The 144179-nt window shown below is 29.2% G+C and overlaps 1 protein-coding gene across 1 annotated transcript; it reads left to right on the top strand.

Annotated features, from left to right (window-relative positions):
* The first annotated feature begins 38989 nt into the window (after positions 1 to 38989).
* On the top strand, positions 38990 to 128273 carry LOC129971945 (GTP-binding protein GEM-like). Its single transcript, XM_056085923.1, has 4 exons — positions 38990 to 39716; positions 113189 to 113274; positions 124327 to 124552; positions 128029 to 128273. Exons 1-4 carry the CDS (start codon positions 38990 to 38992, stop codon positions 128271 to 128273), a joined length of 1284 nt encoding a protein of 427 aa, XP_055941898.1.
* The last annotated feature ends 15906 nt before the right edge of the window (positions 128274 to 144179 follow it).

Genomic DNA, 144179 nt, shown 5'->3' with positions numbered 1-144179 from the left:
ATTACAATATAAGAATGTTTGAATAAAATGATAGAAAAATAACAAAATTTTGGATGGACAGAAATTATGATCCTTCAATCCCCAAAGCAGAAACTGCAACTCTAGCACCATACCACGGTCTTCGAACAGTCAAATTTTAAATCAGAGTTGAAACCATGAAGAAATGAAAGTCTTGAAGGTTTTAACGAAATCTTTAACATCATTCAAATATATATGTAATGTTTCATGACATTGACAATCAGAAAATTTCACAAATGTCAAATGGAATACAGTATGCGCCAAAATATACAGTACTGAAATGAAAAGATGGACAAAATTACATTACTGTGAGTATATTTTTCCTCAAAAGAAATTAACATACATACATACACACTATTAGCATGCTGATTTATCAAGGTATGCGTAATGTAACCGCCTGTAGACATTGCTAACGCATAGTGTGTATAGAGGCATTACGGCGGAAATTAGGATCGCCTAATTGTAGACATTGTTCATATCTTTCAAACAGATTCTTAAACGTATCCTGAAACAAAGGTCGCTGCAGACTCCTTCAAAATAGAGGATTTTCTCACGTAATGCAGGCACAATTCTTGGAGGTTCCTCACAGTTGAACACACTTTTCTTTAATATTCCCCACAAGTAGGCATCAGGTGATATAAGATAAGTTGAATGGGTGGGTATGGAAAGTCAGTACCACGTGAAGTGATTCGTTCTGGTAAGTTTTCCTGCACCATGTCTAGATATTTTGAAGCAGTATTGCTGGTGCCCCATCCTGTTGATACCACTGTCTAATCATCTGAATGTTCCTTGCACGACAGAACCTTCTTAAATCCTGAAGAAATGGCTCGGTCACTTATTAAACCTCTCTTGGAATCGTTCTACCACCTTTTCAAATTCGGTCCACCCTCTCGACCGCTTCCGTATGAGCGGAAATGATGCTCAACTAAGAATATTTTTTCCTCCTTCGGGAGACCCATTTTCAACAACAGCTGCACAACACAACTTCCTTTTCACTACTGCGAACACGTGTAGCTGGAGCTATGCCACGTCTACAAAAGTAACCACTTGTTCCAGATGCGCAAGTTTCAATACTGTTTGTTTTGGCGCATATTGCAGTAGTTAATTATTCTAATAAAAAACAATCAGTAACAAATTGAATTAAAACTTTGTGGCGGTTGTTAGTTTTGTATCATTTTTGCAAAATCTATTATTTTAATCTTTCCATTCTTTATTATTTAGTTCCAAATATGTAATGTTTTAAATTATTTTATTCGACATTTTTTATTTTTTGCATTTTATTATAAAAGGGCAAAATATATAAAACAAAGCATACCTTCCTGAACCTTTTGCTAAGTGTATATTATATTTAGATATAAGCCATATATAATTAAATAATATCAGTATTATGCAAGCATGGTATTTTGAAAATATTTCATTGTTTTAGTCATGAAATTAAAAATTTTTAAAAAATTGCAATAATCGAGGAATATTTTTTTTATAAAAACAAAAAAAACGGGGTATTTTAAAATATTTGTCTTAAATATTTGAAATATTTTTTGCTTAAAATGACAAAAATTTCCAAATTTAGAGATAATGTATATATTATTACAACATTATGACATGTATCTGCAAATTCAGTCTAATTTCCCATACCAGCTTTCAGCCTTCTGGCTCAGCGTGTTTTTGAATTATAATGTTCACAGACGGTCAAATATATATGATGACAAAAATAATTTTTTGATCTCATTGAAGTCTGAAACATGCAGAATCGTTCAAATCCTGAGTTCAAATTTTTTAACGACTGAACTAATTTCTCTATACTTTCATATACAAAGAAGTAAAAATATACGGAATCGCATCTGTAGAATAATTTTGAGGCACTGGTTGTGTTAAATATATAACAGTTTCTTTTCCGAAATATTTTTTACCTGTTTCAATACTGCTTTGAAAGCTTTCTGCATAAGAGTTATTAAGCAGAAATACATTTTACGAATGTTTTAAATCGTAGAAATATGAATGGAATTCAAATAAAATAACAATGAAAAATAAGTAGACAAAATAATAAGCAATTGTTTTAAGATACCGCATTAAACTAAACACTTAGAAATAAAAAATAAAAGTAACAGGATTGTAAATACCACTAAATGGAATCAAATAAGATAAGAATAGATTTTACTCTACAGAGCTCAGAAAACTACTATAATTCTAATGAAATTCTTTCTACTATTATTATACTGAAATTATGAATAAGTTTCAATCCCGTTTTCAAATAAGGAATTTCAGTTGTCCATTCTCTTGTACAAATATATTGATTTTGATAAAAGCATCGTATCGAATATAAATTCCAGGTACAATAAATTAAGTTTCAAATAGGCTGTCTATCTCCTCAAAGTTCTGTATGTATTTCGTAATAATGTAAAGCCCGCAAGGAAACTTCCTTAGATTGCAGGCGATTACATTTCCAATCAACTTCAATATCTCACCAAAATCATCCTACTTTTGTTCGAACGAATGCTTGTTAAGGTATTACACAAAGAATGCTTGTAATATAAACCTGTATTTGTTTCCTTTCATTCCCTTGGTCGTATTTATTGAGATGAGAATTACCTTTCCTAGATTTACGTTACTATTTGACAAATAATTTAAGATTCAAAAGAGAAATAAATCTTCCAACCATCAGAACCGGAATATTTTTCCTAATAAAGCACGCATAATTTGTGACATTAAGTTATACTTACTGTAGAATATAACTTAATGTCATATAAAGTATTTAGAGAACCACTTGTTTCATTTAACTTCCTTGAAACAGCAATGAATGTAACAATGTGACTGATGAAAACTTATTATCGTTTGTTTTTTGTACGATATTATGATGAATGTAAAATATATTAAGATAAATTTTTAGAATGTTTATAAGTCTAATTATCTATACCTCTTAATATTACCTTCAACACAATCACGAACTCTGATTTCGGTAAAACTACAGTATTGATTCTGTTCAAATAATCAATTTCCTTATTATATATATATATATATATATATATATATATATATATATATATATAATAACGAAAGAATATTCTTGAAATTAACATTGGTCGAATGTAATCAACAAAAGCTTTTGAACTTATAAAATTATATACAATGCGTATTTTGTTCTTATATTTAAAGAAAGCAATTATAGATTACCTTCTAGAAGGAATTTCATAGTCCCTTAAAAGTACGTGGATTTCGATTAAGAAACTGAAAATTCTACTCTTTTTAAGAAATTAGACGAGCTGCAACTCTTGATCTGCTATTGAATAAACATTCTCATTTTTTCATTATAACTTTTAAAATTTACTCATCGCATAAAAATGTCAGGGTATGATAGAATAGGAGATAAGAATTGTTAGTTATGCCATTACAACTAAGAATATTAGCCAACTCTTATCATTTACTGATAAGGCAGTAATAATTGCCCATAATCGCGTTGATAGCTCACGTACAGTATTTGTATTAATAAAAAATCATCTCATAGCAATCAATAATTATTTTGTAGAAACTTATATATTAACCCATATTAACCCTAACATCAAAAATGAAACACTACGTAAAAGAATGGAAAAGAACTTTTGTCATTTACGTTTTGAGATTAACATTCAAAACTTCAATTTCATTTTACAAGACAATCTCCTTGGGTGGAAACCGTACTTGTACTATACTGACAGCAATGTACTAATACATGATGAAAATATAAATTATTCATTTATCTTTTCATTCTTCTAATTCATTATTTTAAAATCATTAAGCTATTTCTATCATTTTGTAAACACATTTTAAACTTGAATTGAAAGTCTTTGCTCAAAATATAAGTATGAAAATCATAGAAATACATTATAATGACTGAATGGGTTACAATTAAGAGAAAACATAAATTGAATATAAATTCCAGTGGAGAAAAACCTTGCATTAGCTCCGAAAATATTTCTTAACTTTTTTTCGCGTATTTTAATGTTCGCAAAAAAAAAAAAAAAAAAAAAAAAAATTCTTCTACATGCTTTATTATTTTCGATCTGACGTCAAATTATTATTTTTCTTTTGATGATGATGTCATTATCATTCCGCGTTACCACGGAAAGAGGTTGCAGTAACATCTGAGGGTAAATGCCCCTGAGCACCCGAGAGCAGAAGTCTGGCTTCTAGCTCATATGAAGATGAAACTCACACATTCGCTTGCATAACCCCTTTTTACAGGGGGGCACATTCACACACCTCACAGATAGAACACAGATGAAAATCAACCATGCCCGAACCAGGATTCGAACCCGGGACGCCCAGACCACGGGGAAGGCACGCTACCCCTATGCCAGGACGGCGACATTATTTTTCTTTTCATTAAATCGAAAAGATCGGTTTTGATTGGAAACAGAAAGTTATCACCATGGAAGCAGAAATTCCATAGGCCGACTTAACCCAAGGATGCTATAAATTATTTTAATAGCTACGCTGGTGTTGACAATCGCAGATTTATTCTTATTTTTTAAGAAATGGATACTTCTAATTGAAAAGAAGGAATACACAGAACACAAACACGAAAATTAGAAAGAAATTTGTCAGCTAAAGAAACTAGTATATCACCGTATCTATAATTATTTATGGTAAAATGAAATTATTTTTTATTTAATAGTAAACATAACAAAGAATATGTATTATCTCTAGATACTACAAGAATAATAAAGTGGCGGGCTAAGAACAGACCCCTTCCATTAATTAAAAAATAAATTAAGAAATAAAATAATTTTAAAGCTTATAAAATTCATTTTATATAAACAGCAACACACGCAATACTCTTAATAAAGAATTTGCATACCTAAAATCTGTTCTTATCGTCTTCTTTTCCAAATATATTCTTTTTGACATTTGTTTGTTCAAAAAAAAAAAAGGTAAAATTTTAACATTTTTGTTAATTACCACTCCGAAAGATCTTGTTCATCTTCAAATGTTTTAAGACATGAACCCTCAAAGTATTTTTGAAATGGAAACCTTTTATTAGGAATAAATTATCAGTACAGATTCATAAAAGAGTAATCGATAATTAATATTAAGTTTCTTCTTTCAAAAAATTATTAATCTAAATAAATAACCTCTTTATGTTCTCTGCTTGTTTTCACACAAATTACAAGTTGATATAAGAAGTTTATATACTGAAACAGCACCTACAATATTATACAGATATAAGATTTAACAAATGCAATTAAATGAAATATTTATGTTAAAAATGTATTTCAATGTTTCAGATATCTGGTAAGAAGTCTTGAAATATTTTTTGATTCTTCTGTATTAGGCTAATTAAAAATTAAAGATTTTCATTACAAAAAAGAAATGGCTAAGATTCAATTAACTAAAATATATATATCGTTACATTTTTTTTTTCAAATCTATTTCCATGATTAAAGTAGTTATTATTTTGATGAAAAGAAGGCAAAATGAGAAAGAAAATTAAAACTTCTGCTCAGAGAGCGTTATCTGTTTTTGACTCTTAAGAAATTGGATATAAAATACCAGAAACATTAAAAACACTTTGCATTTTATTTCTAACCACAAATCCCATTAGCAGTTATTAGTATCAAACCAGTTTTGATAATTTTAGTTTGAGAACTCCTCATTTCCATTTTTTATGGATAATTTCTTCGAGAAAGTAGTTTTTTTTTCTGAGTTTAAATGTGGAGAACAACTTTGTAATTTGAGGAGAATAATTAATAAACGAGGAATCTTCAGCAATATTTGTAAATTATGAAAATTACTTTTTTCACTTAAGGAAGATTATTTTGCTGAGATGGCGAAATCCATGAAACCCGTTGTGAAAGATAGCGAAACTTGAATTCTGAGTTTGTATTTCCTCATGTCTACTTTGATACTTACACTGAATAATATTTACTTTCCGTTTATCGGTACCATTATCTAAAACACTTTTAGATATGCCGATACAAATTAATTACATGCCATGAATATTATGATAGTTTGTTCCATATTGCAACTATAAAGTACCATAGAAACTTTAATATGTACTTTACTATTCCGTTTCGAATTTGAATTTCAAATATATTAGTCAATAAATAATAAACACTGGTTTGAGGTTTGAATTCTTTAAATAAATTTTTACAAAAAAAGTATACATATTTGATTTTTTCCAGCCCTGACAAAGCACACGGAGATATCGAAAAACCATCGGTTTTACAGCACGAATTCAGAAACTAAGATTGAAATAGAATTACCATCAACGGCTACTGTACAAGTCCTTCTCGTCAGAACATAACATAACGTCATCATGCTCTCCCGATGCCTATAACATTGAGTTATCTAACCAGTTGGATGAGTCCAAAATGGGAGGAAATGAATACCATCCAGGGATCTCCAGAGAGAATCCCATCGGTGTTAAATCCTACACGGCTATATTTAATGCTTTGGCGAAGTAATAACTAAATGAAGGAAACAAGAATACCTAAAAGCAAATGGTGGCAATAGGTTGAACTTACAGAGAAATGCTGATATTTACAGTCGTAACCTCTAAGTTTTTGAGGCCCTTAGCTGTTGGTAAACAGAATAGAGAAATCACTAACTGAAAAGGAAAGAAGGAAAAAATTGAGAGATAATAAAAATTTGAAAATAATATTGTAAATATCTATATGACATATATAAACATATAAATAAACATTATAGAGTGAGAAATCTGTAGCTACTGTCTGAGTCCTGTGGTTTTGATTTCCTTTGTGAGAATATGATTCTTTAGTTCTGTAAGGTATTACATTTATAGAGGAATAATTTAGGCTGATTTTGACGAGTGACATTTTGGTCAGCTATTGAGTAGTCTTGAAAAGATCTTGGTATTTGTGAATATAATTTATATAGCGATGATCTTGCCGTGATGTAAGGCATTCGATGCAACTCTATAACATTCTTCCATGAGACTTGTTTAAGAACAAGAAGTCGTTAGAATGGAGGGAAGTCGAAATCACAATAACTTTATACCTTCCAAGGAGCCGATAGCCAATGAGTAAATCAGAAGCTCATCACCTCCATAGCTTAAATGCCTCCTTATTGGAACTACAAAGAAGTATGTTGGAAAGTTTAAGGAATTACATCAAAGTTTAAAGATTAAGGTTATCATGAATGGACAAAATGAATCTGTCATGTTTAGACAAAATAAATGAATCTGCTTTTTATTTAAGTCATCTTTTCAACATTTAAGATATCCGAATAGGTTCGGAGACGAATTTTTTAAAAATGCTGCATAAACAATTTTTATTGTGCGAAATAGCTAAAACAGATTTAAAAGGTCACTATCAGAATTTTAAAAAATGCACTCATTGTCTTTAGTTTAAAAAAAATTGCTTATTTAAAGAACTTAACAAAGCTTTCAATGTTAGGAAAAGCAGAGTAAGTTAAGTACAAAAATAATGGAAATATTAAATTTTCATTTCATCTTCTAAAACTACATAAAATATAACAGACTACTGTTTGACAACGGATTGAAAAACCGTCCGCGCTTTTGCGCATGCATTAGGACGAGTTTAATTCGACAAAATAGGGGTGAGAGGAAAGATGAAAGGAAGAGATGGTTACAATTAACAATGAAGCCTCGCGATTTTATGAGACGTAAGCATTACAGATAAATAGTAATACAGAAGTAAAAAGGTACTAATGCACAGTAAAATACTTCAGAGCAATTTTTATTTAATATAAGGGACATAAACATTAAATTATGAAGAATAAATAAAAAAATTATGTTCTTAAAATTTGGTAATTATTTCTTTTACAAAATAATAATTGATCTTTTTATATTAAAATGTATATTTTTATATGTTATTTAATTTTTTCAGGAATATTTTAATTCCCAGTTTTCTGCTTCTTGGTAACAATTTAATGATATGTAAAATTTTCTTCGCACCATTCCTGAAAGCTTTTTTTAATCACTTTTGGCTACACATATCAGTATGAAATTTTGAGTTAAAATAAAATGCTGTCAGAAATAACACAACACTCACATACACGTGAAAAAAAAAATTGAACTAAAAAGTATGTAAAGGGGGAAATCCAAGGTCAAAAGTGAATACCGGAAATTGCCTTATCGTTCCGCGTCTCACTCCTTAATGAGATGGAATCGTCGAAATGTGGTCGTCTCGGAATCCGTTGACGAACAGTACAAGATAAAAATTATTTTAATAAATAAAAATTGTATGAGAATTTGAAATTGCCATTAATAATTTTTGTCAAAATTTTTTGTCACATTGAACTTAAAGTGTCTGTAAAACATGTCTAAATGAAGCTACCATAAAAATCCGCGGTCTGTCTCACCCTAAAAGAATTTGGATGGATGTATACCAAATTTCATGAAACTTCATTGCACTGATTTTGAGATATCATGTTTTCCGTGAATCAATCATACTAAAATATTAATTGATAAAAAAGTGCGTTTAGATATTGTACTTGTAAATTAGTTCATCCAAATGTGCTTGAAATAAATGTTGTTTTCAGACTTTTTTAACAGAAATGTCAAAAATAAGCAAACTACGGCTGAGTAGATAGAGATTTAATATAAATATATCTAATATTATTTTGGGGAAATATATAGTAAAAATAAAAGGGATTACTCATTTTCGGTTAAAAATAGCAATATTTGAGATTTCATTTTTATTTGTTGTGTATGATTGAAACTACTGTATCTATAGTTCTTTCTCACATAGATTAGAAACAAAGTCTGTTTTAGAATCTACGAAGTTTAGACTTTATTTTCAAATCATAAAAAATTTCTAAATTTTCTAAAAAAATTAATTTTTCAACCTAGTCGAATGCCTTAACGGAACTATCCAGAACTAATTTATTATCCAGTTAACATATTGAATCTATTATAATCCAGAATAATAGAAGACTTAATATTCATTTCACTTCATTTCCAATCCTTTGAGTTAACCATCTTATTTGTGATCAAATTCCAAAGATTTCTTAATAATGCCACAGACCAACTGAATGAACTCCTCTTTATTCTTATTATATACCATCTACTATCAAAGAGTCCATTTTCAATGGATGGGTGGTCCATCCATCATTTGGAGGCCACACCTGTCCTTTTTCTGGGCTGCTCTCATCTTCCGGCGGCTCCATTCATGCTAAAGTCAATAAATCATGTTTGAGTGGTATGGGATGGAGATAGAAATATCTCTATGTACAACAGATTTTAGTAAACAGGTACGATGGTAACCCTATTGGGGTGAAAGATGAAAGTAAGCGTTTGCACTACGTATAGAACTTAAATAAAGAAGCGTGGTATTGCTAATTTGAATCTAATATTAAAAAGGTATATTTGACAGTAGTCATATTTAATATAAATAGATGCAAATCAGGTAACATTTTTTTTTATTTACACTATAATTTCTTGAGATATGAATTGATACAAAGGTATAGTCTAATTGGAAGATGGTGTGAAATATTAACTTGGTTTTATAAACAATAGATCCTACTGAATTCGTGCAAATATTACATAAATCCTAATACTGCTTACCTAAGCAGGTCAGTCGTACATAAATGAATATAGAATTATACCACATAGTGTAATTAATTATATAACAGCCTCAATGTAAGTTACAGCATATAATTTACAATCCATAGACACCAACCAAAACGAGCTAAATAGCGTCACTTCGTTATTTTCTTCTAAAAAATTTCTTACCTTTGTAACAATATAAGCTAAAAATGTCATTAAAATAATTAGAAAAACCCGTTGTGTTGGAGTCACCCAATAGCAGAGATATTACCATCTTTAATTTATTTTCAAATAATTTTCTAATTATCTTTATTCGAAATAACATTAAAAGAAACTTGCATCTTTCACCAACTATGCGTAATTGTTAAGGATGGGAATGGTATTCTCCGACTCAATATTATATTTGTAACAGATAAATATACAGGAATCTATAAAAAAAGAGTAGAGGCAAAATTTCACTTTTTATTAGTTAAATAATTTTATTCGTTAAGTAGCTTGCTTTTATTCGTTAAATAGTTATCAATAATTAAGAGACAGAATATACATGCGATTCTGAGGTTAACTAGTATCACGGCATAATGGTATAATCCAAAATTACTATATCGCAGTTTTATCACACTTTCATGGTCTTAAGTTGAGGGGGGGGGCGGTCATGCCAACAAAACTAGTGAGTTTGTGTGCTAGGAATGCTGACTTACTTTCATTTACAAATTACTTTATATTGACTTCGGAAGTAAGATCTCATGCCTTAACAAATGTAAATAAAGATGGAACCTTTTAATGACATGTTAGTGATTTGAAGATTTAACCCCAATGAATAAAATTAATTGGGATAAAATATTGGTATGTAAAAAAAATTAAAGAATACAGGATATTTCTTCCAAGGTCAAACTGAAGAGAAAAACAAGATTCAGATTTCCTTATTTTAACGAACACAATTAACGATTTTTTTAGAAACAAAACCCTATTATTTATTTTCATTTATTTATACCTAATATTAGTTAATTTTTTTGTCAGTTAAATAAAACTGCAAGATGTCAAATACTGAACGCCGATTGGCTGAATTGTGCCAACGCGATATTTCATATTTTACATTGATGAAATAATAATCTCTTTTGTACTAAGTTTCCTATTGCGGCAAGAATTTTCCAAAAATAAATTTAGTTTTACAATGCTGAATTTGATAAAGTGATGTTTTCAGTAAGTATAGAAGTGAGTATTACACTTAAAAGTAAAATGCCCACTCTTAATTTAAACTAAAGACTTGAGGAAGATTTATTGAAAAAAGGAAAAACACGTGACTTAATATTCCTTTCTTTTTCATATTAAAAAATCACTTCTGATTTTTCATACTCAAATTTAAAATTTTACAGAAGATAATTTTTAAATGCAAAATATTCGGTAAAAATAATTTGAAAATTTTTTCGTTTCTGTTAATAAATTTATTTCGAATGAGTATTATTTCGAGTGTTCAAGTAAAATAATGATAAAAACACTTGATTTTTTTTATTTATTTGACGTGAGTGAGTTCAATTCTTAAAATAACTGAAAAGCTAAGTCAAAAGTCTCTCTAAAATATATCCTAAATGCTATTAAAATTCTTGACTGTCAGTAAATTTGGAACCATTAACAAAACACACCGAGAGATAATTGTTAATTAATAAGAACAGAATTACATAATTGTTCCAATTAAAAGTGTTCAATTTTGAAGAAATAACATCTATATACAACAATTCATAGAGACCTTATTTTTCAACAGTTAGTTTTATGAAACACTTGTGTTTCATGTTGAGAGAGGAAACAAACGTTTTCAGAAAATTTATCATATATAGAATAATATTATATAGGAATAGAATATCTTATATTACAAATATTTTCTATCTGGGAATATGATCCTTCATACAAAATTAAAATTGGCGGAATTAGATTAGTTGTGGATGGGAGACTGGTTTCTTATTTGCTTACCATTTATTTTAAACATGCATAGAAGTTTCAATTCTGAAATATTTTTAATGACTTTTAGATTGTTTCATAAGCATTCTTTTTAAAAATTAATACCAAGTAAAAATAAGTTTTACTTATTACAAAGGATAAATAATGAAAATGCATATGAAAAGCAAATGAAATTTAGAAGGAAAACTCGGGAGAAAAAATAAAGAACCTTACTAAGAAGCTTAATTAGGACAAAGATTGAAACAATAGGATATTTAAAAAATACGGCTGCAAGAACGAAATAGAGTAAATATATACAATTTTCGACAGAACTGAAAAAAAAAATATTTTTTTACTGTTCTTAAAATGAGATTAATAAATAATGCTATTAGATAGAATTTAGGAGATATAGGATTTTCTACAAAACTGAAAAACTGTTACTATTGTTATTAAACATGTTTTTCTACTGTTATTAAAGTGAAATTTCAAATAATATCATGAGGTAGAATTTAAGAAAGATAATATTTTCTACAGAACTGAAAAACGAATATTTTCTATAATTATTAAAGTGAGATTCGAAATAATGATATAAGGTAGAATTTAGGAGAGATGAGATTTTCTACAGAACAAAAAGGAATATTTTCTGTCATTAAAGTTAGATTCCACATAAGATAGAATTTAGTTTCTTAAAATGGAATTTCATCCTTTTTTTTATTTAAAAATAATTATTTCGTTAAAATTATCGCATCAAATAAAAATTATAAGTACAAAAATTGTTCATTTCAGTTGCCAAATTCCTACAAGCATTGGGAGAATCTATCAACGAGTATTCAAGAACTGAAGGCAATTATATTTTTAATTAATTACAATGTCTCGTCCAAAATCAAATTATTTTTGTTCGAATAAATATTCATTCAGTTATTATGAATGCATTTGCTTCCAATAATTTTCTTAATGATATTTATTAAGATAAGAAATACTTTTCCTAGATTTGCATTGAAAACTGACAAATCTTAAGATTATGAGAAGAATAAATCTTTTAACTAGCCCAATCGATTTGCCATTAAATTGTTCATATCAGTCGTAGGTAAAATGATAATGCGCTGTACAATATAGAGCAATTAATCATATTAATGTCCTCTTATAATTTGCATTACAAAATTTAAGATTAATATTATTAACAGTGGAAATTCATCCAGAAAACTCATCTTATTATACTTCCAAAAAATATATTAACAATACAATAGAATATATTGGAAACTTTTGGAAACATTGGAAAAACTCATCGCGTTTACAAAAATACAACAGTGTAGAAGTTTCTTTAATAAATTTATTTTTAAATTTGCTTTCACAATTTTCATTAACTAAACTAACAAAAAAAATAATGATAAAGCCAAGAATGTAGCTTTTAAATTCAGTTCTGTCTTTAAAGTACAGAAATAATTAGATATGCAGATATAGAAAATAACGAAATTCTATCTAACTTTCAAAAACTTCGCTTGTCAATGTACTGTCAAAGAGAGAAACAAATTAAAATCTTTATACGCTAAATAACTAAAATAAGAACAGACACAATATGTTGGAATATCAGAAAAGGAATTTAAAAATGCCTAAAGGGTAAAAATCGAAATTACTTACATTATTGCACTTTATAGGGCAATGGCCTGGAACAAAATTATGTTGCCAAAACTTGAAATTAGAATAACAACATGAGCTCCAGTAGCTGCTCTTTTCAAATTACTTTATATTCATTTCTTTTGTGACAGTAGCGACATCTCTCAAACAAAGTTAGTAATGGCTGGATTTTAATTAATTTTAGTGGAACTTTTAATGATGACTGAATGATTTAAGGATTTAAATTCAATGAACTGAAATCTTCAAAATATTAGAAAGTAGTTTAGAAAAAAGATTTGGTAGTAATATATTGCAGCTACTGAAAAAAATGAGATGAAGAGTTCATTAATTCAAAGAAAAATATTAGAGTTCTCATTTAGAAATAAAATCGTGTTATACAGCTTTAATCATTTATACTAAATACTTATTAGTTTCCTGTTAATATTTCTTAATGACTGCAAAAGGAATAAATATTGAATGTTCATAAGCTAAATTGTACAGGGTAGTTAAATGTAAGCTCTCAGCACTCAGACACTAATAATTCAATTTTTGAGCTAAGGAGAATGGAACCCCAGTGTATGTTACTTAGAACATTGAGATGAGATAGCTTAAAATACTGCTGACAGATGGCGCTGTAACGAAACAAAAAGAAAGATGACATCTCAAAAATAAATATCAGAATATTTTATTTATTTGTCATCTGTGTGCTCTATGTGCATATCTTGTCGATTAACAATACGCTGAAAGGATTCAGCCTAGTAGTCAAAGACTACCCTCAACATTTCAGTATAAATGAAGGAGACGTTTCGGAGAATATCAGATTTCCAATCTGCTTCATTAGTTACACGTTTTTGATAAACGCGATTTTTGAGAGACCTCATAGCCGGAAGTCACAAGGTTTCAGATCTGGTGACAAGGTATGTGGAAAAAGTACACGTTCATCAGGAAAGTATGCTTGAATCACGTTATTTACATGTCTTGCCATATGATTAATTTCACTGTCTTGCTTTAACAATGTGGTGGCCATAGAGACTCTTTGCCTTAACGCTGCGGCATCATGATCCACAAGAACTCGACAGTCCATCTAATGAGGATGTTCACTTTGACTACCTTCCGGAAGTAGGAGACAATGATATTCGCCTTACATTCGCATTATGCCATGGCGTATGGGAAATACACTGGCTGCTGTTGCGCGGTATGAGGTTTGGTGACATGCAACAGTTGCGCAGAATCTGTTATTCTTTAATTTTGAGCAAATTTCAAGTCTATCCATAAATCATGCAATTTCCAGTACTCATCCACTTGCATCCTGGTAAGGATGCAAGTGGATGACCAGGATGCAAGGCAAAATCAAAACAGAGTAATCTTGAATTACACCTATTGCACGAATTGCATCCTGTAAGATTGCAACTTCAAAATTTTATGTAAAATCACACACATGGTCGTTCACGAAATATCAAGTCCTTATGCTATTGAGCAGTCTGTGATAAGAATATTTGAAAAACTCGCAGCCTCTTCAGCTGTTTTAACTGTAACTTCGCCTCCATATTTTCCGGACCTGTCTTCTTTCAAGTTCAACATCCAGAGAAGAAGTTTCATTAAACTTATGCATACCTTTAACTGCATTTATTGGCATGAAAACTTTTATTTAGTTTTTAATCCATAGATAAGAACACAGTGCCACTGAGGCATTCCTGGCATTCTGATAAAAGAGGTTTCCAATCAATGGCCCAATCAATTCTCAGTCAGCAGAATGCTCACGACTGAAGAATGATTTTTTTGAACCATACGTATCGCTTTTACAGAGACATTAAATGAGATCTTCGAATTCAGAATTCCCATTTATCATTCAGAACAAGAACTGTCAGAAACTTTATTCTTTTTATTCGATGCATTGTATTCAAGACATCGATTACAATTAAAACAAATGCTTTTCTACTTGTACTGGTATTAAGTCTCAATGCTTAAATACGCATTATTCAAATTCAATTTTATGAAGCAACTTCATTATATTACACATATTAGACATATATATCCATTGGTATCAGAAAATAATAAAAGTAGAAATCAAAGGTAAATCAAATAAAAAAATTCGTTAATTTTACTCATCAAAATATAAAATAAATGTTGATCGTAATATTTATATGTGATCACATTTACAAATGCGTACTCATGCAACAAATATTAATAACCTGTAACAACTCGTCATCTCAGAAATTAGCAATTCTGCAAAAAATATTTTTTTAAATGTGTTTTTTAAAACATTCTTTTTCATCCTTAAGTCGCATTAATTTTTAAATTTTAAAATCAGATGCAAAGTTTATCGTTATCAAGAATCCACATATCTATTACATTTCTCAAATATTTTCGGAATTTTCATACTTTATTTATTTATTTATTTTTGAAGATAGCTTAAATCCTTCACACCATAATCACCACCATATAGCAAATCTGGGAAACAATAAAAGTATTATTTTATAACATACAACAAGCCATGTTTATGCTTGAAGAGTATCAAAAAATTTTCAAATTAAGATTAGAGGGACCTATATATTTTATATTCAGTGCTCCGATCAATGGTAACAGAGAAAAACTTTATTTTAATTATTTTTTAATGAACTTCCAAAGATTAAGGTATTACAAAAGTGGTAAACATTATGACCACGAAGAATAATATACGTATAGAGTTTGTTTGTTTTTTAGAATGTTGGCCCACAAGCTGAAGAACAATGTAAGTTTTCTATTACATTATTACAGACCTAAGTAATTTTCATTTTTGTCGCAAAAAATAAGAAATTCAGCAAAATTTTTTTAAATAAAAATAAACATACTGTATTTCGAGTATATCAAATGGTATGATAATTTTCAGCTTACCTTCTTAATAGGCAAACATTTCACCAAAATTATTTGTATTGCCAACAGCAAAACATTGAAAAATAATAAAATATAATAATAATTTCATTTTCAAGTTATAGTAGAATCAAAATGGTCCATTGTGAAAATGAGAGCATGCAATATAATATTCCCAAGGTATGATGCACAAATAATTATCGAAACTGTAGAATAAGCCAATGTAAGTAAAAATTGCTCCAATCGTTCCAAAGATAAAGTTTCTTCTAATGGGCGTTATCTTCCAAACCGTGAAATAAATATCTTTTTCAGAATTCAAAAGCATTATTTTCCTTTGAGACATTTCAGATGCTACTTCCATATTTTTCGCAGTATCTATTATTTTCTGAGAAATTTCACTGATTGAAGTTGCTGATGTTAATATTACAATACAGCGTAGAAAAGTACAGAAAAAATAAAATACAGTGTCATTAATAATTTCACGTTTATTGAACTGTAAGAAAAATTTTAAAACATAATACATATTCAAGGAATTGAGTAAAGTCGACAAAAATACTAAAAATGAAACTTTATCATCAATACCGTGTACTCTGGATTTAATACCAGAATAAGTACGTAAAAATTCTTCAAAACATACATTATATTTCGACAATAATTCGTCATAAATGATCATTAATTCATGCTTAATTTGCAAACAGTTGATAACGTAAAATACCGAAAATGTATTAACTGGCATTAAATATAGAATTACAAACTGTGTCAAAACTAATAGCTTTCGAACTATCACTATTCTGGGCAAAGTTTCTGAAACGGTAAATGCCACTTTTAGAGCATGTAAAACGTTCCATGAAAAACAAATGATTTCAGCACAAATGTGTGTGACAATAAAAATATACATCCACAGTTTTGTTTTATTATTTTGAATGCATGAAATAGTCATTTGATTGGCTATTTTTCTAAAGCTGTGCAACTTTGTACATAATGCCAAACGATATGAACTAAATAATATTATGATCGCTATATTGGCAGTCCTTAAAATAGGAGTATGATTTGAAAATTTCAGTTCTATAAGAACAAACAATACTGAAAAAATATTAAGAACATTATACAAATATTTTGATAATTTTATGATAAGATTTTCATTTTGCTTCACATGTGTCGAGAAAATTAAACTCATATTGAAAAACATGAACACATATCTATAAATTCTCTGCATCCTAACATCTAATAAATAATATTTTTGTTGTAGGTATCTATTCACAATTCAAATATATAACTTATAAGTATTTGTAAAACTTTTCATAAATAACTGCTTATGCAGTACTAAAAGTGTATCAGTTTCTTTGTACGATACACAAGAAACTATACATTAAATTGTATATTACTCTTTATCAAAAATGGAAGATAGATTTACCTTACAACAACTTATACGTTATTCCAAAAATATCTATCCAAATATTTTTCTCTTACAAGTATACACTGATGGCTGGCACGCATTTATCCATTTATATTATTCACGTTTGATACATACATTTCCTTTTATATTATTGCAAACACTTATATTTCGTGATTCAATTATGGAGTGGTTTTTTTCTGAAGTCAAGCTTTATTGTGGAAAATCTGAAATGTTTTCAAAACTTTCAAATCATTATGTTCAGTATTCCTTTATTCGAAACTGAAATAAAATATCTATTGATAATGTAATAACAAATATTTCAAATATAGCACATATGTTGACTGTATTCACAAAAAATGAACATAAACTATAAAATAATGGAAATAATATAAAAATAATAATACAAGCAATATAAAGATAATAAATATAAATAATATATAAATATTAAATAAAGTCGATAGATTATATTTTGACGGACACAAAATGAATACATTATGATTATTTAATGCAGCCTGCAAAAATATTGACAAAATTTTGTTCAAAAAGTAATTTTCCAACAAATTTTATATTTTTTTGCTGTTATTTACATTCAATTTTATTCATTCTGAATAAATTTGATAGTCATTAATAGTTAAGCAAAATGAATGGGAGTTGATAATCTTTTATTTTTGCCTCATATATACCATAAAATAGTTAACTATTCAGAATTATATTTTTACTATTCATTCAAATAATCTGTTAGATTTAGTTTTAAAATTTTCTCCAATATTCTAATATATAAATATTTATTGCATTTAATATATAGACTTTACTTAAATTTTCGAAACCAATCGAATATATTAATATCTAGAAGTACATAATATAGGTAAAGCAAATATAATTAATAATCAATTTTCAGATTTTTTTCAAAAGAGGAATACATGAAACAGGAGATTTTGTCATTCAAATACTTCTTTTTTAAGAGAAATATGAATTTTTGTAATTAAAATTTTTTCGGTGTATTAATACCTACATATTACTTCCAGTTTCTAATATTTAAAACTGAAATATCAAAGCAAATTGATATTTTTTATATTGTTTATAACTATTTTAAAATATTGAAGAACATTATTTATAAGTAGTTATGAACCAATTTTCAATCTTTTCTAAATTATATTGAGCTTTTTTTGAGATTAAATAAAATCAAGCAGTATTTTGTAAATTAAATATTTTTTGCTCCTAGCAACTTTATTACAAAAAATTTTCTCTTTACTCTTCAGTAAGATTGATAAGAACCTATCCTTATCTCTACAATAATATTAACCATAAAAGTTTTCATCGTAAATCAAAAATAAAAATAATTAAGAGCCAAAAAAGTTTGGTATTATGTTTTATATTTTTACATTCCCTCAATTTGTGAATTGATTAACTAATAATCTTGGAAGAAACAAATTCAGTTTTCTAGATGTTTTCTAATAAGGATGCACTGATCATTAATGTTTCGTAAAATATTTTATTAGACAAAACATTGTACGAAATCTTCACAATTTCATTCGAAACTTTGAATGCCAACAATGTTATTGGATAATTTTTACTAAAACTGATTGCATACCTTATGTAAATACAAAACTGATGTCGGTTGAAATAAAGGAATAAGCATACAAAATAGATATTATGGCTTTCAACAATTTTTATGAAGTGGAAAAACAATTAATGGATCTATATAGACAGGGTCTCCCACAGAAGATAAGTTTATTTCGCTAAATAGTACGCTTAATTTATGCTCCTATTATACAATTCATTAAATTAGGTACGCAACTGCATGAAACTGCTTTAAATTCTAAAGATGTTAATTATGAATTTTTTTTTAAAAATTACTGCCTCCATAGTGTATAAATATCAATTTGTAAACTATTTTTCTTATAACCTTCTAAGCACATTCAATGTTTTAAGCTTTAATATATAGGATTTGTAAAGGTATAAAATACAAATTTGTGACTTACACCTTTTTTTTTTAAGTCGTTGGTTCAAGTTTGAACAAGTTTTTGCTGTACATTTCAAATAATATTTCAGTTATTTAATAAGGTATAATATAAGTTATCCATATATTATCACAAAAGATTATTAAAAAACAAAGATCAAAGGATAATAATGCATTTTTAACCTCATATTAAATTTTAAAAAAATGGCTAAATAATACATTAATTCACTTGTTTACAAAATAATGTATAAAATGAATATTTCGATATCTATAAAAAGATGCATTCTTCAAAAAATACCACTATAACATACAGCATGTATCATGAGAATATAAAATGTTTCTCTTTGTTTTACCACAACAATTTTATAAAGGCTTAATATCAAGCAAGTAAAGAACTTTATTTTCTTGCTCTGTAGTTCAGAATTTTTTCCAGATATCTGAAATGTTCAATTTCTCAAGTTCCTCTTTATCAATTTGAAGTTGTAAGTGTTAATAAGTAGAAGTGAATAACAATATACATGAGTAACATGTTTCTTTTAAATTATAAATGACAAATAATATGTATAATATGACAAAAATTTGTTTGATAGTTTTTATAGTTGAATAAATTAGTATTCCCATTCTTTTTTCTTTTGACTTTGTGACGTATTGCTCTATATTTGAAATTAAAAACTCCACAAATTTTATATACAAATGCGTTAAGCTTCGTGTTAACATAGATTAATGTAAGAATATTTTACTAATAAAGTAAAAAGTTAATTTTTATAATTAAAAATTATTTTAATTCAAATGTATTTATATTATAAAAAATTATTTTTATTATGTATGAAAATTAGTATATTATAATTAATTAGCCTAAATAATCATATTAAAATTCTTATTTTTTTATTTTATTACCAACTATTGCAAAAGAAAAACATTTTCTTGCAATTATTTACTTCGTAACTGGAAACAAATGTCTAGAGTAAATATTCAGGGAAATAAAAGATTGCTCCATATTTCTTAAGGAAAGTTTGAATAAGTGAATAATGTAAATTAAAAACAATTTTCAGCCCATGCTCCTTTTTTCTCTTTAGAAAACATATTTAAAAATAGATGATTTTACAAATTCCAAGCCATTATTACCTATTTGTTATTATTTTAAATCCATTGTTATAAAAATTATCTATTAAATTTCAAGCCCTTATATATTTATCCATTACTCTATTCATATCAAATAGGGCAACTGTTCTTACAATACATGCTTAAAGATTGCGATTCGAGCCAACTTCCTTATTGGACGCATCATCTCGCATATCAATCCAAATGTTTTATTAACCAGGTAACCTGACCTAGGTTTTCTTTTGCGCACGTGTGTGTTCTTTTGGTTGTAGAATTTCTTCAAATGTAACATGCATTTAAGCCATGTGATTTATGAAATGGAGAAGGAAAGTATTACATCACTGAACTGTGCCTCTTATTATCATCGATATGTTATTGGGACTGTTGAACAAGTGTTTGCAAGCTTTTAGCACGTTACTAAATCCACAAGATATTCACAACTTTATTAGTAAGTAAACAGTTAGGCTCTTTTTTTTTTTAGTTTTTACATTATTATGAGTGCTTTTATTTTTAGTTTTAGCTCCATCAGTAATTCAAACAACTTTTCCGATGTAAACTTCGGTTGCTTGTTCTATTTCATATGCAATGGCTACATTTACCTAATACATAATTGCAATTTCCTTGGAATTGCAATTATGGTAACAAATATATTCTCTTGGTAACAAATATATTCTCTTCTGAATGTTGCCATTTAGAAGTGATTTTAACTATACATTATTTCAAATCTTTATTTTATACTTTATTTTATATTTTATTTTAAATCTTTATTTTATACTGTGTTTTAAATCTTTATTTTATACTTTATTTTAAATATTGTTTCTGAGTTAATATCTCCCAAAATTTTATTAAATTTAGTGCAATTCCTAACAAATTATTTATTATCTACACATAATTTAGTTTTTGATCTTTTTAAAAGAATTGCTCAGAAAAGTCTTATTTTTTCGAGAAACTGAGAAATTTAACCTCTGAATTACTTCGCTTTTCGTTTGTAGTTAATTTAAATTCCGAAAGTAAAGACGAAAGAAGATAAACATTTATTTTCCCTCTTCTTGCAATCAAATGCTCCTGCACGTCATGTAGGTTCTTGTACCGCCCATGTTTTTAACATCATAATTGTAGTTACTAATGAGGGGTCGTGCACGAATTGTAATAACACTTTATAATTTTAAAAATGTTTCATTCTTTAACACTGTGTATTATTATAACTTGTTAATTAATGAAAGGATATTTGATACGGAAACAAAACTTTAAAATAGTACTTCAATGTTCATTAAATTTAAAAATCATTCTTGTGTCATAAAATTTAATAATTCAAAGATTGTCCTTTTTTTTTCATTAAAAAATAATCTAGATTATACATTACAAACACTTAATATGTTAGAAAAATTTAATATATTTTTTCAGCTTATTTAAACTTAAGTAAATTTATTTCTAAAGCAATTGTTCAAATTTATTTACTTGTATTTAAAGATAATACAGTTCCGAAGTTGAAAATTGATTAAGATATATGATGGTACATAAAAAATAACCATTTTCAAATTAAATATCTTATATCATTTTTCTCTAGCAACTTCAACCATAGCATCTAGTAATATGAATTTTATCAATCTCTTGGAATTCGCAAACAGTTATACACATCACATTTTGTTTTAGACAGATTTGTACTTTTCAGTACTATCGCATATTCTATTAATTTCTCATACATATGATAATAGGTACACATTCAAGTATCTTCATAATACATCAATACACGTATACAGTATGCATACAGATACAGTATACAGAATTACAGATACAGTATTTATTAAGAATAAACTATAAAAGATCCCATATAACTTTCTCCCTTTCCACAACCTCCGATACTTATTAAAATGACTCAAAATCATCATCTTCAGAATCGCTATTTATTCTTTCCTCGGCGTCCTTTTATAATTTATTTCTTTATTTTACGTCAAACAGCATGAAGTCATTATTAATAACCAATTTCCATACATGAAAACCGATACATATATAGATCATACTTTTAAAGTGCCATTTATAAATTTGACAAAAATAATGGACATTATTGACATGTAATGGATGTAATGTTATTGGATGTAATATCATTTCTCATCATATAAAAAATTATTTCATATGCATAAAAAAAGCTTTTTATTACATTAAATGTTTGTTCTTAATTACTCCATTAAGAAAAGTATCAAGGGTAATTTATAATCATCTCTTACTTCTCAAGAAAAAGTCCAAAAATGAAAATAAAATTTTATTCGTTAAGATTAAATCCCAGATGTCCAAAAAAAATATATACAACTTAATTACTTATATTGAAAGCAACCATTGTAGGGAATGAACAATGTAATTTGGAAAAATTTTTGGTTTCAAACTTTGGAATACATTTGCAGCTAAAGTAAGCAAGTGTTAGAAAATCACACTGCAAAAACGAAAAAAAAAATGTTACAAGCTTTCTACTGCAGTGCCTTTAAGAAGGGATACATTTCTTTATATGCTGAATCTCCGTAGTTATATAATGTAATCATCTTTCCAATTACACTTTATCCCCAAATTATCCTTTTAAGCCCGCCTGAAAATCATTAACAAATCATGAATGGTTATGGATATTTTTAAAAATTTTATTTGATAATATTTTAAACGACAAAAAAACTATAATTTATATGAATTATCATTAAATTCAGAATATTAAAATTTTTTATCAAGTATATAATTCAATTAATATTATTTTAAAAGAAGCGTTTTAATATATTATAGATGGCATTTACGCCTCCAGAGAACTTTAAAAAAGACATTACCCAACTCCTGAAGCTCCAATGGTTTGCAGTGTAATCGTCTTCTTTAACACACTTTGATTCCAATTACTCTTCTTAACCTTACTCAAACGCATTAACAAATCATTAATTTTAATGGATGTTTTTGAATTTTGATTTGATAATGACATTTTGAGAAAAAAAATTATAACTCATTATCATTTTTAGATGCATGATAATAAAGCCAATTTATCAGATATGTATTCAATTCCTGTAATTATTAAAAAAGAAGCATTTCCACAATTTATTGGTTTGCAAAATCCGTAATTTATTCATAGCTTTTCGTATTTTTCGATTTTTATTTAGCCGTCGTTTCAAATTTAATCTATCGCCTAACAGAATAAAACTTTCAAAGAATCTGTACTCAACGAAAAATGTCGTTCTCTATGCTAAAATTAAATTTTCTTATTCGGAATTTTTCACTTCCGGATTTAAAATTGAAGAACTGGATTTGAAGACCGTTCTTTCCTTCTTATTATTAGATGGAGCGTAAAATAAAATACTTTTACTCGAATTTAGCAAGAATCTTTTGATTCCATTTAAACGCCGCTTGATATTTGAGATCGGTAGCTTAAAATAGACATTACTTACGAAATAGTGCTAAAGAAATTCGGATGAAAACAGTCCTGCAAAACTGTGCTAAAAAAATTCAGATGAAAATGAAACATGTACAAAACAGTGCAGAACAAAGTCGGATGAAATGACATCTGGTAAAGACATTAAAACTGAGTTGAAAAAGAGCTGCTCGTAGCATCTGCTGGCCTTCTTTTTCAGTAGATGTTGAGTATAGTAACCTATTTTATATAGCAAAATAATATATCTAGACATATATTAAATCCTGCTTTTCAATTAAGTTTGGTTGATTTAATTATTATTCAATTAAAAAATAATTAGAAAATTTTGTTTTCGAAGTTAGTAAATTAAAACAAAGAAATAACTAATTTTGATTTTTTTTAGTTTGAAAATCCTTTAAAATAAGAGTTTTCTATATTTTCTTGAAAAATTTATTCCCATTTAAAAAGTTTTGCATCTGACTGCATCTGAAAAATAAAAATTCATCAATTGGGTGGGTGTTTATTCAAAAGAATTGTTACGTCGATGTTTTTAAAAGCCGAGTCGATATGAGAAATAAAAAAGATGCACCAGCATAATTTCTATACAGATATTAATTTCAACCTTAAAACTTCAAGACTTTTTTTATGTTTTACTGGTATTGAGTAAATCTTTTTAAACAAAAATGAAGAAAAAATTAGAAACTTTAATTTTAAATGTCTTTTTTAAAAATTAAAATTAAACATGTATTTGTTTTATCTCTTATTATTTATTTTGTTTACACGAAAGAAAAATATTCCTAGTTCTCTTTCTCTTTTTACGGTTTCGTGGCAATTGCGTATATTCTTGTGGACAAATTGCATATATGTGTCGAAATTTGGATCCAGTTTCTAGAAAGAAAGCTTTCAAAATACATCGTTCACTTTCTTCATTATACCACTGAGCATTAAATGCGACATAAAAAAATCATTTTATCAGAAATCATGAAGGATTGAGAACCTACAATTGAGTGCTGTTGTCACTTTCGAGGGTTTGCCACTTTATTCCTTAAGCTATCCGAATCATTCCTATGTTTACGTTCATAGGATGCAGATGAGAATAGAAGGAAAGGCCAACAATAGGTGTATATTTATCTAAATATATAAGAAAGTCCAAATAACATTTCCTTTTTTGCAATTTATGCATCAGTTGCTTGTACATAAATTGCAAGAATATTTAGAACAAATATCATAAAATTGTAGAATTAATTCATGTAGAATTACAATTTTATATGAAATATAACTGTACATGCTGTCTCATATCTAAAGGCGTCATGTCTTCCGATTTGGCAAAATGATCTTTTTACTCGATAGATTTACAGTGAAATCCGAAGTGAAGTTGACACTGCATAGTTAAAGTTTGCAATGTAATATGAGAGTTGAAATAAATATCTAAATGCCCCATGCCTTCCAATTTGGGAAAATGATCTTTTCCCTCAATAAATGTATAGTGAAATTCAAAATAAAATTGCCACTGCGTACTTAACGCTTCTAATATGAGTATAAAGTAACTTCAACATTGAAAAATCGAAATTATGACGTGAATTATTAAAATAAAATTCAAAAAATATTAACTAGTTTTCTGTTTTATCTGTTTTTAAAAAGTACAGTCGAATAATTATAGAAAATAGTTAAGCGAAAAACCCTTTTGCTACCAGATGAAATATTAAAGCCATATGACTTCTTTCATGGCTTCTTTCGCATTCATAAATTCAAAGTTTCTTTTCTTAGTAACATAAAAACATGAAATATCATTTCGATTCGAGCCACGACTCACAATGTTAAAACATTTTTGTTCACCCCATCATAGGCAATCATTTTCAGCTGATGGCTGAAGTGAAGAAAATGCTCTCTAGACAGCTTTAAAGAAAAAGAAAAGAATGTCGATATTGTGGATATGTCTTTGGGAATGACTTTCACGTAGAAGAAAGGCAATGTCAACATTTAGAATGAAATTCTTTTTACATTTTTTAGTTTCGTTCCACGTTGTTCTTTTTGAACATTTATTTGTTATAAATTTTATCAAAGATTAAACCATATAAATAAGAAAAAATGAGCTTTTTATTCTACTTCTGAGCAGAATATTTTTTTTTATCTCACAGTTCCTCGAAATGATAATTTAGCATCTATTGATTATCTGAAAATTTTAAGCATCTCACAAATGTAAGATGAATTAACTCGTAACTGGCGACATGAATTCCCTCACGCGGGCAGAGACATGAAATCAAAATGATTCCGTTGTTATTTTGCTTTTTTTGTCTTTTTTAAGCAGCATTGGAATTTATTTTGGAAACGCAATATATATTGGAAATCATGTAATTACCAAAAGTATTAAAATATTAATATTAAAAATATCAAGTGTTAATTTTAAATATTGGAAAGATGCTATAAGAAAAGCCTAAACAATCTTTTGATGAGTATTTATTTCGGTCAGACATTAAGGAATAAATATTGATAACTGTTAGAATGTAACAAACAAAAATAAAGCGTACCATATTTTAAAATATTATTTAAGACTATTTTTTTATTCTTTCTGCATTATTCAAATTAAAAGCAGTTTGAGAGTCTTCCATAAATAACAACAAAAACTTTGAAAAAGAATAACTCGGTTTTACATACGTGTTCATGCTTAGACTTTTGCAAACATACTGCTGAAAGAACAACTTGAAGGTACTCAGGAGATGATTGTATTAAAGGACAAAATGCCATCAAATAAGAAAAGTCATTTTACTCTCATCTCCAGTCACGGATTGAAGAGAAAAGAAAAGAGTGGATATTCTTGAATAACTTGTTTGAGCTAAAATATATGTGTTAAGGTAAATGTGATTAACAAGGTGATTAGGCATAATTAGTAGTGATTATTCTTAATCACCATTAAATTTTTTAGCGATTATGACCAATCAGCGGTAATTATACATAATCACTAGTTTATTATTTATTATTATCACTAGTTTATTATACTAGTTATTTACCGTAACATATATTATAAAGAAACATAAATTTAATAACTTGTTTGAATTAAAATATATGTTTTAAGGTAAATGTGATTATTCAGGTGATTAGGCATAATTACTAGGGATTATGTCTTAATAATCATTAAATCTTTTAGAGATTATGAACAATCAGTGGTAATTATACATACTCGCCAGTTTATTACATTTACTGTAACATATTATATATTATAAACAAACATATTTTTTAGAAATTGCGTGGCTGAAGTGAAGATTCTTTTGAATTTTTATCTTCGATTTTTTTTTCATCCGGCAAAACATATGTACAAAGACGAGTAAGAAATACGTCAATCTACATCGCGACACAAGGGCAAGAGACCAAAATTTACTATGAGATTCTGATAGGGGTTTCTTTGACGCTTGTCGATTTAGGTAAGGGAATTTTAAATATTTTTAAAAGAATGTGGTAAACATTAAGGATTTTTATCTTTTCACTCGGAGCGTGAGAACCTTGAAAACTAAGCATTTTTAGAGCGCGTGTAGCATTAATTAAATAAAAAAGGTGGAATTGAATCATGAAAAAGAGAACATTTAATGAATATGAAAATATGGGTTAAATTAAGATAAAAATTTGGAAATTAAGATTTATATTATAATTTAAAGTCTCATTATATATATATATATATATATATATATATATATATATATATATATATATATATTAAAAACAAATGGTGGAAGATTAAACAAAACATTACACAGAAATATTAAAACTCCAGAGCTCAATGATTTCGTCCAAAAGCATTCAAAAAAATTTGTTAATCAATTCAAAACTCATGAAACTCCCACAAGCAGTGAACAAATTAATTATTCCCACTGGAATGGAAAACACGGTTACCTTACCCTACTACTACTAAATGAACTTTCCTACTTAAACCGCCATAGCGTCTTGCAAAATTAAAACTGCTTCAATTTACCCCTTAAGCACATATAAGCAATTCTTCTACTCAACTGACGAAAATGGTTCATTATTTATGTTTTTCCCTCTCTTATAAACTATCTCACATTAAGTAAAAGTTGCCAGGCATTAAGGATCTTCACACATCCAATTCAAGGAGATTAAACAATAACTGCCTTATGATACTTTATTCTGTCATAATTTTTCATACTAAGCTTAACGGAATTTATTCCAACTTCAAGAGTATAATCAGAAAAAAAAACAGTCATTTAATCTCAACCACTCTTTCACTTTTATAAATTTTCAATTAATATGAAAAGTCATGATAGTTAGATATATCGGCTTATCACTTAATTCAGGCCATCCTCATTTTTTAGAGAACTCTTAAAAATGCTTTAGAACTCTCTCCTTTATAGTACATTCTCCATTAAAAATTCGTCACAGAACCTCCAAATCACAGCCACTATACCGATTTTGCAGATTTTTATTTCACCTGATGGTTTTTAGATCCGCTATCAATAATTGACTTCAATTTCGGAAATATCGCAAAATAAGAATTTGGCAAAGTTTCCATCTTCAAAAATTAGATTTATTTTGCTATTTTGCAAACATATACTAACTCTTTTTTTTATTCTGCATGTAAAATTAGAAATAATTTTTTATTGCAATAATTTGTAGATACTCAAATGTTAAGATGGCTAAATAAATATTAATATGGTGGGTAAGCACTTGATCTCTAAAAGCGGCTAATATTATCTTAAAAGTTTTTTAAAGTTTAAGCATCCACTTCAGAAATTGTGTGGATTGTAAAACGAAAAAGGAGATAGGAAAATTGAGCAGATATTTTTTTAAACAAAATTTATCTCAAAATAATTTTCATTATATCTAAATTTTATTGCAAGCCAGAAATGATGAATAATCATTTTAATTAAATTATTATTCGTCTTAAATCTTAATTAAATTAGTATTAACAAGCCAGAAATGATCAATAATTTTAATATTCTTAAGTTTAAATTGCATCAAATAGAATAAAAATGGAATAAATATTGAAAAAAAAAGTTTTATCCAGCATGAGAACTTTATCAAGGGTCACATTCAAGTAAGAATTCAAATCAGGGATTTTCCCTGTGTAAGATCTGACTTTGTCCAAGTATTGAACCCTCATTAGCTTAAAAACCCAGGAAATTGAGGATTCGTGAAGATACGAATTTCTGTATGCAATACATTGACTATGGCAATAAATTCAACCTTTTGCAAATTTCTAATTTAGTAAACAAACTATTTCCAAAAATTCAAATTCAAATTTAAACAATAAAAACTAAATACAACCACAGCAGGATAGCAATCTATAAAAAATAAAGACAAGAAATAAGCACCAAACCATAAACTAATATATAGCAATACGTTTGAAATGCAAATATAATTGCAAAGAAAACATACATGTTTAATTTAAATACTCTCCAAAAAGAATTGCACTAAATCAAAAAGAGAATATTAAACTTACAACTGAACGCAGGTGTAACTATCAAATTTGAATTGTTCCGCGTTTAAGGTTGAAAACGCCCACAAATCTTAGTCAAATCTCATCGTCATCATACGATTTAAATAGAATGATCATAGCGCCATCTATTAAGTTGAAATAAAATCCAAAGAGAAAACAAAAAAAAAACAGAAAGCATATTTTCTGTTGTGTAAAGATGTTAAAATATAGATAAGCCTTCGATATTACAATAGTTTTAAGGAAAATCATTAAAATATAAGTGTTTAACAAACTTGTTTGTTGACTCGATATAAGAAATGTTATTGCAAATTTTTTTAGCCTGCAAAATTGTGAGAAAATCCCATTTTTGAGGATTTTAGATTTGAAATTTGAATAGAACTTACTTATCTTAATTACTTTGAAGTAAAAATCACCCCTTTCATCGTAAATACTTTCCACTGTTTTACCATTAGAAATTTTTAAGTCTAAATAAGGCGACTTTCCAATAATTTTTCGCTAGTTCCATTTAAACTTAATTCTCTACGTAAATAATTAATTATATTATTAGAATAATCTATGTTTTACAAAAGTAAACTATTCAATATACCTAAAACCATTTATTAAATTGTGTTTAATTATTGTTTTTCTTATGGTATTTAAAAAAAAATATTTCCTAATACACTTGATAAAGCTTTTCCCATAAGAGTTCATTTTACTTGTTTATAAAAATTAATCCCGTTAAGAAAATAATTTTCTGGAATGTTAAATTTTTATTATTCAAACCATCTGATATAGAAGTCTTTGGAAAAATGGAACAATAAATCAGTCCCTTCTTTTAATCTTATTACATATTATTACCATAATATCAGTGCCCCATTACATGAGAATCACATCTTCATAAAATAGTTCCAACTCTTATTTTATCAATGCTTATTTAACCCAGAATTTAGCAAATTAAATATAACTTATAATTTAATTAATTAGCCTTAATCATCCTAAGTGCACCTTCATTCTACCATGCTACTGATTGTGCTTTATTTCAACTGAAAAGATACGAATGCTAAACATACTGATTAAATTAACCACCTCATTCTAGTTCCCTTTATTTGAAGTGAATAGAAATGTATCTCGTTGATCTCATTGTTTAATATCTGTAGTGGATGTGTCGAATGTTATTGGGGCATGTTCGGATTTTACAAAAAGTTCTGAGTTAATAAGATTGCAAACAAAGACAATAATAGAAAGTAGGATGTTAGATGGGCGCTTATCTATATTAATAATAAAGATAAATGGGTGTGTGTAACTCTACAGCTCAGGCTATTCGACCGCCAGCTATCAAATTTGGAACATATATATCTTGGCGAGTGGGAACCACACCTCGGAACAATCTGTAAGTTTAAATATAATTTTTATTGATTATAAATTACCCAAGCAGCAAAAGATCGTTGGCCAACCATTGGCCAAGTATCGCCCCACGGAACGAGCGAGATTGGGGCGAGATCGGAGGCGATCTCGCCCCGACATTGGTCATGTCCCCCGGCGGTTCGCCGCGCGATGGTCGCCCCGACTTGTTTTCGACGAATTTGCCGATCCTTTGGCGACTTGTTATTATCACGGGTGACGTTATACCAAGCATTTCGCGACCTGTTTTATCAATGGGCGACCCAATACCAATCATTTCCCCATGTGTTTTAACAATCGGCGACCCAATACCAATCATTTCCCCATGTGTTTTAATAATCGGCGACCCAATACCAATCATTTCCCCATGTGTTTTAACAATCGGCGACCCAATACCAATCATTTCCCCATGTGTTTTAGCAATGGGCGACCCAATACCAATCATTTCCCCATGTATTTTAGCAATGGGCAACCAAATGCCAATCAATAGGCAATTTATTTCTGAACACTTGATGGTGTCAAATTGAAATATTAGTTTAATGGTTATTCAATTTTCTCAAACTCTAGAAACTAGTGTCATAATATTTAAAACTATCATACTTTCAAAATTTTGTCAAAAGACTGAAAATACGAGATATTTTGAATAGCTTACTTTTCTTTTTTACCTATTAATAATAGTGTTTGTTATTTATTTTGATAAATTTAAAATTCCATAAAATACTTTTTTTCGATAAAAATTCATGGAAAATGTCATTCTAACAATTCTTCCAACTTTTTTTAACTATTATTATAGCATAGATTTTACCACAATTTTACCCTATAAAATGTTTAAATGACATTTTTTTTACTGCTCTTTAAAAAAAATAAACAAATGTTAAAATTATCTGAAATAATTTTAAATTTGATCCCCTGAACATCTATCTACATATAAGATTTATTTCCTTCATTGATATTTCCTATTTATTTTCATTGTTTAATGCATGGGAAGAAATGTTAACATAATCATAGTTTCAATTATATAATTAATCAGTATGATTTTAACTGATATTAGAAATTTAAAAGTAGATGTATTATATATATTGCCTATATCATTTGTTTTTAAAAGCTATTTTATAAAAATTCGAAACAGAAAAATATATAATTCTTATTAAAAATATTTTTTTTTTTTTTTTACTATACACACTTTTATATTGCTTAATGTGAGCAATAAACAAATAATTCCTAAAGAATAATAAATAAAACACAAATTTCTATTTTAACACCCTAAAATTTAATGCATTGGTTAAAAATAGTTTCAAACACTAAATTATATAATTCCTATTATATGTTTCTTCAATAGAAAATATTTTACAAGCACAAAATAATAATTTACTTCAAATTTCTAATATTTTTTTTATTATCTATGATTAGTTTGGTTTTATGGCACAAGAATTAAATTTGATCTTTGATTAACACTGAATATTTCTCAAAAATTCCATACACAAAAATGCAGCACTTCTTTCAATTCTACAAAATTCCTTATATTTACTATTAACATGTAAAGTTTCTTCAAGTTGTAGAAATTTTACACATTATAAATGTTAGTGTTGGTTGATGTCCAACATACAACATTTTACAAGCACAAATTAATAATTTACTTCAAATTTCTAATATTTTCTTGATCTATATTTAGTTATTTGGTTTTGTAGCACAAGAACCAAATTTAATTAATGATTAACACTGAATATTTCCCAAAAATTCCATACCCAAACATGGAACACTTCTTCCCATTATAGGAAATTTGATTTACTATTAATTTACAGAGTTACTTCATATTGCATTAATTTTAAACCTCATTATAAATGTTAGTGTTAGCTAATATTCAATAAACAACAATTTACAAGCACAAACTTACTTCTTATTTAATAACTTACTTCAAATTTCTAATATTTTCTTAATTTATGTTTAGTGAGGTTTAGATTTGTGGCAAAATAACCAAATTTGATCTATGATTAAATCTGAATATTTGAAAAATATGTTTCACAAAAATTCCATGCACAAAAATACAACACTTCTTTCACTTATACGAAATCTTATTATTAACTTATAAAGTTACTTTATTATTATTAACTTACAAAGTTACTTTATGATGTAGAAATTTTATACCTTATTACAAATGTTAGTGTTAGCTAATGTCCAATTGATAACATTTTACAAGCACAAATTAACAATTTACTTCAAATTTCTAATTTTTTTTAAAATCTATGATTAGTTTGGTTTTGTTTCATGGCACAAGAACCAAATTTGATCTATGATTAACTCTGAATATTTCACAAAAATTCCATACCTAAAAATGTAAACACAACTTTCAATTATACAAAATTTCTTTAGACAAATATTTTTTTAATTATTATTTTCCCCTCTTTATTTTTAGGAGAAAAGAAAAACAACTATGCAAAACAATTTATTTACAAAGACTTTCATTAAATAATATTTTAGAAATACAAAGTAAAATAATAATTTACTTGAAATTTTTTACTGAATTTTCTGTAATGACTTATACACCCAAGCAAAATCCTGAAACTATGACTTATAATTTAGAAGAATAAATAATATTGACACAAAGTAATTTATAAAAAATTTATTTAAACTTTATTTATTATGTAATACTTGAAGAGTTTGAAATTTCTAAAAATCCACACACATTTATATAAATATTCTATATATGTATAACTGAATCTTCAGCTACATATAAAAAATTATACATTTATTTATACATTTCATTTTTCCTTTTTGCTGAACCTAGAAAACAATTATAATAGTAATTGAGATTTCGCTTCATTTAAAAGTACAAATAAAACATTTGTTGACAATTGGAGATGAGTAATTAACAAGCAAAAGTCTTATAGAACTTCATAAGCATAATATTTTTGTTCTGATACTGGACTGTGTAAGCAAACTTTATAATAATGTTTAGGATAATAAAGAAAAAAAAAACTCAAACTAATGGGAGTAAAATTTATGTTACTGTTATATGAAATGCGAAATACTTTGAAACTATTCATATAAGAGAACTCAAAAGTGCCTGCATAATCTCAAGTTTTAAAGAATTTTTTTTTTGAAGTTTAAAATAAATACATTCTGCTAAACTTTTTTTTAGCCTCATGTCAAAATAAAAATAATTACACAAATGTTATTTCAATACCAAAATATAAAAATGTTATTTAATACTTTATTAAACTTCTTTCATAGAAAAATTGTAAATGAAAAGGAAAATTAACTAAGCTAAATAGAATTAAAATCACTTGAATTGTCAGTCTGAAAAAATAATGAAGTTGCCATTAAAAAAATTTATTCAAATTATATAGAAAAATAAGATTTGTACAAAACAAAATTTAGGCCTTTCTAATTAAGGCAAATAAGTTTTCAGATAAAAAAAAATCAGAAATTAAAATTTACCTACTTGTCATTCAAGCCTATCACATTGCAACATTTTGAAGTTTTACTACATTTTTCACGAAAAGACATTACATATTTTGGCACTTAAACACATACATCTGATAAATCCTTGATTGCTTCCACTGCTCTGAGTAATTGCAACTGACCAGAGAGAAATTTTGTGATTTGGAATATCTTCAATTCTAAACAAGTTCTTAAGATATTAAGTGAATTGGGACATATAATTGTCTTGCATATAATTGTTTTAAATTTCCTTCTGATGTTCCAAGTCGGTAGAAACCATACTCCGCCACATTAATTGTAACTTCCAATATTTTGCTCTTTTTTGAAGTCAGGAATAGAAACTTGCACAGTAGTTTCCAAACAAATAGTGAGAATTTTTTTTTTAATTATATTTATAGACCAATTTTAAAATTTATTTTATCTTTAATTGCATTTTCAGTTTTGAAACAAAGGTTGCACAAAATTTTTATTTCATTGAATGAGAGATGTATTTCATACTTTGCCAGGTTGTCATTTGGCATTCTATAGAATGCTTAGAAAATGTATGAAATACAAATTGTTTCATACATTACTGGCTTGTTTTAGGCATTATATACAATGCTTGGCCATTCTATAGAATACTGGATTTCATATTTTGCTGGTAATACATATAAAGAATTATACATATACTTTTCTTCAAGTTCACTCTTCTTTTTACAGATTTGATGAACCTAAAAAACATATTTCTTAATTAGAATAATGATTGAGTTTTCACTTCTTTTAAAAGTACAAATAAAATATTTGTTGACAATTGGAGATATGTAATTAAGGAGTAAAATAGATATATAGAACTTCATAAGCATGATAATGTTTTCAATATGATAATGAACTATATAGGCAAATATTATAATAATGTTTAGGACAATAGAGAAAAATAATATGAACTAATGGGTGTAAAATTTATGTTACTATTTTATGAAAGGTGAAATAATTATAAACTATTCACATAAGAGTATTCAAATATAGCTACATAATTGCAAGTTTTAAAGATTTTTTTTTTTTTTTGAAATTTACAATAAATATATTCTGCTAATCTATTTTTTTAGCCTTATGTCGAAATAAAAATAATAACACAAATGTTATTGCAAAACCAAAACATAAGAACGCAATTTAATATTTTTTTAAAAACTTTTTTCATTAGAAATTGTTGTTAACAAAAGGAAAGGCATTGTAAATGAAATGGAAAAATATCTGCAATAATTTAAGAACAGACACACACACACAAAAAAAGATAGGAAATAAAATCACTTGAAAAGAATACAAACAAGAAAAGAAATGATAATCGTCGCTTACGCCTAACGCTAATAATATCACGTGCAACTCCATGTTAAGCAACGAATTCGAACGGCTTCAACAAAAATAATCTTTTTTATTCACTATTTAGAATAAATAACATATTATTTACAAATATATAATAATAAAAACTTTACACTTACCAAGTTTCTTGAAATGACAGTATGCGTTGCTGGTTGAATTTCAAAATCCAATACACGCCAGGTGATTGATTCATGGGGAATTTCTAAAATATGTTCGCATAGCGCCACCTAGGAAAAGCAACTTTCCCGACATCGAGGCGACTATGGGCCGATTGCTTTGAGCCGGTCTTTTTCACTAAGTCGCCGTAGGAGTTCGCCCCGATGAAAAAGCGATCTTCAGAGGCGACAGAAAAAAATATGGTCAAAATCCGATGTCGCGCCAATGCAAAGGTGACATTGGCAAAATACGGGCGGCGTATATCAGATGGCTGCGATGCTTGGCCAATCGTTTAGCGACTTCTCTTGCTGCTTGGGTAAACTACATTAATTAAAATGTAATTAGAAGTTTAATTAATGAAAAAAAAGCTTCTGTTCAGTAATTTACTAAAATACTGTTACACAAAAATATATTTTAAAACGTTTCAAAATTTAAAATATATATAATTTTTAATAATACCAATTTAAGAATACTGTGATTATTTTTTTATCTCATTTCTAACAATAGATAATATTGTTGCTTCAAAATACAAATTGTTTTCACTGTTTCATCCATCATTCAATTAGGGACGCGGTGGCCTGGTGGTAAGATCTCGGCTTTGGAACTGGAGGGTTTCAGGCTCGAGACCCGATTCTCCCGAGGAACCGTCGTGTAAGCGGGCCTGGTGCACTCTAAACGTCCTGGCCAAACGTCCTGCCACTGGTGTGGCGTGGTGTGGAGAGGGGAGTGCCAGCTCAGGCGTCGTCCCCGTCATCTGACCGCGGTTCAAAATTACGAGGTCCGTCCCAAAATAGCCCTAGTGTTGCTTTAAAACGGGACGTTAATATAACTAAACTAAACAAAAAAAACCATTATTTAATTGCTTGCGTTTCTTCCATTGTTGAAAATTAAAATTCAAGAAATCTTAAAATGTTCAATTTTCAATTCGAATAAAATGTAAAGTTACATGACGGCGAAATGTAACTGATAGATGAACTGTACATTTATATTTTAATAGTGTATGATGTCATGGGATGGCATTAGAAATTATTCGCGTTTTATAAGGTGGTAGTCTTAGGCGGCTAATATTGTTATGCAACGTTATTTAGATTAATTAATCTCATCTTTTTTCGAAAATACATTTATAAATCCTATTAATTAGTTTGAGATCCACCTTTCTTTATTCTTCATTTACAAAAACTGATTATCTTTAAATTTCAATTTAAACTATTATTATAATGCATACCGACAGAGGTGTAAACAATTCCATTTAATGAAATGGGGTAAATGTAGTGTATTCAATTCTTGTCTTATTTGATGAATTATATTATCTTTTAAGGGTATTAAACCGTTTAAAGTAATTCGATGTTTCATAATATATCACACTGAAATGCGATAAATGTAGTGCATTTGATTCTTATTTTATTTGATGAACTGAATTATCTTTTAAAAGTGTCAAAAGTAAAATCCAAACTAATGAATAAGTATTATTTTTAAAAGTGTCAAGTTGTTCAAAGTTATTCATTTCTGCATAATATATCATTATAGATGTAGATCACGGTGATATCAAAAATTGATTTTTATTCTATATACAAAATTCCATTAATATTTTTTGAATATTTATCATGTTTTACATTGAAAGATTTGGCATCCTATCATTGACCAGCTTTACTATATAGAATAATGTTTACATGTATCTTTAATAATATCCGTTTATCTACCCTTTTTTAAAAATAACTTTTTTTATTCTGTTTCAACTCATCTATTTTTTTTTTATTTGAAACTTTCGAAGCGTTCAATTTTACTTTTACAAAATATATTTTGTTTTCGCATTATAAAAAAATAAACAAAAAGCCTCTGCTTCAGTAGTGTTGGAATAAATAAATAAAAAAAACAGAAGTTTAGAACAAACGTTCTTTATAAAAATAACAAAAGCGTATTCTTTCATAACACTGAAAATAAATGTGTTTTTTTTAGAGTTTAAAAACAGCAAAATAAAATTGAAATATATTTATTTGATAATATTTTTTAAATCGGAAGCAAAAAGGAAAAGAAGCAGCAATTCTTTAAAAAAAATATTTTGTGCTATTTTGAAATAAAAAGAGTGAAAGAACGAAAAGCATCTTGAGAACCATTCCAGAATAAATTAAGAGTTGAAAATCCCTCGATGACACTTCGAAACTTTTCGATATCGGCATTTTTGCCCTCGAAGTTATCCTTTGATGTCTTTTACTAAGTAATGAAGAAAGGAGTTAGAGCGACATCTATCGTGATCCACTCCTAAACAATTCTACTTTTCGGTTGCTACGGCAACCGCGCAGTAATACTACAGCGTGGCGCTTTCTGTGTACATCCGCCCAGCGGCCGATCTGGAAAGTAGTTCGAATGATAACTGCTCAACGGGGCAAGAACGGTCCGTAGTTGTTTCAGATTTCGTAGAACACCAGTTAGTAGTGCACGTAACATTAGTTTCTTCAATTGCTCCACGCAACTTCGCAGTGCTTTTGCGCAATTGCTTCAGACCTGGCCAGTTTTTGATATCGCATGGATATTTTTAATTTTTTATCGCTGATAAGTTTGGTTAATATCAGGAAAACAAATGATATAGTGAAATATATCTTTTTTTTACAGTATTAATCAATTGCATTCTAAAAATTTGAATATTCTGCATAAATTCTAAATACTGCGCAACATCATAGATGTGCTTTTTTCGAATATAAACTGTGTTTGGAAATATTTTATGGAAATAATGAAAGTTTCCAAAACTTTTTAATTATTATAATTCTTTATTGTTTTAAAGAAATGAATTGAAATTCAATTGAAATTTTTTAATGTTAATCTATAAAAAACTAACAGAAAGTTTGTAGTTGCATCTGGCTTAAATTTATCAAATTAGAAAAATATATTGATTTAGTAGAAAGGATAAAAATTTATATTATCAAAATTATCGTGAATACATAATCATATTTATTTGATACCATCAGAAAGAGGTTCAAATTTATATCAATATTGATTAATTTTATATATTGATGAAAATAATTTTTATCAAAAATTATATATTCTTGCTGATGTATAATTCTATTGAATCTAGAGGTGCTAATTTTATATTTAGTTATTAAAAGTTGAATTTATAAATATTTATATTTTATCAAAAGTACTAATATTTTAATGAATGAATATTGGAGATTTTATAAAAGAGCTTAATTATTCCAGTCTTTTACAAATATTTTATTTCAGTCTAAATCTAAAAGAATCTCAAAAAACATATGAACTGTTAGAAATGATTCATCAGACTTTATGTGAATTCTAAGAATCTAGAGTATACAGATATCATACTGATTGAAGTGCAATGTACTTAAATGTTTGTTCATTTATCACACTTTATTTGAAGCTAAGGGATTCTGTAATAAACTCTTAAGAGATAGATTTGATTTCTAACAAATGCCAATTTTTTAAACACTGCAGAATCATAAATCTTCGCAATGGCTTTGCATATAACGCACGTCCATAGTCCCAGCGACTGCGATTTTTGCAATCGAAGAACCATTGGACAAAGCGTTCCAGACTTGTCAGTAGTTTGCTATGGAACATCTCCACCTACCCGATCCCTTTTCCCTAAAAGTCCCAGAGAAACTCCAACTTCAAGTCCATTGAGGACAAAAGCCCAAAGGGCAAAACTTGCTCGGCACAGACGCACCAGAGGAGCTGGTTCACATTCACTAAATGCTGCAACAAGTCTTGATTTGTTGTCCAGAAGGCAAATCAACAGAATGGATGGGAGCAAGAAATTGGAAGATAATTCTTCAACTGAAACTCCCTTTAGAAGAAGGGTTTATACCATGCCCAGTAGATCAGGCGATAGGCTACAAGGACCCACTGATCCTCCAATGGAAATGGGCAATATGTCTTTCTATAGACTGAGGAGCTTTAGTGTGACCAGTCGTGGAAGTGTAATCAACTTAGGTGATCAAGTATGCTTTAGGTCTAGGTCTGACGTCAACGTCACCTCTGAGGGTTCCAGAAGCTCATTGGGGACAGACGATTTTAGAGATCGGGCATCATCAAGTGCTTCCACTGCTCAGTCAGATGTTCCTCATTACAGGGTACTAGTGCTTGGTGATGAAGGCGTTGGAAAATCTTCTATGATTGCTCAGTTCATGACTTCGGAATATCTTACAGTGAGAAATGCCCTTGCAAATGAGTCTCAAGGTAAGTTGTATCTTATTATATGATTTTAATTCAGAAAGATTATTTCCAGATGGTTTAAATTTCAGACAATTTAAAGTTCGGATTAAAACAATGTCCCTAATAATTAGAAACCAACATCTGGATTACAAAAACCTTAAATGTTTTTTTACATTTGCATTGTATGTTTATTTTTAAGGTTACATAGAATTAATTTAATGTGTTAAACAGCATATTTCACGAATTAATTCATGAATGAGTCTTACAATATTTTAATGAAATAATACAACGTTTTGGAAATCCTGGGTTATATAAAGACTAAACATTGTTTTCAGATGATTGGGAGGATTTTTTCTGGGAGTAAATCAATTCATTCAAATGTTTGGGAGTGAATCAAAACCTATTCAAATAATGCATAGGAAACCAAGGAAACTTTCTTATCCTTTTAAAATATTATACGAAGCCCAGGTTGTGTATATATATATATATATATATATATATATATATATATATATATATATATATATATATATATATATATATATATATATATATATATATATATATATATATATATATATATGAAGAGTGATATATTATTTTCATTTGAATCTATGTATTTCTGTTATCATATTTAATAAAATTAAAAAATGCATATATGCTGATTTCTGAAATACTAAAGAAACCTATTAAAATCAAATTAGAATGAAGTATATAATTTTTTAGTGTATTAGAAGAATTATCTGAATGAAGCAATAGTTAAATATGCATATTAAACTTTTATTTTTTGTAATAACATATGAATAAATTATTTTTTGTGGTCAACTTCTACTAACATTTATTCATATTAAATATCTGATGATGTTTGTGGTTTAACATAATTTCCGCTCATAAATGATGTGAATACAATGGAGAAGTTCTTTGATAGAAACATTGTAAAAGTCTTAAAGTAAAAGTTTATATAAATATTTTTGCATGCTTTCTGCCACTAGCATAGTCAGCTATGCAATTTTCTCTGTCACTCTTCTTTTGCTGAATATGGAATGTGTCATCTGTCATTGAAAATTTAAACTAAATGTTTAGCAAAAAATAATAATAATTTTTATAAAGCAAAAATAATAGTTTCAAATAAGGTATTGAAATTTTCATTTATTTTCGGTAAACGTAAGTAGGTTGTTGTGACACTTGATCAAAAGAATTTGAAATGCAGTTTCCGACGAATCTCCCCACAAATAAGACTTACCTGAGATCGAAAATAAAACATTTTTCAGAATTATGTCTATCTGTTTATTTGTAAATACGATAATTATAAACGGTTTGAACCGATGAAATTTGGCATATAGTGAGTGTAATGCCAAAATTGTAGATTTCTGTCAAATTTTGAACGACATTTATAGGAAGTATGTTCATTTGGCTGTTTATAGTGTGTTGTTTTGTACTTTTGCTTGCATGTAAATATGATTATTCAGTAACATAAAAACTTAGGTAACTGAAATGTGGCATGTTATCTTATGTTCTCAATTGTATTTCTGTATTAAATATTGATATCAATCGATCCGAAAAATAGCATTCAAAATAAGCATTTGAATTTCTGGTACTTGTGTATTCACCTCATCCCCCAGATTAATCACTAAATAGCCTCTTTCGTAATTATTATCCGTCAATTTCATGCTGTTAATTTGTACACAAGTACAAGTTTGTTTTCTTTATTACATTATGAAGCATGCAACAAACATTTGCGATGCTTTGAAAATAAATATATGAGCATTCATGGTCTTCACGGTTTCGACCAAGGTACACAATTTTATGCAGGGGGGGGGGATGAAACGAATTATTATAAATTAAAATTAGTGAATGATAAATAAAAATGAAGCTAAATGGCATCTTAAATTATGTTTATTTATTTATTTTTGTTTTGTTTTCTGATCCGAGAAAAAAGGTTTACAAACTTTGTAAATAATATTTATGAGAATTTAAATGCTATTAATACATATCTAATAAAATTTATTTTTTCATGCGATGGAAAGATGTCTCTAAAACATGTTTTCTAACAGCTAATTTTCTTGACCGCTAATAACTTATATGGTGATGAGTTATTTCTTCCAAGTCGCAGAAAAACCTATCTTCTGCCTTTTGAGTTTGTATTTCTGAAGACTAACTTTTTCAAATATAGAAAATTTAAAAGGCTAAAAATGCAAATTAGTTGTTAATAGATGCCGGAAATACCTTTATTGTCAAACTGGGAATGTTTGCTCTATGAATAAAACATATATATTAGAATCATTTAGAAAGAAAATTTTCTTTTGTCTTTATCCTTATCAATGCCATTTTATCATTTGAAATAATATAAATTTTTCAAGAATTATATCATTTTGTTTATATTTATGGTTGTTTGATATATAAGATGCATACTTTGTATAATTAATAGTATACAAATAGAATTAAATGTCCATATGGTTAAAGTTGTGATTTTAGTGATAATTATTGTAGAACGATGAAAATTCCAGACTTCATTGTATGATTTTAGATTATTAGAAAATAAATATTTAATCGAAAATCTGAAGAACTAATATTACATACATCTTCGATAAATTTCGCGTATATACCGTCAATTTTATAGCTTTACATTTATAATATATTAAAACTATATTGTCTTCCTTCTGTTTTTCTTACTGAAAGCAAACATGTGATACCATAGAATAGCAAATTATTCAGTGCTGAATCAAAAAACATTGTTCATCAGATCAGGAATTATTGATTAAAAGATCGAATTATTTTTGCAAATGGATTCTTATTGTGAGAATAAAGAAATTAACATAAATTATCTGAATTACTACGGAAATATAATATCTTATTAACATTAAATTCATATAATATGCGAATACTGAAAGTGAAACATTAAAATAGGTTGGCTATAGAAATTTATTAATGTCATTGCTTGATCTGCGGAACATGAGATATATTGAAAGTCACATTCTAGTATCTATATATTTAAAATAATTGGTAAATTAATCCTCCAGCGGGAAACATAAACCCGATTTCGACTACATTATTTTATAAGAAATTTCCCAATTACTTTTAAATTCCAAATTTCCTAATTATTTAGGAAACTAGGAAATTCCTAATTATATCATCACTAGCCATTTTCTCTCAGCCTTTTTCATTAATGAATAATCTCAAAAATTTTATCACACTGTACATTCTATGAGGGACCACATTGATAGAGTGTCTTAGCAACGATTGTTGAATCCATTATTTTGAATTGAATCGATGAATAGTTTTTATTTCATATAGTCCTAACCACTGATACGTTATCCATGGTTACTTTATGGCTATTTTCCTTCATTTTTATACATATCTCGAATTTAAAAAAAAACATTGCCTCGAGCTTTAAAAACTGGTCCGATTTTACCATTTTAATCATTAATTAATTTAGACATTTTGCAAGCATATAAAACTAAGCAGAATTATATATATATTATGCAATGGCAAATGAATTTTTTTAGGGTGCAGATCGTCAAAGTTTATTATTATGATTATATTAATATTATTCATAAAGTTGGCGAATTCTTTGTGACTGAAAGCAATCACGAATATTTTATTACTATGGCATTCTTACTATTAATATTTCAAAACTAAATAAAAGGAAAAATTAAAAGATTTTAAGCATACAGATATTTTGTACTGAATGGTAATCCAGTGAAAAGATTTTTGCATGTTAAAGTATCCAAATTAAAACCTGACTTTCAAATTATTTCAGTATTAGTAGTAGGAAACCTCATTTGGAAAGTGAAATAAATGGGTACATTCAGATTTAATGGTATGTTAAGAATGTGTTAGTTTAATGACTCCATTGATGAAAATTAAACTCTTCTACCAGCAATTAAAAGTTTGAAATGACAAGGAAATTTGTAGTAGTATATCAATGTGTGTATAATTAGTGTTTGTATAACAAATTTATACTGTGAGGTAATTCGAATGCACAAAAAATTATTTTGTTTTAGATTATTTCCATGACTAGAAATTTTAGTGAGAAAGATATTTAATTGCTTCGTCATGTCAACAGCTTCCATTCTTAAAGGAAAGTGGACGATTAATTTTCAAGAGCACAAATGATACATAATTTTTTTGTTTAACTCTTTCATTGCTGATCCGGCCCAATCGGCATATCAAATTCTATCCTGGCAGACCAGATTCCGTTTCAAACAAGGCGTGAAGGATGTGAAACGACATATCACCAAGAATACTCTCGCTTTACATCCTGTATCTCTCATTTGAAGCAGAAACCGTTCCTCCGGAATAAAAATTGCATTTCCGGTTGGGCCAGATCAGTAATGAAAAGGGTAAATATTATATTGCCTGCAGTTACGTTAATGAATGAAGTGTTCAGTATTTCTTTTTAGAAACGATTTCAAATTTCTTTTGAAATTATTTAGAAGGAATTTAATAAAATTATTGTTAATTATTTATTTTATTATAGACTCATACCTAAAAAATATTTCATCGCAAAAAAAATCTGGGAGTAAAAACATAGAAAACATACATCTGAAAGAAATTCTTTGCATAAATGGAAAATCCAACCACTTTCATAATTTGTTTTAGTTCTTAATAAATGCATAAGAAATTTATTTCTTAATATGTTATTATGTTTTCAACCTCATAGTCAAAACTCCTTTAAAAATTTTTTTTTAAATTTTTAATTTATAATTTTACTACAAATATTATGTACAATTGTGAGGTACTTTTTTCCCAATTTTATACCAGGCTGAGTCAGGATATTGAACTAAAATTTAATTAAACTGAGTTTCATAATTAATAATTCAGTTATATGGAAATAATTATAAAGTATAAATTTTTAACTTGAACATACGATTGGTGAAAATTTTAGAATCATATCACATGATGGTATGAAACATTTATTGCAAAATTCTGTCTTTACAAACAGGAAATACATCAAACTAATTAAAACAACATTCATTGGTCAGACTTAGATTTAAAAAAAAAGATTTAGAAAGAAAATTTTTATCCATAAATATGCACAATTTAAGTATATAAATAGTAAATATATAAAATAGTTATTGTTTTTAATATTCATTCATTGAGTGATCAAAGGAAGACAAAAGAAAAAAAGAAAAATTGAACAATGAGAAAATGGAATTTTAAATTCAGAATTTATTAGCAATATTTTATGCTGATAAAAGATAAGAAAATAGACAATACAATTATATAAGCTAAAGGAAATTTTGAGAATATATTAGTACTGCCTACAATAATAAATAGCTTTAACAAATCCCCAAAAAATACTATCTTTTCTACTACTTACGCAATTTTTCATGAACTGAAATCTATTTTTAATGTCAGACGCTCAGCTTTCTACAACGCATTCTGACTTTTTTTTCTTTATAGCAATCGATTGCAGTAAGTACTACTTTTCGTGATTTCATCAGGGTGTGGTTTTTTTTTATATCATTCTGAACATAAGAATAATCAAATCGTAAATATACTATATAAAGTAATTCATTTTAAAAATGATATATAACTAAATGATAGCAAAAAAAATTTTGATTTGTTTTTTTTTAGTATTTTTGGTTTATTTGGTATGAATTTGGTTTTAGTGATAAGTCAGAAAAATAGAGATGAAATATATTATAATACATAAAAATATACCATTGCCTTTCCAAGATGATAGCAAAACTTTCTTTAAAGTAATAACATAAAACAAAATTGAAATTTAAAGGAAATATGTATTTAACTTACTAATAGGATAGTGATGATTTTTTAAAGAAGAAAAATAATTTAAGTTACTAGTTTTTTCTATATAGAGAATATTTATGAGAAATTTTACTGAAATATGTTAGTTAATTATGTCATTTAGTAACTGTTGAATGTTTGGTTGACAAATCTGTGATTTTCTCTTCTTGATAAAAGTCATTCAGAAGAAGAAGAGAATTAAATGAAATATCCTTTAAGCAAGCGCCGACACAATGGAGTAATTAGTAATTTAATTCTATTTGAACTCTGCTCTTAATAATTTGACTTGTTTCTCCTTCTTTCAATTTATGGTTCTCAGATTATCAGATTCAGTATATTTGTTTTATTAATCCAATACAGTTAGGCTTTTTTCTATGCATTTGTGTAGTTATATAAATCATATGAATGTTAAGATTTGAATTATATATATAGAAAAAAATTTCATGAGTCAATATATAAAAGCAATTAAATCAATATAACTTATTTGAGGTACTATTTTAAATGTATAATAGAGTTTGATGACTTGACATTCCATTTTAAGCAAAAGTATTTTAGCATTAATTTTAAAAAAATGAATAAAAAAAACAATATTTTAAAGTTTTTATTGTCATGATCCGAATGTCATTTTTTTTTATTTGAAGGCGTTTATAAAAATCATTAATTGCTGATAGATAGTCCAGCTCATTGAATCACATTATTATTTAAAATCGTTATTAAAATTCACTTATTTATGTTGTTGTTTCTAATGGCACTTGTCATAGACAAGCCCACTGACTTTAGAAGTCAGTGATTTTAAACCAAGGCTGTGACTCTTGTTTTTTCAATAGCGCCATCTAGGGCCAAGTGTACGACTAAGCTACACACAAGTCTAAACGCTTTTAATGGGGAGGGCTTCATTCATGCATTTCATTCACAGATCGGAATTTAGACATAAATCAGAGATCGATCATCCCTGATCCAGTATCCCTAGATGTATTACTCCCGACATGGAGGACTTTGTGACCACGACAGATTTATACGTGCACCAGCCACCACATACACGGAGAGTCTTCGAACGGCGGGGTTTGAACTTGCAACCCAAGAGGCGCGAATCCAACGCCCTACCAACTATGCTATTCCGTCCCTGACATATTTATATATAAATGAAATTTAATGTCCATTTTCCATAATTTACCCTTCGAAACAAGCAACAATATAAAGATTAACTAACAACATTAAGCATTCGTGATATACTGTGGACCTATCATCAAGCATTCATGATATACAGGACCTATAAAAGGGAATTTCGAGTATAAATCATTGGATCGTTAGTAATTTTTCAGAAAAAAAAATCAAACAAACATTAATTTTATTTGATGAAAAATGTATTTATTTAAATATGCTATTTTTTTACTTTTCTCCTATTCGTACGTAGTCTCCTATTCGTAGTATAGGAGAAAGTGTAGTAATTGTCATAAAATTCGAACTCGAAATTTTGACGAATCTCCTCGTTGTAGACTTCCCCGAGTTGGAAAAACACATTTTTGGAAAATATCCGTCTGTCTGTTTGTAATAAAGATAATTGAAAAACGATTTGATCTAGAAGGATGAAATTTGGCATGCGATCTTTACACCAATTGTGTAGACTTCTATCAAATTTTGAGAATGTCCGTCTCTCCTGCTGTTCGAATGTAATTTTACAAGATAACTACGAAACGAAGAGAGCTAGGTAGATAAGATTTGGTGTAAAGATTTAATATCTATAGTGTAGACATACGTCAAATTTTGAACCAAATCCAAGGGAGGGTTGATTGTCTTTCGGTCAATACTTCCAAAACATTTAAACGCGATAACTGAAAAACGCAATGAGTTAATAATAAATATGATAAGATTTTGTAATTACCAGTGTAGTTAGTTACATTTAGGGGTTGCAATACCGGACCAAAATATCAATACCGGTATTCGGTATTATTTTAAATCTTAATACCGGGATACCGGTTTTAATACCGGTATTAGAAATTTTAGAAAAAGAAAGAAAACACAGGTGTTTCTTTGTTTTATTTGCCAGATTTATTATAAATGTAAATGTCACAAAAAATAATTTGTAACTTATAAATTATAACAATATATAATCACAAAAAAGTAAAGAAACATCTTATTTATTTAAATCACAAAAAAGTGTAAATATCACTATTCAGTCTGGAATGCTATTACAACTTTTTGAAATATGATCTTAAAAAACATAATGCATCAATTGTACTGTCATTAAGCCTGAAAAGTAATTTTATATAAAAATTACCAGCTGTCGAAAACGCTCCTTCGGCATCTACGCTAGTTGGTGGTACTGTTAGCAATGCGCGATATACTTTTTCCAAGTATTTATCTCTAAACCCCTTATCTTCAAATAAAATAAATCGATTTCTCGTCGAAGGATTTTGGATATAGCTGATTTCTGCATGGTATTTTGGTTCGTTTAATTTTTTTTATTTATCGCTCATTCTAATTTTTGTTCAAGAGACAATTACTTTTCACTATCGACAGTAGTGACATCATAATCTTCGATAATTGAACCGAATTCTTCTGAATGTGGATAGGTTTGTGGGTAAAAAATTTTAAGAAAATTTACTATAAACTTAATCAGATTTGAATTGGTTATTTTCTTTTCTTCTTTTTCATTTTTAAAATCATTATAATTATGTAAATACCATAAGACATTTTCTATTTCGGTATGCCTATCTTCTGTGTGATTTTTCAACGTAATATATAATTCTTCAGATAGTGACGTGTGCTGTTCTTTCAGTGACTGCAACATACAATTTATTGTTGCATTAGCTGTTAATAAATTAGAATCTCTCAGACATAATGCCTCAATAGTCAGTTTTATTGGAAATAGAGCTGATATAGTTCTAGATATTAAGTCGAATTCACTATCTGAAAAATTAATTTACAGGTTTAAGTCGATTATTGCTTTTGGATCGGATTTCTCAGTTTCAAAAATCGTTCCATCATTAGGAGTAAACTGTTCCAACGTGTTTTAGAATCTAATATTAAAATATATTCTGTTTTATTTTCAGTTAGTATATATTTTAGTAATATATCCTTTTTATAGGGGAACGTTTAAATATCTTAACCATTTTTGGAACTTTATAAATTAAAGGAAGCATTTCTTGATAGGTTAATATTTCATCCTCATTAGCAATATCTTCTTCAACAATTATATTGTCATTATCTTCATTGTCAATATCACTCTCACTCTTACTCTTTTCAAAGTTGGAATCAGAAATTTCTATATCCACAATATTTGGATTCCTATTTTCTAATTTTTTTGGTATAATACATCTATTACTTCTAAATTTTTTTCATAATTGTTGCACCATCAGTCGTTATGGTTACAATATTTTCTTTCAGGGATAATCCATGTTTCGCTAATTTAGATTTAAGCAATTAATTAAGCCATTAATTAGCTAATTAACTTCGCCCGTTAGGGAGACATAAAAACAAAAACGTATACTATTTTGCTATGTTTCGCGATACCTGAACATATAGAGGAGACAATTTTAAAAATTTCTAGTAAATACCGAAAAACCGGTATTTAAACTTGTGAATACCGGTATTACGAAATTGTACAAATGGCTCGAAATACCGGTATTCGGTATCCCGGTATACCGGTATTGCAATCCCTAGTTACATTACTGCAAATTTTGGTTTCAATTGGCTTCTAACTCGCAAATTTGATTTTCGGATAATGTTAACCACATGTCAGGATTTATTGCCAAATAACTCGCCAAATTTCAAATGATAGATTCAATAAAAATGCCAAAGTCCCACAAAGGGTTAATGTTTCGTAGCTATTGTACGCCAGTGCCATGCAAAGCGTTTTCTGACATAACCTACTTATTAGCAAGCGAGAAGGTTTAGGGGCGACCACTACCACTGGTTGTTTACTAGTTCTTTAATCATATTTCTTTTAACTTTAATTGTTGGCTTAATATTTTTAGAGAATTTAAGCTTTTTCATAAATATCTAATCATTTTTACGTAATTTTAATTTACTGGGAGATAGCTTTGCTCTTTCTATAGCAACAGCAAGAAAAAAATCATTTACAACTCGTTAGCTAATTTATCAAAAACTATTTGTAATTATTATTTAAATGTATAAAAAATATCTTATTTCTTATTAAAACTTCGGGATTCATTTTCAGTCCTAGTGAGAATTCAATTTCTTGAATTAGATTCTCGTTTACATTAACAAGTTGCACCACGGATAAGAAGAATAGTCATACTTCTGACTCTCCGACTCGCCAAGAGGGTACACGGATTTAAACCATAAAACTGAATGACCGGACCGCCGCAACAGCTACACTGGCAAGAACTGTGGTTGAGTCCTAAGGGTCATCACCGGCTACGTTACAACCCTCCCCGAAGTAAGTACGTCCCGTCATCGATGGGAGGAGTCATATCCCCCACCTATTTGTGTACCCTCCAGAGTGGCGAGATCCGACCACCATGTTGGAAGCATCTTATCCTCATTTCGAGGTGCCCCCCGGGGGTAGGATAAGAAGGATAAGAACCTGGGTAAATGGCGAGATTCACCTTTTAGAAGTAGATATAAGCTATCCATGTCAACCTAGTGGTAAATTTTCGGTTTCAAAGCCGAAGTCTTTCTGGTTCGAATCACAAATCTAGGGATCTATGCTACTTTTGTTCATGTTAAATCTGATTTTGTGTCTGACTACGAACATCCATTAATGGAGCGTCGAGATTTTCAGAGATGGTACCAGCTCAGGCGTCTTCTTCGTCATTTGAGCATAATTCCAAATTACGAGTTTTCTCCCTAAGCAGCTCTCTGTTGCTTTTAAATGAGATGCTAATATAGATAAACTAAACCTAGTTGATAATATAAAGGTGTATGGTCGAGTTGAATTCATTCCAAGGACAGAATGTTCGTCCGTTGGTAGAGGCTGTATCTTAGCCGGTGATACTCATAAGATTCGTCATTAGTTTTTTTTTTCCGTCTGCTGCTACAATAGTAGTTACTTAACTACTCAGAATAGCTTGAAAAAAGTAGAGGTAATTCTGATGTAGTTTTGAAAATACCTATGATACATTGTTCCATAATTAAATTTAGCAATTTTGAATTTTTAAAGCTATGTGCTCTGATATACAAATTGTAGTAAGCCACACCTTGGGTTTTATTTCCTATTATATGACTCTCATAAAAGTTTCCCACATCCACAATATTGTTTCGAAGTGTATAAAAGATATGCCATAGAAGACTGCCAACTATCACCGAAATGGGTCACTAGGTCAACAGGACTGAGCACTTGCGATGATCGACAGGTGTTTACAATTAAGCTTTGTTATTTTATCAAAGGAATTATTTTGTTAAAATAATTATTAACGTCAAATTACTGATAGGAGATTTAAATGAAATTAAACCTAATCAATATTTACGGTGAATCAGTTAGTAACCAATGACGGATAGAATAAAGAAAGCTGCAGAAATTGCTGTCAAGTTAATTTTAAAAAACGCACAAGAAGTTAATTTTAAAGCGCAAAGTACTATCTTTATTAAAAAGGAAAAAAAAATACAGCGAAAAATATTTGCATACCAGAATAACAATTATTTTTAGCAGGTGATAATAATTCAACTTTTCAATAAGATTTTCTCAACAGAAGAACAAATTAAGTTTTTTATGACTAATTATTTTCCATTGGACAAAAGAGCCAATTATAGAAAGATTAAGACTTTTTATAAATATTAGAACAGAGATATGAAGCAAAAAAAGTCTTAAAAAACGAACGAAAGAGTGAAGATCGCTGCTTGCAAGGTCATTTTTTACAACATAAATTGTGAAACAGAGCATATGTTTGCATTGAAGGTCTCGTATTTCGTACTGATTTATTTTGAAATAACGAGAATAGATAAATTTAAATCTGACCCTTAAATTGGGATTAGGAATCTTCTCCCACGCGTTTGCTTGTATGACCTTGAATATGTCCCAGAAGTTCTTGTAATTAAAATAAATCCCTGAATCGAGACAGTATTTTGAAAACGAATGAATGATGAAAATTGTCAAAAAAATCTAAGGATATACTCTCTTTACTGTTTTATGTAATTTGTTTTTAAAAAGTTATAAGAAGTTTTAAGCATTTTGCTCTTCAGCTGGCCTTACTGTAAAATGCCATGAATTTTAGGCAACGGGTCATTTATCCTTTTACTATATACGCAGGTTCATTTTTTTATCTTTGTTTCCTTCATATTTAAAATTTATAAACTTTTTAAAGCACTTTAGAAAGTGCAACCAAAGTTGATGGCAAAGATAAAACTATTATTTTTGTATACGTGTCTCTGTCTCTTTTTCTTTCTATATATATATATATATATATATATATATATATATTGTATTACTACAACCCTTCGAAATCATTCTTAAGGTAGCCGACTACGTTCGAAGCAATATTTTTGAAAAATTGGATTTTTTAAAAACTATTTATGGTTTTTAGATGTATTGTCATTTATAAACACTATATATACAAAAAAATTATTTGGAAATATAATATATTTTGAGAAATAGGAAAATTTGTAGTAAATTTTAATGATATTTAACCTAAACGGTTAACACTCTACACAAAATTGTAATGCAGGTATCCTATTTTTCTTTGTACACAAGTTATAGAATATAATGATGAATGAAATGAACCAAAATCTAAGAAACATTTTGAGATGCAAAGAAATTATGGGTAAAAATGTACATATATATACATTTTTTCCATAAATTTACAACTCAATTTTTCTAAAAACACCTATAAATAAAAATGTATTTCACCAACAATAAAAGTTTTGGTTCATTTCATTGCCCACAGTATTTAAAACACACGCTGAAATTTTTATGTAAATACCTCTATTAGTTTTTGAGATATCCTGTTAACGGTGGAAAAATTTTATAAAAATTAAAGTTTAAGAAAATTGAAGTTAAAGAAATATTTTAGCAAAAAAATTGTTTAAAATTATCCTGGGTGATAGATCAGACCTTCCTTTTCCTAGAAAATATTATTTTGGAAAGAGGAAAGCCTGAACTACAAGAAATAATAATAAAAGAAGAATTCACCAATGTGGTCGAAACCAGTGTTTTTAACGTAGTCGGAAACAAATCATGTTCAGAGCAAAAAAAAAGAATGTACTTAGTGTACTTTTTATAGGCCTTTGCGAAACAAGATAAGACACGTGATCTGATAGCGACATACGATGCGGTCACCATGTCCAACACATCTATGCCCAGAACACTGGGGTGAAAACATTATTAAGAAACAAATCATTTTCAGGACAAAGAATATGCTTATTGTACTTTCTATAGCCATTGCCAAACAAGATAAAAGGCGTGATCTGGCAGCGGTATACGAAGGGATCACTATGTCCAACACAACTATGCCCAAAACATTGGATCAAACTGGAGTTCCCTATGAAATTTGCACAATGAGATGCATCGTAATCGATACTGTGAAGGATTCTCTATCGGTATTGCAAAAGCACCATGTTCATGATGTTTTGATACCAACTACCAAACATTTGATGATGAATTTATATATGTATATAAATACATAACATATTTATAACATGCCTCGTTATAAATATTTCCCGTTCATTATTTATTTACTGAAGAAGAGAATATCGACCAGATCGCGATTCATATTAATTGCGATCAATATGAATCAAATATATTGGACGAGGAACATTAATGTCTTAATCAGCGTTAATAATGAAGAATTCGCATGTACTGACTTTGACAGTTGCGCTCAGAGCCAAATATCTAACTCCGATCTCTATGAGTTTCTTTTTACTATCGTGTGCTTTATGTTCTTACAATTTTGTCGAGTTCTGTGACACTGTGAATATTACATAAATATAAACATCAAAGTTTCTTAACTGAAATTAACGAATACAAATATAAAAACTTCACTACTACCAAAAATTTAATTATTCTAATTAATGAAAAGACGACTTTCATTTTGTATACTTTAATTTATATCTTACTCTTAAAGTGACAAGATTTTTTCATAAATAGTGGCGCAATCAAACATCTTTTATACACCTAACTGGCAATCGCTTATGTTATATTTTGATGCTGAAATTCTGATACCATTATTTAGCGTACGACAAAATGTCGTTTTATTCATTTCTGAAACCTCGAGAATTTCTTACATTGTAAATAATTTCAAAATCAAAATTTCGTGAAGAATTTTTCATGCATAATTATTATCATGCATCTGACAAATGATTAATCCATAACTGGAGATATGAATTTCGTCACACGGTCTGAGAGATGGAGCCAAACAGATTTCATTGTTATTTTTCTTTTTTGTCTTTTGTAAACAGCATTGGAATTTATTTTAGAAAAGCAATACATTCTGAAATGATGTCGTTACCAAAAATATTAAAAATGTCAAATGTTATAATATTAAATATTGGAAAGATGTTATAAGAAAAACCTAACTAATCTTTTAATGATTATTTACTTCGTTATGTATTACGGAATTACACTGTTAATAATTGTTAAAATTTAACAAACAAAAATGAAGATTTCATTATTACAAAATATCATTTAAAAAAATTCTTTATTCTTTTTGGATTATTCAAATCAAAAGCAATTTAAGGGACATGGGGTCAATGACTGCATAAATAACACCCAAAACTTTGAAAAAGAATAAGTCGGTTATACACACGTGTTCATTCTAAGATTTTTGCTAACATACTTGCAGGTATTGAGGAAATGATGGTATTCAAGGACAAAATACCACGGGATAATCAGAGCTAACGAACAAAGCGGAGTCATTTTGATTCCATCTGTAGTTACGGTTAAAAATAAAGTTCAAAAAGTTATTAATAAAAGAAAAAAAAGTTAACTGCGAGATCTTCTTTCACCACTTGAATTAAATAATTAACTTTTAATCAAGCACTTTATTTTAATATCTACAACACTCCTGTATTACACTTCACCTTTAACCTAATCTATGCAAGCATGATTAATTATATTTGAATTATAAGATAAACTTTTCATGATGTGAAATATTCCAAATGCACTGTATTATTCCCGATGAAAATTCTTCCAGCCATAATCTGTGTTGCCTGTAGACAAACACATGGTTAATCTCATTCCTGGGAGTTCAGAGTATTTCATTTAAAGTTATTGAGATGCTTATAAACAATATTTACAGTTAATAGATTTATATGAAGGTACTCGATGCAGCAGCTTCTTTGTTGATCTTCTGAGCAGCTTCTTTGTTGTCAAACTGAGCAAAAAGAAATTCCATCCATGCTCGAAGCATGACTGGTTTTGACACTGGGCATTCAAAACTATCAAAACTATGTCGTCAAACGTGCAGAAAGCACATAAAATTATTTCAAATTTTAAAGTTATAACGATGCCGTTTAGTTTTTTAGAAAGTATTAAAAATTTCATTATTTGAACGAAGAATATTGAATTCTTAACAGATCTCCAAGAAATACTGGTATAATGATTGTGGAGCATCATTCCATTATGTTGCAATTGTACTAGCTTGAATAATATGTTTGAAACCTGATTCTCCCTTATGTGCCTTATAAGGAAATAAATGTGGTCATATCAACGGATTGAAAAGTGATCTATGCATACTTATAATATTTGCATTTCACTTTCGTTCTGATATGAAAGATTGTGCTGTCCTGAACTCAAGTTTTATTTCATCAGAAAACTAATAACACTGTTATAATTTTTCTCTAGTTTCTAAGAGGTTATACCATCTCCACTTTTAGCATCAATATTTTAAAGTTAATTTTATTTAGATATCGAATTTATTTGAATTTAATTGAAACGGGTGCCATTTCAAAAACCAAGCAAAATAGATTTACCTGAATATAATACAAATAAACTTTTCGAACTTTTTCATTGCATGGTATTCACTGCCTTTGAATTCTTGATTTTTCAAAATCCGGATTAGAACTTAAGGGTACTCTTCATTAGGATTAAAATGAAATGGTCTAAAATGATTGTAGATCTCAAATCATTCCTGATCAATAAAGACGATCTAAATCTGAAACGAAATTATACTGTTCAGCCATGTCTTAAACTGAAACTATCCTGCTGCTTAGTTGACAGAAATGCGTCTTGAGATTTTGATGCTGTGAATTCATCATATTGGCGATGGTTTGGAAATATTTCCAATCGAATTTTTCCTTTATAGCAACTTTAAATCTCCTTTCAGTTTGAAAGTGCAAAGCTTTACAGCACTGCTAAATGTCGTCTATATATCCCAGAAATAGCCCACAATGATTGTAGATCGCAAATGATTCCTGATCAATAAAGACGATCTAGACCAGAAACGAAATGATATTGCTAGGCCATGTCTTAAACTGAAACTATCCTAATGCTTAGTTGACAGAAATGCGTCTTGAGATTTTGATGCTGTGAATTCATCATATTGGGGATGGTTTGGAAATATTTCCAATCGAATTTTTCCTTTATAGCAACTTTAAATCTCCTTTCAGTTTGAAAGTGCAAAGCTTTACAGCACTGCTAAATGTCGTCTATATATCCCAGAAATAGTCCACAATGATTGTAGATCTCAAATGATTCCTGATCAATAAAGACGATCTAGACCAGAAACGAAATGATATTGCTAGGCCATGTCTTAAACTGAAACTATCCTGCTGCTTAGTTGACAGAAATGCGTCTTGAGATTTTGATGCTGTGAATTCATCATATTGGCGATGGTTTGGAAATATTTCCAATCGAATTTTTCCTTTATAGCAACTTTAAATCTCCTTTCAGTTTGAAAGTGCAAAGCTTTACAGCACTGCTAAATGTCGTCTATATATCCCAGAAATAGTCCACAATGATTGTAGATCTCAAATGATTCCTGATCAATAAAGACGATCTAGACCAGAAACGAAATGATATTGCTAGGCCATGTCTTAAACTGAAACTATCCTGCTGCTTAGTTGACAGAAATGCGTCTTGAGATTTTGATGCTGTGAATTCATCATATTGGGGATGGTTTGGAAATATTTCCAATCGAATTTTTCCTTTATAGCAACTTTAAATCTCCTTTCAGTTTGAAAGTGCAAAGCTTTACAGCACAGCTAAATGTCGTCTATATACCCCAGAGTTTTGATTTCTGTATGACTAGTTTCTCATTATTTATTGACGTGCACTTGCTTGTAATTATAGGCTCTACTTTGCCAAACATAAGATCCGGGTTGAGCTGTCTCAAAAGAAATTATTGATCAGTCACTTTCTTGAAACATATTAATGAAACTAGTAAGCAACCTTAATTTCAAGAATTATTTCCTATATTATATATCTTAATATCAATTAGATATGAACATGATTAGGAAACTTTATACGGCTCAGTACGATAATGATGCCTTGATTTAAACTTTGTTCTTCTGAGATTCTCTTAAAGATGGATCATGACGATGCATCCGTCCATAAATTCCACGTAGAAATTTTAACTTGACCTGATTGTTACTTTAAAGTATTAAACAATTTCTTTATTTGAAGCCATTGGAGAGTGTTTAACAAACTTAACAACATCAAATGCCAAGCAAAGATGATAAATATATGTGCAAAATATGTTTGCAGGATCCTCGATATTAAACTGACCAAAATGTTTCCCAAATGCATTAGCATTCGCTTAACATAGGACCTTAACATGCACTGAATCGAGAATATGCTTTAAAGATTTTTGTTGAAAGCTCTTCATTATCATTTTAATTTTTATGAAAAATATGGCAGTATCCTAAAGTCCTTTTATTTACAATAGATGAAATGTTACATCTTTGATCTTAAAAATATGAAACAGTCTGTAAGTGTTTAATCTCACAATTTGATAAATTTTGAATACAAAACATTTTTCTTCATGCCATACTAAACTTAGCTGGTTGTGCATACAGGGTGTTACTGAATTCGACCGATTAATTCAGAAGTGTGATAGTAGGCATCAAGAGGATAAAGATTCACCATGTAACATGGGGTCCCAAGCGACGTTTAATCAGTGAAAATCGCAAGAATATTGGGAGTCGCGGAACTGTTGGAAACTGAAAAAAATTAATAAAAAAAATAACAAATGGTGTTTTAACTACGAATTTTTTTTTAAGTGAAATCACATTCTTAAATATTTTTTTTCATGCTGGTAACATGTGGATTTGATGATTTAGGGGGGTCGTAAATTACTGAAAACGGAAAAGTAGTTTAGATCCCATATTTTCAAAAATATTAAAACTTGAAGAAAAATAAAAGCTTGAAAATGTAAAGCATTTTGTATTTTATAATTTGATATAAGTGTGTAGTGGGAGAACTGGGGATTTTTAAAGATATTCAAGAAAAACTAACATGGGAAACAGAAAACATAGCTGCAACATCAGTGCCGATGGTCGCAGAGAGCATTGTCAAATTCGAAAGACAAATTCAATGCAAGGATAGTAGGCATTAAATAGATGAAAATTTACCAGATAACCAAGGTCGCAGGTAACGTTTTTCAATGAAAATCACAAATCTTGTGGAGTTTACACGCTGGATGCTTGATGCTACACAGGAAGATGCACACTTTTCTGCTGGAATTTTATTCTCAGATGAAGCCTGCTTTACGAGATAAGGTCTCTTCATCACGCACAATGCGAATACTTAGTCATTCGAAAATCCCCACCTTACTACTTTATCGAACGTGCAACACAAGTTGAGATTAACATTTCGGTAGAGTCAGCTATTTGGACCTTATCTTCTGCCCGAAAACCTCAGAGGCAAGATGTACCTTGATTTCTTCCAGCACGTTCCTCCGGATTTACTGCAGGGAACACCGACAATTTGGTAAATGCATGATGGAGCACCAGCACATTTTAGTTATATTCGTGAAATCTGACTTGTTGTTCGCGAATGAAGTATAACGAAGATCAATTCTACAATGCTAATTAATGAATACTTGCTCTTTGCTTTTATTTTTCTTGAACGCAGGAAAACTTTACATAGAGAAGGCTTCTTCTCGATTGTCTTGTTCCTTTCATTCATAGGGCCATTCTCTTGTGTTTTCGACGTCTATTTTTGCGATTTGCACTGAATAAACTTTACCTGCGATCCTATGTTTTCTGGTAAATTTTCATCTCCTTATTGCCGACTATCTTCGCGCTGAATATCTTTCGAATTTGACAACGCTCTCTGCGAACATCGGTACTGATGTTGCAGCGATGTTTTCTGTTTCCCATTTTAGTTTTTCTTGAATATCTTTAAAACTCTACAACTCTCACACTACACACTTATATCAAATTATAGAATATAAAATTTCTTAGATTTTCAAGCTCTTATTTTTCTTCAAGTTTTAATATTTTTGCAAATATGAGTTCTAAACTACTTTTTCGTTTTCAGTAGTTTATGACCCCTCTAGATCATCAAATCCGCATGTTACCAGCAGGAAAAAAAAACTTTAAAAATGCGCTTTCACTTAAAAAAATTTGTAGTTGAAACACCATTTATTATTATTTTTTATTAATTTCTTTTTATAGTTTCCAACAGTTCCCCAAATCTGTATATTTTTGTGATTTTCTCCAATTAAACGTCGTTCGGGACCCCATGTTGTATGGGGATTCTTTATCCTCCTTATGCCTACCATCACCCCTCTGAATTTGTCGATCGAATTCGGCAACACCCCGTATATCTTTATGTATTTATTTATGGCAATGTTTTTCTCTAACTTCAGATAGCTTTTGTACTTTCTAGTTTTATTTATTCCATTTTTAGAGTTATCTTACATATACAATAATAAACAATTAAAGAAAATCTTTATATAATAAAAATAAAAGTATTTTCAAAAAGACCTTTAAATTGTTCTTTGACATTAAAATAATATACACCTATAATACACTTTTAATATTTAATTATTCTTTAAATTGATATTCATTGACGTTTAATATCTTTACATTATTCTTTTCAGTGTCTTCAGATAAATTATTATGTTTGACATGTATGGTACATTAATAAAACGCGTTTTTACGGCGTTTTTTTTAAAGAGCATTCTTTAATTTTATTAACTTTTATAACTTTTTACAATTTAACTTTTTACGATTTATTAATATGAATATTTTGGAATTCGAAATCTATTTTTAATAAATTTACTGCCAGATGGCACCACTCACATATCATCATAATTTAACTGAAATTAATTTATTAAATAATAATTATGCTTTGAAAAAATTAAAGCGTATAATGTCTGAGAAATTTTCAGAACTTAAGAATTACAAGAAGAAAAAGAATAATTGATAGTATAGTTCTATTTTTAAAAAAACACACACGAAAGAAGTCAAGTTATATTAAAATGTAATAAATCAACTTATAATAATAGCATGTGATCAAATATCATGACCATACCTAAAAAAACATGATGTATGATTCAATTTCAAAAATATTACATTAAATATTGATAACGAATGATTATCTTGATATGATTATTTTGATGAGGAGAATGATAAATAAGAGATGATAAGCTTAAATCTGCTTAGTAAATTAATTGAACTTGGTAAGGACTTTTTATGATCTTTCTCTTCCTTTGAAAACATTCCTTTCAAAAGCTTTTCCCTAAATTTTTGAACTAAGGATTAGGGGAAGCGACAATGAATTTAACAAACATTTCAATAGTGCTGGATAAAATTTAAAAGCAAATATATTAAAATGAAATATTTAATAGAAAGCAAACAAAAAATGATGGTTTAATTAATTTGCTTAACGCTTGAGAACTCCAAATTAAGTTGTTTATTTAAAGTCCATCAAAAATTTTGTTTAAGAAAATTCACAAGCAATATTTCTATTTTGTATCTGAATTCTTGGTTTATTTACAATGGGCATAATTCTTTGTTATAAACTATACTGTTTCAGCATGTGTAAAAGAGAATAGTTAAAAACGAAGGGTCCCTTTCAGAATTGAGCCCTATGACAATATGTGGATGACTTTTCTTTTCTTTTACATTTTTATTGCAAACAGGAAATAAAAAGAGAAAAAAAACGTAGAAAGAAATTCAATCCTTCTTTCCTTATAGTTTAATCAAACTTTCTTTACAGTGAAACTTACAATTTGAGTATTAAATATCAAATGTCTAGGAAACTTTAATGAAATAAAAAAACTAATTTAATAACCTTCTTGGCTTCAGTGCTAAAAAGAAAATTTCACTTTATTCAAAAGTAAAAATATTTCTGAGTGAAGAACTCCGTCTAAGGAAAACACTCCAGAAAATTTAATTATGAGAATACTTAATTATGCCGAAGCCGGAGTAAAAATCTGAAATGTATAAGAAAATGTATTAGAAGGAAGCTTGTTGGATGTGTTTTTTTAAATTAAAAATGTTGTTGATAATTTGAGAAAAAAACATTCCAGCAAATGTAATTTCTTTTTATTTAATTTGTAAGCATTCGATATTTCTCTGTCAGTAATAGTTTGTTGTGGCATGTCATATATCGGAGGGGGAATATTATTGGTTTTAACTTCTAGCCATGGTCTTAAGCCGTAATCATAAAAATATTAGAACATTCTACCTTTAAATTAGAAATTGATATATGCTGTCTTGTTAGCAGTTGGAGATTTTTACCGATTTCTCCTGTAACCATAAATGTTAACTATATCATTTTATTACTAAGATATTTTGAGTTTGTTTTCAACAAAAACAATGATCTACTTCCTCTGTATTCAGAATCTATTCATCAGCCTAGAAATGCAATAATTTTCCAAAACAAATTTTTAAGAGAAAGTAATTAAAATTTAAGCAGCTCTATTAATAAGCCAACTGAATTTGTTTAAAGGTAAGTAAACAGCTGCTTAAGTAAAGCAACATGCTCCAACAAATCGAAAAATACATAACACACATAAAATACATGTTATCAAAGTGAGGTGCACTCTTTAGTGCAAGGCAAACACAAAAGCCACTATTGTAATGACTCGAGTATAAATTATATCATTTTAAATTTTGTTTAAAAACTATAAATGGAAAAAAAAAGATATTTTTTCTTATTTCCTTGAGAAAGAAGTTTTTGATTTTTTTTTCCATTCTTCAAACTATTAATTCATTAACTAAATTATATTTCAGAATATTATCGTTTTAAATTTTTTCGATGAGTGGCTTTTAATGCAAAAAAGAAATACTAATAAGTATTAAAGATGCAGTGGGCTTCGACGAAGAGATATGAAATCAAATTCAAACTCATAAAATTTTGAACAATGAAACAACAATAAAAACAAACAAAATGGAACAAGAACAACAACAAAATAATGTGTCAGGAGAGCGCAAGCGAATCTGATGGGAGGAAGAAATGAGAGGAAGGAAAATAGATGAGCATCAGTTGGTCGCTTACCAAACCAAAACTTAGCAAAGCTGAAGGGCAGAGAGCTTTGATTTTCGCCGTCTTTCATATCACACAGTTATGAGCAAAAAGCAAATTTTGATGCTCTCTGTGGTTATTCGGTACATATCCCAATTGTATTTAATTCTCACTTGTTCAGTTATTTTTTTTTATATAAATTTGTTTCACATTCTCTTTTTTGAACTTTCTGTATTGTAGAATAATAATACAAAAATTAAAAGCAATAATACAAGTGTTTAAAATGAGAGTGCTACAACCCTAGTGGCCACCACTGCTTATACCGTCTTTATTGCTTATATCATGCCTCTAATATAATGCACTAGATACTAGATTAAATTGAAAACGAGCGCCTTTATACGATTTCTTTTTTGGGTATTATTTAAAAGGAGGTGTATTTCTTTGCACGATAATATGATTACATTTTAAAGAAATATCAATTTTAAGTCACAAAAGTAATTGTTTGTTACTTATTTACGCCTTCCATTTTCGGTGAGTTACTTTTATTGCGTTCTATTTTTTTATTTATAATTATCTAACTATTGTTAACTGTTATCTATTACTAATTACACGTTACTGATTTGATTAATAATATAATTGTATGCAGAACATGATACACTTGCTTTTGCTCATTTGAGTTTATTGTACCTATTAAAGCTCAAAATTAAAACTGTTTAGGTTAATTTCATTTAGCTTGTCCATAAGAAAATATGACGCATTCATTTGCTGTCTAATAATTGAACAAATTAATTTAAAATATTACTGTATAATCCAATTAGTGAATGTGTTTTATTTCATTTTTAATGGAATCTGTAAATTAATCATAAACCCGATAAGCTAATTTCTAATAACAATCTAGAATTAAGGAGTTTAATTAAAGAGTAGTAAATTAAAGAGTCCAGCATAATGTTTGATAAAGCGTAGACGAATTTACAAACGTTGAATATGGTTGACATGGAAATGTATTAATTATTTTTTCTCCTACATTAAGAAAAAAAAGCAATTAAGTCTTCAAATAATGCGACCAATAATTTTTGTTGAATCTCCACATTTTACATTCCTTGTAAGCAATGAAACCATTTTAAGAATTATGTCTAATTGTAGATTGATATATTTCCAACTCTAAAGGCAATAACAAGTTAATAATTAAGATATAGAGATAATAATAAGTTTATTTAATTAAATTTGGGATATGGTTTCAAAACGTAAAGAGCAGATGCGGATTCAATTTTCATATTGATCCTTAAAGCAGTCTGTCTATCTGTCCTGTCATGCTATGCCAGGTCTATCCAGATGAGGGGAAGAGTTGTTCAAAAGAAATTCTGCTGCTAATTTAGTTTGAAGCAGAATAAATGAAATGCAGCAGAATAATAAACTAATTTTAAATTGTCATGAAAATTGTTTATCTCTGTCAAATTTTGGATAAAATTCATTCAGTGGATTTCCTGTTTGTTTTTATTTATATCGAGAATTCATTTTAAAACATTGACAAAATTGAAGGTTTGTCTTGTCGCTAATAATAAACTGAGCTGCAATTTTGTTATGGTTTAAAATAACATTCTTGATCAAATAATAACAATTTCAAAGTGAAAATTTGACCGAATCAGAATTTTAATTATTTAACGCACAATTTCCACTAAATTCAACTACTGAAACGGAAATATATTTTCATTTAAATTCAAAATATATTAAAGGAGTCTTTTTTATTCTTCTTTTACACAGGAAATCAAGTCTCACTATACAATTCCTTTCCTATGTTTATACATATAATATGTTGCCTAAATGAACATAAAGAAATTTGTAGATACGTTCTGGTTTCCATTGCTACATTCTGAAATTAAATCAATTATCAATAAACTAAACAACTCCTAAGAAAACACAATATATAAATATAATATCCTATTGCTGCTGCGAAAGATATATTTTTGATAAAGCTTCTGTTACATGACATGTATTCAGCTAATATAAGAACAAATAAAAGAACAATTGAAAACAAAGTGCCCAGAATTTGGGTTTAAGGTCAAGTTTTCTGTTTCAACAAGATAACGACTCGAAACGTACAGCAAAAATAGTTAAGTTATGGTTTTTGTATCATTGTAAAATGCAACTGCACACCCCTCCTCAATCTCCAGATCTCAATGTGATTGAAAATTTGTGGGTACAATTAGAAAATTCAGTTCAAAAACACGATATTAGGGGCAAGGAACACTTAAAAAGAGTATTACAAGAAGAATGGTTGAAAATATCAGGCGAAACAACTCAAACTCTTGTCAACTCAATGCCACACCGTTTACAAGCTGTTCTAAATGCAAAAGGATGTGTAACAAAATATTAATTTATCTTTTTCTCTTTTTGTTGACAGATTTTCTAGATGTATACTCAATTTTACGACTATGGAATTTGTAACTTTGACATAAAAATTACTGTAATACAAATATTATTGATTCCTCCGTTTTGGTTTTTAGCCTAATACTTTGTTAATGTATATTTTGTCGTTTTTATAAATATTAGCCATAAATAGGAATGTTAATATCAAAAAGAATAAAATTAAAGAAGAAAGAGTATAGTGCATACTCAATTTTGGGAGCCACTGTATATATGAAGCAAGCATAGAATTATAATGTATTACATAACATAGCCAAAGATCAAAGTAATATATATAATATAAAAAATACAACGAAATAGCTGACAGTTCTATCAGATGACAACTCTGGATTCAGAAAGGTTCAATACCTTATTCCTAACAGTTTAAAATTCCTTTAAAAGAATTTTCCATAATATTCCAGGACATTCTTTTCATTAAATGTTGTTCCATTGATGAGAGTCAAGATAAAAAAAATAGCATATATATTATATAAAACATAAATAAAAGGAGGTTATAATTAAAATGCCCCTATGAAGTCTCATACAGAGATCGTTATGGTTGACGCATTTTGCTGAAATATGATATATACATTATTTGCATGATAGAAAAAAACTTCAAAAAAATTACTAACTCAAATTTCAACTATTTAGTGAAAAGGTGGATAATAAAGGGCAAAAAACATAAATTTGAGAACACAAATTTTAATTCATCATATCTTTTACAAATTTTCTTTAATTACATCTCAGTGTGCATTCCATTTGAATCAATTACGCGCTCAAAGTGTATTATGGCATTCTTAACAACAATTGAAGGGAATGAAGCAAATAGTACGTGTTATTCTTGTGGTATGGTTAGCATATTATTCATGGCTTGTTAGGCGATTCCGTATGCTTTCTGCAAAGACAGAATCTTTCAGGATTTCCTAGACATTCACGCCTGGATATCGAAGACACCAGGCTGTCATAAAATGTCTTGAAATCATCCGAACATCTCCAAAGTGGGCATTAAGCAATTTTTTACTTGATAGGTAAGATAAGGTGTTACTTCATCCTGCATTGAAACAATAGTCCTTAAGCATTCGAGTTCTAGTATGACTTGTTACCATAGAAGTTCGTAGTAATATACATTCATGATGGAGCACCTTTTAAGCCTTTGAAAAATGTTTTACTCAAAGAAAAAAGGTGCCAAAATAAAACCAATAGAAAAACAACGCAATATACAGTAAAATAATCAAAATGCAAGGACTATTCTCAGGACATTAAAACGTGTAGTACCCTGTTTGCAATAGTTCAGGGTATCTATCAACTGTTCAATCTAAAGTAGGACGGATCTCAGTTAACCACAAAATCTCCCAAAGCTATGAAATGCCAATGGTTATTCTGACCAGAAACGGACGAGTAAAATCAATGCGTTGTACGAGGTTTTCAGAGTTCAGCATTTGCTCCATGCTAACCTTGTATGGATACCACTTTAAAAAGGATCTCAGAACTTTTTGTTCCTCATAACAAGTGAGAAACAAATTGCTTGATACTTCCCTAGCAGTTGTCCAAGAACGCAGGAAAAGAGACTACCTCCATACTTTTGTTTAAAATTCCATTCCCGTCTTCTTCCTGGCAGCACACTTTATTCCCTAGTCTCTTCAAATTTGGGACATTCTTTACCAATTCATTATTCGATAAAGGGTCTTTCCGAAATTCTTTCAAGTGTCGATATTCTCGTACTGCATCTCAACTATTACTGTGATTCTTATAAAAGAATTTGACCAATAAAACTCTATCTTCCTTCTCTAAATTGCTGGTGAATAAGGCTTTTATAGCATTGATTACTGGCATTTCTACGCGCTCCTAGTTTGCATTACGACTTTTCTATATCTTTCATTAAATATAGTAATCATCATTTTCGATTCATTATTCGATATAGGAGGCTCTTTTCGAAAATCTTTCAAGCTTCGCTATTCTCTTAATGCAGCTGAACAACTATTACTGTAGTTCTATTAAAAGAATTGACCACAAAATTGTATAGCTTTTTTCTTTTAGTTAATGGTGAAAAGTAATTTTACAATATAATGACTGCTGGTATTTTTAAATACTGCAAATCCACATAATGACTTTTCTACATTTTGCATTTAAAATGCCATATAGTGTTCAAGATTCAAACTAATTTTTTACAATTTTTTTTCCTATGGCCCATATGAAGCATAAATTAAGTTTTCATGATATATGTTAAACTAGAAGGTCTTTTACGTAGATCTTAGTAGGATTATTTAATTAAAACAAACTTGTATATTTGTATGAATTAATTATCAAATAACACAAAGATTCACAAGCATAAATTTTATTTATCTTTAAATGCTGACTCGTTTCCTCGCCATCAAATAATTATTGGCATTCAAAAGTTTAGTTGTTCCTAAATCCAACAATGAGATCCGAATCAATAAGAATTACTCCGCCAATTCATTTGCTTAATTGGCGATAATAGAGTTATGGTTTCAGGGATCAGCTTTTCAGTAATTGCAATTACCCACAATGTTTGTTGCACTGTGCTAACTATTCATTGACATTTCAAATGGCCTTAAAATGAAATTTAGTTCGGGCAGCATTTACAATTGAATCATGGCAAGTATTTAAACATGTGGACAGGCCGCTTTAAAATCACTTATCCTTCTTTTTGCTTTATTATATATTTAATTATATCTAAGATTTATCATAAAGAAAAATTTTAATGATTAAAATAAGCATTATTTATATTTATGTACAAAGTAGAAAATTAATCTGTATGTATGTATGTCTATTCGATGATCCATGGCGATATATTCCAATCTTAAGCTTATTTTGAGATTAATATTTCTGCTTAAATTTAAAAACTAATTATGTCTTTAGATAAATAATAAAACTATGGCCATATTTATATACTTTTGGTCAATATTTATCCAAAGATTTCTGTTAAATATATCATTTAACATTTAACATCATTTAATTTCTGTATATATCATTTTAAGGAAAAAACAATTCTCTTTTCAGTAACTTTCTCTAAATTAATCGTAAAATGCTTGATTTATGCAAGTTATTCCGATGTGATGCGTTATTTGATTTCTACAAATTGTTCTGATATGATGTTTTGTTTGATATCTAAAAATTATTCCTACATAATAGTTCCTTTGATTTATGAAACTTTTTTTTTAAAAAAATATTCCTAATCAGCTTGTAAGTGCTTTCAAAATTATCGAGTCCCTTTTTTCTGAAGAAAGAGGACCAGAAAGAAAAAAAAATCCTCTCACCAAATTGGAAGGCAAAGGTATTTTTCTCTACAAATAAGTTACTATCTGACACGTAAATTTTTGATGTTAGAAAAAGTCAAAAGTAGGGATTGAAAATCACCTTTCAGTTCCTTACTTCTAAGATATTGTAGTTATCAAAAATCTTTTAATACAAAATTTCTTCGTCTTAATAATGCACTAATTGGATTTATTTTTCTAGCATCAATATTAAAAAATTTATAGCGTGATGGAAAATTCAACCCACCACCATTTCCACTCCATTTGAGCTAGATGGGCCATTTACGAACTTGCCAATTTGCAAGAGAACATGAGCGAATTATACGCAAATTATATATATATATATATATATATATATGGGTGTTCAAATGAAAAGGTACGAAACGACATTGTGGGTATAAATGAAGACTTTATTCAAAGTATAAACCATAGGTCTCAGCATAACGATCCCATTGATTAACGAGCCGAAGGATTCCTTATTCCTTGTTGTAACAAGATCCAGTCCTTCACAGCTTCCTTGCGTTCGCCGTCCGAGTTGAAGCGCTTCCCTTTCTGATGTTTTTTCAGGGGAATAAACACATGAAAATCGCAGGAAGACGCGTCTGTGCTGTTGGGCGGTGGTCGAGTGCACCCTCTTGAACTTGGCCAGTTCCGCGCGTGTGACCCTGGAGACGTATGGACGCATATTATCATGGAGCAGAACCATATCCTCCGTGCGTAGCCTGGTCTTTTGTTCTTGATGAACCTGCGTAGTCCTCGGAGTGTCTCACAACCGAGAAACCACACAGAAGAACCATTAACTCTATCGGAGTTAATGGTTCTTCTGTGCTCGAGAATAACAACAAATAGCCGACCTTTGGCGGCGAACTTAAGGACGCTGTGAAGGACTGGGTCTCGTCGCGGCCAGAGAAATTCTGGGAACAAGGAATCCTTTGGCTCGTTAATTAATGGTATCGTTGTGTGTGTGTGTGTGTGTGTGTGTGTGTGTGTGTGTGTGTGTGTGTGTGTGTGTGTGTGTGTGTGTGTGTGTGTGTGTGTGTGTGTGTGTGTGTGTGTGTGTGTGTGTGTGTGTGTGTGTAAACTTATGAATGAAGGGTGGTTTGGGATTCTAGGGAGCATGATCGGTGAAGAACTGAAGAAATTATCCCGCAGTCTTGTCATGAGAATCACTGCTATAGGTAGTCTTCCTAGAGGTATCTGTCTAAAAATGAAATGTATGAGATGTTTTATAGGTGGGTAAAGGAACTTTAGGAAAGAAGAAAATGGTTCTTCGGACCACAGAAATATAAGCCATCCTACGTAGGAACTTTAATATCTCTGTAGCAATGAGGGGGGGGGGAAATAAGCCGGTGTGAATGGTTTCCCGAAAATCTTTGCACACTCCTTGAGAAATGCATTATCTCTCTAAATAACAGCATAAAAATTGTGGGCTTTGATTAAGAAATGTGCTTCTTAGTATCGAGAAGAAAACTGAAGATGCATTTTGGAAGATTTATCGATCGAATTGGAACTAAAATTTGACACAGAATTAATAATGTTTTTACCAACATTGCATGCACAGTTTCATGCATCTGTTTACGAAATATCGTGGGTAGATGGGAACATTTAAACAGGATGGCAGATGATTTAAACAAATGACAGTCCATCAACTGGTGGTTGATAGTCTGTCCGTAAAAGCGTATGGGGATCTATCACTTAGGTTTTAAAACTGTGTATTTTATCTTCTTCATTATATTGTTACAGACCTGTAATTTTGCTTCCCATCACGAAGAGTGTCATCGCAAAAAAGACTCTCGTACGATCAGCCCTGTCGGTGCTGATTGGGTGCTGTGTCAGTGATTTCAAAGCTTGACGACAAACTTGGCGACCATTTGGAGACTTGGCGACAAACGTAGCGACTTTGGCGACAAAATGGATAATGCTGGAAACTTGGAGACTTTTCACGATCCATCCAATAGGAATTGAGATACGCCCGGATACTCCTGATTTGTCCAGAAGGTTCTCGGCCCGCCTCCCGGGAACTATAAAAGGAGGCTGTCTCAAGCTGCAAGGTGAGATGAATTGAAGCGTAGCCGGAGTCGTAGACAAGTAACGAGTCTTCGAGAGGATAGCGAAGCAACGGTGGAGGCCCAACGTTGTGTGGAGCTCAAACGAGTGCTGAACTGCTGTGTGGCGAGTCCTGTTGTCTACTGTGGAAGCACCGTCTTGTCGTGTGTGGAGTAATCAGTCGTGTGGTAGTGAATTGGCAGCTAAAGCGAGGAGACAGTGAGAACTTCAGCCGTTTGGAGAGACCGTAGATCGAAACTCCGAGGACCCCCTCACCTGCTGGATTCTGTCTAGCCGCTTTGTGTGCTAGAGTCGATTACTACTTGTGGGTTTCTGTCTGCTGTAGGGTGCTGCTGTGTGATGTCCTGTGTGTACGTCTCGGCTGTATATGGTTGTCGTCTTTGTATTTGTTTCGTCTGTGTACTCGTGTTCTTCTTGTAAATAAACGTCGTTGTTTTCCTCTGAGCCTGTTGATTGTGTTTTTACACCATACACACACTACAAGGAGAACCCGGTGAAATCCGTAACAATATTTTGAAATTATTCATTCAAAATTTGATAAAAGAAATGTGCAAGTGTATGTTTAATGTATGAGCTACATATTAAATTCCATCCATTTAGTTCAAGGTAGGTAGGTTTCTGAGGTATCAGGTTCACAGATAGATAGAAATAATTCCTAAAGTATGACTTCCAACTTGAGAGAGAGAGAAGAGTATGAAATGTCGAAATTCGTTAAAAATTCGAATTCGAGTTATTTTTAATGGTTACATTGCTTTCTCTATGTATACTTGTAATAGGAAAAAAGTAAAAAATTAAGAAGAATTAATTAAAAATCAAATAATTCGTTATTACTCGAATTTGCTTATTTTGGTGATTACAATTGATTGCAACTTTGTACATGAGGAATTAAAAAAAAAATGAGCTGGTTGAGTATTTTTAGACTTAAACAATGTAAAGACAAAAAGGAAGACATATTAACCCTTTACACTCGGTAAAGTAATCCAATGCATAATTATTCACCTAATACAAATATTTGTTTATTGCTCTGAAAAATAAATATACATAATTGCTTTAAGTCGAATTTCTTAAAAAATTAATCTACATTTTTTTACCATTCTATAGGTGCATTTAACAATCAAAATTGAAAAATATTGTTGTATTGAATATATATATACACACACACACACACACACACACACACACACACACACACACACACACACACACACACACACACACACACACACACACATATATATATATATATATATATATATATATATATATATATATATATATATATATATATATATATATATATATATATATATATATATGTTGTATTGAAAAAATATTGAATTATCGAGAGCTCAGACAGATAACAACAACAAAAATTTTGTATTTCTTAGACTCAAATTATTATATGAATTATTTTTGCTCTAAATAATACATTTTCAAAATGATTTTCTACAGAAAAGTGGGATATAATGATTAGTAAATATATAAAATATATTAAACTTCTTTCATTAAGAAAAACCTTGTAGTGTTTCCTTAATACAATATTATCTCTCCTTTCTATTATAAAAATACCAAATGACAAAATGTTTTTTTTTGTAGTATGTGTGCAGGAAAATATCAAATAAAGTGTTTTTCACCAATTCTAGAAATATAATAAAGTAAGATAAAAAGAATAAAGAAATATATAAATATAATAATATAAAGAGATATACGATTCTTCTCTATAATATTCTTAAATTTAATAATTTAATTAATTAATTAATTTTACTCTATCCCACAATGTTGAGTGAAAAGGTATTTCCATTGTTAACAAGCTAAAATTAGCTTGAAAGTTCTAGAATTAGATATTAAATGGTAACTCAATTACTAAGTATGTAACAGTAACATTGAATACTTAATCCATTTAGGGAACTTCTCGATAAGGCTTTTAACATACCAAAAGGAATTGCATTTGGGAAATTGCGTCATTTCACCTCTCTCAGAAGCTTCTCGAAATAGACAAGAGCAATCCCTTTAATTATCTTTGCTACTTTAGTACCTGAAACTATTTATTCGCTGAGTTATTTAGTTTACTTCCGTATGGACAGCAATTAGTTTCATTTACTTATGGATAATCATCAAACTCCAGAAAGTGTAAATGATAATTAATAAATTAGTTTAAATCTTTGTAGTGATAGAAATTTTTGTGGTGTAGAGAGTAGTATAGTTTGTATGAAATAAATCTCCAAATCAAGGGAAATCTTTAGTAAATGCTCAATAGTTAGAAATAAATTGAATTAATAAAAATTTCAAGGAAATTAACCAAATTAATTTTTTTCCAAAATATCTTAATGTGCATAATTTATTTAACATTATCTTGAATATTATCGTGCATATTTAGATTAACATTATCTTGAAGGGGTGAAAGATGAAGATATGGTATAGTATTTTTTGGAAACATCAATTGAAAAAACGTGTTTATTAGTTCTATGCTGTGATTATGGCTGTCATAATCACATTTCACAACCAGTAAGCTTATATGAGTTTCAGTATAATTCAGAACTGCTGACAAGCTGTCTATTGAAAATTTTAATCGAGGTGAATTGAAAATGTAATCTAGTTTCTCCTGATCATCAACCATCATGGTCTCTTATAGTCTTTGAATTTCTGGCATTACAGGGACCCTTTTAGTTGTTTTGATTAATAAAAGACAGCACTCCCTCTCACCTTTCATGAACATTTGACTTATGGAATCGGCTGGATATGCTGGATCAAGTTGGGATTAGACGTTCCATCCCTTAATTTGAAAGAAAAAAAAACTACAAGAATTATGAATTTAAAAAAAACTTTAAAGCATCATAATGTTTTTAAAAAAATAATGGATACTTATTGCAAAATAGGTTTCCGAATTTTTTTCATTTATAGACGTAATTTTTTTACATCAATGCTTAGTGCATTTTTGTCTTGATAGATGGCGCCACAAGTAAATATTCATAAATGAGCTATTATTTCTCTTGAACTTTTGATATACTTAATGTCTTTGTCGACAAGCATCTCACACAAGATTAATGTTTACTAAAATGTTCGATTAGACATATTATGCAACGTAGTCTTAATGACTTCAACATTTTGATAATCATTTCCTATTTGCAAAAAATACCTAATGGCACTGTTACGATATCTCCACGATATTATCCGGTATTCTGAATATCGAAGAGCATTATAAAGATATAGTAAAATATCTCGTGCTAAAGAGGATAACTCATATTATTTTAGAATCTTTAGCCCATTTTGTTCATTGTTTTATGTATTTCCCTAGTTTCCTGCCATTTCCCCTAAAATTCGAACTTTAATTTGAATAATTTAATTTCAACGAATACATAATTGTATTTATTGTCATGTGAGAACATGATGTTGTTTTGGTTAGGAGGTTTTGAAGCTTGTAATCTCTTAGGAAATGAATATTGAAGCTCAAAATCGCGTAGGCAATGAATAAAGCATAAATGGCAATTTTCCTCATCATCTTTTAATCGAATATATTTTTTACCTGCTTTTACCAGTATTGAATTATTATTATGTTTGCTTCTTTGACAGCAGTTGCGTTTTGTTAAAGGTTGTGTTAAAGGTTGGCGTAGAACTATGACATCATAGCTGTTATTTATTTATTTGCTAAAAACAAACGTTTTTTTTAATCATGAGTGCAGAAAACAGAATTGCGCAGGTTTGAAGTCTTACGGATTCTACAGCATATGTTTGTTTTTTTTAAAATTTATGCGGATTTCTCAAAGGATTATGAGGATATGATTTCTCAAAGGATTATTTAATAAAAAAAATTTCTGATTCACATTACAATTCATTTTTCAATTTTACTTTCACGAGGACTTAAATGGCGTAAATAATGATCATTTCATTTGTTTTTCAGTCAATAAATGTTATTCTGGAAGAATTATGAAATATAAATTTTATCTTTTTATCGGTTTTATGAATCATATTCAGTAAAATATTCTTGAGACTAGTATTCAAATCAATAAATGGTTTCAGCTTTCTGCAATAAAATCTGACAAACTTATGAAGAATATCATTACTTTTGGACAATTAACAATTTCATTATTTTTGTCCAATCAACCTTGGAGAAAGTCCAGACGCTGATAGGAGTACTTTTCCACAAGGCGCTCAGTAAAGAGATCTCAAGATTTTCTTTAATAAAATAGTGATATTCAGATTTTTATAATTCAATGTTATTGTCACAAAAGAGTTGAACTTTTTAAATTAGTGTCTCAAAAATATTTGATTAAATAACACACATGGAACCAAGGATTTTATAAATATTCTGTGACTCAACAGAACATTTATCGACTAAAACTGCATAAAATATAATTATTTATTTCATTTAAACTATTTTTCTTATTAGACATCTAACCCTATTACTAACGGTTTAAAAGATTAGCTATTTAGCTCCGATTTAAGTGGACTCCCTGCATATATTATACAATGTTTGCATAAAATAATACAGAATAATTAAATCAGGTAATTTAAAAGTCGCAGAAATATTTTTCTTTGTATTCCTTTTTGTACAAAAAAGGATGTTTCATATTTATTTCATATAGACAAGTTGCTAAAAATTACACTTCTCTCTATTTAATCTGCAGTGAAATTATTTTTGGTGCAGAGTTAACTTAATCATTTATTTTGACCTTATGTCAGTATGATAACAACAAGTAATATTTCCTCGTGCAATCATAACGTGTAGATTAAATTTCATCTTTATTTTGAGTGAAATATGTTATTGGAAAGTATGTTTATTTCTTTTAAAAAATGATTAAAAATTGAAAAAAAAATATATGGCAAAACAATACGTACCGTTTAAGAGATTCTTTTATTTTTAATTTTAGGATGATGTAAAAATTAATTTTGTGCTATGATATTTTCGAAAATTGTCGAAAAAAATAAGCATAAGCGTTTTATTATCATTTCATTGAAATTATATTCAAAATTTTTAATAATTCATTCTGAGGTGTTTATTTCCATCTTCAAAGTACATACGTGCTAAATTTAGTAGCTGTACGTCAAACAGCTTAGCTTGTAAAGTGCTATTACACGGACAGAAACATATTCATAGTTATTATAGGTACAGATGAAAAAAATTCGTGAGCAGTTGGAACGTTCAATGCCTGAAAAGACGTCCGTCAGAGAGAAAGAGAGAAAGAAAGAAAAACTCAGGACTGACATAGTGGTATAAACCACTGATTATCTTATGCTTCTTCAACATTTTGCTGCAAATAATATCCTGATACAAACAGTTAAGTTAAGTTTATGAAGAGTTAATAGAAAATTCTTTAGCACAAAACACGAGAGGTTTCCATCTCGCAAGAAGATATTCTGAGATGGACTAGCAATTTACAATGTTGATCAAATCACGCTATCGAAGACGCTATCTGAAAGCGGACAATCCTTTCTCTTGATTCCAATACCAATGTGAAAACATTTGAGAAATATTACCAATGCGGTTTTCGAGCATAAAGGTGAAAAATTATTGACATTTTTTATAGTTCCTCTAGTATTAATTATTTCTTTTTTTCATAACCGAATATGGGTTTTATACTTTTTTTATAGCTCCATGCATAAGATGTTTGTGACGGATTTTTCATGGCTTTCTGCTTCTTTCATAAATGGGTTTATGAAAAAATTACAAATGATCCTGATATCAGATTCTTTTTTTTTTCCACAAAACTTTTTTTCCTATTTTTCTGTCAGTAAACTTATCACAGATCTTTTTTTTTTCAGCATCCGGTAATTTGTGGCTATCGTATTGAAAATTCATCTTGCTTCAGATCGTTTATCTCTCATTTGTTTTAGGGGAATCTTTCACTTTTCTCCTCCCTGATTGTATCTAGAATTTTAGTTTAAGAGACCAGGTGCAAATGGCAGAAATTACCCTCAAGATCGTATTACATTTTAACAACTTGAAATTTGCCTTTTCGTACATCTTCGGAATACATCGGATACATCTTCGGAATTTATTTGTAATTTTGATCTATTTGGTCTCTTATATCAAAGATAATTTATGCAAGTTTGAAAGATCTTCAAGTATTTATTTTTCCACTTTAAGCAAAAATTTACATTCTTCAACATTTTTCTAATGCAAATTCCAACAAATGACTCTTCTCTCAATTTTGCTTCGTATAATCCGGGGAATCAAATACAAATATATTTTAATTTGCTTTTCTTTGTAAAACCTTTTTGTTTGTAGCGGTGGTTTGGTGGTAAAGCCTCGGCTTTGGCTTGAGGTTTCAAGCTTGAGAACCGATTTCACCAAAGAACCTCCATGCAAGTGGGTCTGGTGCACGTTAGTTCCGTCAGGACCAAACATCCTCCTTGTCGGTGTGATCCGGAAATTTGGAATTGGGGTTCAAGCTCATATGTCCTCCTCGTCATCTGACCGAGGTTCAAATTTGCGAGGTCCATCCCAAAATAGCCCTAGTGTTGCTTTAAAACTGAACTGAACTTTTAGTAAAACCTTAAAAATGGTTCTATAAGACCTCATCTTATATGATGCTGTGGAAATATAGTCGTTTTTTCTGGGTTATCTAACCCTATGAACCCTGAGTCTGTGGCCTTAAATCGACATCCGACAAGACTTGAATCGGGCTTTATCGCATGCATATTTGAAATCTTAGGATGAAAGTTAATTCGTAACTAACTACTGACGTAAAAGTTATGATTCCATTTTGTTTTCGTAAAAATTGCCCCGAATTTTGGGGCACTGGAATTCTCACACTAGTCAGACTCAAAGAGTTAAGCTTTCGTTTTGATAATATTTTATTCCAGGAACTAATACATTTTTTATAAAGATTATATTATTAAAAAAATCTTTTCATTCACAACTGCGCTATTCTCAAAGAAAGTTATTTCAATTCAGAATAGCATGAATCTTCTCCTTAGAAGCAACATAGATATCATCATCAAATTACTGAATACAGCATATTTATATTCTAAGTGTGAAACATTATTATAAATTCAAATTTTTCATAGCATCTTTAAATTACGAGAGATAAGGATATGAGAGTATGAGAAATAGCAGTTAGAAAAAGGGGAAGGAAGAATAGACATACAGCAACAGGATAGTGATCTACTTTTAACTTGTTATGAATTTGCTGTTATTTTTTGCGGAATAATGTTATTAATTTGTTGTTGTTATTTTTTACGAAAAAAATTCGAATTTAAAGTAATAATTAATTTCTTCTTGAATATTCATTGTATAGAATATTTTTTCTTTTAAATTTAAAATAAGCAAGAAATTATGTTCAAGCAAAATCATGTTATGTTGCTTTTAAATGTACAAAACTCGCACATATTAGATATGTGATTTGTGAAAAAAATTTGAATTAGTTTCCAGCAGTTATTATACAAAGCTATAAGAAGCTCTAGTTGTATTTATAACAAATTTACCAAATAATTGATTTTACCAATCTTAATTTTCTGTTTCGAGTTTTTAAAATTGAACTGTAATGAAAATACAATAATTTAAAATTAAGTTATATATTTTAATATGTTACAAAATGCCTTCCCAATCTCTTTTATAATAACGAATAACTTGAAACTTACTGATATATGAAATAACTATCTAGAAGCAAAAACAATTATAAAAAATTAAATAATTGGAGCTTGTTACAAAGGTTTTAAATGCATTCCGACTTCTTAACTTATTGTGAATTTAAACACAATCTTTGAAATCAAATTTTATCAGATAACTCGAAAGAGCAATTTTAAATTTGAGACTAAACAATTAAATTAGAATTAAAGGTTAAAAGTGGAATACAAAATGTCAAATTAATTATTGTAATTGGGAATACAATTCTGCATTCTCAGTAAATAAAATTAATCTTAATTACAAAATCTTAATATAATGTTTAATCCAATAAAGAATTTATTTACTTTGGATTGGCAGGTCGCAATTTAATGAAAATGGGTGAATAATGTTACAAATTAAATTCTTGGAAATGTCAAACAGTATTTTCCTACAGAGCATGTGGTAAAATTTATTTACGAAATATTGCTTTCAATTTGGATAATTATATTCCCCATCTTCGTATTAATTTATCATTTCTAATGGTTAAATTTAATTAATTTTGTTCATGTAAAATAGAAATCTATTATTTAAAGGTTACTGCTTGACTTTATAAATTGAGATTCATAAATTTAGAATTTGATGTAAATAATTTTCAGTTTCATTAGCTTAATAACTGGTAGAAAAATTTGAAGTAATTTTTTTAAAATTAATATCATACTGCAATCTAAAAATAGTAATTAGCATTACAGTTTTCTCGTAGATTTTAGATTTGTTTCTGTAAATACAATAAATCTATCTTCGAGTTGCAGCAAACATCCTTAAAATTTTCTAATTTGTCAAAATGTGTGACGGTATTATTAAGAATAAAAAAAATCCTTAAGTATCGTACGATTGTGTGGAATCATTTAATATATTAATATTTTATGCGGAGATAATCGATGTCATACCGATGATAATAAATATTAATAACTCTATTATTTCATGTGTTATGCTGCGGTTTGAAGAAAGAAATCCACCCCACAGCATGATTATATATAATCATGCTGTGGGGTGGATTGGCTGTGGGGTGGGGACCACTCTAGCTATATATATATATAGCTAGAGTGGTCTCCCGGTTTTCTCGCATACTCCCTAATAAAGGTGTTATCCCAGAGGACGCCTTGCATGGCACTGGCGTACAATAATTATAAAATACTACTTTTTGGCGTGAATTCAGCATTTTTTATTAAATCTACTAATTACTAAATATTGTGGTAATTGCATTTTGTTTTGGTGATTAGTATTTGAAATGCGGTTAATAGTATCCTAAAATCGAATTTGTGTTTTTTTTTTAAATTTATCTGCCAATTAATCCCCCGGGGGGGCACCTCGAAATGAGGATGAGATGCTTCCGGCATGCTGGTTGGATCTCGCCACCCTGGAGGGTACACAAATAGGTGTGGGATCTGGATCCTCCCATCGATGACGGGACGTACTTCCTTCGGGGAGGGTTGTACCGTGGCTGGTGATGGCCCTTAAAACTCAACCACAGTTCCCGACAGGGTTGCTGTTGCAGCGGTCCGGTCATCCAGTAACTTTTCCGTGTGCTTTCTTGGCGGATCGGAGCTCAGATGTATGACTTTTCTGACAATTAAAACAAAAATTTTACACTGTACTACACCTGTAGTGATAAAAAAAATCACACAAAATGTTTCATATATTTAAGTAATCGTGTTTTTGAATTATCGCGCTTAAAGGCTTCTTAAAATATAGATTAACAGACGATTAACCCGTCGGTGGTTTTGACGCAAAATTTAATAAATGTCGACACAATTGATGTTAAATCGATGTACAAATTTTATCTATCTGGCTCTCATTTTTTATTTACCGTGTTAACTTTTATTCGGACAGCCGGGCATACAGATTTCTTCTGAACTTATTTTACTTGAAATATGATAGACATCTACGAATATAATTTGAAAACTGTATACTAAATTTTGGTCGTCTAGCTAATATTGATTTTGTCATAAACAGAGAGACGGACATTTTCCAAAAATGTGTTTTTCGAACTCAGTATGGTCTGAAACATGGAGATTCGTCAAAATCTCGAGTTCAATTTTTTTTTAATGATTATTACACTTTTTCTATACTTTGTATGCAAGAAAGGAAAAAAAGCGAAAGAAAAAAATCTGCTTTAGAAATAAGACTGAAAGAAAGAAAAAAGTTTTATCAGAATATTGCCAGTGATATAAATAATTGATTAGATGTTTTGATGAATTAATCTTATTTGTTTAAAAATTTCATTACAACAAGACAGAGCAATGCTACTAATTTTGTTTAAAATGTCATAAAAGTAAAAGAAGATATTAGATAAAAATAAATTTGACATTACTGAAAGATTATTGGTTTTCATGTTAAAATAACTAATGCTTTTTACTCTAAAATAAGTTTATCAGTAACTGAGAAGTAACAAGAAATTTTCGACTAATTTTTATTTAAATCAAAATGTGTTTCGAATTTCTTCATCTGAAGAATAATTTCTCACATATCAAACTCACATTAATAAATAACTGATATTCCAGATATATATATATATACTCTTTTCAACGGTTTGCTCTGAAAAGTACCATGTTCTTTCACGAACGCTTCATGTAAGTTATAGAAAGAATACGATCCTAAAGACCCTCTCACACACACACCCAACACACACACAAATGTGACTCAGTGTTTTATTTTTAGAACAATCAAATTCAATGCATGAAAGTTTCACTGTATAGCTATTTCATTTTGAGTATAAATTTAATTGTGCAATAATTTTGCAACATTAACAACATTTGTCAGCATTTAGATAATGGAACTCACTTTCTTCAAATTTCTACAAATGTATTTTTATTACTATTAAATCAAAACAAAAAATGGCGTGTGCAACTTCTGTACACCAAACTGCTGCTCGAAAATTCGAAGCTTTGGTACGTTTTTAGGTTAGAATACATTAACAATATGCAGGGTATTTCAAAACTTCTCTTTCAAATTTCGCGGGGAGTTATCGAATATGTCAGGAAATCGATTTCACACTGGGGAGTATGTCCGCAAATGTCACCTGTATGGTGAAAACGTTCCCTAAACGGCAACATCTTGGATAGCAGAAGAAAATGAAATTTAAAGTAAGAAATATTCATTATTAGTCTTATACCGTTGCAACTAAAATTTTATAGATTGTTACCTTTGACGAGCTATCGGGTGACAAAAATTACAATTTAGCATAGTGCACATCCAAATGATATGACGACTCACCAGAAATTAAGGTAAATACGAATTAACATTGGGTCAAGTACAAAAGGGTACAGAAATATACAGGGCGATTCAAAACTTATTCAAATTTCGTAGGGAGGTAGGGAATACATCAGGAAGCCGATTTCTTTCAAGAAAGTATGTCCGCAAACGTCATCTGCATGGTGAAAATGGACAAGTGAAGTGAACACAAGGAAATAGCATAGTTAAGTGGTAACGAATGTGACTTTTATTTTAACAAGATAAAGTACAAGTTCACGATAGGTGCTCAAAACTGTGATCATTTACACGAACGCCGCTGTCTTTACCGCCGAAGATTTTTAAAAACACCTGTCATATCAGGGACGATGCATGCGGCGGCCACTATTCGTGCAATTGATCTTTCATGGCCCAGCACAAAAAGAAATCTATGGGCACAAAATAATCAGGTGACCTGAGTGGCCAAGCGATTGTTCCACCTCTGCCGATGCATTAAGCTTCGAATGTTCGATTCAGGTAATCAAGCGCAAGTTTTGTGCTATGATCTAGAGCTCCGTCATGTTGATACCACATATCTCGGCGGATATGCCTTATGCATTGTTTGTGATATGCCAAGGGTTTTGAAAATGTTCGGTGATCAATGCTACGGCGCTGTGAATCCCGTGTTTGTGTAATGGTCGCAATTTTGAGCTCCTATTGTGAAACAACTACTGGTAACGAATGTACCAGTACTTGTTGGAATAAAAGTTGCACTCGTTACCACTTAACTGTTTCCTTATGTTCCCTTCACTTGTCCATTTTCACCATGCAGATGAAGTTTGTGGACATGCTTTTCTGTATGAAACGCCTTCTTGATGTATTCCCTAACTCCGAACGAAATTTGAACTAATCAGTTTTAAATCGCCCTGCATATTTCTGGATCCTTTTGCACTTGAACCAATGTTAATTCATATTTTTCTTAATTTCCGGTTAGTCGTTATATTATTTGGATGCGCACTATGGTAAATTGTAATTTTTGTCAACCGATAGCTCGTCAAATGTGACAACTACAAAATTTTAGTTGCAACGGTATAAAACTATTTCTTACGTTAAATTTCATTTTCTGCTGCTATTTAAGATGTTGCCGTTTGGGGAATGTTTCTTATGCTCGGTGATAATACATAATTTCAATATTAAGTCTACACAACTGTGACTAATAGAATGTTAAAACTGAAAGGACAATATAGGTTTAAACATAGACCCAATTACTTTATTTTAATGAGTGACAATGTCTTATATGATGCGTAAAATGTTTTTAATAAAGAAATAAACAATTTAATCATAATTTGAACGTTATTTATATTTTTATTCTTGAACTTGATCACTACTTTTAAAGAATGGGCAGGATTTCCTTATCAGTAATTCAATAAAACCTTGCATTATATTACAAAAGCAAGTGAACCCTTTGCACACGGAAAAGTAATTCGATGCCTAATTATTTTTTAATACAAGGACTTGTTTATTGCTACGAAAAATAAGTATGTAATTGTTTCAAGTTGGATTTCCCAAGAAAATTAATCCAAACATTCTTTACATTTAATTTACAATAAAAATTTTAAAAAAAGAAATGCAAACGTCAAAATACTGCACAATCTTGAACACTGCTTCATAGGAGCCCTCCAAATGCAAAGGATTAATAATATGAGAACTTAATTTCTGTTTTCCGGTTTGTATTCAAATGTTTGTCAAATTTAAGACAATCAAACCAATCCAAAGCAATTTAAACATAAAAATGAATAAAAACAACAAATATTTAATACTTAAATTTAGTTAAATTGGGTCATGAAACTACAAGTAGGCCGTTTTGACATCGGCGTCTTATTTTGTAGCATTGTCAGAAGATGAAAAAAACGCATTGCATTAGTCAATCGTAACTTCCACACCACAAGAATAAATTGTGCAGTATTCTATTAACACATAGCATTAACTGAACAGATAGAAATAATCTTTTACAGAAACAAACTGAAAAGACAAAAAAAAAAAAAATTGAAAGATTCAATTCATATTTGAAAATGAATGCTTCATTTCCTGTTAATACATTTAATACATAATGCGTTTGTATTAATTTCAGTTAGCCCATGATACCGATTTTATCAATATCCCAATGATCAGATAATATACAGCGTGTTCATTAATTATTGTCGGGGTTTCCGTACCTCATAACTTTCGAATAAAAAAATATTACGCAAAAACCGATTACTTATTCGTAAATTACAACTCAAAGAATTTTATTAATGATATTAAAGTGTAAAGCTTGCACAATTTGCACTTTGTAGGCATTCAGCTGAAGGCGATTATGTATTCGTAAATTCGCTGGACAAATTTTGACTCGAATTGAGGATGATGAAAATTACCTTCGGAAATGGTTCTTCAGTTACGAATCCACTTTTCATGTGTCAGAAAAAGTGAATAAACATAACTGTAGAATATGGGGCTCGGAGAACCCGCACGATTATCAAAAGTCAAAATTTATTCAGCGAATTAAATTCTTTGAATTGTAATTTACGAATACGTAATCGGTTTTTGCGTAATATTTTTTATTCGAAAGTTATGAGGTACGGAAACCCCGACAATAATTAATGAACACCCTATTATTTTCTTGAGCAGCCTGTAGCTCAAAAGTGACTGACGCTACCCGAACAAAAAGTGACAGATGGCTGACGCAGTATGAGCGAAAATCCTAGTATTGGTCAACGGTGACACATCTGGCTCTCAGCTTATTGACTTGCTGATGAAACAATTTAGAACAGTTGAACTCGATCAATATAGGCTGAATCATCAGAGAGTTAAATTAGTACTTGCCAATTAACTACATGGCATGGATGAACTCGGTCAAATTTTAGCAATTACCCTTTACATTCAAATGGCGATTCCCACTCAAGACGGTGCATCGTTTTGACGTTTTATTTATTCATTTTTCGAGTTTATTTGTTAAAGACACCTATAAAATTGTAAGAAGATGTGGAAAATAATTCACAAAAATGTAAATTAAAGCGAATATATATATATATATATATATATATATATATATATATATATATATATATATATTTCGGAGCAATGAGCAAGTCCTTGTCTTAAGTGAATAAATATGCACAGAATTACCTTTCCGAATACAAAGGGTAATTAGCTGGTAATGGTTTAATATAGAAGGACGTTAAATTTCTTATTTTGTTGATAATAATTGTTTAAATATCAGTTAGAGTTTTCACTTTATTTAGGTCCTGAAGAATACTGATAGTCGATAAGAATGATAAATTAACCATGTATGATTGTACCAATGACTTTTAACCCTTAACTGGGGACGTGCGGTCTGGGACACCACTAGCGATGGATTTTCGATCACCCCTATTCTATTTTTACCTCAATTGAATGGATTGACCCTGTAGCTTCCTGTTTCGTGACCTTCAATACACGTGCACTTTTTCAACAGATGCTTTTAAAAATAATTCAGTTATTTCTCCAAGCGCGGTCTCTAAGACCACATCTCCCCGTCAGTGTCCCAATGATAAACAAGGCTTAACGGATGGCTCTAAAACGTGGGGCCCGAAATATCATCCAGTTTACTAATCCAATTATGAAGCAGTGTTCCAGACACTTTTAAATGAAGCAGAAAGTCATTTTAGTGATAAGGATAATTGTACAGAAGAGTTTTTCGATAAAAGTTTGCATTGAACTGGTTTTTGATATGTATGCTCAAACATAATCAATTTTTCTAGTGATAATGTATTTTCAAAAATGTATAATATATATTAATATACCAAGAGATATATATGCAAATTTATAGGTTGATTTTTAAACTAGTTCTTAACCTGTATGTTTAAAATGCCCTAGGAAACCGTGCTATGAAAGTCACACAAGCCAATAAAAAAGGGCCAATTTTACCCAATGTCATTTTTTTATTTTCACATTATATCGTCTTCTATATACTTCATATACTGTAAAAATAAATACGTTTTAAAAAGTAATATGCTTTTTGAAGAATATTATTTATTGTAACATGTAATTTAAGAAGAAAATGTATGTTCCAACGCATTTAATTTTTTCAATGACAATATATTTTGAAAAATTTCTAAAACATATCTATATATGAAGAAAAATATCTGAAAAATATACTGACAATTTTTCATACTAATGCATTTATTAGAAAATTTAATTCGAGTCTAAATGAAATGCTGTCTCGTAGACCGCACCTCCCCAGTTAAGTCCTAAAATTTCATTATGCAACTACCAAAAATATATTAATGAACCCTTCCTAGTTGATCTTATTACTCTAGGAAGTAGTCCAGAAGTGCGAATAACTTAGCACGTTAAGATAGCTATCTTCTAATCAGAAAATTTGGTGTAAAACGAGCAATGCTCCATACCCAGTTAAAAATATCTTCATTGTAAGTTACATAATTTTTATGTTTAAAAAATGCTTTTACTATAAGTGACACTTTGTAACATGCAGGATACCAATTTAGGTTTTAGTAAGAAATCCTTCAAACTGATAATTCGCAAGTCACCTCATCACAATATCAAAAGCTTTCAATGCTAAAATTACGGATCTTATACGTTTAACAATATTAACTAGATGAATATATGTGTAAATTACTATGTAAACTCTTTTTACAATTTGATATCAATAAGCAACAAACCAAAATTCGATTTATATATTAGATTAAACGTCATTACCAAGCAAAATTAAAACCATTTTAAAATTGATATTGTTTGTAAATTAATTCTACATGGTCAAATTATCAATAGCATAAACCCATCTCTTTGTAAATTACTTAAAGACTCATGAAAAATCAATTTGAGGCTCTACTCGCAGTACCTTTGAGGCATATAAGCATCGAATTATCTCTAATGAAACTTCCAAACAGAAATTTAAATATCCTATAATCCATTATAAAACTTACGCATAATCTGCAAATACTTCAAAACTTCTAAGCAATTTTAGCTCGAATACTCATATAGCAACTTCTTGAAAAGGGTGCCATCTATTTAAATGACAAGAGAAGTAGAACAGGCAATATCGGTATTGAACCATAACAATTCATAAATTAGATGAAAATTTAAAGCAGCAGAAAGAATAATTATAATAAAATTGCTTATAATCCTTCCCCATTTCATTTTGCATTTCCCCTCTCTCAGTTATTATAGTCTTAATCATGAAGTTTTGTATCCAATTTTACTGACATGTCTACAAGTAAAATAGAATAGTTAATTGTATATAATTTTAAAAGATTTACAACTATATAATAATAAGTAAAACAAATTTAGCATTAAAACCTTTATTTCTTAATCATTCCAATATGGGATAAATTAGTAAAGATAATGATGTGATTCAATCGTGGAATTACAGTAACATATTCCTTGACCTAAAAATTTAAATAAAAAGAATGCTAAGAAAAGGAATTTGTCCAAAAATTTATTGAACTGAAAGAGTCGATGCAACTCTATAATATCAGAATCACAACCAGGTTTTTTTGGGCCGATTTAGATCTTATCATAAGATTTAAGAATAGTATGGAATTATCGTAAAAGTTTCATGTTAAAAATATTTTATGATCATTTTAATTTAATCATTCGTCTATTCAGATATGTCATCATCTTCAGAGAACTAATGGATCCGTCCGACGTTCAAATGCGACTATTTTCTTAGGTATCAATTGCCTAATTTCATATCTTGTACAAATGTACAAACACAAGTTTGATCTGGTACCGCAAACTTGCTCGTTTTCTATTAAAAAAGTCAAATTGCAGCAATTTGGAGCACCAGATTCATGCCGAGGAATATTTGGTGTTAAAAAAAGTATTCTTAAAAAGTAGATTACAATAAACATCATAGATATTCGAACATTTGTAGCACCGAAATTACTTCGAGTTTGTGTATTTGGCGACAGCTTTGGTACCCTCAGATATGGCATGTTTCGCAAGTTCTCCTGGAAGAAGCAGACGTATAGCAGTCTGGATTTCTTGGCTGGAAATGGTGCAGCGATTGTTGTACTTGGCGAGTCGAGAAGATTCAGTAGCAATGCGCTGGAAAATATCATGCACAAAACTATTCATAATGGTCATAGCTTTGGTTGAAATACCTGTATCGCAATGGACTTGTTTCAGAACTTTATAGATGTAGATGGTGAAACTTTCCTTTCTTGGCTTTTTCCTCTTCTGACGCTTATCCTCGGTCCGTTCGGCTTTATGCATGACTTTTGAGGCCTTTCCTATTGTTTTCACACTTTTCCCAACTGCTTTCCCAATTGGTGTAAGGGCCATGTCGGCGATAATTCAGTCACCAACAATACAAATCAATCGGTCAAAAATAAACTTCCTCTTGAACAACAGTAATCTTTTATTGAGGATAAACTGCGATTTCTTGCGGACTTATGAGGAAGCTTTTCTTAGGTAGACCAATCAGTTCTCTTGAAAAGTTCCCAGCAACCAAACATTCATTATGCATGATGCCACAGAAAACGTTTAATATTTTATTTATTTCATTCAAAATTCTTTTCCCTTATTAAGCAGGAGTCACAAGAGGCCAACTATTGCGCACAATATAAGGTCACGCCTACTTCAGAAAGATCACGTCACCGCAATGGGGCAGTGACAAATAGTTGTTCCGATGGAACAACCAGTTACTATTGTCCCATTGGGGTCATGTCCTGAGGTAGGCGTAACCTGAGATTACGCGCATTAGTTGGCCTTGTGTGAACGCTACTTAGAAGAATCATATGCTTCTCTTATCAAAATAAAAAAATAAAAAAAAATTTTTTTTTAAAATTTCAATGAAAATAAGAAAAAGGAACTTGAAAATTATTTTGATAAAAATATAGAATTTGGCAATGGAATGTTTGGTTTATTGAAAATGGAATTTATTTCATTAAAATTTGAGTTAAAATCACAATAGAGTTTTATATTTCCGATGAAATGAAAAGCTTAAAGGACAAAGTATTTTGGCAAGCTAATACAGAATTTTATTAAAGTACTACTTTATATTTTTAATTGAAATTATTGTAAATTCAAACGGAACTCTGATATATTTTAGACAGCATCAGACAAAATAAGGTACTCTTTTTTATTTCTGTTTGGGGTCGCGGTGGCCTGGCAATAAGCTCTCGGCTACCGAATCGGAGGTTTCCCGATTCCACCGAAACACCGTCATATAAGCGGCTCTGGTTCTCGTTAAATCCGTCGAGACCAAACGTCCTCCCGCTAATATGATCCTAAAATTTGGACAGGGGGTTCAAACTTAGGTATCACTTCGTCATCTAACCGCGGTTCTTAATTACGAGGTCCATCCCAAAATAGACTTAGTGTTGATTTAAAACGAGACGTTAATATAACTAAACTAAAACTAAACTTTAGCGAAGCTAGTGTAGTATTTTATTAAAATAATTTTTTATATGCTTATTTAAAATTATTGCAAATTCAAGCGGAATTCGAATATAATTTAGACAGCATCAGACAATAGAATGTATACTTTTTCATTTTAGAAGCTGAAAAGTTATGTAATCAGTTTAAATATTTCGGAATTCCGTAATATGTTCCTCATGGATTATGGCAGAAATTTGGCGAATGGGTGATGTAAGGAATGTGTTGTTATGTTAATAAGCGTGTGGATTTTAATATCTATTCAAATGAGTTATAGCATTATAATGTCGGCTGGTCTTTCCTGAAAGACATTTGTATGGCTTTCACATAATTCAGTTGAAAAGATTATATAATTCTAGTTCAATTGGCAAAATATACAGGAACTGAATAGGCAAGATTTGCAGCTTTATTAGATAAGATGCACTTAAATTCCAATGCGTTTATCAAAAAGAAAAAGAAAGGAAGATGGCAAGTGTTTTAATAAAAGTGCATTATAAAAAAAATAAATGAATTTTAAATGTGGTAATCTCCATCTTTGAAGCCAACAATTGAATTCGCTTGTGTAATCTTTCGTACTAAAATTTCGTTTTAAACTCATGCATTGATTGCAGAAGTTCTGCTAGTTAAATCTGCATTTGAGTTAAAGAAGAAATAAATTTTATAAGAAAAAAACTGCAAGTTTAAATATCTCGTTTTTTTTTTTTTTTCTGTTTTCAGATGAATGAAAACGACAATAAATGGGCAAAATCACATGTGGCATCTAATTAGGGACTCAAGAGAATTCTTAGGTTAAAAATTTATTTGAAACAAAAGGAGAACATTTGTTTTAGATTCAAGAGATTAGACTTTAATTACCGGTAATTATATTAGATTATACTTATTATACATTAAATTTTTAAACAAATACCAGATTACCACTAATTTTATTAATGTTTGTCTAGATGTATTCAGAATATGATTGAGAAACTTTCAATGTCATTTAAAATACTTTTACATTTCTATTCATTTTATTTCTATATTCATATTTATTATATAAAATGATATTTGTTTTAAACAGTTTTTATCCATAATGCAACGGTTCAAAAACAATAAAATTTCTCGGAAAGACTAAATAGTTGTATAAAACTGAACTAAGAATCTAATTAAAACAATGAAAATAAATACCCTACTTGCTCCTTAAAGCATACTAAAATTTTAATGTTAACTTCACTCATAAACATGATTAGCACTAACATTATTTAAAAATATAAAATGCATTTTTTAAACCGTAATCATTTGCTACAAATTTCATTAGATCATTTTCTTAACAGAAAAGAGATTTTTAATGCAAGAGTAGTTGCTACACAGATATTCAGTTCTTGAATTAAAGTAGAATTAATTCAAGAACTCTAATCTAAGATAATATCTAATTCACAGAATAAAATTTATGAGTTTGCATTTAATTTTAAAAGCATCTTACGGCTTATTTACCCACTTTTTAAAAAACTGCTTACAATTTATATTGGTTGAATGATAAAGTTTTCAGGAAAACTAAAAGTTTTTTCTTATTTAACGCTTTCAATACTACCAACGAGATATCTCGTCTTTCAGATACTTCCAATTACAGGTTTCTGTGAGCTAAAATTTGTCTCTTATGCCAGTTTGAAAAAAAATAAAGGTATTCTTTATATATGTATTAGAAAGTTCACCTACATAAGAGACAAATTTTAGCTCACAGAAACCTATAATTGGAAGTATATGAAAGACGAGATATCTCGTCGGTAGCGTTGAAAGTGTTTAGACCCATATTAAGGTTTCTTTTTACCGTTTCTTCAAATTTATTGGCACTATAATGATTCTTTAATTTACTAGTAAAGAAGTATCATATTTATTCAATTGCGAGGAGATAGAATCAAAATTAAAATTTGTGTTAAAAGTGTCAAGTCCTTAATTGGTTAGAAAAGAAATCATTTAGACTTCGATTTTACATACAAGAAATTAGAATAATAAAATGTGAAAAAATTTTGATAGCATAAAAGTTTTCACTAAAAAGGAAAATTTTCATTCAAAATATTTCAGTCAAAATAAAAGTGCAAAGTACAGATAGAAAAACTTTAAATAAGATGAAATCTTGATAATATTTATAAGGTATTTTGATTTGTAGGCAATGAATGATTTTTATTTAATCTCCTATTATCATTTTTGCGCCACACGTTTATACAATTTTTGTTTTGACATTAAAAATTTTAATAAGCAAATCATTATTTTCTATCTTAATGTCTGATAAAGAGGGATTGATAATTGCCTTTAATTTTGAAGATATTGAACAAATTATAATCAATAAGTGTGATACACCTTTCTCTTTTAAGTTTTTGCTAGATTTTGGAAGTTTATTTTTGTAATCTTCCACACCTTAGAAGAGTAAAAGTGATTAGTATGTTTCTATTTTTACCATCAAAATCTAGAAGATAAATCTTAAATAGTAAAAATGAAATACAAAAAGAAAATCTCAATAAATATCTAAGAAGAAATATTCGTAAATATTTATTACAAACGAAAAGTTGTATCTGGTTATTCAGAAAATTATTAGGCAATTTGAAAACCTAATAAAATTATATGAAAACTCCTCGTCGAATCGGTAGTTTCCCGCCAGGAATCCAATATTTCTGGTAAACATTCTGAACGACAAAGACTGCTAGTTTTCTGTCAATAACTTTGTACATCATATTACATTTTTTTATGATAGCCTTTTGTTTTGCTTCTTAAATTCTGCTTTTTAAAATGAAATTTCATTAATTTGTAGACTTCATTAATTTCTTCCACTAAAGCTTTTCAGATCTGATATCCAGTGGATTTCAGAGGTATAATGAAATTTAAAATTTTAAATTGAATCCAAAAATCTCGCTACAATTATCACTCGTAATTTAAAGAAAGTATATCAGTTTGAAAATATCACTGTATTGAAACATTTCAAAAATGCAATTTTCAGCACCATGAAGTCAATGCATAAAATAAAACAAATCTGAGGTAGAATTTTTTAAGATAAATTAATTTTTCTGACCAAATACTGCAACTTAAAGTTTCACGAGGTTGATCTTAAATAAAAATCAATAATTCAAATTCATGGGTTTCATGTCAAAATTCATTTTATTTATTTATTTCAGAATTGCTAACTGCATTTATTTCGTATTTTGTATTGAATTTTCAGAAAATTTAATGTAATTTAAACTTTACATCTATTTTTGAATACATTTTCCTGTGGCTTACAATTGTTATCTCCACCTGTTATATATCCAATCAAATTTGTTTTTTTATGTTTTTCATCTCATTAAATTATTCATGCAAAAAAAATTCAATTTAAAAATTGTTACTTTCACTCCAGTTTGAGATTGCTCTAAAGCTTATTTAAGATCAGGTTGAGACACAACCTTCTGACCCCAAATCAGAAGGTTGCGTATTCAAGCTACGTCCGAGTCACCAATTGTTGCGTTCGTGTGTCAACAAAAATTGAATGCAGACAAACTTGCTATTAACGAAATCTTAATACATTATAATTAATATTAGCAAATTATTAACATCAACTTATTTTTATTCAAACTCTAGTATCTTTAGAAACAACAAACTCACAAATTCAATAACATATCATTGTTGCAATCTGAATCAACAACTATTTACAAAAAAAATATTTATAATTATTAAACTACTCTTGAGTTACTTTTAAATGAAATATGTATAATTTATGTCGAACATATCATATCCATTTAATTTGCTTTTATGTTTTTTCGGTTGTATTATGAAAAATCAATTTATAGATCTCATATCCTGGAATATGAGATCAATGTTTGTATGTAGATTTATGTCTTTGTGTGTTGTTTATTTATTTCGTTTTTAAAAAAACTTTTTTTATTCAAATGATTTATCTTGCGTTTACTTACCCATGTTACTGGTTGAAATTGTTTTCTCTTCCATTGAAATGTTGAAGTGGATAGGCATGTTGTGTTAATGAGTTAAAAGTATTGTACATATTCAGTTTCCCTCCCCTCGTTTTTATTATCTTTGCTCTTGACTGCTTAGTTTAGTTTATGACACGTATACTTTTATACTGAATAGTTTATGACACGTACTTTTATACTGAATAATGTAACACAGGTACTTTTATACTGAATAATATAGCACATATACTTTTATTCTGAATGGTTTATCACTCATACGCCTTCATACTGAATGGTTTATCACACATATACTTTTATACTGAATAGTTTATCACACATATACTTTTATACTGAATAGTTTATCAGACATATACTTTTATACTGAATAGTCTGTGACAGTTATATTTTTTGTAATATTCTTAGTATGTACCATAATTTTTTGCTTCGTTTTTCTATTTATTTGAGATTATTTGCCGATGTATGCTAGCTATTATTGTTTTTTTGAATATTTTATTATTTTTTTGTACTGAATTATTAACTAGATTTATGTTTCTTCTTTTCTTATTATTTTGCCTGTTGTTTAATTACTTATCAGTGGTTAATAGGAGAGTGGATATTGATTTTTAACTTTAGATTGCTTAATTTTAACATATGCCTTATTAATTAGAATATCTTATATAGAAATAGCATATTCCGAACACTGATTAAATTTCTATTCTTTGGAAATCCTGGTGGCAACAAGTTGTGTATCAGAAAGGACAGCTAGAATAATTATTATTTTTAACATTCCCTTTAGCTACTTCATTTATATGTTGAAAATAAGTTTCACTTAAAATACATGCTAAACATCAAATGGTATGGCGCATTTTTTTTGTATTTGAAAATATTTATTCCTAAAAAACAGCAATTTTTTTCTAAATAACTTTTATCTACATATTTTCTAGAATTAGTAAAAATGAAAATATTTTCATTTTATAATTCAAATAAGATATGCTTTTGCATTAGGAACTGTAAAGCACAAAAAGCATACATTAATGATACTCACTACTGTTGTTGTTGTGATTTATGACACTTTACAAGCCCGCTAAGAGTTATCTGTCAGCGATTTAAGCCGAACGAGGGTCTCGTGTTTTTTCAGTAGCGCCAACTAGGGCCAAGAGAAAGACTTAGGCATTAACACGTCACAACCCTTTTTACGAGACGGACTTCATTCATGCATTTCATTCCCTCATCCTTACATCGTAATTTAGAACGATCACCTCTGAACCAGTCAGTACCCCCAGTGATTTTACTCCCGACATGATGGATATTGTGAACACGACAGATTTATGCATGCACCAGTCACCACATTCGCGGAGTTCCAAGACCGGAGCGGTTCGAACTCGCAACACAATGGATGCAAATCCAGCGCCCTACCAACCAGGCTATCCCCGTCTTCATATCAGCCGCTACAAATCTTATGCTGCTGAGATATCCCATTATAGCGATGGTAGAATCAAATTTAGACACTGAATTTCTGCGGATGCCACTGTGACGTATAATGCGTACCGGCCTTGATTCCTATTTAAGCCGCATGTTGAAGTTCTAAAGTATATCTTCATATAAAAGATGATCATTTCGCCTTTCCTGAGCTAATGATGACATCAGACAATTTGCGGATCAAAAACTGGAATGAATGGACGACCAGCTAAATCTACGGATCTTAATCCCATCGGATGTCTTTGATAATATCTAAAAGGAAAAGTAATTGCCATCATAATTCTTCCATGTTCGGTAAATGAGCTGAAACGAGGTTTGCACCATGCGGGTTTTTTGCTTCTCATTTAAACTTTCGGTGTTTATTTGCCCGTATGTAAAGAAGATTCCAAAAAAAGCATTAGTGGCTAGGTATAGGCAATTTCTAACTGAAACGTATATTAATAATTTCTTTAAAAAAAATATTTCCCTATAAATAGATTAAGGGTAATAATTACAAAATAATTAATTTGTTATACGTAAAAATAATAAAAAAAAAATTGAAAATGGCGAACAGCAGAATAGAATTTATTGTTTTTGTTACATTTTTATTTGATTTGATTTTTAAGAAAAGATTTCCTATAAAAAACGGATTTTATAGTTCTCTGAAATTTTTTAACGTTTTCTCTCTCTCTCTCTCTCTCTCTCTCTCTCTCTCTCTTTCTCTGTCACTTTTTGATAAGATAGAGATCTGAAATTCTGTATAATTGCTCGTTTTTAATGACAATGTCGTATTTCAGTGTTTTCAGAACCTAGTCATATAGACATCGCTTAATTTTGTTAATTTAATTCCAATTTAATTAATAATTGATTTGAAAATGAAACATGAAAAAATTTAACAATCCATTAACACATAAAGTAAATCTTAAGAAGTAACTTATTAATATTATTTTGCTTTGTGAAATAACGTAATATGCATTCTAAAATTCTTGAACCATTATCAATTGTAACATACGCTGATTAACCAGATTTTGAAGTCAAAATGCTTCATTTCTTATTTTTATGTTTTATTTTCTCATTGGTTGATTTCCGCGTTAATGCAGAAATTCGTCATTCTTTGTGGTTTTATATTAAAAATATATGCATATACACCTAACCATTATTAAACGAACTGCCATCGATTCTTTTTCAATGATTTTTCTGAAAATAGTTGATAAAAATCAAAAATGCCCAACAGTTTTTTTTAATTTAATATGGGCTCCAAAATGTTTATCCTCCTCCCAAAAAAAGAGAAAAAAAATGTTTTTTTATCTGTCTCTCCGTATAATAATTTGAAAAACGGAATCAGTTATAGGAATGAAATTTGACTCGATTTCTTTACACAAATGCATCAAGTTAGGGACGAAAACCTTCATGGAAAAATCAGTTTCCCTGACTGGTTATTAAATCATATGCCTGATCTTCATATGATTTAATAACCATAAAAGCACCAAAAAAGTTAATGATCCTGGCTTTAAAAAATTTATTCATTTCTCAATCCTTCATGTTTTTAATAATTTTTAATACTATTAATAAATTATATTACCTTCATCTTTTCATGTATATTTTTATACACTTTGCACAAATTGATTTTTTTAATGTTCAGACAAATCATCTAAATTGCAAAGTACAATAAATAGTAAAGAATACATTTAAAATAATAGAGAAAATTCATTTTGAACTTAAATTCTAAATAAGATTATTTACAAGACAATAAAATTTTAATTAAAATTGTTTTAATAAGATAACCTTTATCAGCAAATATATAACAATAAGTTTTATTAATTAATTATTAAACTATTGAAAATAAATTTAAAAAGATGCACGTTTTAATTATGCAGAAATGATTAAAATACTGAAGTAACAGCATCCTTAAGATAATAATGAACAAGCCGACAAACATTTCACTATAAAGACTTCGTTAATTAATTACATTCTTCCTGATATTTGTATGATATTCCAGAGCAGCAAATATTACAATGCGGCTGTTGAGATTCTATTGATTTATTAAAAAAAACAGGTTAGTTTGCATAAATACATTTTAGTCGCTCTTTATAGCACCATTATTATGGGTTTTTTTGTGAAACATTTGTTGCATACAATAAAAAACATGTGCATTGAATTATTGTTTTCCCAAACCTTATTCGATAATATAATTTTTATTTACTTTTAGAAAATTTTTATCTTTTGACACTTTGACATAAAAGATGACATTATTTGCATATGTATCCGTGTACAAATACTAATTATTTATTATTAAGAAAAAGTTTATGTAAGGAACTAAAGCTGCTATTAATATCATAAATGAATGATTTATTAAATATTTATTAAACATTAGAATGATTTATTATGAATTATAATAAAATTTCTGTTTACTTAAGTATTTATATTAGAGTTCATATGTTTATGATTTAATCATTTAAAAAAAATTATCGCTTTAAATTTTAAGATTTTTATTGTTTTGAAATTTTTTCTATGCTAAGCACAAATAAATAAGGTTACATTATCCTTCCGAATTCAGGATATTTGAAAGAAAAAACAGCGTTTCGATAATGAGAAAACCACTCTGATAGTGAGTAGAAAGCAAATTAATGATTCTTCAAGGTTGATTTGTATACAAGGGAATCGACAATGATGGAATGGCAAACTCTCAAATATCAAAGCAAAATCCTCAAGGGCAATTCCATCATGATTTAGCTTGCAGTGATTAAATATAACGAGTTTCGTTCCATAGTTTGATTAAGAAAACCTATTAGCAATTATAGATATTTATTCTTCAATTTCTTGGGACCAATGTTATACCGTATGTTTCTGACAAAAGATCTGCTTTTTTTATAACTCAATGACATACCAAATTTCATTAGTTTTTGTCGTTGCATTTCTGAATTTCCATGTTTATAATCATTGAATAATCAGACTCGCAAACACACTATCAAAATTTAATATAATACATAATTATCGATCTATGTACTAAATTTGATATTTCTATCGATTTCAATTTTAATCATCTTGTTGATACACACATACAAACACTTATAGATACGCATATATCGTATAGGAGTATTTTGTCCAAATTTTGGTAGAAATCTACGAGTTTAGTCATAAAACACATACTAAATTTCATACCTTTACTTCAATCTTGTCCATTGCGGTGTAGACATATTTCCAAAAATGTGTTCGTCTGACTTAAGAGGGTGTAAAATGTGAAGATTCACCACATTTCTAAAATTAGAATTTTTTGACGATTCTAATATTTTTTTTCCTATATATACTTCGTATTCTATGCAGAAAAAGCTTGCTGAAATAGTTTCAATTACATAATCTCAATTGATGTTTCTACAATTGTTGTTAATATAGTATAGTGAATGACAATTGTTCACAAAATATTTTAAGGAAACCAAGGGAATTTTGAAGTTATTAATTTGTATAACAAAACACATGTACATAACAATCTATTACATAAGGGAAAAACTTGTAGCATACCTTTTAAAGTGAAAGTTCTACAGAAGATGTCTATGTCTTGATACGCCAAATAGTTCGAGAATGCAAGATATCTTATTGGTAGTAGAGAAAATGCTACTGAAGTATCTAAAAGTTAGCTAAAAGAGATTTTTTTTGTTACCTGTAATGATGCAATATATTTAAAGCTTAAAAGTTACCCTACTTAAATATTCCTTAGTAGAATTTGAATTAAAGTGGAGTGTCTGGATTGGATTGGATCCTTGACCTAGATTTCACTATTCTGACTGTAGGAAAAGGTCAAATGTATTGAGTCATTTGCCATTAGTATGCAGAAGATTCACTTAGCTCTAGAAAAAGTTTTAATTATTGATTCTTTAAAAATTTATTATTGAATTTAAATTTGACCTAGATTTCACTATTCTGACTGTAATAAAAGGTGACATGTATTGAGTCCTTTTCCATTAGTATGCAGAAGATTCACTTAGCTCTAGAAAAAGTTTTAATTATTGATTCTTTAAAAATTTATTATTGAATTTAAATTTGACCTAGATTTCACTATTCTGACTGTAGGAAAAGGTCAAATGTATTGAGTCATTTGCCATTAGTATGCAGAAGATTCACTTAGCTCTAGAAAAAGTTTTAATTATTGATTCTTTAAAAATTTATTATTGAATTTAAATTTGACCTAGATTTCACTATTCTGACTGTAATAAAAGGTGACATGTATTGAGTCCTTTTCCATTAGTATGCAGAAGATTCACTTAGCTCTAGAAAACGTTTTATTTATTAATTCTTTAAAAATTGATTATTGAATTTCAATTTGACCTAGATTTCACTATTCTGACTGTAGGAAAAGGTGACATGTATTGAGTCCTTTTCCATTAGTATGCAGAAGATTCACTTAGCTCAAGAAAAATTTTTAATTATTAATTCTTTAAAAATTGATTATTGAATTTAAATAGTTTCGGATCATTTAAAATAGATAGCCAATAAGCTTCAAAATAGATTTAAATCAATTTATTCTTGATATCATTTTCCTTATTATATATTGACTGTGAGTACTGTATCTGTCTGCTGGAATATTAAAAAATAGAAATTTTTTTAATCATACACTATTCTTAAAATCAGAAGAAAATGCAAGGTTCTTTCTTCTTTGTAATATTTTGTTTATTTTCCATTTAGTAGAATATTAATTTCGTTTAAAGAAGTTTGTAAGAAATTAATTTAACTCGAGTTTCAAGCCCAATGTAACGTATATTGAATTTTAAAGATGTGTAAATGAATAAATTGGATATTAAATGTTGCCTCTCTTTTAAAAACATGGCTTAAAATGTTTTTAAAAACATATTGAAAACGTAAAAGTTGAAGCACTGACTGTGAAGGAAAAAATCAGTTTATTTACGAAAAGAATTGTTTTTAAATATTCTTATTGGCGAAACATAAATAAAGAGATCGTTTTAAAACTTTTTATTGTATAAGCTATGAAAGTTTTTAAAACATAGTGAAATAGCAAAATAAAATTTAAAAAATGAATATGTTCAGTTTTCTTCCTTACCTCAAACATTATCAAAGGGGAAAAATAATAAAAATTCAAAATGGCAACATTTTCATTTAAGATAAATGCTGGAAGAATAGAATATGCATTTTAAACCTGTTTAACTATCTAGAAAAGCATTTCGACTTGTTAGAAAAAGCAAAAACGGATCATAGATTGCGACTGATGCAGCTACGAAGCAAAATATAACCTTACTCAAGTGAGTAAGCTGTACATTAACGGGGTTAAATGAATCGTCTTCATTTCTGAGTTTTAGTATTAGCATATCGGTATCCTGGCATACGGGTAGCGTGTCTTCTCCGTGATCTGGGCGTCCTCGGTTCGGGTCCCGGTTTGGGCATGGTTGTTCTTCCGTTGTTCTATCTGTGAGATGTGTGAATGTGTCCTCATGTAAAAAGGGGTTGTGCAAGCGAATGAGTGATGCGTGAGTAGCAAAGTCGTACTTTTCGCCCTAGTTGGCGTTACTATAAAAACAAGAGAAGCTCTCCCTCCGGCTTAAATCGCTGTCTTCGTAACAACGGGCTTGTTCGTGGCAAGTGCCATAAGAAACACAACAACAAGTATTAGCATACAGTCAGTGTAATACATAAATAGCTGAGAATAAATGGATATGCCGCTCATAATGAAGAATCATGTCAGTCGTGACACATAATGCCATGATAAAAATCGTACGACAAATGGTTGCCCAAGAACCGGCGTTATAATTTATACCGATTATACCAGACTTGAGAATAACCCCGCTCGTGGGGCGTGCGAATGTTAATTACTAAAATATACTTGAAAATGTATCACTCGAATATTGATCAAACATAAGCAAGAATTTGGCATGATTTCCCTCCTTATTTGTAAACATTTTATTATATTTCGTTCGATTGATAAAAATACAATATTAAACTTAGATTCATTAGAAAATGAGAATATAGAGAATAGTTGTGATAACTAATCACGTTTTTTTTTAACCTTAAAAGTAATGGTGAAATTCTCAGCAGATTCATTTGAGTAATTCTCATTTCTTCCCCTCAACTATATAATGTATATCAGAAGAAAGATGTATCAATTTATAGACAATCCCTGCTACTTCGGTGCCTCTTCAAGGTTTAAAACTAGGAGATCTAACCACGCCTCTTAAACAAGTAAATTGATTTGAAATTCGGTGTTCAGAATGCAGAAGAAGATAGAATGAAAACAAAATTCCATCAACAAAATGATCACCATCTCCTGTTGATCCAAAGAGCACACATAGATGTAGAAATGGTATGATAGTGTAGGGTGATCCTATTTTTCTTGCAATGTGACCTTCCATACTTGGAGACATATGAATACGGCTAGTTTCGAATCAAATGTATAAAATGCAACCCACTCACAAAGGCATTCATTGAACATTGCATGTGCTTTGGCGAACACTTTCGAAAATACTTCTAATTTCGCATGCAATTTTAGCGACGATGAAGAATCCTGTGATTTGGTCGGAAAAATCTACAGAAATGATTTTAGACTTATTCAGCAAATAGTCAGAAATACAAATACCCAATACTAAAATGTAACAGCAAATTTATTGTTATGGAAATTCCTCCAGTGGATTTATGTTGTAATAAGTCCAACAAGCTTAATAACGAGAACGAAGCTTCTTTCCTCAAAAAAATACGAAACGTATATTGTAAAATACAGCTGATGCGTACACAATTTGCAGAAATCAACAATACACAGATAAAACTCAAATGATTATTAAACAAATGCAACAGCATAATAGCACCTGAACTGTAGTTAGATCATATTCCGATTAATATTACAAAGCAAAAATGATAATTTCTTATGTGAACTACTTCGTTTTTAATAGTTTCCAGCAGGGAATAGAGTTTCTAAAAGAATTTTCGAATCTTGTTTAATAATAGACAGACATATTGCCATAATTTTTAAAAAAATTAATTTTTAATGCCAAGTTATCTAAATACTCACTAAAGTTTGGTTCATTAATCAGGCATCTATTCAGTATCCTTTAAAAAACTCTTTAGAAATATCTTTTTTCTCTATTACGAGGAAAACTGCATGAGAGAGCAATGACCGTGACCTCTAATTTATTTGGTAGGAATTGCAGATCATTCTCTAATGTCTGATTTTGTATGCTGGATTTTATTTCAATCTGGGAATTATAAGGAACAAAAATGAAGAATTACTCTTTTACGTATCACACGATTCATTATACTTCTACTCATAAGGTTTATACAATGGGGCTTTATCATGGGACATCATGGGGGCTAAATGGGGCATCAAGGTGCAGGCAGGGTGATTGGAAATTCATTTGAAACGGTCAAAAGGACTGAACTTTGTTTTTACAGAGAACTAAATTTAGCGCATATTTACTTTTTGAATAAAGAGCTTTAATATCAAAAGCTTTTTTTTATCTGCTTAAAATAAAAGAATATTTTTAATAATTTTTCTCAGCAATTTCAGAGCATGCAGCACACAATTCATCTACTTTCTCAATCAGTTGACAGTTCCAACTGCCAATCAGTTAGCTTTTCAATAATATCTTTCGCTAAAGTCAGTATTTTTTTTTATCTTTTGTTATCGTTATTTAGTTGTATTTACAGCGTTATGTGCCTTTTTTTGTAAATAATACTGTAAATAAACGAACCTTTATCATTGCTATATCATTAAGAATATATTTTAAAATAAAATAAAGATTCACAAATGAAATCTTAATATTTTCATACAACGATATTTTAGGAAAAATATTTTAATTTAATATTTTAATCCGATTATAAAATATGAAACTTTTAGAAAGAAAATATATGGTAATACGCTGGGAAAAAAAAACTTAAATATATCTTGGAGATTAATTTACATATATTAAAAGACAGCTGTTACTTCATACACAAACTATAAATAGGTTTGGTAACGGTTACATAACAGACTCTTTATTAAAACCTTTCTGCTTGTCACTTCCATATGACATGTCAGTTCAGACGTGGGCTCGCTAATAGAATTTAATCCGCTTACGAAATGTTGTTTCTTTGCTCGGAATTGTCAGAATATATTTCGAGGCGAGCTTTAAAGGGACAGATTTTCGTTACTTAAGCGAGGAAAAAAAAGTTAATTTAGAGAAAGAAGGTTGACGTCATGGATTTAATATCGTCTCTACGACAAATTCCAAGTAAAAATAACAATTTTTTTCAAGGCAATTGTGGGGATTTCTAGTTTGAAGCACTAGGAGATTTATTTTAATGCTTTTTATGTATTAAATATACATGAGATTGATAGAGGCAATTTAGATAATTTAAAATTTCGAAAGTTCTGAAAATGCAAATACTTTTTACTTCTTCATATATGAAATGTAGAGGAAGTATTGTGATATTAAAAAGATACGAACTCAAAATTTTCACACTTTTCAGAGCTTCCTGAGTCCAAGAATCATATTTTTGGTAGTTTGCTTGTCTGTCTGCCTGTTAACATGAAAGTTAAAATATACCTTGAATTAAATTTTAGTTTATGGAATAATGATCTATTTTGCTGATTTATCTCAGATTTTGAACAAACTTTTTTAGAGTCATGTGTCTTCTGGCTGTACGAGTAAGAGTTATCTATATACGTACAAAACGCAAAGAACAACCTAGATAAAAATTTGATGCACAAGTTCAGCAACCAAATTCTAGATATTTAACAAATTTTGATTTAAATTTGACAGATAGACCAATTTTGTATATTTATGTCAAATTTTGATCGAAATTCATTTATAGAAATATGTCTCCTGTCTGTTCGAGTAAGAGTGAACTCTATAATTACAAAGTACAAAGAACTACCTTGATAAAATCTGATGCACAAGTTCAACATCCACTTATAGATATTTATCAAATTTGACATATAGCTGACCTCTGCCACTCTATAATTTCACATACACATAAGCACAAAAACTCTGAATCGAAATGACTTAAATCAATGAAATTTAATATGTTCCTTTGTGACTACAATTAAATTTTTATGTCAAATTATGGTTTTAATCGGTCAGCCAAGCAAGCGCCGGAATCGGTATTCTCACGATAGATTCAGTAAAAATTTTGGATTCACACCATAGCTCTATATTTATTAATCATCGTTAACCAATGCCATTAAAGGAATTTGTGGTTTTATTAAAAGTTCATATTTGTTTGTGGAATAAGGGAGATAAGATCTTTATTGGAGAGTAGGCAAGAAAATTTCGAGGAAATCGCTGTCACTTATTATAGATGCAACTGACTCTCTAATCTAAAATATTCCATCATGTTAACCTATGACAATAATTCATGCAACAGTTACATATAACAATATAATAGAACACGTAACTTTTATTGGATCCCAATTTGAATGGTTAATAAACTGATAAAAGTGATAATAAATAGTTAATAAATGTTCTATATAAAATAAATAATTATATTTTATATAGTTTGAATCAATAAATGTTCTAAAGAATTACGAAATGTAAATTGTTATACGGACCCCCTGTTCTGTGAGTCATATTTAATACAAAATTTTTGGGAAACATATTTTAAACAGGAAACGTTCCACTGCTTTTACGACTAAAACTGTTTAAGACAAGAATATTCGAATATCTCTATTTTATAAAATCCAGCGATTTTAGATCCCTCCATCAACCGACTTAAGGAAATATGCCATTAAGTGGAAAGTTTCCCAAAGACTTATTGGCCTAAAATAAGAAATTGTTGTTTGTTTTAAAATAATGATAATCAAAGCTTTATAACTTGGTCATGTTTGATATCAGAAGATTGAAACGTCAGATTGTCAAAACTAATTTAGTGAACGTGATTTACAGGATCAAAGGACTATATATAATTTAGACTTCACAATTGTTTTCATAAGTGCATTTATTTTCTGAAATAAAATAAAATATAACGCACCAAATTTAAATATTTTTGAAAATAAAATTTAAAACTGAATTTTCTGATACATTTTTTAATTGAAATATTGCAACAATTACAAAAATGTTCTGTGGTACACATAAGACTTCAGTCCAAAGGGATTGAATTTTCTGAAATCATATTTTTTTAAAAGCCTATTTGTTTTCAGAAAAAAAAAACATTTTTTATATGTCTTGGATTTTTTTTTCATTTCATTTGATATTTAGACCATAGTATAATCATCACAGTAGAGTACGGTTTTTTACAATTGTATGAATTATATGACTATCAAAATTTGATGCGTAAAACTATTTTGCTGACGGAGATATTAAGAGACTAACAAAACTAAATTTTCAATTTAAAATTTTAGAGAACATTACACGTGACGAAACATTTGGTCACCCAAAGGCGGCTAGTGACATTATATTTTTACTTCAAGAAATCTAATTTATTTTCTATGTATGAATTTCTTTTTATTTTGCTTATAAAAAATAAATATTTCTAAAAGTATAAGGTGTAAGTGATAGTAATTTTCATTTTAAATTTAAAATTCCGTCGGACTAATAGTATGGTAGAAAGCTATTAATCAGAAATTCTAATTTGGTTGATAATTTTTAGCAAAAAAAAAGGTGAGGATTATTAAATTTTTTTCCAAAAATTAATCAATTTCTGAGGGAGAAAATCTTTTGCTTTTTGAAAGTTGATTATTTTTTCAGTAAACAAGCTCTGAGTACTAGATTTTTACTCAGTTAATTAATTAAAACTAATTAAGAAGTTTTTCCGAATATATTTTCATAAAATTTTATATTAATTTTCTACTTATTTTTATTCCTTTCCAAATGTTATGAACATTTAAGTCAATATTATTTTTTGTAAATTAATAATTTATTCAATGTATTTAAATTATGAAAATAATAATAATTTTTTAATATTAAAGAAGCTGTTTATTAAAATATCAATAGAATTTCACATATACACTTATTCTATAATTGATTAAAAATTTTAAGAAAACTTTGAAAACAGATTTAATTTCACAAAATGTAATTACACTTTAATATTGTACGAATCAGCAGATTTTTTATATTAATTAATTTCTACAGTTTTGACCTCCATATTATTTTAAACCTTATTTTTCTAAAATTCTCTACCATGTAAAAAAATTAGAAATTAATCTCTGATTAATTTACTACCATATTCTAAAAACATTTAAATATTATGAAATATTTAAACTTTTTTGATAAATAAAAAAATATATAACGAAGCAATTTAAATTCAATTTGTTTGTATGATATTAAATATTATGAAATATTTAAAACTTTTTGAAAAATAAAAAAATGTATATAACGAAGCAGTTTAAATTCAATTTGTTTGTATGAGATTAAAATACCTATGTTTTCCAAAAAGAATTTTTTCCAAGTTGCACCAGAGACCCAAAATCTTGCACTACATGCTCATAAGAGCAACAACTAATGATAAAATGCATTAATTTATATTTTTTTGTATTTATAGCAACATGTTTTATTCTCTTGATATGAATAGGATGATTAAAAAGAGAATTTTATTTTCACGTATGGAAAGTAAATAGAGACGAAGTACTATTATATATGAACTCGAGATATTGACAAATTTGTCAAGTTTCGGATTTTCCAGAGAACCTCCCCCCCCCCCCCAGATTCATATTTTTGGGAAAATAAATGTCTGTCAGTAAGGGCTACAATTAAAAAACACTTTGAACTGTATGAATAAAATTTTGTTTATGATCTTTACATCAAAGTTGAAAACTTTTGTGAAATTTTGAACGAAATCCTTTCAAATGAAGTTTGTATGTTCAGTTTCCAATACAAGTGAATACGACAATTGCAGAACTTAAAACTTAGAGAGGTAATATTATGTACTATGCTATATTTTAAAATACTGAGTCATCTAGTAGAATATGATTGAATATTGTATAAAGTAATGTAATACCTCATAATATTGTACAATAAATTTATATTGTAAAATTTTACTGAATATCTAATAATGTAATGCAATATCTCGCAATATTATAGAATATTTGGAAATATTCTTCGCTATCTGAGTTGGTAAGGAGCTTTGACTATTTTAACTGTCTTCATAATAATTGAAGAATAAAACTTTTATATTCGTCCATTCATCGTGAAATGACATTGATAGCATTGCTAAAGGGCAAAAATGAATCAATAATCCAATGTTGTAAATCGAAAAACCATTTTCGCATTTTATTAATATTTTAATCACATATTTGAAGTTAAATACTATTATAATTATATACAGTAAAATATATTGAGTATGACGAATGAATCTGTTTTAGAAATTAGAAAATACTATGTAAAATATGTCGCACTAATGCACCATTTTTACTTCTCATTAGTCTCTAGAAATTATAAGTTTTATTTTATTGACTAATATGCAAAAAGTTTTTTGTAATATGACGTAAATAATAATGTAATACACAAAAAGTATATTTTAGGTATTTAAGTATGAAATTTAATAAGTATAAAAAAGAAAAGCTCATTATCCAAGAGGTCACAAAGCTTTCTTTAAGGTATATTAAAGACATTTTTTACATTGGAATAAAGCTATCAAAAGCGTTGGAGACTACATCACAAATGCAATTTTTTTAGAGAATACCAAAGGGACAGAAAAAAGTTAGAGAAATAAATAATTGAAACAAAAATGTAAAAAAATATACTTTTTTAAGTTAAATAAAAATTCTCGATTTTAAAGAAAAAGGAAAATCTTATGCAAAGCATAAAATAAAAATAATAGCCTTCACTAAAATTTTCAATAATAGTTTCACTTTCCCTTTGCATCAACTAAATATTATTATACGACTTGTTTTGCTCTAAATGTTATAAATTATATAAAATAATGAAGAGATATTCCATTTCAGATTTTAATTAAAAATTGTTTTTTTTAAATACGGATTCAGAAAATACATGATATTTGTTTTCATTATTTTCATAAGAAAAAAAGTCAGTTGCTATGCAATTTTCCAGCTATATATTTTTTTCTTAACAAGGAACAACTGTTGTCATCAAATCTTACATTAAGATATGCTCTATAGCAACCACTTTTTATGTGAACTATCATTATATTTATGCGGAAGGAAATATTAGCAGCTGTTGAATCTTCTTGCCATAGATGTTTTTCTTACCAAAGGACTGATCGTTTTAGTACCAGTTCTGCATGCTTCTGCTAAATATTATTAGAGTATCAAAGATCTACTTATGTATTTATCAAACTTCCGCATTGCTGCGAAAGGAAAGAAAGAAAGCAAGTTATTTTTTCTCTCTTTATTACTCCGTTTCTATATATTTTCTGTAATAGATGGAGACGCTTATTATATATATATATATATATATATATATATATATATATATAATATGTAATATGTAATAAAGGAAATATTTCACATGTTTGAGGCTATGCCTAAATTCAAATCCTAACTTTTTCTTTTTTTCTGTAATATTATTTTATTTATTTAATTAATTAATTATAATTTATTTTTTAATAATTTCATTTTATTAAATATTTAAGCTTGCTTAATTTTTTTCTTGTAATTCAGAAGCTATATGCTGCTTGTATAATATAAAAAAATAACTATAACTAAAAATTAAACTATGTATTTTGCTTTCTTAATTATTTTGTTTTAACGAATGATTAACGCTTGAATTTTTATTAAATATCGGTTCTTCTTTTTCTTTCTTTTTATGCACTGCTCACAAAATAAAGCGAAATTTGATATATAAAATGAAAAAAGGGGGAAAAAAACTTTTTTTTTGTTTGTTTGTTTCTGAAAAAAAACTTTTCAAAAAGCAAATGACAAAATATAATACTCTTATTCTTGTTAAAATTTTTAAAAAGCATTCTTCTCTTTTTACTAGTTGAAATTTATTTGAAAACTTTTCCCAATTATGTGTATATATTTCATTTTAACCCTTCAAAAACTATAATATCAAATCTTGAATGATAATTTTACAATTGTCTGTGAATTAATGCCTCAAAGATATTTCAAATGAATAGCAATAAAGATATTGTTAAGATGCAAAGCAGTAGCTATTAAGTTGAGTTATTTCTATTTATAAAACTCCGTATAGGTAAAAATAAGCTTATCCTTAAGAAATATCGTATCGTCACATAATCATAAAAATTTTAAAATTATTCGATGATTAAAATAACTTAGAGATGAGGATGTCTTTTCCAGATTTATAAAAAGGTAACAAATAATTTGTCAGATTCAAAAGTTCTCAAATTTATTTTTCATTTCTTTCATCACTAAACAATGTGTACAAACTTGTTCTAATTAGAAGGTCTTCTAACTTGGATCTAATTACTTGATTCTGTACATAGCGGTACGAACACAATTTGTATCCAAAGCAGGTATCCACAATCTACAGTTTATCCTCTTCCACCTATCACAAGTGGATTAAAATGTCCTTAAGTAGTTTATTCCCAACATCTTTTGGAACTTTGTGTTTTGGAAGTGTCTCCTTTGCTTACCATCCAAGGCGGAATTAGCGTGGATCGGAAGATGGAGCCTATCTCCTTGATCACAGCCCGTTTATCGGATTTGACCTTAATTAGGGGGAGTGGTTTTTATCCCTTTTGTTATGCTCGCTTTAAGGTGTGTTTAACTGATACTAAAATGAGGGCATTGCACAAGATTAAAAGAATTTCAATTAACATGAAAGATTTATACAATATTAGACAAAACTTTTTAGCTAGGTGCATAAGTTAGAATAAAAATATACTTAATTAAAATTAGAAAGAATATTTGTTGTCAAATTCTCACAAAACTAAATAATATTGAAATTCAGTTTCGCTGTAAAGTGGAGAAGAAATTTTAACCCTTAACTGGGGAGGTGAAATTTTAAGACTTAAATGGGGAGGTGTGGTCTACGATATCGCATTTTCTAATGAATGTATTAGTATGAAAAACTGCCAATATATTTTGCAGATATTTTTCTTGATATATAGATAGGTTTAAAATTTTTTTCAAAATATATTGTCATTGAAAAAAGTAAATGCGTTGGAACATACATTTTCTTCTCAAATTACATGTTACAATAAATAATATTCTTGAAAAAGCATATTACTTTTTACTTTTTAAATCATATTTATTTTTACAGTATATGACGATATATAGAAGACAATATAATGTAAAATTCAACAATTATATGAAAAATAAAAAAAATGACAATGGGTAAAATCGGCCCTTTTATTATCGGCATGTCTGACTTTCATAGCACGGTTTTCTAAGGCATTTTAAACATACAGGTTAAGAACTAGTATAAAAATGAACCTATAAATTCTGTATATATATCTCTTGGTATATTAATATATTTATAAATTTTTCAAAATACATTATCACTAGAAAAATTGATTTTGTTTGAACATACATATTAAAATCAGTTGAACCCGAACTTTCATCGAAAAACTCTTCTGAACAATTATCCTTATCGCTAAAATCACTTTCTGCTTCATTTAAAAGTGTCTGGTGCACTGCTTCATAATAGGATCAGTAAACTGGATGATATTTCGGGCCCCAAGTTTTAGCGCCATCTGCTAAGCCTTGTTTTTTACTGGGACACTAACAAGGAGATGCGGTCTTAGAGACCGCGCTCGAAGAAATAACTGAATTATTTTTTAAAGTATCTCTTGAAATCGGTTGAAAAAGTGCACGTGTATTGAAGGTTACAAAACAGGAAGCTACAGGGTCAATCCATTCATTTGAACTAAAAATAGAATAGGGGTGTTAGAAAATCCATCGCTGGTGGTCTCACAGACCGCACGTCCCCAGTTAACTTTTTTAAATTCCCATGTACAGAAGAGGTCAAATGCTTCAAAACCGATATATTATTTCAAATAATAAAAGGAACCAAATTAAATCGTTTTATCCCATTATAATTTCAAACTTGCCTGTACAAATGCACTCCTACAGAGCAAAAACAATCCTTCCTTTAATGTCTTCAATTTAAGAGAAATTTGTTGTTTTTTATTTATCATAAAATTTACATGTCAGATATTATTCTTTGAAACTGTTCCCTTTCAGCGTTTTTTCCCATCATGTTCACATGTTCCCCCAGTTTAGAGTTATCGGGTTTTTCACATAAAGGCATGATTCTAAATTTGTTATCTTCCACAGAGAGAGAGAGATGGTTAAAATTTGGAGATTCATAAAATCTTGAAATGAAATATTTTGACGATTATAAAACTTCCATTTTGTTTTATTCATCAGGAAGGTCACAAGAAGTTTTCTAATATGACAGCTTCTCATCTGCTTATTCGTGAAGCTCCCGATAGAACAAATACTATTCAACTCAAAGTAGGATTACAAAATTATACTAACAAGTTAGTATACTTTTAATAATGTTAGTATACTTTTAATAAACTTATTTAACTCCAGGTTAAATGAATTTGTTAGTAATTAAATAAATAGTTAATTTTAGCTAATTAAAAACATGAAAAAACGTTTTTCCCAAGCATTGTTGGGTGCATAAAATAAAGGATAAATAATACATTCATATCCATTGTAGTGCTGGATTTATCAAATATAATTGAATTGATTTTCGACAGATAGATATGTGGATCTTGAATTGCATTTTTCCACAATACAAAATATGCAAAATACAATAGAACCTTTTTTTTTGTTTTCACTTCATCTTGCTTATCTTATCCTATCCTATCCATCGTTATCATATAATCTTATCATTCATGTTGAATACATGCTCATTTGTAAATTAAATTATTTGTGCAATTACAGATTAATTTTATAAATTGCACAAATAATTTAATTACAGATTAATTTTGTAACTTGCACTGTAAATTATTTGTGCAATTGCAGATTAATTTTATAACTTGCACAAATAATTTAATTTACAAATGAGCATGATTTCAACATGAATGATAAGATTAAGTGATAATGGTGGATAGGATAGGATAAGATAAGTAAGATGAAGTGAAATCAAAAAAAGATTCTATTGTATTTTGCATATTTTTTTTCTACAAAAGATTAAAAAAACATACTGCAAAAGCACTTAAATGGTATATGATGTATTTATGGTAAAACTTTAAAAATGATAAAGCGTAGAAATCAGATTAAGAAATACTGGTAATTTTGAGATACAGGTATTCAGATGTCTCAAAACCTGCTTTCAGCTCTTAGTAAAGCACATAAAAGCTGACTGAAGCACTTCAGAAGTTCCTAGTTCTATCAAAAGATTCACTGCGTATTGGGTCTGGTGTAGATTAAATCTAATATCGAGAATCAAACGACCTCCCGCTAATTTAAGGGCTCCGGAACTAGTTCAGGTAATTCTTGTCATTTAATTATGGTTCAAAATTATGTTATCGATTCCTTAAGTACTCTTGTGTTGTTTTCGAGATAGGAGCATAATATCATTAAGCTTTACTAAGTTTGCTATCCAAGTACTTTATATATCTAGCGCTTTAATAAGTATTCATCTAGTACTTTGATTAACGATGGATAAAGAATAAGCAGCTGAGAAAGGATTCGAAAATTTAAATAATCACTAAGACGAAACTTCTTGGTTTATTTGATTGTAAAAATTCTTATTATTTGATTATAAAAATACTTTCACGATCGCATTTATAAAAAAAATGATATCTGCAATATTGAATGTAAATATGCAGAAACCTTCACAATTTCAACGCATGTAATAGTAAGTGATGAAAAGTTTATCCCTCATGATACTGATAAGCAAAAAGGATAATACTGCAAGCTTTATGAGTTTTTTCTAAGAACTTGTGGTGAACAGCATATAATCCAGTTAACAACTACTCTACAGGAGCGTACGCTTTTGTATCCTGGTTTAGTTACTGGACTGCGAATCACAAGGTTCCAGGTTCTATCCTTTACGCATCGCAATCCGCTACATTGGAGACCTCGGACGATGAACCTTCGTACAGCTGTTGTGGCGCCATCTACCCGCAACCAAAGTCGCCAGACTCACTTGACGCAGCAAAAACCAACAGTCGTCAGACTCACTTGACGCAGCAACCACTCACCCACACACACTCACTACTCCACTGGGTACAAACCCATTTAGACAACATCTCAATGCATCACCATTCAACAAGCCATATCGTTTGTCTCACCTCCGACTCACTGGAAGGAGAGTACTGTGCTGAACAGCATATAATCCGGTTAACAACTACGCTACACGAGCGTACGCTTTTGTATCCTGGTTTAGTTAGTGGACTGCGAACCACAAGGTCCCAGGTTCTATCCTTCGGGCATCGTATACCGCTAAAAACTTAAAAGTCAGGTAGTCTCCTAATTTTGTTAGGATTTAATGCTATCGTATATTTTTGAAGTTTACAAAAAAAAAAAATCAAATGGTACAATAATTTCAGTTCACTAAATTAAATGAAACTGTCAAGCAGAATCCTTGAAATTTACAAATTACACGCTGCTAATGTTTAAAAATTGTAGTTTAAAGCTACTTTTAAGATGCACAAATCAATGCAAACAATTCTCCTTCATAACTCATTTAAAATCAAGATTTTACAAAAGGGATTGAAGAATTCTTCCATACTTCATGTCACTCCAAGATAAAAACTGTGATCTATTTTGTATGCATATTCAAGCTATATTTATCTTCCCCAATTCCGAATAAATCTAATGACTGACAATATTGTGATATAAAAAGATTAAACAAAATCTGTCGTTTCATTATTCTAAGGCACCTGGATTCGAATGAGAATGTCTCTGAAAGCAACAAATATTAGGCAGCACGAGAGGATAAAAATTCAATTCTGTCATTCCTAAGATCATAGGAATTCAGATACCTCAGGCAATTGGAAAGCAGGCTATCTCTTTCAGAGATAAGAAAAATCTCTACATCCTCTCAAAAACTGAAAAGATAGACTGTATTCTTAAGGAGTGATATAACAATGAAAATCACTCTTAGTTTTTGGATATTAAATAAATGTGTGTATCGGATGAACTTTAAAGGATCTCAGAAAACACCCCCATCGTCCTAATCCATGAAGGTGAGTTTCTCTAACAGGATTCAATCAATTACAGGAATTTCACTGTGTGTATTCAAGCGTCTTGAGTGGCCACCGTATTCGCGTGTGATGGATACTTGTAGCTTTTCAGTATTTATAGAATTAATCATCTGCATGTATAATAGTTCGACTAAACTTCCCCTACATTTATTTAAAAGGGCACTGTCTAAAACCCCTTTAAAAGTGAAACAATTATTGATAAGGTTATCAAATCCCTCTGCAAAATTCTATTCACTTGTTTCTACGATATAATTGAAGGAGATTGTACGACTCCAGTAGCACATTCTGTTGCACAATGCTGTACAATATTGTCCGATATTATATATTATTGTTATTAAATATTCAACAATATTATTCACTATTGCGAATATTGATAATTCCATGAAATATTGTTCAATATATATTTCTTTTTAGGGGAAAAAGTAAATAATATATTGTCACAGTATTAATTCTATTAGCAATAGAAACGATAGTGATAACGTCTCATGCTAATTAAGTCATTCAACGGAGATTCGTAGACATAAGATAAACTAATTTACCTTATTCACTATGTCTATCGAAACTTTTGACTCCTTAACTTTTGATTGTTAGTATCCTTACGAACAATATTTTATTTTAAGTACATTAAAATTTCCACTAAAATTGATATGACCTGCTTGATCAACATTTGCGATGAGTACTCATAAAAAAGAAATTAAACAGCTTTACAGTATCTATACAATACTCGTAGAAAAATCATGAAAGCAATAATCATTTTCAAGGTATTTGTCAAAAATATTTAGATATCATATCTGATCTTCCCCTCATGAAAATCTTTAAGGTTTTTTTTTTTTTTTTTTTTTTTGTAAAATTCTTTGTAAAGTAAATTAATCATTACTGCTTACTGTATAAAATCTCTCCTATAACCGATCTTCCCCAATACAAAGAAAGTTCTTCATTAACTTGAAGATATCTTGTAACGTGAATAAAAGCAAAATGCAATTAAACAAAATTTACAGTATTATTATGTAACCAATCTGAATTAGAACCTGATTGCATCTTAAGATAGTAATAGCAGATAAAATAGCAACTTATTTTTTTAACATTTGATCTCATGAATCTATAGAATTTTTTTTTTCTCTTTACAGATATTGCTTCTGGGAATACGACTGTCTCAATACTTTTGGACGGAGAAGAAGCTGACCTCGAATGCGTTGAATCCAAGAATTTAATAGTAAGCAATATTTCTGCAATTTTAAAGCTTTTCGTGATCCCACTTCTAAATTAAAGGAACAAATACTAACAAAATAAGAAGCATTTGGGAAAAGAAATATGATATTATATGTAAATAAAATGGCGACACATCAGGCTGACGTTCAGTCTTTCAAATTACATGAGAAAAAATTTTTAGATGAGTCTCATAATATTGAAGCGAGGTCAGTTAAAGAAAAAGTCAATTAAATCAGCCTTTCTCTTGCAAAATATGTACTGAGAAGCGATGACTCACATTGACTCTCTTTTGACCGGAAGTATCTGAGAAGAAAGAATGAATATACAAAGTTGAATTTAATACCTACATGTTCCAGTTATGGTGACATGTATTGTTTCCGATATTGCTTTATTTTTGGAAAACCGTAGGGCATATCAGTAAATTCATATCTGCCTTAAGACATATTTACTCCGTATAGTGGTAACAGTCAATTAAACATAATTCAGACTTTAAAATAAAATAATCACCACAATTTTAATTGCTTTTATGAAATTTTCAACTGTTTTGAATTGTTGGTGTCCTGGCCTAGGGGTAGCGTGTCTTCCCCGTAATTTGGGAGTCGTAGTTCGGGCATGGTTGATCTTTACACTGTGAGGTGTGTGAAAGAGCCCCCCGCCCCTCCTCCTGTAAAAAAAGGGTTGCGCAGGCGAGTGTGTGAGCGTCGCCTTCATATGAGCTAGAAGTCTGACTTCAGCCTTCGGGTGCTCAGGGGCCTTTACCTTCAGAAGGGACTGCACAAACTCGGCTTAAATCGCTGACTTCGGCAGGGGGCTTGTCTATGGCAAGTGCCATAAGTAATAACATCAACAACTGTTTTGAATTAACACAATATGAATATAATTTTAGATATTCTGTATGATATTTCTGGAAAATAGTTTATTTGTATTTGAGCAGAGCACAATTTTACGCATGAATATTAGCCAAAAATTCATGGTATAGGTTCATTTGAACAAATTATAACTCTTTTGGAAGAAAAAGAAATATTATATGTACTATTTTCTTTTCACAATTCTAAATGTTTAAAAAAATTTTAAATATTGAACATATTTATGAAAATGAGATTTATCCTCCGAGTTAGGAATGTATTTTCCAGGGAATGGCATAAGCTTTTACTTATCATTTTTTTTTCATTCTCTCACACTCTTTTCTTTTGTCTTGACATGATATTAAAATATTTTTATTAATATTTCTGGTGGTAAAGGATAATCGTCGACAAATAATTTGCTTTTTTGTCCTTTATAAATTTTAGCATTAGTATTTTTGTTTCAATCTTTACACATTTTAGATAGTATAAATTAATTTCTTCTTCTATTTGACGTGCATCACATATAATATATTTCATGAATCGTCTATAATATATTTTTATGAGGGTCATTTCAATTATTTCCTGAGTGAATCAATCATTCATCATAAAAGAAGGTAAGTTATTAGTTAAAAAAACTTTGGTCATGTCATTCTTGGTCATTTAATAAAGACTTTATTCTGCAATGAAGCTCTGCTTATTTGAATTACAAAGAATCATAGCAAAAATCTGAAACAGTAAAATGAAGTAAAACACGATCTAAAATTCTGGACAACAGGATAAGACAATAAATATTTGCAAATCATTTATTATATTTGATATTCATTATATCTTTGTATTCAAAAAGCTTTTGGCATTTTATTTCAGATATCACTGGGAAATATATGGTTTGAATTTAGGATACCAAGAAACATTTTATGATTGGAGCATTATATGTGTCCTAGACGAAGCCCAAACAAATTTCATGCAAAAATATCAGCAATAAAAGTGACCGTTAACAGGAAGTGCGTATTTTCTTATACCGGAATTGGGGTAGTCGCATGGCTCCCAAGACGATCGTGAAGACAATTTATATCCAACAGTGATTATGTGCGTAACAGTGTTAAAAGATTGGAAGCAATTCCGATGTAAATTGCTGCCTTTCCTTCTTCCGTAATTTACGCATATGTAATAAAATGTTTAATGAGAAAATCTCTCTGTAATTCTTTGATTGAAATACAAGGAACGTGCCATATAACAAAGCTATATCTTAAGGTAAAAATATAGATGTTTTCCTAGAACGATTCAGTTTTATTGAGAAGTTTTTCAATTTCATTAGTTATATCTAAAAGGATAAGCGATATTATAAAAGGTATTAATTGACATAGTTTAAAAGCTTTTGACTATTTCTAGGGAAAGCTTTATATAACTAGATAAAGCTTTTCTTTTTTAAAAAGCTTTAATCGAAATATACAATTTGATTCTCTCTTCTCTCTTAATCTTTCTTAAGTTATATAACAGAATAGAAAATTAGAATATCCTAATTCTCTTAAATCTAATTTTTTATCACATGTACAAATTCATTGAGTCAAAAACATCAAGAGACTGAATTTTAATTTTTTGTATCCGAAATACAGAGAAAGTACTGTAATCGTACAGAACTCGAAAGTACTGAAAGTACTGTAACTCGAGATTCTGGCCAATATCCATGTTTTAGATCTCCCTGAGTTCAACAAACTCTTTTTTGGAAAACTGTCTGCCTTTCTGTACTTGATAACTGAAAGAACTCTTTGAGCTAGACTGATGAAATTTAGTATATGGTCATTACACCAATTTGTAGATTTATATCAAATTTTGAGCAAATTCCTTCAAAGGAAGTCTATCTAACTGTTTGTTCAAATATTAGTTAATTACGAAAAGAATTAGTTTGTAATTAACGATGATAATTATAAAATAAAGAGAGTTAAATAGATAAAATTCAATTTAATATCGGTAGTGAAGATATTAGAACCAAATTCAATTAGAGATTGACCGTCTGTCGAGCCGTACATTCAAAAACATGTAAACGTGATAGCTCAGAAACGCAGCGCTTTGACTTAAATTTATCAAATATGGTACAAGATTTTGTGACTACAAGAGAAGTTCAGGGGTCAAATTCTTATTTCAATCGGTTTGGAAAAATGCATCTAAAACCCAACTTCAATTCTGCGATACTTTTAACCGCTTACCAGGAAATAATCACCAAAACTCTTGCCAAGAATCACAAGGCAGATTCACTAAAAATGCAAATGATTCACTAAATGCAGATTCACTAAAAATGCAAATGATTCACTAAATGCAGATTCACTAAAAATGCAAAGGATTCACTAAATGCAGATTCACTAAATGCAGATTCACTAAAAATGCAAATGATTCACTTAATGCAGATTCACTAAAAATGCAAATGATTCACTTAATGCAGATTCACTAAAAATGCCAAAGGTTAATGTTTCGTAACTACTGTACTGTAATATCACGCAAAGTGTTCCCTCAAACAACACATTTATTATAGAATATGCGAGAAAATTTCAAGAAGACCACTTCTGCTGATTGATCTTGCTAAATAGAACAAAAAAAAAAGTTAGAAATGCAGTTTTTTAAAAAAATGAACAATGTTAAAAATATTACAACACCAAAAAATTTTATTTAATATATGATCATCTTAATTTTTCATTTTCAAACTTTGTTAAGTTTCAAAAGTAGAAATTTATTAAAAAATTCTTTGTTCTTTTTTTCTGACATATTTAAATTCTCTGATTAATTCATTTGAAATAAGCATACCTTTTTTACATAATAGAGACTTTTTTTGCAGAAAAGGCCTTTTACATATTATTAATATTTTATATAGAAATATTTGGCAATGAGAATATGCATTGCATTCAAGATTTAATATTTTATTTTTAATGGAGTAGGCTAAATTTCGATATATTTTTTAAAAGAAATTTCTTTTGAATCGATAATGTATAACTGCTTTTGTTTAATGATTAAGATCAGTTATTACTATTGAATTTAACATGTTACCTCAGATTGTAAAAAGATTAATGTTTCTGAGTTTTTATCAAATTCTGGACTATTCTGCAATTTTGGATAAGATCTAATTCATTCCAAATTCATTATTCACGATACAAAACAATGATTTTTAATCGAATTTTAAAATACGTTATGGTGATGTTTATGTTATAAAATGAGTAGTTAGGCCTTATCTAAAATAGACATAAATCATGGTTTGTTAAAGAAGCAAGTTTATTGCAAACTAATATCTTGTATAGTTACCAACAAAAACACTATGTGGGCCAAGTGTTTTGATTACTAATATATCAGTATTTCCGTAATAATTTATTCAAATAAAAAAAATGATCCGTGATTACCCAAAAAAGTCTTTTTTTTTTTTTTTGGAAATTTATTTATATTTTTGTTTTGGATGAATCTGTGTAATGATTTAAACTAAAACCAATTTTCTCCTCATGAAGTTCAACGAAGTTTTAATAGGAATGTAACAACTAAACTTTTTTTCTAGTTCGAGATGGGTAATGGCATATTCCTTTTTTTTATTCATATGGAAAATTCCTTTTTACTTTATCATGTACGATGAGAAAATATTGTAATAATTATATTAATAATGAAACAAACTCGATATTCTGGCGAATTTTCTCGTTTCAGACTTCTCTGAATTTAGAGAACACATTTTTGAAATTAAATTTATCTATCTGTAAACATTATAATTCAAAAAGCTTCAAACTAGGCAGATGAAATTTTCTTAATTGTTTTACGCTATCGCTGTAGATTTCTATTGAATCTTTAACAAACTCCACTCATTGTATGTTATTCTGTCTTTTGGAGTGCAGTTGAACATAATGACTACAAAATGCAAGATGCTAGATTAGTAAAATATGATGTTAACTCTTAAAGTCTAGATTATCTTCGTATTTTGAATCAAATCCATTGAAAATCGAATCTTCTAACGGGCTATAATTCAGCATATATATAGATACAATAACTCTATAATGCAAAGACAGATCAATGCAATTTGGAATATTTATCGATTTATTTTAATAAATTTCAACTCTTCGTCAAATTTTTTTTTTCAGTCGGTCAATTTTCAAAATTTTGGTCAAATTTTCGTTTAACCTGAAATGAATATTCGGTTTTCATCATTAATCTACAAAGCACAAAATGATCATATGCTGATATCAGAAAATAAAAATTTGAACACGACGATCGTTGCCTTATCTAAGGTGCCTAATTTTCACTTGGGAGGGAAAAGCGATAAAAGATTTAGAAAGAAATTTTGGGGAAATGATCGGGGAGTAATCATTTCTAGTTTACCTATCCACGCAAGCTTCAACTATGCTGTAACCTTCAATGCTTTAGAGGATACAACACATCCTCTTATCACAGAATTCTCTTAACAAATGTATTTTTCATCTCTATGTACTATGTTTAAAACTGTCAGCCATGAAATTAAATTTAATATACAAATAAATAATAAATGTCGTCAATAAAAGGAAATATCGATAGGAAAAAAACACGGCATCATTCTAAGCTCCCGTACTTGAAATTGACTGATCAGCTTCAGGATTTTCTATTAATATATAAGAAATCATTAGATTCTATTGCTATTGAATTAATAGGAACATTGTTAATATTATATATTAGACTTTTTTCCTCATGCTTTTTTTACGCTGTTAACTCATTAAATTGATTAGATTATTTACTTTTCTTTCGAGTTTAGTTTAGTTTAATTGTATTAATGTACCGTTTTAAAGCAACACTATTTTGGGACTAAAGGGCTATTTTAGGACGGACCTCGTAATTTTGAACCACGGACAGATAACGAGGATGACACCTAAGCTTGCACCACCTTCTCCACACCACACCAGCGCGAAGAGGTTTGGCCCTCATGGATTTTGCGTGCAATGGGTCCGCTTACATGACGGTTCTTCACTGGAATCGAGTCTCGAACCTGAAACCCTACGGCTCAAGTACGAGACCTTACCATCAGGCAACCGCGACCCTATTTTCCTTTCGAATTTCTCATAGTAATTTTTTTAATCATTTTGAGATTTAAGAACATACAAATTCGCTTGTCAAAGCAGAAATTTTTTGAGGAATATGTCAAATATTTATTTTTTAAACACTGACTTCAGTCTTTTGCTTGATATACTTTTTAAACCATACTTACACCTATTTGAAAGACATTAAGATAGAAAATTAACTTTGAATTACAAAACTGCCCCCTTTTAATAAGTATTGGAATAAAAACTATACAGAAAATACCTACTGGTTTTAAGAATACTTAATAATTAACAGATTTTTTTAAACTCATTTCTTTTTTTGCAAATTTCTGAACTACAATTACCTTACTTAATTTATATTTTATTAGGTAAGTGTTATTAGTAGATTTTTTTATGTATAATTTAAATCATTTCTCATGCATACAATATTTCTGATAATTTGAACAGAGAATAATTTTTAAGACACAGCACAGTTTTTGTATATATTATTGAAAATGCATTTCGACTGAACTTATTTCAATAAGTCACTAATTCGAACATGTATTTTGATTTGATATTATTAAAATATGAATCTTCCCTTCGTTGCTTGATTTAAAATTGCCTTTTTTTAATAAATAAATTCAAGTTGAATATAAAATCCAAATTTGTAAAACTATTTAAAACCATATCATTTCAGTGCTTAAAATCTTGCTCATTTATACAAGATGTTTAAAAAGATATATGATAAATTTAAATGATGATCGTAAAACTTTTAGATATAACTAATGCATGATCAAAAATAATGCTATAAGACATTGGAATGTTTGGAAATACTCATACATTAAAATACCATTCTGATTACATAAGAATATGAAGTAAGCAAATTTTATCTACTATATAAAAAAACCAGAATGTGTATATATGAACGTTTGTATTAATAATTTGCGCCCACCTAATAGGAACATATGTTCTATCAAATTTACAGGATGTCATATTTACAGGATGCTATTACTAAAGACATCCAGTGAAGTAAGTCGTTCCAGCAAGTTATATTTTAATCTGTTTTGCGTTAGAAATGAGTAAGAATAGCTTTTTTTGTAAGAATTGTTCGATAGATTTTGAAAAAGAAATCAGAGAACTTTCGACCTCTAATCGGGAAGTGATTCTCGTGTCTGGTATATTCTTGAACGTTAGTTTATCCTTCTTTTGTCACTGCTCAGAATGCATTGTTACAGGCAGGCATTCTTTTCAGTAATTATTATAATTCTTTCTCACTAAATTTGCTTTTGTAACTTAACATTATTCTTTCGTTTTCACCTCGTTCTTACTGTCTCGTTATGAAGCACATTCTAGCGTCTTTATATTCTTGAGACTGGTATATTCTTGAGTATATTCTTGAGCATTAGTTTATCCTTCTTTTGTCACTGCTCAGAATGCATTGTTACAGGCAGGCATTCTTTTCAGTAATTATTATAATTCTTTCTCACTAAATTTGCTTTTGTAACTTAACATTATTCTTTCGTTTTCACCTCGTTCTTACTGTCTCGTTATGAAGCACATTCTTGCGTCTTTATATTCTTGAGCCTGGTATATTCTTGAGTATATTCTTGAGCATTAGTTTATCCTTCTTTTGTCACTGCTCAGAATGCATTGTTACAGGCAGGCATTCTTTTCAGTAATTATTATAATTCTTTCTCACTAAATTTGCTTTTGTAACTTAACATTATTCTTTCGTTTTCACCTCGTTCTTACTGTCTCGTTATGAAGCACATTCTTGCGTCTTTATATTCTTGAGCCTGGTATATTCTTGAGTATATTCTTGAGCATTAGTTTATCCTTCTTTTGTCACTGCTCAGAATGCATTGTTACAGGCAGGCATTCTTTTCAGTAATTATTATAATTCTTTCTGACTGAATTTGCTTTTGTAACTTAACATTATTCTTTCGTTTTCACGTCCTTACTGTCTCGTTATGAAGCCCATTCTAGCGTCTTTGAATTTAATTTAGACAATTTACTTTTACAATAAGATATAAATTATTTCATAGAATTATGTGTTACATTCTGCTAGCTCTTAAAATATAAGCCATCTTTTTTTTTAAATATTCTGTTTTGTTTCTTTATAAAGTATTATCTCAGTATGAAAGATCATCTTTGTCGATGATGATCGATTGATATGAAATCCTTTTAGTCTATTTATATTTATAAACATTTTTTTAATGGATGATTGTTTGCATTAAAAATATTTCAGGTTTTTTTTCTTTCTATGCTTAAGATTGTTTTAAGAAAGTGATCGCCTTTTTTAAAAAAAATTCTCAGTCTCGAGTGTTTATTTAATGTCAAATTTTTATTCAATCATTTTGTTATAAGTACTTAAAGTAAGTCAACCACCTCGTCTTTAGGAGAGTTGTGAGTACTTTCCAAAGTTCTCTGAAGTTCTATATCATTTCATAGAATTATTTCCTTCCATAAGAAAATGTTATAGAAGTTTATTTTTGTTTCCTCTTGAGATATAGAGATATATTTTTACACCAAAATTTTTCATTTTATGCTATTTCTTTTAGATTTTTTTAATGTCACAATTAAATACTTCCTCGATAAGAATAAGCTTGGCATGTTATATATTTCGTTAGTATTTCTTAATATAAATGCAAAAGGATAGTATGAAAATTTTTATGTTATGTTTATTGAACTTAATTCGAACATACGAAAATTGTAAGTCGATCAATTGTAAACTTTAATCAATTAAAATTAAACTTTATGCATTTTTGAACATAATGTTTTGCCACTCAATTGAAATTCAAAAACATACTGAAATTGAGTGAGATAATTAAATAATATAAGTCTTTGTAAAGTGGTGCAATTTTTTTAAACTATCCTCATTTCCATTTTGTAGTATATGAGGGATTTTAAATTACTTTAATAGAAGACTAATGCATACCTTTGAAAGAAAGCTTTACCAAATACAAATGAATTTCATCTACGATAAGTATTTTGAATTATAATAATAATATTATTATAAAACAAAAAATTAAAAAAATGAAATTTTTTTAATGAACAAAAAGACAAATAAATTATTTTTACACCGATGTATGGCGTAATATATTAAGACAAATGATTCTGTGAAGAAATGGGAATGCAAAAAATTCTAGATAAAATCTGACACGATGTGTTAAGGCGGTATTTCATTCATTTGTTGGTTTACTATTCTTTTACAAGGTAACTGATATTACAGTTTCATTAGAGGTTAGATGCGAATTCATTATTAGAACGGCAATCTACATTCCAGACTCAAAAGTGTGGGCACGGAGGTAGGAAAACCTACGGTAGCAAATTAAAGATCTTAATATGGAATTAAGATTCGAAGACAAGATTCTTCATACAGACTATCTTGATTTTCAGACTATATTAGAGGCTGCGGTGGCAAGGTCTCGGCTTCGAAACCGGAGGGTCTCAGGTTCGCGACCCGAATCCACCCAAGGACCGTCGTGTAAGGGGGTCTGTCGCATATTAAAGCCGTCATGACCAAACGTCCTCCCGCTTGTGCGGTTTGGAGTGGGGAGGTGAGAGGGGACAGCTCAGGTGTCGTCCTCGTCATCTGACTACGATTCAAAATGACAAGGTCCGTCCCAAAATAGCCTTAGTGTTGCTTTAAATGGGATGTTAATGTAACTAAACTAAACTAAACTTCAGAATATATTAATTCATATAAAAATATTCGTACACATTTTTTGCATTTGTATAAATAAGAATATCATTTTCACAAATTTATCTAAAAAAATAGCAAATTCAGATAATTATATTGACAGATAAAAATAAATAAAAAATAAAGATGACCCAAGAAAATAAATATGAATGGAAATATGTTTAATGTATTTGATATGTAAAATTTGTATAAGAAAATATTTTATTCATGGAATATTAAAATATTTAAAACTAATTATTGCTGCCTTAGTTATTATAAGAAACGATTACGCTGGCCAATTTTTTTTTTTTTTTTTTTCTGTTTTTGAAAATAATAGATGGGTTTTCTAAATCAAAATTTTCTACGAATTATGTCAAGCCCTGTTCGATAGATAATATACATATTTTTTTTTTTGCCAGTTAGAATCGAACATCTTATTTATATAACTCTTTCACTTGAAATCTCTGGTAAATTCCCTAAGGCACCTAGAAATTCTAGAATGACGTAGAGATTAAAAGTGAATTTAATACCACAATAAATATGTTTTGCGAGTGTAAGAATTTTATAAGAACCAGTTTTATTTATAGAATTTTAAGATACTTGAAGCTAATTATTGCTAACTTAATTAATAGCATAAAATATAATGTTGCTCAAAGAAAAAAGCTAATGATTTTATTCCTTTTTTGATAAATGATGGGTCGAAGATTTTCTTCAAAACGAAGTATTCCGGAAATTATATTAAAAAAAATTTTCGATAGATAACTTTTTATACTTTCTTTAAAAAATTTATGACCTACTGCCAAAAAGAATATTTCTTTAAACTTGTTATCGCCATTCCCTATTAATAGAATTATTTTATTTGACATCCCTTGTTAACTATCTAGTAATTCTAAGAACTTTAAAATCCATCGCATTTTAGAATTTCTTTTTCCCATTGCCTAACAAATTAACAGTATGATTGTGAAGGGAAAGTTTGGAGAGGGGGCACCAGCTCAGGTGTCCTCATCATCTGACCATAGTTCAAAATTATGAGGTACTTCCTAAAATAACTCTAGTGTTGCTTTAAAAACGGGTCGCTAATATAGATAAACTAATTTAAAACAAAAATCTTTTTTAAGGAAAGTTTAATTTTTCTGATTTAATCAGACGCACTGTAATCTAAAGGGTATGGCTTATGAAAATCTCCATGCCGAATATTTTTTTTTCATTCCAATTCCATTTCTTTTCCAATTCTCTGTATTTCTTATAAGACAAAGGAAAAAAGTGTGAGCTAAGAAAAATTTTTATTTTATAAATCAATGTTTAGTAGTAGTGTCAATTGCAGTTTCATATTTATTATGGCCATTGAACAATAAAACGCCACCTACTATTAAAAAAAATCCCATACAAATGTACCACTTATTTTTATATAAAAAAATCCCATACTATCCATTTTATTTTTACGTTCCTTCGTCATTACATTTCTGTGGTTCTAGTAATGAAAAGTTACCCTGATCTGATTGTATTTCTTCTTTTCTCAGCTCTCCCTGGAGGACTTCACGGCCGCGGACGCCATCCTTGTGACGTATTCCGTGACCGATGTGGCCAGTTTCCGGAAGGCTACCAACTGCCTGACCAAGATGCGTGACCTCGCTAACAAGCAGCCGGTCACTTCGCTGCCCCTGGGACCAGGACTCAGGTCCAAGGCTGTCATTCTAGTCGGAAACAAATCCGATTTGGCACGAGTCAGAATAGTCACCACAGAGAGTAAGGATGTACATTCTTGCTTGAATTGCTGATTGGATTGCCAGTAATTAAATGAAATAATTAGAAATAAGAAAATCCCTTAAGGGTCATAAAACCTTATAAGACTTAAAATTTGAATTCTTTTAGCTCATTATATATTATAATTTTTTGACTATTATTATACTTTATCCTTATATATATATATATATATATATATATATATATATATATATATATATATATATATATATATATAGGAAAAAGTATAATAATAGCCAAAAAATTCGAAGATTCTTAAGAAGGTAATCAGCAAATAAAATAATAATAATAATAATTTAATATTATTATTAAGTTGTAATTATAACCTAATAATTAATAATAATTATTATTAAATTATTCATTAATTTAATAAAAATATCCATGTAGATAAACTATTTAAAATATACCAAATTTTAATGCAAATGAAAAGGCAATTTATTGTAAAAGCATGATAAAATGAAATGTTTTGATTACGTAGAAATGCCAATATATATTAGAAATAATATAACTTTTCAAGTCAGAGCATAATGTAGATTTTACATCATTAACATATCCATAGAAATAACCATATTAACATTTTATTACTATGTCCGACATAAAAAATATTCGTATTCTATTAAAGATTTTCATTCTGCAGCCAGATCCTCGTTCCGTCTTTTCACGCTTTGTTTAACATTTCCTGCCCAATCAACCTGATATTTCCTTAACTAATCACCGTTTTCAGCATCTGGAACTGACATGTTTGCACTTGTCTTCAGTGATATTCATCGTTATTCCGGTCTGTTTCACAAGAACAAACTAAATCATCATGTGCTCATCCCTAACCAATTATTTTTGCTAAGAAATGAAGATTCCTGTAAATTTTATGAGCTCTCTCTTTCCTTTTCCCTAAAAATTAAATGCTAAACGAAATTTGTTTTCTTTTTACGGTATGCTTTTTTCTATTTTTATGAAAAATAAAAACTCGGGTATTCAATCGATAATTCAAGAATAATTTCAATAAGGTTTTCTTAAACATGAATACAGTAATGCAGTGGTCTATTAATTTTGCAATAAGAATATATATTACAAGGCAGAGTCAAAAATTAAAGGGACATTTGAGAAAAGATGTATTTGATAGAAAACTGAAATATACGTTATTTTTCTACATAACCAATCTAGACTTCAACGCACTTTTCCCAATGTTTCACAAGTTCTTCGGCTACGTAGGAAGAAAAAGTTTATCGGTTGTATTTGTAATCAATTTATCACCGCAACAATGACTTCTTCATCGATTACAAATCTTTTCCCCCTAAGCGCTTTCTTCAGTGACCCAAGCATAAGAAAATCACTAGGTGCTAGTTCTGAACAGTATGACGGATATTCCAGCACTTCGAATACCTACTAATTTATTGTTCAATTGTGTAGAATGTGGCCATGTTATCTTGCTGCAGGATGACACCTTTCGGAGTTTACCATGACATATTGATTCGTCTGTTTTCCATCACTATATCCTCAACGACTTTCAAATTGTCCTCAGTGGTTGACGTCGATGACCTACCTCATTTCCCTGCTTGAGCGCTCTATCCCTTTGTAGATCTTGCTTCGCGATAAACAGCTGTCACGATACGTCGCTTGCATTCGACGAATAATTTCCACAGGGTCAACACTTTCTTCAAACATAAAGCAAATCGCTGCTCTCACTTTTTCCTTGATGCAGATCGACAAAAGAGCTGTCATATGTAAGGGTCTGCGACACTCCAACGACTAACGAGGAAATAAGTGTGACACGTTGCATAGATTGCACATTGCATAATTCAGCGTTGGATAATAGCACTGTTACCAAACCCTGGAACGAGAAATTGCAGAAGTCCCTTTACTTTTGGGCTTTCCCTACTACATAAGTAAAAAATGTAAATATTACTTGATTTTGTCAACGCTTTCGATATAATCACCATATGAAAGCAATGACCAAATAGCATATCAATGATATTTACAATTCCCACATCATAGAGAAAACATTATTTTGAATTGCTTGGAATCAAGAATATTGCTACAAATTTTTCTTCTACAAATATCGCTAATCAATCTTAATAACGCAGTGCATTTAATCGCTAGTTCAGAAGCTTGATTGCTGTTTAGTCCTCTAGTAGTATTATTTGTCAGTAACTCCGACTACTCTCACACACGACTTCTTTGCAGCTTCAGAGTACCTGTCTTTTATAGTTCCGGAAGGCGGGGCTAGAATCTTCCAGACCAATCAGGGCGTATCTGGGTGTATCTCGGTTCTTAGTGGATGGATCGTGAAAGTTCTCAAACTTTCCAGCATTGTCCATTTTGTCACCAAAATCATCAAATTCATTGCCAAGTCGCCAAATGATCGCCAAGTTCTGAGGTTATTGACTCGGCACCCACTCAGCACTCACAGGACAGATCTTACAACGGTTTTTCCCACGGTGACACTATACGTGCCGCGTAGCAAAATTACAGATTTGTAACAATATGAATTGCAGTGAATTTATAATAGCCTCAGTTTCAAAATAGATTATTGCGAATTCACTAACCCATTGCATCATAGTTCTGTTACATCGACTTGCCTTCCTTTTCACATATACCCAGAACTTTTGAAACATTGTAAAGTGGATTCATTGATATTAATTCTTATATATTATGAATTAGATTAAAAATGTATTAGAAATACCGCTGCATTATACTTAATCATTTAATTTGTCAGTCAGTCAAAAATTTTCTTTGCTTTTACATTTCGTCGTTGTTTTTCAAGTTACCAAATTTCACACTTTAAAGATTCTTCAGTATTTTCGTAAACGTTCTGCATTTTATCATTCACAGAAGTTCTCCAACAAAAACATTATATTATAATTCACGATGAATGCCGAATTAAAAATATCACGATGAATACCAAATTGAATAATAAGATATTAGGGAATGTCACATGTGTGCGAGGACACTTGCAACATTCCCTAATATTCCTACTAACATTGATCTTTGATGTGAGATAATAAATTGGTGTTTATTGAATTCATGATTGTTGAAACTCAAACATATTCATTTTAGATCAGCGTGAAATGCGGACAGCTCTCAAGTTGCTTTTAAACACAATATGGATATAATAAAATAGGCAGAATCTTTAATTTTCTAATATGAATATATATAAATTGAGTTTTAACATAAATAATATAAATTATTATTATTACAGTTTCAAATAAAATGTATCTCCCAATTTTACACTTTTTTCAAATATCATATTCATTTTTGAGCATAACTATCTTTCCCACGTCTATTTTCATGATCATATAACTGATACTTGAAATCATGAATATTCAAATTTGAAACCTGTTTTATTATGCTGAAAGAAAAAAGTAAAAATAAATGTATCAATAAAATGAAAAAAAAAATTATAAAGTTTATAGGAAGTTTAAAAGTGGCTTCCTAGTCATTGCGATTTTTTTTTCTCATAGATGGCAGGAGTGTCGCAAACAAATATGATGTCAAATTCATCGAAACATCTGTCACCATCCATCACAATGTCGACGAACTACTGGTTGGAGCACTAAGCCAAGTGAGATTGAAAGCTCGCCAAGCAGCCGCACTCTCCTGCAGACATCACGCCAAATTCACATCCAGAGCCAAGAACCTGTGGAACAGGCTATTGCAGAAGTGCGATTTGAGGTTCCATTCTTGTGACAACTTGCATCGCCTCTGAATGCTTTGCACAAGATTTGCATCTTTCAAATGATGATGTTTATCATTTGATCTCACAGATGTTTATCATATGATATCATTGATGTTTATCATTTGATATCATTGATGTTTATCATTTGATATCATTGATGTTTATCATTTGATATCATTGATGTTTATCATTTGATATCATTTATGTTTATCATTTGATATCATTGATGTTTATTTGATATCGTTGATGTTTATCATTTGATAAAATTGATGTGTTATCGTTTGAAATGAAATGACAAAGTGATTTTATTCTAAAAAACGTCGATAAAAATCTACGTTAACAATAGTGAAATGCAAGATTCTGAAAAAGTGATTGAGATTTATTTTTTCATTATAAAAGTTCTAAGTTAAAAAGATTTTACTCTTAATTTTAGGATGGTATCAGCGGCTTATATTCATTTAGCATATGAAGTTTTTATTTCTAAGTGTAAATTTGCTGTGTTTGGTTGAATAATACCTTCATACATAAGAGCACAAAATTTATGATAAAATACAATTCTATTTTTGAGTAAAGATAAACAAAAAATTATATTTCTAATTATATTGAAAATACATTACGCCGCATGATACAAAGTAAAGGAATTTTATTGGAAAAATTAATGAAGTTATTTCCATTCTATTCGAAATTTAATAATGAAATTAATCAAATTCAGTATTTGCATTCAACGTGTTACGAAAATAAATATAGGAATAATTGCGTATATAATTCTGGGTTGAAAATATATTGAAATCAATTCATCTATTCCATTGATTGAAAATTTATAAACATACGATAACATCCATGCGCAGCGTGCATTTTCATGAGAAAATTTCAAATATCTTCCAGATGCTTCCGATGAGTGCACGAATTCATGATAAATTTTTATCTGATGCCATCTGAAAATCGAATTATCTTAGGGGAGAAATATTCACCTAATTTTTAAAAAATATTATAGTCTTTTGTATTTCGAAAATTTCTCGTGATTCATAAGAAGAAATAATTCATTCTCCGCATTCAAAACATAACATTTACTTTTTTATTTCTTCAGTGTCTACAAATCATGCAGATACGGTTTTGGATTATTTTTTTAAATTCATTTCGCACAAGGGTTTTGCTCCGCAGATGCAGTGTATTGAATTTTTAATGTTACCATGAGCAAATAATTGTTATACATGATCTTTTTTTATAATACATCTTTGAAAAAATGAAAAGCCAAAAATACGCTATTTGAAACAAATATTGACTTTATTAAATAGAGTCAATATGTATATTCTATTAACATGGATTGGGCGTGGATACATGGATTCTATTCATATGGATCACATAAACTGAAACGTATTAAGACGCACTGTCTTAACAAGAAACGTCAATACGTCAATTATAGCTGCTATAGAAGCTGAAGTCAATTATAGCTAATATAAAGGTGGGTTTACCCTCGGCCAATTATAAGACGGCCAGTAGACAGCTTATGCGTAGAAAAGCTTTAAAATGCTATTCCTTGTACAAATACTTGTTAGGACGGAACAACAACGTGCTGCTGTATTGTATTTTTTTTTTTTTTTTTTTTCTTATTGCGCATGAGTTTGTAGAATTTTGTGGACCGGGGGCATGAAAAAAATTGATTATTTATCATATATATTTGCGATGTTTTTTGCCCTTTGTTCTTTCTGATGCGAGGTTGTTGTCGTTGTTTGTTTGTTTTTTCATTTTATTTGTCATTTTTTTTTTACAGTTTTTTAAAATTTAGGCATGATGACCTTTTTTTTTATTTTATCATGTTTTTTTGTGTAAATATCTGTCATTTTAAGAAACTGATATAGGACATTTCTGTGAAAATAAAAATTCAAGTTAGCCAAAGCGGCAATTTATAGCCAAGCATGGAATGCTTGAATCTATCTTATAAAATTTGGCGAATTTAAATCAGTCCTCTTTGCGCATGCGTTGTCTTACTGACCGTCTTATAACTAGCTTATATATAACTTAATGTAACTTAACTTATAATTAGTGTAAACCCAACTTAAATAACTAGGCAATATCAAGTTTCCAATGCATTATTTGTTTAATTTCTTTAAAAAAAACTCATAAACTTTCTTCCAATTACTTTTGATGCGGAATTCCCCTTAAATAGTTTTATTAAGAAATATTATTGAAAAGGATTGATATTTTTTTTACATATTTATCATCAGTAAATATAATAATTAATCTTTAGGTTTCATTTAATAATTAGAAAGTTAACATAGATGCTTTAGGGAAGAAAATTATATATATATTTTTTTCAATTGAAAATAGAAAGGATATTCTTAATCAATAATTCTACAGATGTGAGTCAGATACATAATGAGTCATATTTGACTCATTCCCCGAAATGAGTCAGATCATGCAGTGCAAGCATAAATGAAATTATTTGTTAAAGTCAAATATCTTGACTAAAAATTTCTTCCTTTATATAATAATAATCTTTAGAATATAATAATAATCTTTATTCATTATCTCCCTTTATATTTCTTCCTTTATATATTTTATTTATATTATTTCTTCCTTTATAAAAAATTATTCCTTTATATTATTATTATTTCTTCCTTTATTATCTATATGACTAGAAATTTCTTTCTTTATTTCTTATTATTTATTTTCTTGCTTTTGTTGATCATATTTCAAACATTTTAAATATCAATTATAGAAAATATTCTTAAAATTATACAAAATAATTATTAAATCATCTAAGGGATAATACAAAAAAATCAGTTTAAAAATTCGTCGATTGATAAAAGAAGAGAGTAGATTTATGTCATTTTTTTTAAATAGTAAAAAATAAATTTCATAATTTCAAAAATAAAATGCCTAAATTAGATGCAGTATAATTTATTTCGGATTTATGGCGAAAAATATCTTTCATATACAGTAATGGGTTTCTTAGTAAAAGCTGCCTTTTACAATAATTAATATTACTTGCAATAACCTTTTTACATATTATTACTACACTCTAAAAATGAAAGTAATGAAGTCAAGCTGCTTATTGAGGATTATGTTTTCCTCAAGATTAAGGCGCTACTTGAAATTGAATTTTATCCTCTAATGACAGTAAAGACATCGAATTATTTTTTCATATTAAAAACCTCTTCATAATTTGCAGTAAATAATATTAAAGTCGTTGAAAAATCAAGGAGTTTAACAAGATCTTGGTTTTAAGTTGTTTTGAAAATATGATGTTATTTTAATGAAGTAAAGTCCTCTGAGTGTTTTGTACTTCAAATCTTCTTTGCATATTCATTTAATGAGCTTGTAAATAATAGCTGGATTGTAGAATGAATTTATACTTAAAGGATGTCATAAGAAAATTTTCTAGATTTCTTTTCCTCAAAATTCTAAACCTTGTTTCCTTCTGTTTAAACTGAAGAAGATTATTTTGTAGTAAAGTCTGTGAGAAATCTGAAAATGCTTAAATATTATGCTTCTAAATGGATAAAAAAGTTCTAAGCCAATTTTAATGATTAAAAATATTAATGTTTTTCTACTGTTCAACAAAATTTAAAAATTTTTTCCCTTTTTAAAAATATCTATAACAAACAACTGCAGTTTTATTTGTCTGAATACAACAATCCAGAAGAAATTTTCTAAATGTTATGCTTTATTTAAATTTAATTATCTAGCATTGAAATTAGTATAATTCTCAAGATGTATTTAAATAATCAAACATATTATAATTATTTACTCTGGATTGGTATCTATTCTTTAAAATTCCGAAAGCAAGAAGTTATTATTAATTATTCAAAATATGGGATATTTTGTTACACGATAATAGTATTGAAAATCTGTTTTTACATAATAACCGAATATGAAAAATAACAAGCATCATTAAAATATAATGGTCATTCTACAAGAAAAAACATATTTACATGTTTTGTATATCAAGTATGCGAAATAAAATCTAATAATTATTCTATTTAATTATATTAATTTGAATTAATTTCATTGCATTTACTGGATTTAATTTCCTATACAATAATAATTGGACTTATTAGAACATTATTAGAATATAAAGACCGTTTTACGAGAAAAAAAACATGCGTGCATATTTTGTATACCAAGTATATAAAATAAAATCTAATACAGAGACGGTAAAAACATTTTAAAAGGTGAAAAAGATGTACAATTTAAATAAAATTGAGGGCAATTTTTAAACAATATAGTATTCTCCTTTTTCATTCACAATGCAAATTTCTAATCCAAATTTATAAATCAGTATGGGGTTCAATCCATATTTGTTGATTAAACATGAATGACTCTTTAAATCGAGTCCTCGTGCTAGAAAGTATCTTTCGTGGGCCATTTGCTACCAAGTAGTGTTTTTCTAATTGAAGACATATCACTCAGATAACGTAATTAATGTGTTTTTTCTTAAAGTATATGTTTGTCGTTTAATGTATTAATGAATGGTTAGTATACAGTATAAGGTTTGTAATTACCACAAACCAGAAATCAAGGGGAGTTCAATAAATAACAAGATGAGGTTATTAATTCCTGATGTATCGGTTAACAGTATCGAAGTATGACATAATGATTAATGCTATCCAGATAGCGATTATCGCAGAATTGGGATATCAAGTAACATGCATAATCTCTTGCGCTAATCATAAGTCTACTGAACTGGATACAATTGTAATAGCGCTCTTAGCGAGCTTGTAACTAAGAGATAAATGTAAACAGAGAAAGGGAAAATATTTTGTCACAATGAATCAAGTCATTTTACGAAACCCTGTGGATAAACATTTCAGAATTATACCCCATGACCAAGCTTGCCAATGTGAAATAATTCAAATTAGATATTTCCCCTTACCTATGCAGTCCAGATCTTTCATCTTGTGATTTTGCCATATTTTGCGAAACGAATAATTCGAGCTTCGAGAAAATAACGTTTTCAGTTGCATATTCATAGGATCAAGATAGCTTGTAATAGGATCTCCTAACAATCTCATAAGAATCACTGGAAGGCAGTTGTCCATTTGGTTCAGTCTAAGAAAAATGTTTCCATAATGCTCAAAAACAATTTTGAGCTATAATAAATAATGATTATTCCAAATATGCTATCTCGTTATTTACTGAATGCTCTTTATACTTTAAATAATTCATTATGAACTAATTCCTTCATTCCCTGAGCATATTTGTGCTTGAGCTATTCATTAAAGAGAGTAACATTTGTTTGCTATTCTTAAATGCCATGGTGTAATATATATATATATAACCAAAGTGTTGATCAATGTAAATATACATATTCTATATGGTGCTGATGAACATATATTTTGAACTTTAAAGGAAAAACATGTTTCATTTGTGTACTGTAAATTATTCGTATTACACGGTTAAAATGATCATTAGTGGAAAGATATTTTTTTTAACCAAATATTGATGTAAATATTTCAGTCAAAGGATTGTTTTATATTTTGAATTTAAATGTTTAAGATCGTCGTTTGTTTATTTGAAAATATTTGAAACAATATACATATTCTTGTTAATGTATTAGATATGTATTTGTGTTATAATATAGAGTTACATAGTACCATGAGTTACATAGATGACAATGTACATAAAAAATATGCTGTTTATGTATATTATATATATATTAACAATGATTACAATTCAAACATCTGATTGATAACATACATTAGGTGTCCGGAAATCGCTCATCAAAGCCATAATTTCTTAAAACAAGATTTTTTTAGAGGTTCAAAGACATTTAGATGCTATTAGCATTATTATAGAAATTCATCAAAATACTCAGCCACTAAGCAGAAAGTTATTTCATTGTCATTGGTAACGGAATATTAATACAAACACTTTTCTTTGTGTGTTCATCCATTTGTTGCTTTTCACTTTCTGATAATCTTTGAAAGGAGTTCGATGAGGATGTTAGAGTGGGAAATTGAGAGTTTGTGTCTATTTAATATTTTTAAGAGAAGAAAGGAGTTCAGTGGTAGACATTTCAATGGGAAATATAGACTGTTTAATATGTTTTAAGAGGACGGAAGAATTTGATAATGGATATTCGAGCGAGAAATTGAGAGTTTGTGATCATTTAATATTTATAAAGAGGAATGAGGAATATGATATTGGATATGCGAGTGTGACATTGGAAGGTTAATATTCTTAAGCGTAGGTAGAAGTTCAGTGGTGCACATTCCAGATGGAAACTGAGTGTTTGTGAGCGTTTAATATTCTTAAGAGTAGGTAGAATTTCAGTGGTGCACATTCCAGATGGAAACTGAACATTTAATATTCTTAAGAGTACGTAGAGGTTCAATGTGCACATTCCATATGGAAACTGAGTATTTGTGAGCGTTTAATATTTTTAAGAGTAGGTAGAAGTTCAGTGGTGCACATTCCAGATGGAAACTGAGGGTTTGTGAGCATTTAATATTTTTAAGAGTAGGTAGAGGCTCAGTGGTGTACATTCCAGATTGAAACTGAGTGTTTGTGAGCGTTTAATATTCTTAAGAGTAGGTAGAATTTCAGTGGTGCACTTTCCAGATGGAAACTGAACATTTAATATTCTTAAGAGTAGGTAGAGGTTCAATGTGCACATTCCATATGGAAACTGAGTATTTGTGAGCGTTTAATATTCTTAAGAGTTGGTAGAAGTTCAGTGGTGCACATTCCTGGTGGAAACTGAGGGTTTGTGAGCATTTAATATTTTTAAGAGTAGGTAGAGGCTCAGTGGTGTACATTCCAGATTGAAACTGAGTGTTTGTGAGCGTTTAATATTCTTAAGAGTAGGTAGAATTTCAGTGGTGCACTTTCCAGATGGAAACTGAACATTTAATATTCTTAAGAGTACGTAGAGGTTCAATGTGCACATTCCATATGGAAACTGAGTATTTGTGAGCGTTTAATATTTTTAAGAGTAGGTAGAAGTTCAGTGGTGCACATTCCAGATGGAAACTGAGGGTTTGTGAGCATTTAATATTTTTAAGAGTAGGTAGAGGCTCAGTGGTGTACATTCCAGATTGAAACTGAGTGTTTGTGAGCGTTTAATATTCTTAAGAGTAGGTAGAATTTCAGTGGTGCACTTTCCAGATGGAAACTGAACATTTAATATTCTTAAGAGTAGGTAGAGGTTCAATGTGCACATTCCATATGGAAACTGAGTATTTGTGAGCGTTTAATATTTTTAAGAGTAGGTAGAAGTTCAGTGGTGCACATTCCAGATGGAAACTGAGGGTTTGTGAGCATTTAATATTTTTAAGAGTAGGTAGAGGCTCAGTGGTGTACATTCCAGATTGAAACTGAGTGTTTGTGAGCGTTTAATATTCTTAAGAGTAGGTAGAATTTCAGTGGTGCACTTTCCAGATGGAAACTGAACATTTAATATTCTTAAGAGTAGGTAGAGGTTCAATGTGCACATTCCATATGGAAACTGAGTATTTGTGAGCGTTTAATATTCTTAAGAGTTGGTAGAAGTTCAGTGGTGCACATTCCAGATGGAAACTGTGGGTTTGTGAGCATTTAGTATTTTTAAGAGTAGGTAGAGGCTCAGTGGTGTACATTCCAGATTGAAACTGAGGGTTTGTGAGCGTTTAATATTCTGAAAAGTAGATAGAGGTTCAATGTGCACATTCCAGATGGAAACTGAGGGTTTGTGAAGATTTAATATTCTTAAGAGTAAAGGTTGAATGTTGCACATTCCAAATAGAAACTGAAGGTTTGTGAGCGTTTAATATTCTTAAGAGTAGGTAGAGGTTCAGTGGTGCACATTCCTGGTGGAAACTGAGGGTTTGTGACTGTAAAATATTTTTAAAAGGAAGTACGAATACCTGATAGTGAAATTCTAGTGGGAAATTGAGGGTTTGTGATCATTTGATATTTTTTAAAGGAAAGGAGGAATCTGATGGTGGGCATTCCAGTGAGAAATTGAGGTTTTTGTGACCATTTAATATTTTTAAGAAAAAGAATTTGTTCAATAGTGGGCATTCTAACGAGAAATGGAGGGTTTGTGACCATTTAATACTTTTCAAGAGGATTTAGGTGTTCAGTTGTGGACATTCCAGGGGCAAATTGAGGGTTTGTGAACAAATAATATTTTTTAAAGCAGAGATGAGTTCAGTAATGGGCATTTTAGTGGGAAATTAAAGGTTATGACCGTTTAATATTTTCCAAGAATAGAGAATAATCAGATGATGGATACGCGAGTGGGAAATTTCGGGTCTGTGACTATTTAACATTCGAATTACAATGCTTACCAATTCAAAGCCTCTTTTATCCATTATAGTCAAATATACTTTCACCGCTGTATTTCGGAGGTTCAGAAAAAATATTAAGTCTTAATTAGTGTCAAGGTCATTCTCCTAACTTTGTCCTAGTCGCTTATTAGCTATTTTCTATACCTACCTCATTTATGAGAAACTCATCACGAGTTTTATACAACTTTAATGAAGATAAAATATTATTTTGTATTGTCTTCGCCACTTATTTAATGAAAATTAATAAATTAATTTTGAATGAAATTTAAAATTCCGTTGGTGTTTAATTCACACTTTGCTTTAAAATATCTCATTTACTTTGGTTTAAAAATAATTCAAACAATACACGGTAATCTAAAACTTACAATTGCTCCCTCTGCGTTTCGAATACAGAATTATAGACTACTTTTTTTGTCAGAATCGGTTTTTTGATTTTAATTGTGGGGAAAACGGAAAATTATTTTAAAAATTAAATATTTCATCCTTTAAAACAAATTTTAGATATGATTAGGATATATAGTATAATTTTAAAAATTTAAAAATTCCATATTCATGTAGCACTTAGTGCAAAAATGTAAGAATAAAACGTATGAATCAAACCAATAAACTAAAATACAAAGTTTCTGCCGTTTAAACATCATAGGCTAAAAGATCTCAAAATAAATCATATACTAAAATATCTAAAAGGTTTATTGTAGGGTATTACGGAACATCTAAGCAATTCTTTGGAATTTTACTATATGTGAAGCTAAAAGTATAAAAGTTTAAATCTCATGAAATAAACCTATTTGTAAAATACAAACAAGGAGTGAATTTTCCATTTCCATTTTTAATTGACTAAAAAATAACAAATCAATATATTCTATTAAAATTTTGCTTAATAATATAATATACCAATTAAATTTATATATATATATATATATATATATATAATTTTAAAATGAATTTTTATGCATCAAAGTTCTTGTATCTCTTTCAAATGAATTTTTGATTCGAAGTTTGTAATAAATTAATTTTTAATAATGAATGATTAGTTTTGATATACAATTAGTAATGAAACACAATATCAATTTTGATTAGCGATTTCCGATCGCCAATATTCATAGAATCGTTGAAGTTCTCCATATTTCTGTAATGGATGTATTTACCTATTATTTGATCATATATTAAAGGAATAATTTATTTAATTACGCATTGTTCACTTTTTACTGATATTTACTTAAAGTTTCTGGTGTATTGTATTTTGTTTTTTCATCTTCTTTCTTGTAACTATATATATATATATATTGATTATTTTCGATATAATATGACATGTGAAATTCAATAAAACTATATGGTGCTCGTTTATTGTTTTCATTGACTAAAATATTTTTTTTAATCTGTCTTTTGACAAAAGCACTAACTGAAAAAGTAGACTAACGCGATAAATCCTATAGCAGAACATCACTTTATTTTGTTAACCATAAGTTGCAACATAAATTCCAGAATGGCATTTGATTATAATTCTAACCATCAGTTACAACTTAAATTTCAGAATGACATTTGATTATAATACTAACCATAAGTTACAACTTAAATTTCAGAATGACATTTGATTATAATACTAACCATAAGTTAAACTTAAATTTCAGAATGACATTTGATTATAATTCTACAAAATCATGAAATAAGTAGGAAATGAATAAATGGCTTTTTGGTGCTGTTGGTTTTTGATGCTGTTAGTTGGTTTATATGCAGTTAGTTGAGGTTTTATGTTAATGATATTATTGAGCAGAGCTACGTTTTCACCCTGCAGCCCATGTATTTCAGTAAGGAATGCAGATATGATACAGTTATAGTGATCTAACATAAACTAAGATTGCCTGTAAGCAGAAAAAGGAGAATGTCTTAATATTGAAAGCAACGAAATGATTTCCATGTAATTTATCTAAAAGTAAACTAAATATTTTACATAGAAGGTTTCTTTGTAAACTTCCTTTCATCATAAAAAGAGAAACCATGTGCTCAACAAACTGATTATTTAGTTGCTAATCCGTGATTCCAAATTAGTAAATTTTTCATTGGTTTGATCAGTGATCGGGTTTCGTTACCTAAGATGTGCTCACGATGGTCAAACTAATGAAAACTTTACTAATTTGGAATCACGGATTAGCAACTAGATAATCAGTTTGTTGATAGATAATCATAAAGTGTAAAGTTATAAATTCTGTTACTAGATAATCAGTGAAGTTCTCTATATTTCTGTAATGGATGTATTTACCCATTATTTGATCATATATGAAAGGAATAATTTGAATCTTTGATCATATATGAAAGGAATAATTTGAATCTTTGATCATATATTAAAGGAATGTTGGTAAAGATCAAGAATGTACACATGTCTTTTCCTAATTTGCGAAAATATTATTTTTATTTAAAATCATCATATAACTATATGGTTTCAACACGATAAGAAAAGCGCAATAAGCACAAAAAAAAAGACTCATGTGTATGCAGACTTCCGCCAACTAATCAAAAGCTGATTTTTGCTATAAATGTTCAATTCAAATCCTAATCATTAATTTAGACGCCTATAGCTATCGTTTCCATACTTATTATAATATTTAACGATAAATGATTTTTTTTCTTAATAAACTGATATGTGATGCTTTTGTTGACCCATAAAAATCCCTCTCCCCAGTATGAAAATTGTGGACTTTGAGCGAGGTCTTGGACGCTTATAGTGCTCAGATTTTTATTTTCCCACATGAGGGTATGTGCTTAAATATGCTTAAAATTATAATTTTAAGCATATTTAACCCATATGCTTAAAATTATAATTTTTTAAAAAATCACTTGTACATTATCTACATTTCTTTGACGAATGATAGTTAAGAAAATTCGATCTTTAGGATGAATTTGGAATATTTACTGGGAATATTACTGTGTAAGATCTTCGATTATATTTTTTTTGGCAATTAATTGTTAGAATACGATTAAAGCCCTATTACATAGACCTTGAGAAAAGTTGTGGATGAAACGAAAGCTCAAATATTTATTTCAGCGTCCCGCACATAAGTGTCTTATAATTGGTTATAAAATAATGAAAAACGAGTTCGTATTTAAAATGCCTATTTGTCCGTCGTTTTAGATCTAAATTTGTCATATTAGAACTGTAGTTTCAGTAACAGGTTCAAGTACAGATTATAATTTACCCTTAACTTGAGAGGTGCGCTATCTCAGACAGCTGAGGATGGACTTTGGGTCACACCTATTCAATTTTTAGCTCAATCGAATAGATTGACCCTGAACTTTCCTGTTGCGTGACTTTCACTTCGAGTGCACTTCATCAACCGGTTTTAACGGATGCTTTTTTAAATATTTGAGCTATTTCTTTGCGCTAAGACTGTGAAACCGCTCCTCCCTTTCAGTGTTCCAGTATATACAAGGCTTAGCAGATGGCTCTAAAATATGGCCCTAGGAATATCATTTTACCTACTGATCTTCTTATGAAGCAAAGCAGCAGAGACTTTTAAATGAAGCAGAAAGTAATTTTGGTGATGAGGATAATTGTATAGATAATTCTTTTGATGAAATTTCGCTTCCGACTAATAATGATATGTATGTTCACAAATAATTAATTCTTCTAGTGATAATGTCTTTTGAAAAATTTCAAAAATATATTAATATACCAAGAGAAATATCTATAGAATTTCCTGGCTGATTTTTATACTAATACTTAACCTGTATGTTTAAAATGCCTTCGAAATGTTTACAAGTTCCTGTGCAGGAATGATGCCGATAAAATAAAAGGTCAATTTTACCCGGTTTCGTTTTTTTTTTTTTTTTTTTTTTTTTTTAACATTTTTATATACATTTACATTTTGTTGAATTTTCCATTATTTCTATATACCTTTGAATGCCGGAAAAATAAATATGATTTAAAAAAGTAAAAAGTATTATGTTTTTTTCAAGAACATTATTTATTGTAATATGTAATTTGAGAAGAAAATGTATGTTCCAACGCATTTACTTTTTCCAATGATAATATATATTGAAAAATTTCTAAAACATATCTATATGTCAAGAAAAATATCTGCAAAATATATTGGCAGTTTTTATTACTAATACATTCATTGGAAAATTTAATTTAAGTGTAAATGAAATGCGGTCTCGTAGACCGCACCTCCTCAGTTAAGTCCTAAAATTTCACCTCCCCAGTTAAGGGTTAATTGGTTTCATAGTGACCGGCTTTTGCAGTGATGCAAAGGCGCAAACGCTTATTGAAATATTCAGTAATGGGAAACAAGTCTTCTTTCTTTAATCTATCCCATTCCAGCCGAAGCCATTGATCTATAGCACTTTAATCATTGAGATTCGGCGAGTATTGTGCCCATTCTCCAGATGATATCACGTTCAGAAAATGCTCTTTCCACCACTCTTCTGTCTTTTTAGCCTTGTGAGCTGATGTAGAGTCTTGTTGAAACTTTCACTTTACATTGCCGAAGTGCGTTTTGGCCCACGGAAATATAACAGCTTCTAGAATGAATCATTGGTTCACTTTTTGAATTATTTTAGCTCTCTCATCCACAAAAACCAGAGATATTTTGCACCTTTCGCAAATTCCGTCTCAGACCACGACCAACTTTGGATTTTTACGATGTTCAACAATTGCTGAAGTGCTTGATGCGTCTACAGACCTGATCCTATAGTTTTAGGCGTTATGAACTTTTGGCCAGTAAAGAGCTTCTCATTAGTGAAAAGGAATCTCTCTCAATGCTAACATGCGCCCCGTTTCAAAAGTTTTCGGCATCTTTGGAGCCGCACGAGTTTGTTTTCTTCAATGAGAAGCTGAACTTTCTGGACCTTGTAAAGCTTCAGTCCCAGCTCTGAATTTGCCATTCATTGCTCTGATCGGTTCCTTATTTCTAGTTCACGAACCATCTTTCTCATGGAAACCTTCGAATTTCATTGAACTCGCTTTTTGATAAATTACGGCTACTGAAAGTGTTCACCATACGTTTTAGTTCAATTCCTGGACTTTGATCATCATTGCCAAGCTCTTTGAAACGATATATTGCATCAGACACTGTTTTCCGAGGCACATTAAGCAAATGAACGACTTCATACTGTTCGTTTTCCAACTTTAAAATGACTTATATTTTGTTTGGTGTTGTAAAAAGGCCAGTACATAAACTAAAAGATACATTAAAAAATATGTTATAATTGAAGTGGTAGACAAAAGGAAATGAACAGAAATTTAAAAAAAAATTAATTAACTTCTATTCTATGATATAACTTTGTCCGAATTTTTTACCGCACTCTGTATCCACTGATTTTCACATTAATACTTTCAATAGAAAATATGACTTGATTGTAAAGAAAATGCGGTCTCGTAGACCAGACCTTCCCAGTTAAGTCCTAAATTTTCACCTTTCCAGTTGAGGATTAATATATTTTTGAATTATCACGTTTAAATTAATGTGGTTATTCAGACTGAGAGTTAATGAACCCGTTCTTAGGTTTCGATAAAATTTTATATGAAACTATGATTCAGATACTAAAATTATGCACAAAGTTTTATATTTTTAGATTTCAAAATTTTGCAAGCGTAATTCAAGAACACATTTTTCAGAATGGAAAGATTTCTCAAACTCTCATGTTGAAATTTTTTTTGATAATTGAAAAACATTCTTTTTATACACTTTTTATGCGAAAAGTGAAACATCTTGTTTCTTTATAAAAATATCTGTTTCACAAACACTTATTTCTACAAATCATTAACAAATTAAACATCATTATAATGAAAATTGTTTGCTCTACTTCTGAAATATTCACGGCAATAGTAAAAACTAAGCTTAATTACGAAAAAATAAAAATCTTTTAATTGTATGGGTGAAAGCATATATATATATGGAGTTTGTTTACCATCATTTGAAAGCAGCAAATTTTCAATTAACTATTTTTCTATGCTATTTTTTATTCGTTTTACGCTATAATGATAGTATTTAATGGTTTATAAATTAAAGTGAATGATAAAAAAGTCCTTAAAAAAATTGTGTTTTTATATCTGTAGATTAATTAAATCAGTAATGAATGTCTGAAGAATATAAAAACATATTTTCGTTTAAAAAAGGATTCCAATATTGGAGAAAAAAATTCAAATTTATTCATTCCTTAATAATCTTTTAAAAAAGATGTAAACATATACAGCATTAAAGAAATGTAAATATAGGAAAAAATAAAGAATTTACAATTTTATCAGTCCTGTTTTACATAATTAATAAATATAAATATTTATCAGTAAATTAATGTTTCCCATTTTTATGGAAACTGTTTTAAAATGTAAACATCGTGAACAGATGATAATTTAAAACTGATACAAAAGATCGATTCTTTTAAATTGTTAATTAGTTGATTTTGAACTTCTTATTGAATCATTCACTAAATTTTCACATAAATGCATTTTTTCAATATTTTGCATTTTTAATTAAAAAAATTAATTGACAATAATAATTTAATAGTTACAATCACTTCTATCTTAATTATTTAACATCGGAAATAATAAATCATGAAAATTTAGCGACAGATCTGGGATTTTTTTACGAAATTCGTTTATTTCATTAATAAATATAGTTACTTTCCTAACTGAAATTTTAAATTCATGATATGACATTACAGTATTTTGAAATTAACATGCAAAATGGAGAATACCAACAAAAAGCTTTAATATTTTATCATTTACTAATTATACAATGAGAAAGTATTGTAATTGAAAAAAAAATTGAACTTCTTATTTTGACGAATTGCTAAATTTAGATCCGGAAAATGAATTTTTGAAATAGCATCAATTTTTCTGTCTTTCTATCTATGAATACATTAACTCAAAAAAGATTTGGACTAGAAAGATGAAATTTGGCATTCGATTTTTTCATAATATTTATAGATTTCAATCAAATTTGAAACAAAATACTTTTAGAATAAATTTAGCTATCTGACTATCGAAATATGAATAAGCAAAATAATCATAAGGGGTAAATGGCAGGATTGATGAAATCTGCTGCACCAATTTTCTATCGAATGTGTCTATGGATATCTAATTTTATACGGGATATTTCGGTCAATGCATTTGCATGCCAATGATTTTGATAACTTAAAAATACAAAACTTAGACGAATCAAATTTGATCTGAAATTTTAGTATCTAAAATAATGATCCTTGTCAATTTCTATCTCTCATAGGGTCTTTCACAAGGCTAAAAATCTCTCGGTTTGTTACTTTAGCATGCATATAATTACAATAACTAAAAAAAAGTTGTTTCCTAAACCAGTAGTTTTTTTTTGTGTGTGTGTGTGAAATTTTGGTTCCAAAGAGTAAAAAAAAAATCCAAAATGCTTGTTCGGGATTTTTTTCCACACTCTCAAGAATAGGACTCTTAAACTAAGAATCTGAGTATTCTAGAGATTCATGGCATGGTCGATCATCCGCAGTTTTAAGCGGGAGTGTGGGGAAATTAACCCCTTCATTAGAGGGAATGAAAGAAAATTTATGGATCACGCCTGCCAGTTTTTAAATGTGTTTGAATGTTTACTGATTCAAGAAAATTAACTTTTCAAGGATTAATACAGTTAAATTAGTGACTTAAAATAACAGGACATAAACGTACATAGCTTCCAGTCGACAC

This window comes from Argiope bruennichi, chromosome 6, assembly GCF_947563725.1.
Source record: "Argiope bruennichi chromosome 6, qqArgBrue1.1, whole genome shotgun sequence".
Taxonomy (NCBI): domain Eukaryota; kingdom Metazoa; phylum Arthropoda; class Arachnida; order Araneae; family Araneidae; genus Argiope; species Argiope bruennichi.
Note: the sequence above shows the minus strand (reverse complement) of the source record. Positions and strands in the feature narration are given on the sequence as shown.

Excerpts from the sequence above, each read along its gene's own strand:
- LOC129971945 (XM_056085923.1), top strand. The coding sequence starts at position 38,990 with ATGGCTTTGCATATAACGCACGTCCATAGTCCCAGCGACTGCGATTTT. Across the intron at positions 39,717-113,188 it reads CCTTGCAAATGAGTCTCAAG|ATATTGCTTCTGGGAATACG; the intron begins GTAAGTTGTATC and ends TTCTCTTTACAG. Across the intron at positions 124,553-128,028 it reads CAGAATAGTCACCACAGAGA|ATGGCAGGAGTGTCGCAAAC; the intron begins GTAAGGATGTAC and ends TTTTTCTCATAG.